Here is a 126,390-nt window from a genome sequence, read left to right as displayed (position 1 = left end):
TCAAAACTCATATATATAACCATTCCAAATGGGGTCTAAATAGGCGAGTCTGCAGTCTTAACATTAATTACACACATAACTTCTAAAAAGACCTATAAGAGTCGCATTTGAACACTCAAACTGTTATTTGGTAATTACGAGAACGAAACATACATAAATAATACATGTCATTCGTTTTAATTCTGATTGTTTTGCTTCAAAGAAAACCGATGGAGATCAAAAGAAGTAAATAAAGGCAAGATACTAGTTGTTTTCAGCTTATACCTCGAACGTTACTAAGTTTTCCTATAAAGTGTATTGACCATGTTGACTGTCTTGTGAAATATATCAATCGAAAGCTGCACCTTTTGCATGACAATGTCCTGGTATATTCGAAAAGCACACATGTGTGGTCACTGGTGTAGGGTGGGGGAGGGCGTTCGGACAATAAAAGCAAAGAAACAAGTGGTATAATATAATATCTTTCTGTTTTCAATATTAAGTTCTTTCGTTCTAAAGGCCTGGTCCCACTGACCGACGGACACAAAACGTATTCATAACGGATACAGCGGACAAGCACAATTTCGGGGTGGCTCCATCCGTTTTCATCCGCTCCAGACAATGGACAAAATGGGCGAACAATGAAATCACTCACATTGCACTTACGGAATTCAGAGAGGATGTAAAACGGAAAGAATCTTGCCATCCGTTGGAAAACGTTATGTATCTGTTGTGTACTCTGCATTAGTGTTTCATTAGCTTTATATCCATCGAGCATCCGTCCACTGGTTGATTTACAGTCATTCAATGGGAATGAAACCTTTTGAACAAATGGGCTTGTGTCATGACAGAAAAATAAAAGAATAAGAACAAAGACAGTTTAAGAAAAATCGGACAAGTAATAAGAAAGTTATGAGCATTTGAATAATGCTATCACTAATAATATGGAGATCCTTTCATTGGCAATGCGACAAGGATGTGTGATGTCACATGTGAACAACTTTCCCTTTGATGGACTATAAAATACCGCTAAAATGTCTCTTTTAGTTTTTTCTCATGGTGATACAAAATCTTTATCCATGATGTATTTTTTTTAATCTGTATTACATGCCCTCCTACAGAAAGAACACATGATCTACTGCTAGATGTGATAAAAGAGGCAGTTTAAGTGAAATATATACTAAAGTAATGGGGAGAGTTGTTCACAAGTGACATCACACATCTTTGTCGCATTACCAATTTGAAGATCTCCATAGCATAGTGATCGCAATATTCAAGTGCTCATAACTTTCTCATAATTTTTTCGATTTTTCTCAAACTTTCGTTGATCTGTTGCTTTGATTTATCTTTTTTCACACAAGCTATCTTGTTCCAAAGGTTTCATTCTCCTTTAAAACAGACATATTATTTAATGGATTGGAATGGGATAGGCCCTAGGGGCAGGGTTATCAAACCTTAAAAGAGGTTTCGATCCGTAGTGCCTAATATTTATATGTATATACCCAAATGGGTCAAAGTCGAATAATTAACTCAGTAACAAACGATACTACTCGAGTCCGAACAAAATATTTCTTCAGTTTGAATGTGCAATTAGTTTATTTGATGCAAGAATAGAATAGAGAGGAAGTTCACTCTGACGAAAACTATGTTGTAAAAAATAGCAGAAAAAAATAATAACAAATATCGGTGAAGGTTTGAGGAAGTACCATCGAAAATTAACAAAGTTATCAGAATTTCATTTTTATTTGTGACGTCATAAACGTCGAAATGATTTTTTTTATTTTTATTGGAGCGGGTGTGAAATCATTTGTGTGTTGACATACTGAAGGTACCATAAAACCATTTTCAATTTCCTGAGAAAACGACATTTCATTTTTTTTTTACCATACGATAATTAGAAATGCTGCTCGCATATGACGTCGCAAATCAAATAATTCAAATTCTACTAACTTTTTTTTTCATTTTTTGTGATGGATATTCCTCAAACCCTTCCAATTTTTTTTTTTTAGAAGTTAGCTGTCACTTTTACAACAAACTTTTTGTCAGCTATGTACTATCATATTCATTAATTTTGTGTATGAAATTATGATGTATGTACAAAAAAAATACATAAATACATAAAAAATGAAGTGCTAATTTAGCTCTTAAGGAGCTTTTGCAGTGACTACTGCCCCTTGGAGTGCAAATTTTTCTCATTCAAATTTGCACTAGACACATCAGCAGTCCGAAGTGCAGTCACCATACAAGCCCCTTAAGGGATGGTCCGGGCTGAAAGTATTTATTTATAGCTTAATAAATAGAGTAGAATTCACTGAGCAAAATGCCGAAAATTTCATCAAAACCGGATAACAAATAACAAAGTTATTGAATTTTAAAGTTTAGCAATATTTTGTGAAAACAGTTGTCATGAATATTCATTAGGTGGGCTGATGATGTCACATCCCTACTTGTTCTTTTGTATTTTATTATATGAAATTAGGTTTATTTAAATTTTTTCTCTAAGAACTAGAAAAATTGGAGTGAAAACTGAATAGTGCATTAGATATTTATTGCTGCAACTTATTTCATTATAAGGGAGACATATTATTCACACAAGTATGAAATAATGAAGAAATTATGATTTTATGTAATAACATAAGAAAACACTGTAAAAAATGAAGTGCTAATTTAGCACTTACAGTGCTTGGATAGTGACTGCACTTCGGGTGCTGATTTTCTAGTTTGAATTTGAACTAAAAAATCAGCACTCCGTAGTGCAGTCACTATACAAGCACTGTAAGTGCTAAAATAGCACTTCAGTTTTTACAGTGAACGGGGAGTGGGGATGTAACATCATCAGCCCACCTCATGAATATTCATGACGACTGTTTTTACAAAATATTGCTTAACTTTAAACTTCAATAACTTTATTATTTGTTATCCGATTTTGATGAAATTTTCGGCATTTTGCTCAGTTAATTTTACTCTATAAATAAAAGTATAAATATTTTCAGCACTGACCATCACTTTAAGAGCTAAATTAACACTTAACACTTCCTTTTTTTAGAGTGAAGTTAACGTGTTACGTGTCTAAATGGTGAAAATCTGATTGTTCATTGGCTTTCACCCACAAATGACCGAGTTACACGATCCTAAAGAGATGTCAAATTTGCATAAAAAAGTATTGTCTTTTTGTCATTTTTTAATTACACTAATGAAACCGTGTTCTGTTGTCTGTAAACACATCATTTTTTGTATTCTGTCTAATCTTATAGCCATTTTAACCTAATAATTTTTTTTTGCACTTTTTTTTACCACGTTTACCAATATTTCAAGTTCAAATCAGCTTCGAAATGTGGCACGTGAGTCACAAAAATACATCCGTAGTTTAGTTTACTTAAAAAGTATTTACTAGTATTTTACTTGATACTTGATGAGATAATTCCTCTTGCAGCTCCAAAACGCTAAACTGGAATGAACTTTGCAATATGTTGTGAAAGATTAGTGTCATTGTGAAGATCTCTAATTTTCAATAAAAGGAGAGTGCAATGTGCAAGTAAAAGCCTGGATACATCTTAAAGAACAAGAGATCTGGTTGGAGGCTGCAGACTTCTAATAATGGGAAGCGCGGCAGCCTCTTTGAATGCTGGTAAACCTGTTTGTATATACAACTTCGCCAGGCAGGTGTTTTCATATTCGGATTGTCCTTGGGAAGAAGGAGTATTTGTAGGAATCAATAGACGATTTCGGCACAGCAAATTTCAGTCTTTGGTCCTTCCTTGCAAGATATGTTGCCAGAGTGACTATAGCTGGCATTGGCATGTTGACCAGTCTGTAGTGAATCTTGAAAAGAAGAGAGCATTGGTCCAGGAGTCGCCGATGATGTAGTGTGTCCCATCCGTGAGCAGACAACATGTGTGAGGATGACGTAGACCCCTGTAGTCATGGGCAACAAATCGAACTGCTGTTCTTTGCACTTGCTCAAGGTTTCTGATGGCAGTCAAGGTGTAGGGATTCCAAGCCTCTGAGGCGTATTCAAGCTGGGGTCGAACCAGAGCTGTTTAAGCTCTCGACTTCACTTCTCTTGAGCATGGCAAGAGAGTTCGACGGATAAGTCCTAAGGTCTTGCTGGCTTTTTGCCGGATATTTTGGCAATGTCAATTCCAGCGAAGATCTGGTATACAGTTACTCCCAGGTACTTATACAGGATCCTCCGAGACTCTTGGGACAATATAATCCTGGATGTGATATTGGTTTCCGAGTAAAAGACATCACACCACATTTTTTAACGCTAAAGTGCATGAGCCAAAATTATGACCATGTAGTTTAAGTACGAAGGTCCTGTTACAAAGCATTGTAGTCAGAGTCTGATGAAATTTCACGAAAGATTACACAATCACCAGCAAAGAGACGTATGGATGATGAAATGTTATTTTTGATGTCATTGATATAGAGTAGGAAGAGAGTAGGGCCGATAACTGAACCCTGCGGTACTCCTGATGAGACACCCTTCCATGATGTCGATTGGCTCCCATCAACCTGACTGTGACCTTCCAATAAAAAAGCACGGATCCAGTTGAGAGAATCCCCAGAGATGCCATAATATTGTAGTTTGATGGAAAGACGTTCATGCGCTACCCTGTCGAAGGCTTTCTGGAAATCCAGAAAAACAGCATCAGACTGACTACGACTTTGAAGTGTTTGAGACCACTCATGGACTACCGAGGTAAGTTGTGTTACAGTTGATAACCCTTGTCGGAAACCGTGTCGTGCTTCGGCATGAATTTTATTTCTTGCCAAAGTGCTTGGAGTTGATTTTGTAGTTGATAAAAGTAAGGAGCCTAAGTCAAACCAGCAAAGAAGATTACCAACTGTAAAACCCCTTCATTTATGAAAAAGAAACACCCTAAAAGCTGTCACACGAGTCACATTAAGGCCTGAAGATTTCTTTCATTTAGAAAAACGTCATTGTTAAATGCAATTAATAACACGTATGGGACTACAATATAATTATGGTCCTACATGTCAACTTTACAAGTAGATATATCAAAGCGTGACTTTAAAATTCCTTTGTTTTAAAGATAAATGGGATGCAAGTGATCATAAATGTTCTGTTGAAGAAAATTTGGCACGCTTTACTGTATACATTTTTTTTCTTCAACTTACTACCGAAATGATACTTGTCACGCGAGTAACACTCCTGTGTTACGCGAGTCACATTTTTTAAACGGCAATCGACTCACAACAAAAGTTAGGCGTTAATGAATTTTTAAGATAATATTTGCAGATGTTTGAAAATACCCTCCAGAATTTTCTAAAATCAAAATCTGGTATCTTTTAAGGAAATTACAGACAAATATATAGTTAGGTCATGAATCTTCAATACATATGGGACACACTGTATATATGTACATATATATATATAATTATCGTTTTTCCTTTTGATGCCTCTCGCTGAAGAATTGCAGTTAAAGAATGTTACAAGACAAATAAATAATAACGAATAAATAACTTCAATATCAAGTGAAGTGGAAGTGAAACTAAAGCGACTTACTCTTCATACCAATTTAGAGTAATGAACGATGTCGTCATTTTTTCCTCAAAACAAACCGGTAAATGAACCAGGATGGGTGGTCGCAGTAATATCAATTATCATCCAATTGTTTGTTTTGTAAGATATCACGTGCGTCTATGGACAAACTTAATCAAACATGCCATCTTATAGGGCCTATATACTATAGGCCTATACCTTGGGAATTCTATGACGAGCAATTTTGATATAATACTACGAATCATTATGTTCTGGTAATATTACGTCAACCGATCTAAACTAATTATAAATGCATTTTTTTTCGAAATTATACTTCAAAATATAATTATTGAATTTACCCACAAGCTTCATAAAATCATACATACATGTGTAGACAAATATCCTTGTATGGAATAAACTAAGATTAATGGGGGAGGTGCACACTACATAGCTCCGACTTTCACTAATTAGCCCTTTTCATATTTTTTAATCACTCACAAATCAATAGTTTTTTGGGTTTTTGTGTGTGTAATAGTAGGCCACTAAGTTTTATTTCAATTTGATATCTGATGTTAAGGTGTGTAGAACACCCCATAACAATGGTATTATAACAAATATTATTTTGTTTCAATATCATCATATTGATTTCATTTCTTGCAAAACAGATTGAATATGATCATTTACAAGTGATGAAGCAAATAACAAGAACTTTCTTACCTTGCACGATTTGTGTACGTCCTTAGAGCTATTGATAACTCAATAAAATGTTTCCTAATTTGGTCACAGAGAACTTCAATCCCTTATTCACCAATTTTCGTCGCACAACAAACGATTAAGTGGGACTCGGTGGTATTTTTCCCTGTGCTTTTCTTTAATCCACCCGTCGGAACAAATAACAGGCTTTCTTTATCGAACGCACACTCTTTGACATAAGCGCACACAAGCGCACACCCTCACCCACACAAAGTCAAAGTACATTTTTCCTCGGTCACTACTGACATGATTCAAGGAACAATCCACTGACTTCGGTTGATGAGTAACTACTAAGTCAATGAAACTAGCCGAACCCATTACAAAATTTTCACCGTATGAATATCTTTAATCCCCCTTCAGAATCATTATCAGGCTTTCTTTAACGAACGCACACTCAGACAAACACACACACTCAAACATGATCACAGCCACACAAATTTAAAGTACATCTTACTTTGATCATAATTAACATGCTATTAAAAGAAAAGGTCGTGCAACATTGTCCCCCTCAAAGAAAATGGAACAATCTACTGACTCCGCTAGAGGAGTATTGTATGAAACTCTTAAGTCTCTGAACACGGAAATAAAAATTTCCGTGTCGATGAAACGAGCAAAATTAAATACAAAGTATTCACCATCAGATGGCGGATGTTGACATTCGGAATTACTTATTTTACATGTTTTAGGTTTAATTCACACGCCTTATTGCATCAAGAAGACGAAAAAAATATTAATACGGTCCAAACATTCCCAAGGTTTTGTTTATTATGATAGAGCTGATTGACACACTAAGAATGTAAGAATATGAATCACCATCTAACTTTGATTCTAGGAAGGGTAATCACTGAACATCCTTTGCCAAAACATGCAAAATGGGGAAGAAAATAATTTTATCCATTTTTTAAACTAAAAATGTCTGGCGAGAGAACTTGAGCTACTTTAACATTTCAGGTGATGAAAGCAGTGAGCTTGTCATTACATTTGTGTTGATTGATTTCCAATATGAGGCATTAAATATACCATTGATGGTGAGATGTACAATCTACGATATATTTACTAAAATTAGTTCAATTCAATTTATTTTTCTTTCTTCAACATAATACAAATAATTACATGATAAATCAATTCAATTTAAATAAAAGAATGAACAAAATTCAACATTGAATAAATAATATACATATTCAATAAGTGATTCAAATATAAATTAACATGCATGTCAAATTTAAATCAACATAATCAATATAATTTTGATTCTCGTATCTTGCGCTTTCGGAATCCCCTAAAGTTCTCGTATCTTGCGCTTTAAATAAAAAGATTGTGTATTGCAAATTATCACCCTATCAGACATCTGAGCTGGAAATTTACAAAACCGCATTGCCCTAGATTTTCTGAATATTGGGAAGGGATAGGTATATTGATCGTATTATGCTCGCTCTCTATGTGCGTATTTTCTTTACATGCAGAGACGATGGAAAATATTCCTTTGTATTTTCCAGGTCTCACGTTCGGGAATTTGAGGATGCGTAGAAAGGAATACGTGCACCAACAACATTCGTCAATTACAACAATTGATCGGGGCACTGAATATGCATCCCTAGGGACGCGATCTTGTTATTACAATACGTCACAATGGTAAAGTGCAGAACCCGGCACCTGATTCTTAAAAAAATATATCTCAATTTTCATGATTTTGCTCTAGATGTTTTGGATGATAACATGACTGGCTCTTCTGTCGGGGAACATCAATTATATTGCCCTCGTCTAAAGACTCGGGCCAATATGATTCTTTTGTGGGGAATATATTTGATGTTCCCCTCAAGGCCAGTCAATATTATATAACTACACACATGTCGAAGGGAATATATTAGTGCTACAGTATAGTAAATTAGTGAAGTGTAGTTCCGGGGAAACTAATGGACCTTATCTTTTAGTAAACCGTAATGAGTTCTTTTCGACAAATATGAGTTTTAAAGGTTCACTTTCATATCATGAGATTGAGATCGCTTCCTTTATCATTTTTTTTTCTTTCTAGCACTACGATACTACTACTACTACTACTACTACTACTACTACTACTACTACTACTATTATTACTACTACTACTACTACTACTAGTAGTATTTCTACTACTACTACTACCACTACTCTTACTACTACTAATACTAATACTACTACTACTACTACTACTACCACTATTACTACTACTACTACTATACAACTACTACTACTACTACCACTACTACCACTACTACTATTACTACTACTACTCCTACTACTACTACTACTACTACTACCACTACTATTACTACTACTACCACTACTGCTGCTGCTGCTACTACTACTACTACTATTACTACTACTACTACTACTACTACTACTACTACTACTACTACTACTACTACTCTTACTACTACTACTATACTACTACTACCACTACTCTTACTACTACTACTACACTACTACCATTACTACTACTACTACTACTAATGATAATAATACTACGACTACTACTACTAATACTACGACGACTATACAACTACTACTACTACTACTACTAGTAGTAGTAGTAGTACTACTACTACCACTACTCTTACTACTACTACTACTAGTAGTAGTAGTAGTAGTAGTACTACTACTACTACATGTACTAGTACTACTACTACTACTATACTACTATACTACTACTAATACTACTACTACTACTACTACTACTACTACTACTACTACTACTATCACTACTACTACTATTACTTATTCTACTGCTACTACTTCTACTAGTAGTACTACTACTACTACTACATGTACTAGTACTACTACTACTACTACTATACTACTATACTACTACTACTACTACTACTACTACTACTACTACTACTACTACTACTACTACTACTACTACTATCACTACCACTACTATTACTTCTTCTACTGCTACTACTACTACTTCTACTACTACTTCTACTTCTTCTACTACTACTACTACTACTACCACTACTATTACCACTACTACTACTTCTACTACTGCTACTACAACAACAACTACTACTACGAACACCAGGGGTCGTGGAATCTGGAGGGGGGGGGGTTAGTGCTCTCCCACCTTTTTCGAGTAACGTGTACAAAAACATGATCCATCTAATCGAATTTTGTGCATGGTTGCAATAACGGTACAAAACTCGATGGTCTACCACGTTGAACTTGACAACAGTAAAACGCCAGGCGTATAAATTTACACTTTCCAATTTCCGACCAAGGCTACACGGGCCTATTAACATTGGGAAAGCAAGAGATATTCATTCGAGCCAACCCATTGCTATTTTTTTTATTTTGATATGGCTGATTGACAAATTGTATGCATATGATTGTCCATCTAACACTGATTCTATTTTTGGTAATTACTGAACTTCCTTTTCCCAAATTGGGAAGAAATATCACCAATTTTGGACTATATTTTGACTGGCGGAAGGATTAGGGCTATTTTGCTGTTTGAGGTGATGAATCTGCTCCCCCCGACGGTGTCTTCAAACACGCCAATTTATTTTTAAAATGAGCAGGCCGAGGGACCCTTTTCTGGTCAGATATGGATTGCCAGATATATATCCTATCCACTGGTAGTAAACATTCGACCCCCGAATTTCATCCTTATTTTTTATGAATTTTTTAAAGTGCCAATTTAACACACGAGTCTATGGGGAATGAATTAGGCCTGTGAGACTTGGGGGGCGTTTCATGAAAGGACTTGTCAGACGCTTTATCCGACAAGTCCCATTTTATCCGACAGTAACCATAGAAACAGTGCCTCTCTGCCAATCAAAATCATAGAAAGATGTCAGATCTGAAAACTTGTCGGGTGAAAATATTGATGAAACGCTCCCCTGTAATCCAAAATAGGGGAAAATCTCAGTTTTCAGTAAGTCGATGAAATATGTACTAAAACTTGTCAAAAATACTTAATTTTCACTAATATCCACATTTAAATCATCAGGAGATGCAGTAAAGTGGGAGAATTGGGCTAAGCAGGCAGTAAGCAGGTAAGTAACTGATCCATCTATCCATTCATCCAGTTTCACCCCCCCCCTCTCTCTCTCTCACCCCATCCCCTCTTTCTCTACAATATGATATTGTAGAGAAAGAGGGGATGGGGTGAGAGAGAGGGGGGGGGGGTATATATTAATATTTAATACTCTCTCTCTCTCTCTCATATTTCTTTCTCATTCTCTCTCCATATTAATATAATGCACATTAACTGCAAAAGAAAAGACAAATGTTTAAAGCATGCATACAGTACACATTGCTTTATTGTTTTCTTATTATTCATTTGCAAATTATTTAAGTATGATGAAGGACATTGCCTTGGGTCCTCTAGCACCCAGTTATGATCAAAAATTATACATCTTTATACCTCCATGTTGCTAAGTATATCTGCTTGTACATTGCATTCATTTATGGGGATACAGTAAGGATTGTGTAAAACACATATAAACATGTACATTTATGGGCTCCATTAAATGAGTCATTACCAAATACATTGGGATTATTGGTGCAATTTTTTGTTATAATGTCAGTATGGAGGTGTAAAGGAATAGCAAGGAGGCTGAAATAATAAAAAAGAAATACACGTGAGATATTACAGGCTACACGGGCCTATTAACATTGGGAAAGCAAGAGATATTCATTCGAGCCAACCCATTGCCATTTTTTAAATTTTGATATGGCTGATTGACAAATTGTATGCATATGATTGTCCATCTAACACTGATTCTATTTTTGGTAATTACTGAACTTCCTTTTCCCAAATTGGGAAGAAATATCACCAATTTTGGACTATATTTTGACTGGCGGAAGGATTAGGGCTATTTTGCTGTTTGAGGTGATGAATCTGCTCCCCCCGACGCACAGTGGGACAGGAGATAGCAAAAGTGCGCCAAAACTGGTTTTTGGTCATGAAACAAATTTTGTTTTTTTAATGTTCTAAGCAAAGATAAGAACCTGTAGAATGCCTCCGTACAATATTTTTCCATTAACTTGATTATTTGTTGCCCATTTTTATTCAGTATTACCCGAAAATGACTCTTTACGGCTACCGGAAGTGTAAATGACACGTTTTTAGATATTTCACTGTTTTAACAAAACAGATTGCTCAATTTCATTGTAATTCACGGTGATCTTTGATGAATAATTGTTTTAAGTGATCAAACATTTTTAAGATAAAATGATAATCCCTTCAGAGGCAATTTTGGACGAAACCATTTGACAATGGGGCGGTTTTAGCATTTATTTTTTCATGAGCATTTCTTTTACAAATTGCTGCCGATTGCTGCGCTGTAAATACCATGACGGTCTTTGTTTAAGTTCATGCTTTACACTGATACCAAATTTAGCTGCATATACGTGCATTTTCTGGAGATATAACCAATTTTCCAACCACATGTTCGCCGTATTTATCACAAAAATCGTTCCAAGTTAGTGTCCCATTATGCGCGTGCATGCCGAACGTTGCGGGTGACATTAAACAAACTCCCCGTCGCGTTCTGGGAGAGAGAGAGAGAGAGGGGGGGGGGGGTATCTGGTTTAAGTGTCTGGCTCTTGTGACTGGTGTCTGCCTTTAAAATATTTTCGTTAAAACATACGTAAAGGCAAGCTTTCATTTCCAATTCCACTGACTATATAATAATACATGTAACACAACTTTGTTTTGATGCAAACTGTTCCATCCCGTGTTCCCTATATGATATGCTGTCATCCTGAGAAGATTAATTCTTAAGGTAAGATTCCCGGGTAAGATTATATATTTGTTTTGTTGTTCATAAACCAAGTATGGGCTACTGTATATCGCTATAACACACATGACTAGGGATGTGATAGGTCTCTCACAGTTTTCTGACAAAATATGAAAATGTGTATAGGACAGAGATGGGATATACGTGGGCTCTATTACATGTATAAGTTGCATTATCATTATTAGTATTACCCCCCCCCAAAAAAAAAAAAGGGGGGGGGTTGTAACTTTACATACACGTTTGAATTCGTTTATCTCTTGGCTCATTCTAAGTTTGCTATAACTGTTAGTATCGATCAAGAAGGAAGTGTATATTATCGTTTCAAGGATTGTTTGGTTTATGATTCTCATTGACTTTATATATATTCCACAGGCGTATGGTAACAGGTGACATTTGTGATTAGTAGCAAGTTTTTAAGAGTACAACAATCACAGCCTCTTCCCCCTGATGTTCAAAGTGTGCTAAAAGATCCTCTCACCAAACACATAATAGTTGGTGAGATAGTAGAGAGAGACTCTGATTCGGAATAAGGTAGGCCTTGTAGGGCCTTGTACTGCATGATTAACCTGCAGAGGACCTGGTCTCTATTATTTATCACTGGAATCATTATTTTAAAGATTCACTGTCCACTTCTGGTATCAATCCATTTTAATTCATGTAGGTGTGGCTAATCAATGTACCCAGGGAATTAAAATACTCCTTTTCCTTTTTTTTACAATCTCACTTTGCATTTTACAATTCCGGATTCATGGTAGGGCGCCCTCTTCAAGCGATACTCAAGTCACCAATTGAATTATTAATTTTTGTACCCCGAGCACAGACTTTTCTGGTTTGGTTGCCTGTTTGTGTGTTTGCTGTTTGCTAATATGCTTAATTATTGATGAAATTTATCTAACACTAGTTTCTGAAAATTTGAAACTTATTGTAGAATTAGAAACATGTAATTTCTGCTCAAATGTTAACAGCCAGTCAGAAAACAGTATTTTAACGACGTCATCAATATTTGAAAATACTTTTATTGAATTCTACGGGTGAAATTACCCCTATCTACCAAATGTAATCGTACAAATGTGTGAATAATGGGTTTTGGCGCACTTTGGGTTCTTTCTGGCCCACAGTGCGACACTGCTGGCTAGCGACCGACGGGTTTCCATTCTCAGCCGTTCTCTGATTGGTCAGTTAAGATAGTGCGGTGTCTGTGTGTTCCGTGTGTGTATGTGCCATGCGAAACCCAATACCGTCCATTGACTGGCATGTTTCCATTTTTTATAATACTGTCCATTGACTGGCATGTTTCCATTTTCATTACAGTGGACATTGTATAATGTAATGAAACACAAGTGAAGACTCTTAAATAATGGGAGAATTAATAGACAGGAAAAAATAAAAGACCTTTTCTAAAACAAACAAATCACACAATTGGAATGTAGCAATTATCATTATAATTTTTTAGCTTGGAAAGAGAGTCAGTTAATTAAGAGCTGTAAAAAACTTCTATCCTTCACATGCGCTGCACACACAGCAACAAAATAAACCCATCCCTGATCGTTGTTATTGTAAGGTTAAAATCAATAAAACGACTGGGTATCTACTCTATGCCCACACGACCAGTGAACACATGTACAGCACGTTTCGCATGGCACATACGGAACACACAGACACCGCACTGTCTTAACTGACCAATCAGAGAACGGCTGAGAATGGAAATCCGTCGGTCGCTAGCCAGCAGTTGTGCGACGGTGTCTTCAAACACGCCAATTTATTTTTAAAATGAGCCGGTCGAGGGACCCTTTTCTGGTCAGATATGGATTGCCAGATATATATCCTATCCACTGGTAGTAAACATTCGACCCCCGAATTTCATCCTTATTTTTTATGAATTTTTTAAAGTGCCAATTTAACACACGAGTCTATGGGGGAATGAATTAGGCCTGTGAGACCAAGAACAGGAATAAGCGTATAGCGCCAGCTTTTGATGATAGTTAATTTGTTACCATTAACACTTGCAGCTCGGTCAGAAGATGAGATGGCAGAATCCAGCGATCGGCTTCATGTAAAGAATTCAGAGGCGGCGCCGGGATTGTTCTTTTCAATTTTTTTTCGGGTAAATATTTTATTCCATTTTATTTTATTATTTATTTATTATTTATTCATATATTTATTTATTCATATCGTTATCTATTCATAATATGCGACGTCATTTTCATTATCAATTGAATTGTAGGAATTACCACAAATTCACATGGCTAATACCTTGGTCACATTTGCTCTACGGCGGCCGTACGGCGAGTCGAAAACAGCCGTTTTATTAATTTTAATTCAAACCACCTATTTATAGTTGGTACAAAAAGTGTTAAAACGGCTGTTTTCGACTCGCCGTACGGCCGCCGTAGAGCAAATGTGACCAAGGTATAAGACCATTTCGTTTTAAAAGTTTTTATTTCACCTTCCTTCATGTCCTTCATTATCACGTTGTCCCCTTCTTGTTCCATTTTCCTGTTCTTCGCTTCATGAAATGAACAATCATACGGGAAGGATCGCTCCCTGCCCCCTCCCCCTGAGTGACGCTTCTGGGAATATTTGGATGACTCCATTCCAATCAATGAAAATGTCCCAACTCCAGTTCCTCCCCCAAAGAAAAATAGTAATAATAACAATCACAGAATGAAAATAAGAACAAATAAATGAACAAACAAATAGATAATAAATGAATAAATATATAAATAAATTAATATATAAAAATTATAAATAGAAATTAATAATCATGGATAAAAAATAAACAGACAAAAATAAAACAAAATAATAATAAAGGTATTGACTCTCGTTGTCACTCACAATGTGCCCCTTTTGTGTAGAATATTAATTTAATACTTAAAAAAAGAATGTACTCATGTGCGGTATACATTTCACCCTAATTCGTGAAATTAGAATATTTTGGAACATTAAAATATGATGGGAAAACCATGCAAAAATGTCTTGTTTATGACACCCTGATATCGAAAGACGATCACTTATACCGCAGTTACATTTGGTCTACGGCGGTCGTACGGCAAGTCAAAAACAGCCGTTTATTCTTTTTTGTGCAAACCACCAATATGTAGCTGGTACAAAAAAAGTTAAAACGGCTGTTTTCAACTCCCGTAGAGCAAATGTGACTGAGGTATTAGGGATCATATTGAAAGTCCTTGGACGAACACTTTGTCCACCTTGCTCCCTTGCATATGATTCAAATGAAACAAAAAACCCGATGTCGTTTCTATACACAATTCCCCCGTTGCATTTGTCTTATAATCATTCATTAAAACAATTTGTCCGATAAACTTACCACTGCGCATGCGTACATCTATTTAAAACCCCAACCAAACAAACGACATAATTGATATAGTAATGTCTTATGAGGTTGCCGCTGGTTAAATAGAACTTGCGATAGCTGTGCCGAATTTAGAGTGGTTAAATTATATGGTCATTTTGGTCGTGGGATAGACGCTCTGTCTCGTGTGACGTATAGATATCAACTTTGGATACGCTCCTCCATGTAACATTAAACACCGATTGCATTTGATATCGATATTCGGTTCTGCCAGATTGATAATAACTTATTAGAGTGCCAGAGTGAATGTCGTCCATTCACGACGCGGTCTGGGTCTATCTGTTAAAGTGTGTCGTCTCACGTACTCCAACACATTTGAAGCAGACAAGTAGCTACACGGATACAAGTTCCAAGATACTTCATTACTTGTATAACCAAAATAAGATGATATCTGTTACAAGCTCCGGAAATTGTGTTTTTCATTGGGTGACAGCAAACTAATGGAACTGATTTCTGTGTTTGACATTAATGACAAATTTTCTGAAAAGGGGGCCCAGTGGCCGGTTTCCATCTGAGTGAAGTAAGTTGTCATCATTTTTTTTCAGCACAGTTTGAGTAATCCTTCAATAATATTAAACTTATTATATTTCTTCTCATTGACACTGATAATCATTTTCCAGTTTTCCTTTATTGTATCGTCTGTTTTAAGAAATTCAAAGATGTGATTTTAATTAAAATTAAATCAATTTTAATTTTCCAAAGTGGTAAACATGACCGATGCAATTGGTATGAATGTGAATAATTCAAGAGTGAAGTTAAGAAACATTTTAAATTTACTTATTTATCCAGAATTCGACTTGTTATTAACTGTAGCTGATTTCGTTTAATTTTTAGATATCATCCCAATGATTCAAAGTGTATGTCTATACATACATATATTCTAAATTTCAATCGTCGAATTTTGAAAAAATAAAAATTTCGCTTTCCGAAGTCGATTAAACCGTTCACCCCAGAAAAAAAAGTTGTTTTAATCAAATAGAGAAAAATCACACTAGCACAACGCTAAAAATGTTATCAAAATCGGATGTAAATAATGCAGTTATGACATTTTAAAGGATCACATATTTTTTTCACAAAACAGTTATATGCACAACTTTCAATGGCATGCAAACGAAATAGTCGATGGTGTCCCTCACTATTTTTTTACTAACTTGAATTATATGAGATTTGAATCTTTACATATTTGACAGTAAGGACCAACTTGACTGAACCATAATATGTTACAACCATGGTAATTCTACATATTCAGTGAGAAATAAAACTTTGTTTTCCCGGACTATGAGGAGAAAAATAAAATCCTTCATATCTCATATAATGATACAAAAGAAATTGTGAGTGGACGACGTCATCAGTCCCCTCATTTCATTACCAACCAGAATATGCATATAACTGGTATGTGAAATTAAGCGAAATAAAAAAAAAGTCATAACTGTACTATTTTACACCCGATTTAGATGAAATTTTCAGTGTTATGTTTTTTTTTAATTATTCAAATCAACTTTTTGCTGCGGTGGACTTGTCCTTTAATCATTGGTAGAAAATACCCTGGTAAGTCGGGTAGGTTATACACTGAAATGGAAGAAAATAAAATAAAGATTGGGCACTTATTTTTGTCTATTTGTTGGACCTTGGTTTGTATTGCTCAAGACATGCAAGATTGGCTCAATAATTGGCAAAATTCTTGGCATTTTCCCCTTTCAACTGTAAATTTGTTTACAGTTTGTTAATATTTCGGTTTAAATTTTTTTATCGAATAATTCATGATGTGTCATACAAAAAAAACACATAATTTTCCGACGAGCATTTTCATGTAACTAGGGGGAAAAAAGGCTTTAACCATAATAGCTCTATGCTTTAACCTCATATATTTTAATCCTTGTTCAAAGGGGATGGATTGGCAGATACAAATTTTCAGTAGGCCTGAATATTATTCAAATTCATGTATTCATTTACAATGAATACATGGATCACGATAAACAAACCTTCATAAAACAAAATCAAATTAACGTACTGGGAAACCATTAATCGAATAAACATCAATGTTCACCCGTGAATTACCCCCATATTGTAATAAAACAACGAACTATACATTTTAGAAAAAGGGATAGTTTAGGTATATATCGTCGAATGTACTACATTAATACAGTATACATACACACATACATACAAACATACGTACACCCCTAGGTATATCCATACATTTTTTCTATGAAAAATGAAACATCCTTGAATGGAACATGCCCATAGCGCTTTTACAGTACAACATAGCAATGGATGACTCTACTGTTGAAAATCAGGAATACAATACTTTTGGTAGTGGAACATTTTTGCAAATGCTCTCAAAACATTCGAAGAGCAGTCTCTGCTATACACCGCCTCTAAAGAGTATAAATTGGTACATAAATTTCCATCAAATTTGACCCATTCGCACTCAATCATTTTATGTCAAGTGTTGACTCTTTGAAAGGATATGTACACTGATTTGTTTAAACAAAAAATACTTGATTCAGAAAACAAACACTCAATTGTTATTACTATAAGAAAAAAAAAATGATTCACCCTAGCTGCATTTACGAATGAAGCCAGGAGCACAATAAAATACATGCAGGGGCCGCGAAACGGTTTTCAAAGTGGGGGGGGGGGGGGGCTGAGCCAAAAGTTGGGGGCTGTACATGCAATAAATCACAATCATATGGTCATTTTTACGTTTTTGTACACGGTTTTGGAAAAAAGTGGGGGAGGGGGGGGGGGGGGGCTGAAGCCCCTTAGCCCCCCACCGCTTCCGCGGCCCCTGTATATGGGACCTTAACCTTAAAAAAGACACATGCAAACCCAAATTCAATATCAGTCATACGGATGCTAAGTGCTGGAAACTATATGATGGCATTTATGTAAACAAAATGTTTTATCGAAGACAATAACATAATTTTGAACAATGGTTTAAACTCCATAAGCTTATACTCTAAAAACAGAAAGACAGAAATTTTCAATCAGTCTGCGTCACTAACAATTATATTGTCGCTCAGTGGATAAATCTCTGGAATTTGAACCACAAGGTCAGGGGTTCGAATTCCACTGCAGCACTCGCGTCCTTTGGAAAGGCGTTTATCTACATTTGACACTCTTCACCCAGGAGCAGTAAATAGGTAGGCCTACCCGGTAAGAAAAAAAATCCTTAATTGCTCGAGTTCCCGATAAGAGTAGCCGTGCTAAAGCCGAGGTAATAATAATACAGCGATTAGAAACATTGTATTAAGCGCTAAATTTTTTTGCATATAATAATAATTATTATTATACATGTATATTACACACCATGTATACAGTGGTATGAAACTTCTAACAGCCCATCATATGCTCAAAATCTTCATGCTTTATTAATTCATACAATGCATTCAAATTCATCTTCAATTTATGTTTTTTCTAGTGATGCTGCTGTATCTAAACTCTGGAAAAAGTTATGACTAGCCTATGGGACGCACCATTAGATATCCAGGGGGGCAGGAAGTCCCCCTCCCCCCCAAAAAAAAAAAATGACTTGCGATAAGACTTAAACAAAAAATTGACTCACAATCAGTGAAAAAAAAAAAACTTGTCTCAATGGGGTAAGCAATAAAAAAAATCCTTAAAGAAGAAAGGATATTTTTTTTGCATCAAGCCAACCTTCCAGCCCCCCGGGTATCTAATGGTGCCTCCCTAACTCTCTCACTACCAATTGACTGATAGTGTCATTTTACTTCGGTGTATACTGTCGAACACATTTGGGTGTTACTACAGCACCGTTGAATGTTACTTCTACACTCTGGTGTGTCCTCTAAGGACGCTACCTGGGCCCTCCCACCAGTTTTTACGGTGTGGTGTTTTTGCGAGTGGGTGTTCACATCATGTTCACAAAGAAATCATTAGACCCTTTCTATAAGTAATCCATTTACGAATGAGAGTTCATGTTCAGTTACGTCGTCACACGCTACCACACCGAATGATGATTAATGACCAATTCAGTGCTGGGCACTTGACGAGGAATATAACATATTGTTGTCATCATAATGATGAATGGACACAGTTGTTCAAGTAAATGTACCCATTGACAAAACTGGCCTACATGAGGATGAGGGGGGGGGGGGGCTCGAGGGCACGGACCCCTCCCCTTAAAAGTTTCACGACTGAGGGGCCAAAGAAAATACAAACAGGAACGGAAAAAGGTGATGTGTGATAACATTTTCGTAAAAAAAAAAAAAAAACTATCCTAATATTTTGTTTTTCATTAAAGGTCAAGTCCAAGCCAGAAAAAATGTTGATTTGAATAAAAAGAGAAAAATCAAACTAGCATAACGCTGAAAATTTCATCAAAATCGGATGTAAAATAGGAAAGTTATGATATTTTAAAATTTCGCTTATTTTTCACAAAATAGTGCATATGCACAAATCACTGACATGGAAATGAGACAGATGATGATGTCTCTCACTCACTATTTCTTTTGTTTTTATTGTTTGAATGATACAATATTTCATTTTTTACAGATTTGACAATAAGGACCAACTTGACTGTTCCATATAGTATTAAACAGTACTAGTTCCACATGCTCAGGGAGGAATTAATAGTTGTTTCACTCATTGGCGGCGGAAGCCAAAAAAATTAGGGGGGGTCTACCTGAAATTTTGTGATGGACATGTATAAAATATTTGACAAGCAAAAAAAAAATAGAAAAAAAAAAAGGTCATCAACCTAAATTTTAGGGGGGGGGGACAAGAGTCATTTTAAGGGGGGGCCACCAGAATTAAGGAGGGGACGCAGGAAACAAAATTGACAAAAAAAAAAAAAAAAAAAGTTGTCAGCTAAAAATGTAGGGGGAGACCGTCCCCCCCCCCCCACCTCGAATTTTTTTGGGGACCTGTCCCCCCCCCGCTTCCGCCGCCTATGGTTTCACTTGACAACGAGGAGGAACTTATAATATTTCATTTAATAAAATACAAAAGAAATAGTGGATGACGTCATCAGTCTCCTCATTAACATACCGACTAGGATGTGCATATAACTGTTTTGTGAAATTAAGTGAAACTTTAAAATGTCATAACTTTCTTATTTTACATCCGATTTTAATCAAGTTTTCAGTGTTATGCTTGTTGGATTTTCCTCTTTTTATTCAAATCAACTTTTTGTTGGGGTGGACTTGTCCTTTAAGATGGTCCAACACTTTGCTACCTCGCTTCGCTTACTTGCAGCCTTTTAGCAGTTTTGCCCCAGACGCTATATTTAGCCCCTCAAAATGTTAGGCTCATTATGCAACTGATTACCACGAATTTATCGTAAGTCTCCTTTTAGCGACAGAATTTGCCATATTTTCGCATATCTTGCTGTTCAAAGATAATATTAAAAAATGAAAAAATTGCCACATCAACTCTGAACAGCACCACCTAATAAAGTACTAAAAAAGAAAAATCCCCGGATCTATACCCAGTGTGCAATATTTGGATTATGCAGTATCGTAACATAAGCCAAAAGTCTGATAATTTATATGGATAAAATAACTCAATCTTTAAACAAAACCCATACCTCAATACTCTGCATAACAGACTCATGTTCTTAACGTCATAAAACTAATTATTGCACTTAGGACACATGCACCCACATCTCCATCTTTATTTCTCTCTCACATTTCCATTCTCACACAAACACCCCACGTGCACTCCCACACATTCCCCAGCACGTACCTATTCGATCCGCATATACTGTCACTCACACCCTCGTGCGCGCGCGCACACACCCACCATCCTTACAATCACTCCCATCCATCTACGCACACACATCCACGTACCACAATTCCCTTTCTCTACTTCACACCCAAACACACAAACACACAATTCTCGAGCCCCACTCCTATGTGTATACTATTGCAATCACATAACATGCATAAGTAAAGCACGCCCACAGTCACATCTACAAGCACCGCCCAAAGGCATCCCACAACCACCAATTTTATTTTTCAACGATGAAAAAATCCTCCAAATAACAAACATTCACAACAGGCATACTCATTAGATGTAAGATCGATTATTCATAAATAGCATAAGAACAATTTTCAGTGATTCCTCAGAGCAATATTTTTTTCTGATTAAGTGACATAAAAATATTTGTGTGGCTTGTAACTAGGATATATATATATATATATTGGGGGAGGGGCGGGTGTAACGAATTCCTGCTGTAACAGTTGCCAGTAGCATGTACGTTGGTCAAATCATTTCACTTTACAAGAAACATAGGTGGGAAAAAAATTATAACGATCATTTTGATGGGCGTGATAAATTAAGATTTACTGCATTTTAATAACAAAAATGTGGCTTAAATGCAAATCAGTCATTTTCATTTAAGAAAAAATGATGGAAATCTTGATCCCATTGGAAAGAATTAAGTTTAATATGTCATGCTGTCCCTAGATAAATAATTTATATATGCCTATCCGTGAAGTTCATAAATGAATGCCTTTTGAAAAAAAAAGATATAACGCCTGTACATTATGTCTATGCGAATGATTGTTGCGTTTAATGCGCTATAACATGAAATACTGTGTCAATATTACTCTGAATGAGTTCTCGTATGAAGGGTCTCGGAGCAATTATGGCTAATCATTGACTACCCCAACTGTTTGTCTTCCCTGCCGACAGTTCCCCGATACTCGCATCTTCATTTACGATCCAATGCAACCACAGTGAGGAGGTACCAACCTGAGCAGAAGTAAAGGAGTTTAGCGGAACGGAGTGAGAAGTTGTCGGGGGATTAGCGGGCCAGTATGGCGAGTAAGCGATCCATGAGCGTGATTAAATTAGTTGAAGATGAGGAATTTCCTGCGAAGAAAGCACTTTTTCATAGTAACATGAGTGGTAAGTAGTTAACAATGTGGATAAAATATAATCAATTGTAAATGACCGAATGTTGGGTGATAACTTTTCGGTCGATTTGAAATTTAGTTGCCCTAATTTACGACAATTTTTATTTCGTAAGTTAGGGCAATGAAGTTTTTGCCCTAGTTGGTCAAATGTATTGCAAGTTTTGACCAAGACTCCGTGAACAATTTTTAAATAGGGGTGCTAGTTTGTTTGTTAAAATCGAAAAGAAAAAAGTCATCCAATAATGAGGGGACATTGTTCGGGAAAAAAAGTTGAAAAAAAGGTTTTCATACCAAAATTCGGTATTGTAGAAACAATTGCACAACTTGATAACTAATATGGCACTATACGTGTTTGTTGGAATTTACAATATGACCTGTAAAGTCCAAAAAATGAAAAAATGCCACATTTTGCGAGATGTAAGCCTACCCATTTTCGGAAAAAATATAACGAAGAATAATGTATTAAATGTTTGTCATGTAGAATAACAACTATTTATGTTACAAGAATGTTAAATTGAGATTTACTGCTAATACCATGCCTTCAATTGGACCATCATTCTTGCACCCCATCTTGTGAGATTCATTCGTTTCATAAGGTTGTATTTATTGTTCAGTTTTGTTTTTGTATTTAATTATTTCTCAAAAATTCACAGAAAAAAAAATAAATATCATAGGAACACAATATATTAGCAAAATATGATTAAACATGAAGAACGAAACATGCTATAGGCCTACATCAGAGAGAGACGAAGTTATATAATGAACTAGGAAAGACACCCAATTCAGTTTAATCCCCATGGCCATCACCTGATCGCTGTTCTTCTATGGGGTGCCGGCGATTGGTATCTTACGGGAAGTACTATTAATTGGATTACACATTACAGAAATCTTGAAGAAATTATTTTAGAAAATAATAAAAATTTGGGAGAAAATAATAGACCTAATAATCATTTGGGGATAAAGAGGAAGGGAATAAATCATTCAGTAAACGGAAATTCATATTTTTACATGGTATTTTGAACATACACAACATAACATAAAACATGAACATCTTTCCATAAACTACACACAATAAGTTATGATATAGAAAGTGCATTTGATCGAAATATTTTTGTGTGAATTGAAATTGATAAGAATATCAAATGTAAGACAGATGTTACTCGCACAGTTGAAAAATATATTTCAAGATTTCATATAATAATTACGAAGCGGATGGATAAAATGGTCATAACATCATCATCTCGCTCATTGCAAAGTCATAACGACTTGAATATAAATTCACAGTTTTGAATTGAATAACTCCTTTATCAGGTTTATTTTCTATCCAATTAGATTATGTTTAAATTTATGTTTTTATTATAAATCACCAAGAATCACAATATTAACAATGGATTTAATATTATCATTATTTGTATATTGGAATTACATTTTATCTCCCCGGAGCTACACATTTCATGTATCTGCTCAACTTCGAATGTCCCTCTTTTTTGGCCTCAAATAATTACCCGATTGGGCAGACAGGCATTGGGCACTTGACCCTCGCCCCCCCTCAAAACATCATCACTTTATCACTGTGTTGTTATTTTAGCATTTGTTTCATGTATATTTGTTACCAATCATATTATATTTTGTAAAGATGTTCTTCTTTGTTTTGTATAACCTCAACGATAACCTAATAATAACATAAATGATAATGCCATTTTACATTTTTCATTTTCTGTTATTTATCTCTTGATTTGAACCTACTTTGTTAATCTGTTTGAGTTTGATATAAAGAGAATAAAATCTAATCAATCAATCAATCATATAATAACATTATGTTATACAGGGCCCGCTGGCAAGTCTGGAGGAATGGTTCATAAGAGCGAGTGCCCTAATGAATACAAATTAATGTTATTTTTTTATAAAACCAATTAAAGTGTGAATGTTTACGTTGACATAATGAATCATACTTTTTTTTGTGATACCGTAAAATTGCATGAATTATTTTCGACCCGTTCCGTCTTATTGAAACTTGGGACTTAGCCTAAGTGGTGATCGCAGAAGACCATATGGTGATGTTCCCACTTATTACGCAGTCGCACCAACGACACCAACTCCAATCCGACCGATGACATCTCATTCGAAAACAAGGAATAGATATGATCGGTCTTGAGTCGGTTTCAACGGTGTCACTGAGGCTTTAATTAGAAAACTTCACAATGCATTCTTCTTTCTTTGTTCTTCGTTAATGAGTATGATCAGTGTAGGTTATCTATCCAGTTACCTAAACCCACTGCCATAACGAGGCTTTATCATCATTTATTTGTGGAGTGACTCATACAGCATCCAGAAAGTTTAAAAACATCCCTCGAGATCTCCAAAAGCATCCTCGAACTCCAAATAGTTAAGATCCCTTTGTTTAATATTTCAAATTATCCTCCCATCTTAATAGTCCTCATCATGGGTTTGAATCAAAATTGCAAATCATCATCTCCATCACATCCTCCATATTCTATTTTTGTGAAAGGTTTACTTTTTATTTTCTTTCCCCGCCTCCAATCGCTTCATGCATTCTGTGAATGGACACACCCCTTCATCATGACCCTGAAGCACCAATAGGGCTGCCAACACTGGGTGATTTCAAGTTTAGTGTTGACCTTTTGGTGTTGGTGTTACGTCAATTTTTACACGATTATAACATCAAACATAAAATGAAGACGGTCCCGAAAAAGTCACTCACTACTTGTTGAGATATCAATAATGTGATCTGGATCAGTTTTACAAACTTAGAATAAGTTTTGGAGCTAGGGGAAGCAATCCAAATTTCAAAACCAACACCAAGGCCAACACCGGACTTGAAATCACCCATTGGATAGCTAGTTAAAAGTGAGACTCCCATAGGACAATGATATAATTTATGGGTCAAAATGAGTGAAATCAGTAGAAATGCTTGCAAATGAAACGAAATTTTAGAGAAAGGACCCAAATGAGTGAGACTAAGTGAGGGTTGGTAGCCTGTTCACGGTTGTAAACTGCGCATGAGCAGAAAAGGGTCATTTGAGATAAACCATGAAGGTGGCTTTCAAATTCACTGACATAGGCATTTGTGATTTGATGATTATTCATGTATTCCTTTCAAAATATTCATTTTATCACATCCAAGCTGAAGAGTAATAAATAGAGCCTTCATAATCACTGGTATTTGACAGTAGCCTAAACAATAGTCAAATGTGCCAAAGGCAGACAATAAAACAGTTTTCCAAACTTTATCCCTGATGTACTATTCTAGTCACCTGGTCTATACAATCAGTGGCGTAGCTACGGGGGGGCATGGGGGGGCACGTGCCCCCCCTGAGATTTGGTGTGCCCCCCCAGGTGCCCCCCCTGAAAAAAATTGGCAGAGCAAAAAAAAAAAAGGGAGAAAGAAGAAAAGAAAAAAAGAAAAAAGAAGAAAGACAGAAGAACAAAAAGGAAGAGGAAGACGAGTGAATGAAATAATGTGAGGGGAAGACTTGCAAAAAAAAAATCTTTCATGTTACCATATAAAATTTTTGCTTGCGCTTCGCGCCAGAATTGCCTGTTCGATGAGATTCATATCTTGCTCAATAGGCTGATATGGAGCAAGTTTTGAAGTCTATATACATAACATATTTTAGCTCGGACATCGAGCTTTCATTATTTTTTTCATTTACAAATTTAAGTGCTCTGTAAAATGTTTGTTTTTATGGTCTACATATCAGCATTTTAAGCTCACGCTGCGTGGTCACATTGTTTGATTTGCCAAGTTCATATTGTCTAGGTGTATTCCATAATGTTCCATTAAACAAATGTATTCAGAATGCCCAGATTCTAGGTCTAAATCTAAAACATGCGCGGTGGCCTGCATGTTCTTTATTTAAAATGTACTTAAATTATCCAGTTTCATGTCAGAATATCAATAATTGTCTGCTCACGCTTCATGATCGCATTATTAATGATACCCAATTAACTATATCCTATTTATGATTTACAAAATATGAATAGAGTGTCCCGCTTTTACTTTTTTTGTTTTAGGTCTGAAATCTAAATTTTCTACCTCTCGCGCTTCGCGCTCGCATCAATTGTTTAGTTACATACCTATCCCATTTATTAATACAAAAAGTGCTTAGAATGACCATTTTTAGGTCGGAATGTTAAAAAAATTTGCTCGCGCTTCGCGCTCGCATTATCGAAATATATACCGTCTTCGTGGGTAACTGTAAGCAGTCCTTAACAGGTCCCTTTTCGATAATGCTAGAACAGGTAATAAAAATTTCTGCTCGCGCTTGGCGTTCGCAGTAACCATCTAGTTACATACGAATCTTGTTCAGGATCACACATAACATTGCCCAGAATATTAAATTTTCAGGACAAAATACATAAAAGTAAAAAAAAAAAATCGCTCGCGCTTCGCGCTCGCACTTTTTATAAGGCTTATTTCAATTTAATGTTGTTTTATAAGAATAAAACTAAGAAGTGACTGATCGGGGAAAATATAGGTGAAGATAATTTCTGGCACCGTCCCCTATTGGCGAAAGTCGGATCCGCCCTTGTGACACATACACACACACACCGAAAAAATGGTGCCCCCCCTGAAAAAGCAAGGACCCCCCAGTGCCCCCCCAGGAAAAAAATCCTAGCTACGCCACTGTATACAATGCCTTTTGTTCTTTAGAATTTGAATACTCTACCAGTAAAGCTTACGCAACATCTACATTTGAAAATGATGGTGCTTATCCTAATGAAAAATCACAAAGGTCATTTGAGAAAAGTTGATCATGAGCTAACCGTGAACTGGCTTATAATTACGCCTCTTTACCAAATTGACAAATATTCCGGAGTCCCATATCACTTTTTTTTTAGGGGGAGGGGTGTGTGACAAATGATTATCTTCTTTCGGAAGTGAAAACCATTTTCATTATTTCTTTCTTCTTTCTTTGCATGTCAAACAACTTTCTTGCAAAAAGCACCTTCAATCTAGGGTGAATTTTTTTTCTTTTTTTTGTTGATATTTTGGCGGTCTGTCAAGTCATTTTTTTAAACAAACCACCCTGTTTTAGAAACAGGATTTAGAAAAAAGGTTTTACTGAAAAATAGCAACATTACTTTGCCAATTTCTTAAAACAAGAATTTTCTGCAATTCAATAGAACAGGTTTAATAAAAAAAATATAAGTCTTAGTACAGGATATTTGAAAGGTTTCATACACCAAACTAAATACCACATTTCTGTAATTTTACACAATGTAAGATTACAAAGTGTAGACAAAGTACTGGTGTCCGTTGCAGAAAGAGTTGCGTTTAAACGCAAGTCAAAAAAATCAATCGCAAGTCCCAAATGCGCGCTGTTGATTGGTTGAAAATCAAGTTGCGCATGATTTATAGAGTTGCGATTGATTGCAACTCTTTCTACAATGGGCCCCAGGTGTACTCAGGACACTGCCGCAAGAACTTCTGTTAATAAAATGTTTAACAGTGGAAATCTCCCTCCCAGAGAATCGTTCCAAGGCTCCCGTGCCCTTGCCCTTCCCACTCTACACTACATGATTTATCAAACAATTCTAAATTCATGTTTAATATTTTCTCGCTAGATGGTGAGAGTGCCGAAACTTCGTCCGACGAGGAACACGAAATAGAACTTGAAAGTAGTGTCATCGATAGTGAAATTAGGAAAACAGTCGTTGTGAACAAAGATGACGGCGAAATGCACAAGAATAAGAAAGATGAACCGACGAAAACGACTGGCAAAAAAACTGTAGCGCAAATGGTGAAGGACAAGAAGAAACAAACCGCTCTAACCTTACAATGGTGAGTTTATATTAACTTCATAAAAACTATATTGAGGGGTTGTCGAACAAGGCCTGCCCTTTTTAACCAACATAAGCCAACGGAAGGTATGACAGGTCGTTATTATATCTAAAGGGTACTCCAGGCTGGAATGAAAATATCATGAAATGAACAAATGGATAGAAAAAATTAAACAACCATGACACTGAAAATTTCAAATGACAAGGTAAAATTTTTTTAAGACTGCATCATTTCAGTGAAACATCTACTTTCTATGCAATCCTTCAAGAATATGCAGTAAACAATATGATGATGTCACATTCCCAATTATTATTCTATATTTTATTCTATGTAATCATATCTATTCTAATTCTGCACAACTGACAATTATTGATATAATGTATTGAATATTCATTGCGGCTGATACAGTCATGTATGAAATTATGAATAATTTTGATTTAAGGGAAGTAGAGATCATGGCATCATCAGCCCACATATTGCATATATTCTCAATACAATGGTAGTTGCCAATGACGACAAAGTCACAGTAGTCGCAGGGGCACTTGCACCACCCCCCAAAGAAAAAAAAAACCTCCCCCTAGGAAAAAATGTGCCCTCATTCAAAATGAAAAGTGCCTTTTTTCAAAATGAAATGTGCCCTAATTAAAAATGAAATACCTTTTTGAAGTAAAACAAAGTACATTGCAACAATTTTTGTTTATTAAGGTACTCATTGTGTTCTTTGTTACAGAAATGGTTAGAATGTCAATTTTTCAGGTTGGAATATTACAAATTTTTGGCTCGGGTTTTGTGCTCGCATCATTTATTGTATGGTAAGGTACTCATTCTGTTCTTGGTCACAAAAGTGCTTAGAATGTCCAGTTTTCAGATTGGAATACCACAAATTTTTGGCTCGCGTTTGGCGATCGCATCATTTATCGTTTTGAAGGTACTAAATGTCTCACTCTGTTCTTGGTTATAAAAATGCTTAGAATGTCCAGCTTTAAGGTTGAAATGTCACAAATTTTCAGCTCATTATTCACGCTCCCATTATTTGATTGGTGAGATCACTTAAAAAAAGCTGTGCTCAACTTAATTACAACAAAACACACACCTACTTCATGGTGAAAATATCCGTTTGCACCAATGTACCCATTTTGACACATGTGTGCCCTTTTTTGTTTTGCCCCCCAAACGAAATTACGTTCCGCCGCCCCTGAGTATTTGTAATTCATCTCGGGAGCTCTTTACATGCTTTAAAAAAAACGGTTCGATATTTTTCGTAGTTCAGATTAGTGTCAGTAATATACACGTATATATTTGAACTCCAGGCTGGAAGAGAATTACTGTATATGTGATGGCGTATGCCTACCGCGATGTATACTCTACTCACATTACTTGGACTTCTGCAGAAAAGAGAGTCTGGACCCAGCTTGTGCTGCTACGTTCGGCAAGGTAAGGATCGAATTTCAGCATTTCATTATGTCACAGTAATAATAATAATAATAATAATAATAATAGCCAATTTTTATAAAGCGCTTTTCCCAGAATGGCCCAAAGCGCGTTACAGCATATTATTACCCCGGTAATTGGATTCATTTCAATCCCGCACGAAAAGTGCACAATTTTCACTCCCTGGGGAGCATTCCTTGCATTCATCGCAGCCTCATTATGGCGCTGGCAAATTCAAACATACAATATCTTTCGCATCCTACCGGGTACCCATTTAGCACCTGGGTCGAGAGTGGCAAAGTGTGGATTAACGCCTTGCCAAAGGACGCTAGACCGCGGTGGGATTCGAACACACGACCCTCTGTTTACAAGACGAGAGTCAGAACCACTACACCACGGCTCTTACAATAATCATAACAATGTTAACAGTTCTTACTCAGTACTGATGAGCGAGTGGAGCGTTGTGGCCAAGTGGGTTAGTCTTCGGACTTTGAAACAGAGGGTCGTGGGTTCGAATCCCAGCCATGGCGTAATTTCCTTCGGCAAGAAATTATGCTGCACTCAACCCAGGTGAGGTGAATGGGTACCTGGCAGGAATGTATTCCTTGAAATGCGTGTGCGCTGTGCATGGGGTAATAATATCCAAGTCCTTTGGAAGCGCATATATAGAGACATTATTCATAATTGTGATATGCGCTATACAAGAACTGTTTATTATTATTATTATGAGTTATTTTCAAACTGACCATTTGGGTGTGGTGTTTTTTGTCCACATTCGGTCCACAAGCATCGGAGCAACATCAATTTTTTTTAATGATCAATGGACCTTTTTGCCGTTTGGTCAAAATTGTACTATCGGCTTTTTGGTGTAATCTAATTGATAAAACCTTATCTATCAGTACTAAAATCTCACCTTTTAAAAAGAAATTTTCCACAATACTTTTTGGAGCCTTTTTATACGCACTTACATATCTCTGCAAAGTTATCAAATTAGTACACTCGGTCCTTATGATCAGCAACGTTACCCAAATATTCACTAGGGTGCTCTGCAAAACTCTGGTGTTGATTTACCACCTGCCCGGAATATATATATGCCCACACCTGGGGAGCGTTTCATCAATATTTTCATCCGACAAGTTGTCAGATCTGACATCTTTCCATGATTTTGATTGGCAGAGAGGCACTGTTCCTATGGTAACTGTCGGATAAAATGGGACTTGTCGGATAAAACGTCCGACAAGTCCTTTCATGAAACGCCACCCAGAACATTATTGAAACAACACCAGTTTCAACCCGATGTTGTTTTAATACTAACTGGTGTTGTATAAACACCTAACGGGTGTTGGACCAAAACCAAACTGGTGTTGTTTAACACTTCTCTGATGGTGTGGAGATATATAGATACCGGGCTCTGGTGGTAAATCAACACCGGAGTTTTTGCAGTGTACATGTCATTGAAAGGAAATGCAGAAATTAATCATTTTGATTTTGTTTTTCAACATTTCAATTTGAAACCAATGAGTAAACTTTGAAATTACATTTGCTGTGTATCTATTTAAATCATTGCCATGTTTGTTTCTTGAATTTTGGCGAATAGTTTACATGACTCATTGTGGCGATAGGCAGGCGACAAAACAGCGGCACTGGCCTTTGAAAATCGAAAAAATATCCCCAATGATGACGACAAGTTGGCGAAATTCTTAAGCAAATTACTCCTAATAAAACATATAGTTTTCCCCTTTGGGTTCACCGTTATACTACACCGTGGTTTTTACTAGTAGTTGATCTATTTAGATATTGATAAATTTCCCTTTGGGTCTGAGTGTATCCGACATTGATAAGTAGCATTTATCGATATTTACATCTTGTAAGTAAACTTTGTTCTTGCCTGTATCTATTCAAGGCACGGATGGTAAATATAGGGCTGCATGTACATATATCATGACCTGGACAAAAACAATCAGGGTATATATCCGATATTACATAACAATGATACCGTTTTGCGTATACTTTGTCAAATGTTTGCGTCACGAAGAACTTTTCGTAGTTTTGTTGTCTAGACCCACTATTGTAAGATACTGGGCGGGTCTTGATGCCTAGCCCCAGCTCCGATTGATATTTTGTTTTACGAGTAATGGGATTCTGTTTTAAGATATTATGATTTTCTAGAAGTTCTGTTGAATGTCTTGGTGATTCTTCTGTTAGCATTCGCAATAAAATGACATCACAGGCCCTATTGATATTGATTGATTGCACATTTTGAGCCCACTCGCTTCGCTTGTATGACATTATTCAGAAATAATGCATCGTTTCCGGAACGTAACCTCTGGTAGATTTGTTTTAAGCTTTAATGTGCATTTCATATCTAGACGCCTTAGGTTGGCATGATAAACGATGCTGGCGTAAAGGTGGGAGGGGCTGAATTCGAAGCCATGGATCCCCAAAGTTTCATGACAAAAAATAACAAAATAAGGACAACAGGAAGGGGGAGTAAAAGTAAAACGTTGAAATATATAATTTCTCAAATGTTTTTTTTCTTCTCATTATCACTATAACAAATAAAATCGTGTCTAAAAAATAAGATAAAAAGGGGGGAAATAATCTTGTTCGCTTTGCTCGCTCGCAGCTTTTCAGAAATTAAGCCCTACACTGCATGTGTGGCCCCTTTAAAATTTAATTGCCCATGACGCCACTCATTTGCGGATAATCTATATAAAAATAGTCCAACGCATAGGCCTACGATTTTTAAAAAGTTTTCATGAAAAAAAGACTACGAATGCAGACTGGTTGTTTTTCATTGACTGCAGGCGGAATGTCATTTATATTGTCGTCATGTGAACAGTTCTAAACTACCCGTTTCTTATCATTGTGTTATACCAACAGTGAAACATTTGTAAATTGTCACCAACGTTACGTGTGATCTTCCCATTATATTTGGGGAAAACATTTGAATGCAACAGTTACATAATCGAAATAATTATATATGTATATATATATAATATGAACATATTTTCAAAATGATCTGAACGATTTAATGTATATTCTGACATTTTATATTTTGTGTTCATCTTCTCACCTGATCAATATTTGATTAACGGTGTTTTTATTGACGAGATTTATATTCAATATCTACATGTATCATCCCCTTTGATGCTTTTTGAAAATACCTATTTTTTATTTACACGTTAAATGTTGACTTACATAAACAATTCTGAACCTGGTGCAATTTTTTTATAGAAATGTAACAAATTTTATCTTTCTTCTTATACCTTCAGACAATTCGACAAAAATTTCCTAATTTGACAACAAGACGACTTGGAACAAGAGGGCATTCAAAGTAAGATATATATATATATATATACCATATAAATTTTTCGTCAAAAGAAAGGGAGAGAGAATTAAAGAGATATAGATGGAGAGGGGGGGGGGGGGGGGGTAGATAGAGTGATGCGGAGGAAACGGGCCTTCCTCAACTAATATGTCAGTAAACGATTGTTTGATCATTCATGATACTTTAGAACCAACACAAATACGACTTAATGTTGACATAGTGTAAAAAAATTGAAATTATCACAAAAATGATATTGATAATAATTTAATAAACATGTATATAACCTGAAATTGATAACAAAGACACTGTGAGAAATTTAAAAGCCTGATACCAGAATATAAAAATACACAAAAGAAATAAGTTAATCTAATAATTTAAGGGTAAATATCTATATTCATTTAAAGGACAAGTCCACCCCAATAAAAAGTTGATTTTAATAAAAAGAGAAAAAATCCCACAAGCATAACTGTACACTGAAAATTTCATAAAAATCGGATACAAAATAAGAAAGTTAAAACATTTTAAAATTTCGCTTAATTTCACAAAACAGTTAAATGCACATCCTGGTCAGTATGCAAATGAGGAGACTGATGACGTCATCCACTCACTATATTTATTTTGTATTTTATTATATGAAATATTCTAATTTTCTCCTCATTGTCAAGTGAAACAACAATTAATTCCTCTCTAAACATGTCGAATTAGTATTTTTATTACTATATGGTTCAGTGAAGTTGGTCCTCATTGTCAAATCTGTAAAAATAAAATATTGTATTGTATTGAGTGAGGGACATCGTCGACTGTCTCATTTGCATGATACTGAGTTGTGCATATCACTGTTTTATTTAAAACGTCCTAACGTCCTAAAATGTCCTAACTTTTTTTATTAAACATGCGATTTTGATGAAATTTTTAGCGTTATGCTAATTTGATTTTTCTTTATTTATTCAAATAAACCTTTTTTCTGGGTTAGACTTGACCTTTAAGAAAGAAAAATCTATTAGCACAGACGAAGAAAGGAAAAGGGGAAGAAGAAGAAGATAAAGAAGAAGAAGAAAAAAAAAAGAAGTAGGATGAGGAAGGGAAGAAGAAGAAGGAAAAGGAGAGGAATAATAATAAGAAAAAAACAAAAAAGATGACATGGAGAAGCCGGAGGAAAAATAAATCGATAAAAAAAACCGCGAGAAAAAAGATGAAGAAGGGGAGGGGGAGAAAGTAATGAATTGAAAAACAAGGGGAGGACGAGAAGATCTAATCGAAATGCCACCCAAAAACGCAAAAATCACAAGTTGTTATTAAAAATGTACATGATTCAAATGGCGTAGTAACAAATAAAAATCCAACAAAACAAAAGACAATTAGCAAACAAAAACAAGTCGTACTTACACACATGGCTATTACACGCATCAAGATAGTGTATAAATCACGCCAAACAAAAGGAACCACGTCATTTGTTGAACAGTATTTGTTTGGTAACTCTAATGTTATTTCGTAAATTCCTGTCTTATCAAACTTAACGACATTTTTAAACCGCGGTTAGGATTCTCATACCAAATTATCGGTTCTCATAAAATGCAGTCCACTTCTAAAGGTAAAGGCCGAAAACCGCCTCTGATAAAAACTTTTCATGGAGGGTACAAATTAAATTGTAAAATGATCAGGTGAAAAAAGACATTTACCACCATATGAACATGATAATTCATTGATCAATAAAAAAGATAATCAACTACGAAAGTAATAACTGAATAGTTCTCTTCATTATTGAACATGATGGTAGAGTCAAATAAAAATAGGAAGCATAAAATGTAAATGCAATTACAACATGTTTGGCTTCCCATAGTGTTATTACAAAGGTAGCCCAGGGCCGAAGCTAAACCGGACTTCATGATACGGGCAAATGAGTCTCCTTTCAACCGTGAGTAAAACACAAATCCCCGATTTAAGGAAAAATCATGTAAAGAACACATGGCCTGAGAAAGTATGTTCTACAAAATAATTTGTGTTAACGCCTGTATGATCAGGGGGGCGTTTCATCAACATTTTCGTCCGACAAGTTGTCAGATCTGACATCTTTCTCTGATGTTGATTGGCTGAGAGGTACTGTTACTATGGTAACTGTCGGATAAAACGTCCGACAAGTCCTTTCATGAAACGCCCCCCTGGAGGTTTTCTTTGAAATGATGTAAGGTTTGATTTGCGCCAGAGTAAGTCATGACTGCAATGAATGAATCCAGATGTAAATGGTGTCATAATCCTACAACGGTTGCATTAACATCTATTTCCAAACACCTCTTGAATAATTTACATTATAATTGTTAAACATTTTTAAGTATCAATTCTCAAGTTAATTTCATTGAAAAAATGTGTTTACTTACTCATGCAGGATTACGACATCATTGGCATTTTTATTCATTCATTGCGTACCGGTCATGCCCATCAAAATTTACTTCACTGCAAAGAATACTGATTATCAAAGCGTGACGACATACCACATAAATATTGTATCAAATTAGTTGGGAGAAAATACTCTTTCTAGCAATATAATGCGTTCATGACATATTTTTCACTAACTTTGGGGATTTGTAAGGTTTAATTTTTTTTTACTCACACTGTCTAATCCTTACACTAAACGTCGTATCATTCTCATTGCAGATATCATTACTACGGTATTGGCATCAAAGAGTCAAGTGCATATTATCATACTGTGTACTCTACAAAAGGACTAACCAGGTAGGATTTTGTTTTCTTTTTATCGCATAGTGATATTCACCTATAAAGATTATTCATTTACCTTTTTATGCTCTTTTCTTTTTACTAATTTATTTCAAAATTTATCTATGTAATAATTATTTGATTTTATCGTTTTATATATTTATTACTATGAATTTGGTATCTTCTTATTCATGAATTAATTTATTCAAATATAAACTAATTTATTAATTGATTTACTCAATTCGTCATCTACATATTCATTTATATCTAATTGTTTATGTATTTCACTAATTGAAAATGTATTCGCTCATTGTTTTTATTTATTCATTAATTTACTTCTTTATTCATTTAATTATTCATTTGTTTCATTTATCTTTTTATTCATTTATCAAACCACGCAGTGTCATAATATAGATGTAAAAGCACATTTCAAAATCAAGATTGCAATATTTGCGTTATTTACCATAATCATTTTTTTTTCACTTTACATCTCTTAACACGCATAGATTTTCCGGAGCAAGATTAAAGAGCGAGGTAAGACCGGATTCCCTAATAATCATTCACAAAATGTTCAAAAAATTATATTGCATTATATTCTTTTATAGGAATTCAACGATTGCTTTCTTTCATCCTTCTAATCATTGTTTTTGTTTGTTTTCACATCTACATAATATTGTTTTATTCCCGATATTCTGTCTATTTTTTTTTTTTTTTTTGGGGGGGGGTCGATTCATTTCATTATCCCTCTTTTCATCATTTCCTGCTTCTTCTCCTTTTTTCTTCTTCTCCTTCTAGCTTTTCTTCTCCTCCTCCCCCTTCTTCTTCTTAATCATCATCATCGTCATCATCATAATTATCTTCTTCTTCTCCTTCTTGTTATCTCGTATATTATCCCCCGTCCTGAGTCCTAGATTAATTGTTTTAGCGAAAAATAGCAAAATATTGTAATCGTCGAGATGAGCTTGTTCATCACACTCAACCATTGTATATTAACCGAGGGAAGCATATTGTTTACCGAAGCCCTCACGGAGCTCGTGTATCAGGGCTCTAGCAAACAAAGACCCCGAGAGCTTAGGCGGCTATAACAGCGGGTCAGCGTAGGTATTTCCTGAGGAGCGAAGTATAACGGATGGAGACTTAAGTAGTTTAAAGAGCCCATATCAACGATCTGTCGTCTTAAATTGTTTTACTTATCCCCTCTTTGTTCATTCGTTCAATGTTTGGGTGGAAGTTAACCTAATCATTTCCTTCTATAACCCAAGCATGGAAATGAAACGACGGGGCCTACGCCTAGTGCTGAATAAAACTTGTGAGAGAAACATAATAAACAAATTTTATTGTATCACTTCATTTTTTTTAAGAGACATGCTTTCGCACAAAATTTTTATTTTTGAACTACATGTATACATATGGATGTAACATAATGACATTTTAATTTAACAAGTTAAAGAAAGAGACCACTTAGTAAAAAAAAAATGGTAAGGGGATTACTTTGCGTTTAAGGTTCATTATGTATTTCAATTTAAATTTCTTCCATTATTCATTTATTCTGCAGTTTCATTTTGCATGTAATCATTTCATTGTATTATTATCAATGGCGTAATGTTCCAAAGATTCTGACGGGGGCTAGACATGGATTTTCGGGCTAAAAGTTCTACAAAGCTACGACTGTGTAAGTAAAATTCGTCTTTCTAACATGTTTAATAGAAATAAACTTTGTTACAGATTTTGATATAATATTCAGATAGAGATAGTCAATTTCTCCCTTTTCCTTTCCTTATCTTTCGTTTTTCATGGTCGTGAATCTTTTTGAGGCATTCCCCATCTGTATATCAGTGATTGTCATTATTTCATTGTATTATTTTATTCATTAATTTATTTACGCAACTGGTGGTGGTGGTGGTGATTTTTTACCTGAGTGCTAAGAAAGCATGAATGCTTGTAAGCAAGCAACCAGAGGACCGACGGCTTAAGGTCCTCTCCGAAGGACCTGGTACTGAGGATTAATGCCTTACCAAAAGGCACTAGCGCGCCAAGTGAGAATCGAATCCAGGTCACCGGAATACGAATCCCCGCTCTACCGACTGAGCTATCACGCCTCCAAACAAAACGCCACCATTTGGAATTGGACAGAGGAAGAAAATTGGAAGGCACACTGTCCTCCGTGCAGGTTCCCCCATGCATACACGCCACGCATGCACACGATACGTGTGTTATCCAATTAAGATATTAACCTGTTTAAGTTCGGAGGTTAATGACGTAAATTACGTAATCACATCCATGTCCATACTCGGTGGTATCCTAGTAATAAACTACTACAGACACATTTTATATTAAGAAAATGGAGGGGGGGGGGGGCATGCAGTTTATGAAGCAAGCCGGCATATACCAGGAGGGGGAAGGGGTGTTAGGACTTCGATGTATAACCACCTAGAAGTTTCAAAATCAAGAAAAGATAGGTAAAGAGAAGCAGAAGAATTGAACCCTTTGATTGAAAACCCTGGCTACGGGGCAGCAAAATAATGTGATACCTCCTCCAAACAGTCCTTTTACACAAAAAATATATTATGTTATTCCTTTTTAAAATGGAGTCAGGCTCGTTCTTGAGTACGGTGACAGAGCGAAGAGAGTGACAAATTTTGATTGAAAGATTAGACCAGAGATATAAGAGTAGTCATGTAGGCCTTCAGATTCCATATTGTCTGCTATTATGCGTTTCTAATTATGTAAGTAGGCTGTTGTGGTGTACAACATAATGTAATATTTTTTCCCCTGGAATTTCTCTGTATTCTATATTTTCCCAAACTGAAATATGAGATTTCTAGAATTTGGAATTTCGTAATGATTTTTTTCCCACGGGGACACGAAATATAAGCGTCGGCGTCACCCCAGAAGAATATTATCCTAGAATAAAGTTTGGCCTGCAGAGCAACGAAAGCTATACCACTATTATTATTATCATTATTATTTTGTATTTCCAACTTTAGTAGGCTGTTTTACCTGAGTTGAAATTTGTAATACTACATTTCCTTTCTTATTTGTTAAATGTTCAATTATATTAATGTAAGTTACTTATTTGTTTTGTAAAGCGCTATCTGAATATTGTAATTATTATTAGAAGTAAAAGTTCCAATATAGCTAAACTTACGCCAAAAGCGTCTGAAACTTTGGACCATTAATCAAAACATTTATATTTTGATCATAATGGTGATATCGATGGGGATGATGATAATGTTAATGATGGAGATGGCGTCCATGATGATCGTTATTAGCATAACTACGATTATCTACATTTTATCATTGGGATTTCTAAATCAGTCATGATTAAATTCGAACTTAATACTAGTATTCTGATTTTCATTATAACCATAATCATCGCGAACATCGATCTGTCACCATTCATCAGTAATCAAACTGACTGTTTTATAGTCTGAGTTTTATATATTTCCAAAGTAGTTCACCTAATTCAAAAGAAATTTACAGATGAGTTTGCAGGCTATGTACAGCAATTTCACGAGGTTTCCTCTCTTAATCTGAGGGGGGGGGGGGGGCGACCCTCACCCATAGACTGCTGTACAATACTCACAATTCACAGGGGGGAGGCTTGTTCCTAGACCTTTATCGTCGTCACGCGACAAACCTATGCATCATTATACTTCGGCTTTAACTGGGAGACGGAGAACGCATACCATTGTCAGGTTTTCGACTGCACCGGTATCCCCGAAACCGTTGCATCGAAACGCCGTCACTACTCCTGGCAATGGATGCACGCACGGCTATGAGAAAACTTGCAGCTCCGAGAAAGGGATTTGCCATGGTAGCTCGGTAACGGAACGTTGTGTACCATGCGGGCTATGGCGGGTCTTCGTGTTATGGTTGCTTGCAAAATGATGGTTGCTTAGCTTAAGAAGCATGTTGCCCATCATCAATGAGTGAATGCCCTCAAAATGTACATAAATTGCACTAATGGGGGATTTCCCTTTCTACCATTTACGATCATCCAAGCTTTGCTGATGTTCAGAGTCATACACGTTTACAGAGTTGGCCCTATATGTGCCATGCTCGGGGTGCCATGGGACCTATGACCGAATAAAATGAATTATCTAGTTTGTATAAAGATGAGCCTAACCAACTCGCAACGTGAAATGATCCAATTAAGCAAAGTAACATGTTTGGAGTATTTTCATGCCTTGACTATGAATGCAAACTTAGTCGCACTGTACAGTGAGAATAATAAGCCATTTTTTCATCAGCGAAGAAGATAGGCGTCGGTGAAATTTTGAATAATAATAATGTTATGAATTCTTATATTGCCTAGTTATCATTTGGAGAACATACTCTATAGCGTTGGCATGGTTGGAGGCTTGCAAAAACACCAAAGTTGGCGGGGTGGGAGCTGGCCATGCAAAAAATACAATCAGTCATGCACCCTTACGTTTTTGTACACGGTTTTGTGAAAAGATGGTGGCAGAAGCCCCAAGTCCCCCTGCCTGGTTCTGAGGTCCTTGTGATGATCGTCATCCTTACCATCATTTGGTAGTCACTAATTAGTAAAAATGTTTTTTTTTTAATATGAACAAATTAACATACTAAGAAGTTTCAAGAAAAGTTCTTGAAATATGACAGGTTAACCCCTCTTGAGGGAAAATTTAAAAACAACGTCGTATATTGTGGATTTTAGCATTTAGATGAATTTGGGGAGGGGGTTTGGGTCGATTCACCCATCTGCCCCCCCCCCTTTTTTCTCTCCATCATGTCCATAATTCTCTGAGCTCAAGTTTTCGTGATATCTTTTCTCTTCCCTTTTTCATGTATATCTCTTAAAACCCGGTTCCACTGCACTTACGGATGCAAAGGGATGTAAAACGTTAAACCATCTTGCCATCCATTGGAAAATGCTTTGCATCCGTTATCATGGTTATGTACGCATTGCATACGTGTTTCATACGCTCTATCCATCGAGCATTCGTCCAACGTGATTTCATCCGCGCAAAAAGTTTTGAGTTGCAAATAACTTTAAGAACGGATGAACTCTCCACCGTGTACGATGTAAATCCAGAACATGACTGGCAACAAACGTCTCACGTCCGTTTTCATCCGTTAAACGTCCGCTTTATCCTCTGGGCATCCTCGCAACTCACAGCCACTGTAGTTGTATTACGGAAAGAATGATGACAGACAAGGTACATGGAGCGTCTATACATCGTTAGTTGCCCGGAAATAGAAAGGATGTAAGCGTATGTATATCTCGTATATAACGTACTCAACCCCCCCCCCTCCCGGTAACCCCTTCGAAGCTGTCATCCACTTCCATCCGCCAGCATGGCCAGGTTTCCTATGACCATTCGTTTAACATCCCCGATCCCCGCTATATACTACCCATGTCCGTTCTTTTCCGTTGTCTTTCGGGCAAATATTTCCCGAATTTTGTCCATTTCTGGGGCGGATGAAAACGGATGGAACCACCCCCGAAATTTTGCTCGTCCGCTGTGTCCTTTATGAATATACGTTTTGTGTCATTTGGTCAGTGGGACCAGGCCTTTACCATACTTTTTAGAAAGAGATATACATGAAAGAGGAGAGGATATCAAGAAAAAAATCGTTCTATTTTAATCATGCTCCTGTGTATAGATATTTTATCATTTTCCTAATACATACACGCGTGCTTCTTATTTCAGCAAGATTTTCATTAAAATCAATAGACATGCATGTCCTCAAAGTGATATAATGCTTTCCTAACATCTAACAACATTACACATGCTTCAACCCCATCACCTTAAATGGGCGGAATCGTACAGCTTTATTGCTATATTCATCTGCTCCAAGCAAACACATCGGGACAAATTCCAGGCTGTAAATTACTCCTTTTTGACACAGCTCTCTCGAATGAATAATTGCGCCAAATTGGCCTCTTTGCTTTTTCCTTTTCCAGTTCTTTCGGCCTACTTTTTGCGCGCCTTCGTCGTCAGCCTAGCGCGGTAACATTGGCATGTGTCGTTTTTAATGCAGGGTCGTTGTGCAGGGAACCACATGTCGCGTTTCATTAAAACGCTATCCGTCATCCTCAAAAAGATTGGTTTATGTACCGAGTTGATCGAAGGGAATTAAACCCGAGTTATAAATTTACTAAATGATGTTCATTTCCCTTTCTTTTTTTTTGTCGAGAGTTCATCAAACTCCACACTTCCTTCAGAAACATTTCCAAGAAAATCCTTTTTTATGTTTTTTTTTTTAAGTCTCGTATCTATCAATGTGTGTCAACTATATTAACAGTATTTCAATTCAATAATATCCATGATATCAGTAACGATTCATACGTCATTCTGTGGGTCGCGATTCTGTTTAAATAATCAAGATCTGGTATAATCTTCGCAACGTGTATATAAGGGGGTTATTTGTATGTATAAATACAAATCTACATTTGAATATCTGTTCGTTTTCAATGTATCCGAGTATTATATTAATGTAAAATCGAAAGGCTGTAATAAGTATTGAAACAAGATTACAAGAATTTATAGATTCCTCCGGTTTTTCACTAAATTTCAGAGTTACTTTTACGCATTGAAATACGTGTTACATCTCGGTATGGGTTCCATTTTGGTATTTCTGAAGGGCCCTTTTACTAAATAACATGACATTATGTTAAAAAGGTAATAAAACCAGCACTCCCAATGATTTAATAATAAATATATGAATGATAAATATCAACTGGGAGCAATATCCTCCCTTTTTAGATCGCCACGAATTAGTGGTGCAATGAACAATAATAATACTAATAATCATTACAAATAAATAAATATATTGAAGGCGCCAGATACTGGAGCAAAAGTTTTAAAATGATGCAAGCGAAAGAGAAACAATTTTCATTCTTGATTACATAGAATCAATATTTTGGTTTCCCCTTCCTATCTTTCTCTTTTTTCTTGATCGTGAAACTTTTAGCGGCCATGCACCCATCTGTACGCAAGTGTCATGAATGTTAATAATTTTGTAATTATTATTGTATTCTATGACAGGGCGGTTTCACCCGGAAGTATTCACTGTCATCCAAGACAGGGACACTCCTACCAGACTTCCCGGATGCTCAGCACATGGCACTTCCATTCGCTCTGTCTGCGGAGAGGGTAGGATATATATATATTATTTATGTGATATATATATATATATATATATATATGAATGTGAGGTTAAACATGTACAACAGCTTTGGCAACTCTTTTATTTAATTATTGTAAAGAAATTGATGAAGTGGTCTGTGGTCTAGTGGTTAAGGCACCGGCGTTCAAAGCTGGGGGCCCGGGTTCGATTCCCGGCAGATACATTTTTTCGGCATCACCAATTTTTCCAAAAGGGTAGATAGCTCTGGGGAACCTTGATTTAAGCTACGTCTACCATTGTTCTCTTCATCCATTTCTTTACAATAATTAAATAAAAGAGTTGCCAAAGCTGTTGTACATGTATAACTTCACATTTGAATACTTTCTCCCATACGTGTACTGTATCAAAGCAATAGCTTTGATCCAGCTGAAGCATGGCAGCTTGTCATTGTTCGAAACCCACCTTCACCCGACAAAGGAAATTATAATTGGTATAGTGTCGAAAATCTGTCTATCTGACGGTCAATCGGATCGGGGTCGCCCTAGCCACTAACCCGTCTCTGTGGTTTAGTGGTTAAGGCACCGGCGTTCAAAGCTGGGGGCCCGGGTTCGATTCCCGGCAGAGACATTGTTTCGGCATCACCAATTTTTCCAAAAGGGTAGATAGCTCTGGGGAACCTTGATTTAAGCTACGCCTACCATTGTTCTCTTCATCCATTTCTTTACAATATATATATATATATATATATGTATATATAGTTTTTTTTATCATCTATTTATATTTTATTCATTTATTCAGAACTTATTTTTTATCAATCTTATTGCTTAGTTTTTGTTATTTTTTTATTCGATTAAAGCATACTAAATTGTTAATAATATCTCATCGGTTGTCTGTGTTATTCACCAAATTGGCAAAAATAATCATTTTTTTCAAGCAAACCTGCCCAATTTACCATTGTTACTATATTATGGGAGCCTATTTATTATGCAAAGCTGCTATTTTTTTTTGCATTGATTGACATTGAAAATAAAACAGTCTTAAATAATCACTGCAAAAATCACTTGCTTACTAACTGCAGTAAATACGCAAGTGAGCAGTTCTAGCAAACGAATTACAAAAAAAAAAGTTCTCATATTCCTTGTTCTTGATTTCTGAAAGTGTGAATTAAAGTAATTGGTAAATGATCATTGTCCGTTTTCTCTGTTTTCGTTCAGGTTGACACTCTTCTTGTGATGTACAAAACACACTCTCAGTGCATATTAGACACAATCATTAACTCAAGCTTTGATGAGGTAACATAACAATAGAGTACTGAAGTGTGACGTCGGTTGCCATGGTGTTCTGGCGGGCTGGTTCTAAACAGAGTCGCAGCTGACGGTCGTCTGTACACATTTGTATTTGCAACTGACTTTGGCTCGTCTGAAAAATAGGTTGCAAGCGATGAAATTTCAATAGCAGCCATATTATCCTATGAGAAAGACACGCTTTCATTCCAGGCTCATTTGTTTAGATCAGGTCGCCATGACACCATGGCAACTGACGTCATCGCTTCGGTACTCTATATAGTCCTTTATCTTAACTTTATCCAGTGGGTTTAATAACCTCAGCTCAAGTCCTCAGCTACTCAAACCTGGTCAGATTCATTACCGACAATGCAACAATTATTGGTAGTGTAGTCTGTAGATCCACTTGAGTAATAAAACACTTATCATACTCTATAAATTCATGTGGCGATAATTGTAATACCAATTAGCCAAACAGGCACCTTTCCTGTAGAAAACATTTCGGTTTCTTTAAATACAACTAAAATGATATGGTTATTTTTAATATCCCCTGTATTACTAATGGTTTTATCGAAAAAGAAAAAAAAAATAATACTAGTTATTAGGTAACAAACAGTACACAAGAGACAACACAGTGTTGCATGGTCAGTTCGCTCTCCCGAAAGGATTCAATATTGATGCATGACTCTGTCCTAGGAAACATTTATGTTTTCTAATCTGCAAGTGAAAACTAAACTCCAATTAGTGGAATCGAGTCTACAAACTCGTGTGGTCCAGTGGTTAGAGCGTTGGACTCACAATCGCAAGGTTGGTAGAATCCCCACTCTGCCATTGTCTACACTTTGATAAAAAAAGACCCGAGAGTAATATCTGTCATTCTATAACTTCAGCCACCATGAATGATTAACCTAGATGTAAAATGCTTCCTATTTTGGTTATATACCAGCTTGGCGTTTACCAGCAAAAAAGTTGTCCTGCCAAGTTCCTAAGGGAGTTACCATAAACAGAAATAGAATCAGAAACATTGGATGATGCTATGTCTGGTTAGCCTCTGGAAATGATAAAACATACAGGACTGAATAAAATGAGAAAACAAGAAAATTAAACAAGGGGTGGTTTGATTTGTCTTATTCTTTCAAGTATACTTATAGTACTTTTTTTTTACTTTTTTTTTACAAGTGCACACCTAGTTACCAATAATGGTTATAGCATTTCCATTTATTTGAAAGCAGGATAAAAGAGCATTGTAGATTAAATGCCTTGCTCCAAGGGATCGAACCCTGGACTTTCCATGTAGAGTCAGGCGCCTTAGACCACGCGGCCATGGCACCTTTTTCAATCGACCTGTCACATCCTTTGGTTTTATCTATACCTAAATAGATCCAGAACTTTCTGCTGCATTTCTGGCAAGGCATGCCCGATCACCTTCAGCCGTTGCTCGATAACCCGATCATGATTGATCTCATCTGTATCTGTGATTCCATACTGTACAAGACTGTGATTGATATTCTTATCCCAGCTACCATGCAGGAAATGCCTGAAAGGTAAGTTAATGAGGAATTTTCTACCGTTTGCGACTTAGGAGCACTCAAGAACACAGTAAATGTATATGCTTTTCATGACAAAACAAAAAGGCAACAACCAAGAAGTCATTATAGGAAATTGGAGAGTCAAAGCAGCAGTTTCATCCTTGACTCTGAACAAACAACAAATTTGGATTTTTTTTTCAGCTCCGAAACTTAGAATAAAACTACTGTTCTAGTTCACCAATTTTTGACAAAGGCATTCCAGCTGTTCTTTGTCATTTGATGCGCATTTTCAATACATTTACTTTATTCTCGAACCCTCCGTGCTTCACAGCGCAAAAACTCCCTAATCAATGTTTGAGTACATCGCACAAATAAAATATTTCTAAGTGCTCTTTAATACTCTGGTTAAAGAAAGGGGTTTAAATTTGTATTCTACTTTGTTAAATAAATAGAACGAATCTGGGTTAATATTGATATGATCTTATGTTTCGAGCAATAAGTGAAATAGTTATTGTATATATATATACAGTGCGTCCCACAAAAAACGAAACCGAGATTTATCGATGATTTATCATAACTTAAACATAAATAAAATAGACAAATGACCTACCATTGTAAAGCTTTAATAGGATCTCTTCTTTCATCTGAAATTATTTAGATTATTTCTCATTCGCACATGAGTGAGCAAAAACAATTTGAAAAGGGGACACCAAAAAGTCATTTGGCGGGCTGTATCTTGGTTTAAAAAAGAAAACCAAATTTTAAAAAAGTTCAATATCTGCTCTTTAATTTGATACCTCATTTACAGAAAATGGTCAAGAAATAACAAAGTTCTGGTTATTTGAAATAAGGCTTGAATTTCAATAATTTCATAACATGGAAGAGGTTTTACAGGCTAGCGTTCAAACTCACTTGACACTCCGTTTTGTTGACGATCAGCCATGCATGAAGTCTTTTGTTAACCATGCGATAGCTTCTGTAGGAAACCGGTGAAAACACGTTTATTTGATAAAATTATGGAAATACAAGCATTGTTTCGAGGGAATATAACTTTTTTACTTCTTGACCATTTTTTGTGATTGAGGTATCAAATAAAAGAGCAGATATTGAACTTTTTAGGCATGTGATTTTCTTTTTTAAATTCAGATAACCCCCGCCAAATGAGTTTTTGGTATCCTTTCTTCAAATTGTTTTTGCTCACTCATGCGGGAATGAGGAATAATCTAAGTAATATCAGATGAAAGAGGAGATTCTAAGCTTTACATTGGTAGGTAATTTGTCTATTGTATTTGTGATTAAATTATGATAAATCATCGCTTAATCTCGGTTTCGTTTTTTCGGGTATGCACTCTATGTATATATACATACATATATATATATATATATATATATATCTTTTTTGAGGGGGACCCCTAAACGTAATATTTTTCATCTAGATTCAAACATGATTCCTTGTGCATTCAGGACCCAAAATAGCCCCCCCCCCTTCTATACCAAAATGATAATTGCCCTTTATAATTATAAGACAACTTGATTTTCAATCTCCTTACACACAGTTTACTGACAGATATCCGACGTTTCACTCGGCAATGGGAGATATGGATGACGTCATCACTTGAAAACCTTCCAGATGCGCTCAAAGAATCCAAGATGACAGTGGCTAGACGTTTCATCCAGTCGCTTAAAAGACAATCATCGTTCCTTCATTTAGCTCAGGTAGGACTTAATTATTTAGTTTTGTTGTACTGGAGAATAGTATTAGCGTTTAAGCCTACATGAATTAACCCATACATTTTCTCACAGGGTTGGGGCAATATAATATAATAATAATAATAACAATAGCAGTATATTTACCCAGGGTAGCCACTTCAGTTCCGAAAACTCTTCTCCCAGCGGGCCCTGCTGTTATTACCCCGGCTTTAGCTGGGCTGCCTAGGCGCTCAATCATTCAAGAAATTAATCCTGACGGGTACCCATTCACCTCACCTGGGTCGAGTGCAGCAGTGTGGATTAATTTCTTGCTGATGGAAAACACGCCATGGCTAGGATTCAAACCCACGACCCTCTGTTTGAAAGGCAAAAGTCAGAACCACTAGACCTCGACACGTCCACAATACATGCAAGACAATTCCTACAGACAAAGCCTTTGAACTTCTTTTATTAATAATTTGAAAGTGAAGCATTTGTTGGAAGTTTAGAAAAGAATGCAATGGAAAAAATAGGATTGGAAAATTCCAGGGGTTTGGTGAGGGGAGCACAATTACCAGTCACCAACCCCTGCTGTGTACCTCCAACACAGGAAGCTTTCACTTTACGCTTGCATTTTTTTTTCTCCAGACTGCTCGTCCAGTCCTCTTCGACCAACAGCTCGTAGATCAGATGATCGAGGATCTTGAGAAAGTTGATCTTTGCTCTATCGGATCTCAGGCAATGCTGTCTGTCTCACAAGATGAAGCAGATTCCGAATTGAACACAGAATGTAAGATTAATTTTCATCCTCATACACAATCATTTTTTTTTAATAGTGTTAATTGTTCCTTTGGGCACATTCAGGTCTAGTTGGTATTGCAAAAAAATATTTGCAATTGATTACAAAATTTTCTTCCCAAATTAAAAATTGACAAATCAAACTTAACTTCTTGTTTCAAAAAACAAACCAGCAAATGAGTGCAAATTTTCTAATAATCTCAGAACGTGTGATTGGGTTTACAGCCCAAAATTGACTTGTGATTGATTGAAAGTTTCTTGCAATACCCTATAAAAATATTGGGAACAGGTTAATATTAACTTTGTTTGTTTGGATCCCAAGTAATGCTGTTTATCACTCAAGAAGAAGTAAATTTAGAGTTGAATACAAAATGTAAGATCCAAATTCGCCAGCATTATCTATTTTTTCTTTATTTTCTCATTGATTCTCAACTAAGTTTAGTTCCATGTGTGTCTGTAACAAGGCTGTTCTATTTCAATTAATGCTAAATGTTGGTGAAGGTCCCCGAGTGACGATTGAGTGCACTAAACACAGAATATAAGATTAACCTGTATAGTCCGACTAGCTGCAGAATTATTAACTTTATATTTACGCGAGAGAAATTCATGCAGAACCTTGTTTCAATTTCTTGACTTTCATATAATTAATAGGTTGCCAAAGTGACGACGTCATAAAAAAAATTATGTTTCATTTCAGTATTTTTTATTTTATACCTCGACAGGGCAAGATAAAAAATACCAACTAGCAAAATTTTGTGGAATTTGGTTCATGGGGGCCTTAGATATGAATACATACTTAGCCCCTTCGAAGTCAATGTATTCATGAGGTCATATCTAAGGCCCCGATGAATCTATTCCCACCAAATTTGGGGTGTGGAGGTTTTTCATCATGCTCAACCGAAATGTGGTATAAAACAAGGTATAATACCCCCCCCCCAAAAAAAAAAATATATATTGAAGGCGTCACACTTCGGTACTCTACACTACACGCCATGTATGTATAACCAAGTTCACATTGTGGTTTTTTAAAGACTTTTCTTCTGTGGTAAGTTCATATCTTAGGTAGACAAGAGTTAGTCAAATCACACTCACACAAATATTCAAACAAAATACTCTCTCATACATAAGACACAGGAAACTCTATCAAAGAAAGAAAAGAAATAACAAAACATTAATACATGCCGCCCCCCATAAACGCAATGACAAAATACAGCAATAAACACTCAACTCTCCTAAAACTGTACGCCCACAAAAACAAATAATACAATACAGAACCATATAAAAAACTACACATATATAAACCAACACTCTGTAATACACATAAACATTCCTATGTACAAAGACGCACATCACATACACAAAGGAAACACAAAGTCCTTCATATATACTGTATGTATGATCTTAAAATATGATCATTGAACAAATCCATCAATTCTGTCATTTCTCAAACCAAATCTGTCAAACCAAAATCTATTAAAGGCACATCTTGCCTTTGATTTCCTCAGGCAAATACAGGCTGCTCTTAACCAATCAGATTAAAGGATTTCAATAGTTTTTGTCATCACAGTTTGTGCTAAAAATACCCCTTTCATGTGTCTTTGCAGTTCTGAATGATTTCCAGGAACTTCTGAAGAAGCAGGCGACAGTCGAGGCCTTCACTGAATGGCTGGATCAGGTTGTCGAGTCAAAGGTCATCAAGGTATGTCGAAGGTCACTTGTTACTCATCAAATAATGCATCCCAGTGCTGCCACCAGAAAATGATAAACCACACAGAAATCTTAGTAGACCATCATTCTACTAGTCCATGCTCCACCAGAGATTATAATGGCATAAATAACGCAACCTGTAAAAACACATTATTTCAACTGACCAAAACTCATTCTTCAAGGGATGTTATCAAGTTGTATGTTTTGTTTGTTTTATCTTAACAGCCAAGCAAACAAAATGGGCGGTCATTCAAGAAGCGAGCTCAGGATTTCCTGCTGAAATGGTCCTTCTTCGGAGCTCGAGTGATGCATTCATTAACAATCAACAATGCCCAGAGTTTTGGTAAGTGTATACATGTACATTCCGCATTTACGTTCTTCAATCTATAAATGTGTAGGCTTGAGTAATGCCAAGAATAACCAAACTAAGCAAGTGATGTTTTGACCAATTTGAATTAATGATATTCTAAGGTAACCATATTAATGTCATTAAAATAAATATTGAAAGCATGTTGGGCAAGTAAGTAATGGTTGCACGGACATCAGATTAAGTTTTATACTTTTGCTCAGAGGTCATTGTGTTTTCTTTAATTTTGTAATTTGTAATCAAAGTGCAATTATGCCCTCTAGAGAAAAAAAAAACATTACCATTTAATTTAATTTCAAGCCTTCAATGACAAGATTTCATTGATATAGTTCACTTTAATAAGTCAGATCAGGGGCAGGTCTATCCGGATATCATACATCAGGGAGGGAGGGGGCAGGGGCGGATCCAGGATTTTTCCAAGAGGGGGGGGGGGGGGGCATTTTGTACAGGAAGAATTTGATAATCCCCCCCAAAAAGGGTATTCACTTGCTTATGCATGACATATCCCCTTTAAAGCCTCTCAAGGGGGGGGGGGGGGCACTTGCCGGATGTACCTCTTCCTGGAACTGCCACTGGGTGGGGGAGGAAGGAAACAAAAAGTTGATCAACTTTGATTTTCAGATTTTCTTTCATTTAGCACAAATATGAAGGATGTGTCTCACTTATTAAAACATCAACAAAACAAAATATGTTTTGCTGAAGAATATAATAGTCCAATGTGGGATTGAACCTCAAACCTTAGTTAGATTAAGAGCTAAGTGACTGAACCACTACATCACACCACTTTCTCTTACAGCTTCTTTCCATTTGATACGAATGCTATTGGATGAATACATTCTGCTAGCTGTCGAGAGTCAGTTCAACTCTGAAAAGGACAACGACCTTCAAAATCGCCTTGAAAAGCACATGAAGGCATCAGGTATGTATCATAAAAGATGGAATTATATAGTGCTTTTGCCAGAGGATACAAACTGCATCTATTGCTACCTAGCCTGCAGGCATAGATCCTGATGAAACTTTGATCAACAAGTGGGTCTTCAAATAAGACTAGCACATATAAACCTTGCTGAGTGGTTCTAGACCACACAAGCCATAGTAGGCTACACATTCTTCCACTTATCCCCCTGTGAAGGGTTGCACAGCAAACTACATGTAGTCGTTACCCCAGCTTTGACATTTTCCTTTATGCTAAACAGACAATATATTGGGCACAATTTGTATTGTTCTTTGTGATATATTGAGTATTGACAGTCATAAAAGAAAGGTTAAAAATGCTGACTTGTTTTTAATTTTCCCCTCACCTTCTTACACTAGGTAACAGCCAGAGACCTCTTTCTAATCCAGCTGGGTCATGTTTTCTTGCTAACCGCAATGGCGTGCCGAGACAGCAGACTGGCCTTATAGACCAGCCGCATTGTAAGCGGGAAGACATGATGGATCACAACCGCAATGCACTCTATCCCGGACATATGGGCTCCTTGGGGCCTGGGGAAAGAGACTACCTCATGCCATATGGAACGACTCCGCCTCATCATTCCCTCGGATCCCGCAGCAACCCGATGTTGACTCCACCCATCTCGCCCATTGTGATGCGTAGCTCTGTCATCAACCAAACGCCGTTACCGCTGGCACCTCATGCAGGCCCCGCCCATAACCAGCCGTTCATGCCGTCCACATCTCCACAGACTGGTTTCCCGTACGTCAATCACATTCAGGGGCAGGAACCCTATCTCACCTCGGCTAGGACCCCAAACTACATGGCCCCGTACCCAGCATCAAACTACTACCACCATCCTACTGTGTTTCCACAAGGCTACAACAACCCCCCTTATTATTCACGGTCACATGACTCAATGGATACAGGGGGAGTGGCTTATCCAGATTCCTACCCACATCGAGATGACCGTTACTATGGCAACTGCACAATGGGCGGGGAAAGGCAGGATGTAGGGGAGTCTTCCTTTTCTTACGCTAACGGTTATAACCAAGGTAAAATATCATTAAACAATTCTTTCTCCATACATGTAGCAATATTCAGTATAACATAAGTCGGTTTATTCATTCATGTCACTCGTGATAAGCTCTATTAGGCTAGCCACTCAAGAAAGATATTCTTGGCATAAAATGAATATTATACATACCGGTACTTTAGATATGAATTTTATGAAGAGATGTCTTCTGGAGAAGTTGAACAACTCATAGGCCTAATTTAAGAGCAAAACAATGTAACCTCTCATCATGAAATATTTATTATTCTTTAAAAAAAATATTTATTGTTATTAAAGTATACATGTTTTCAAGAAACAATAAATTTATTTGAAAAGAGATATGGTATGAATTAATGAACAATGGGTTTCAAGCTTTCTTGTCACTGCCTATTCTTCTTCTTGTGCAATCACAATCAATCAGCAGATTGTCATATTACTTTACAAGCTGCTGCTGAATGTTTTCATTTGTAATTTTTTGTGAGGTTACCAAATAATAAATGAAACATTATATTTTGTCCCTATAACAGGTTATTACCACCCAAGCCAGACAGAAAATCAGAACAAGCAAGTTGCAGAGAGGGTCTCAGTCATCACCAGCAATTCTTTCAGCAACCGCGTTACCAGACCGGATCATCAGTCGAACCCTAGCTCGGACGGCTATGAACAGGAGATGCGATCCTTTGAGTACCCTGGCCAAAACGGTGAACGAATCCGCCAGGAACACTTTGGTAATGAGGCGCACACTCTTGGTATGTTGGAAGCCAATTGTGGGGAGCAGGGAAAGAGTCTTCAAGACAGCTTCATCAACCAATCATCATTCCAAGGTAAGACAGGTATAGCCACCTCTATTAAAGTTGCCCATCAATATTTCATTCGGCCGTTTGACACTATAGTATAAACTTGATCCCTATGAACCATCATCGATACTGTGTTTTTCTGTTAGCCATACATGCATAGTGCCCTCTATGTTGTCCACTGATATTTAATTTGGCGGTTTCATATGATGGTACGACAGACACCCTACGAAAAAGCCATTGATACAGTGCATTTACATGTTTACCCTGTTAATAGCGAAGTGCCCCCTAAGATGTCCAATGTTTCATTCAGGTGTTGCATGTTTAATACTAGTTCTGCATCCTCACTAAAGCAGCTACTGATAGTGTATTCTATTTTACTTATCCAGATACAAGTAGTTTATTAATTGATATTCTTCTTGTCATACTTGATAATACTTACTATAACAATAATTCACATATCTTACTCTACAACAACTGGGGGTGTTCTGATTGGTCAACATGAAAAATATGAACTGGGCATCATTCTGTGTATGTTTACTTTAATCTTTGAACAGATCAAACCCATCAAAATTACCCTATGGGCAGCAATGGACTGAACCCAAGCCAAACTGGCACCAGTGTGACTTCACACCCCTACGGACAGCCTGGGATGTACCATTCAAACAATGGGGAAGCAGCACGTGCACTGTCACAGAGGGACCATTTGGAAACGACCACTAATCATCAATTAGGTGTAACTACGTCCCTTACGGAGAGTAGACATGAAGCGCCCCTGCCTTCAATAAACACAGTTTTCAGCCTCTAACAAATTTTAATAAATAAAAGAAATCTAGTATTATAGTAAGTTTTAAAAAGTCAGATGTTTTTATTTGTAATAAACAACATATTACAGTCAAGTTTTATGACCAATAAGCAACTGCTATGTATATTCTAGTCCTTGCAATATTTGTCAAAGTCTTAGTCCTCCTATTACTGATCTGATCTAACACTGCAAGAGGCAAGCAAAGGAATGCCTGCAACTGTACTTGATTTAAACTGACAGAATGCTGACCACCAAGGATCCAGCTACATTACAAGAAAGTCCATTGTTCTGGATTCAACAAATTGAACGTGAAATATCTCCTAGTTCCCAAGAAGAACTTAAAAACATTGATATCATAATTTTTCCTTCTATTTTTTTTAAAGCTTATCAAGCCAAGAAAAGACACCTAAAAATGATGTTAATATGATTTATCCCGTAGTGCCTTTAAAAAGTTTATTGAACCAAATTAAGAGAAAGGAGCACTTCCAAAAATGTTTCGAGCACAAAAAAAATATTTCAGAGCAAATACCAAGTAATTCCCAGGGAGTGTTTCACAAAGATTTAAGTGTAGCTTAGAGACATATTCTAATTTTGATTGTGTTTGGTATTATAACACCTCACTGCATTGGCCAGATCAAGAGCACAGGACGTCCACTAAGCGTATCAATTAATCATATTATGCGTTCAATAACAGAGCATTGGCGTTTACGCATGACTCTCAGTCACACTTAATTCTATGTGAAACACCCCCAGATGTAATTCATACTGTTTCAAAGATGAGCAAATACAGTACATGTATATCTTTACTGGTATTGTCATGTATAAAACTTTCTGATAATGCCCAGGGAAATATATTTTGCGACAATCTGTTTTCGAGATGATAAAACAGTACTTTGGGTTTCATTGCGATTCTGTATCTGTACATAGATTCTTCTGCTGTACAATTAAACCATATAAATGTGGATTATTATCATTATCATTCCATTATATTATTTTTCATGCTGGACATGAAAGTGCATTTTGTTCACATGTTAATACTTTCATATATTGTAGTTTATGTGTACGGTGTGTGTGATGATGTCATTAGTTGTCTTTCAAATCGAGTGTATTTCTTAAATATGAATATATATTTCAATTCAATATTGAAAAATGTTAATAAAACAATTCAAGCATTTCTGCAATGTGTTACTATCAGGGATGCCATTTAGGCTTGATAAAAAGGTCTGATAATCATCTAAATGACCCCTTTTCTACATGAAAAAAGCGTTTCTTTATCCTTTAATACCGCTTTTAAAACAGAATATCAAATCTCAAAACTCTTCACTTATTCATGTGGAGGCATCGTGGTCTAGTGGTTATTAAAGACTCTTGTCTTTCAATCTGAGGGACATGGGTATGATTCCAGCAAGAAATTTACCCACATTTTGCTGCACTCAACCCAGGTGAGGTAAATGGGTACCGGCAGGAAGTAACTCCTCAAAAAGTTGTGAGCACCGGAATAGGTAGACTAGCTTAGCCAGGGTAATATGAGTGCCTTGAGCACCTAACAAGTTTGATATGTGCGCTATACAAATCCTACATTATCTATTCATTCTGGGTAATGCCATTTTCTATTCCATTTGTTGTGGCTTTAGATCAAGTTTTCTTTGATGAAAAACATCCCTTCCTCAAATCAAAGGGAAATTTCACAATGACATCTAGTTGCATCTTGATGAACGCGGAAAAGATAGAGGATCACATTTTACAAGTTTGACACAAATTAAGAGTTAACAACTTTCTAAAATGTTGCTTTAACTCTTTGTGCGCAGGGCCATGAACCCCTCTGTGCTGAATTATTTTCAGGGAGGGAAACAATAGATTGTTTGTTTGAGCATGAAATGCGAAGTTTGCATGGCACCGATTGAGCATTGGTGCGAGGTATGCGTGGTAAGGGCTAATGACGTCATATGAGAGCTGCTGCCTCATACAGTATATCATGTTACATGAATTCTCACATTTATATCCTAAGGATTCATGACAGAAAATAGTTTTTGTCATATAATTGCAAATGGAATTACATGTATAATGGTATAGCTGCTCGCGTATGACATCAAAATAAACATACCGGTAATTATATTCTATGAACAAAAAAAATGTGTGCTATGCAATGTGATGAAATATAGACATTCTTTCATCCTTTCACTGTACATATAGCTGTTGGTATCATTGACTGAGTAATAAAAAACAGTATCCATATATCTTTGCAATTTTACTTGTGTTTTATTAAGACTGAGACATGAGCATTTAAACATATATATGTAAGATTTAAATAAATAATAATAAAAAAAAATAACCGTCAATGTCAGTCTATCTTGTTCATTCATTGATGTAAACATCAAAATTGTTATCTTTCTCACAAGTGGTGACAATGTAGAAATGACAATGTTACTAATCACCACAGAAATAGCACTATCGATAGCAAATGGTGATAATGTCTCAAGCCGCCTCTTGTTTTGAATAACATTTTAAAGGTTAATGAAAGTTATTGAACTTGACACTGCTTTCATGAGAAGTCTCTCAAACCAAGGTCAATTTGTCACTAGATAGATAGATCTAGATCTGGTCAAGTTTGACAGAACTGTGTGAAATAGTGAATTCATGAAATCTTTAAAGCTGAAAAAAAAAAGGATCACACTGAAGATCATGTAGGACAGTGTGTTATTACTGCTTGGAAAAATACATACAGTACCTAGCATCATCCATGCATTTCATGCTGGTTTTGCTAATTTCTCAGCAATTACAACACATCTTCCAGAATCGTTTGGCACAAATATCTTATTTAAATACATGTACGTACAGAAACCTGGATGGTCCTTTGATTGGATTCTTTCCGAACACAAATCATTGAAATCATGATTGAAATCATTACAACTAGCAGTCATCTTTATGCTCAGTAAGGACAGTACCACACACTCCCGCCATTCAAGGTATTACACTGACAACAGAGATTACATATTGATAATTTCATATTAAAGTGGGGATATGCCAACAGCATCTTACTCATTACATCGCAGTCACGCTCCCTGCTTTAAAAAATACTGCAATTTGAAATGCTGTCACTATTATTTTGCATCGGACTTTGACAAAATAGTCACTATTTTGGTCCTCCCCAATTTTTTTTTTATTATCAAATTACCATTATCTTTGAGTGGAGTAGCAATAAGCCTAAAACAACCCATTGCCTCTACTAATCCACTTTATGAAGCGGTTGAAACAAATATATTGGGGCTCAAGGAATTCTGCACCCACAATGCACAAAGGTACCCTGGACAATAAAAATTAACCTCAGAAAATATCTATTCAATGTGACAGATCAAGGCAGAAGGTTGTTAAAAGTAGGCCCCGAAAAAAAAAACAATTTTTTTTCCTTGCCTGGTTTTAAATTAATCCCATTTTGAACTTGGTTCTTGACTTTCCTCTTTCCTTTCAAATCCCTCTTCTTCGTCGCTCTCTCTCTCCCTAAATCTTCTCTTCCCCTCTTTCCTCTCTCCTCTTTCTCTATCCCTCTCTTTCCTTCTATCCCGATACCTACCACTCTCCCTCTCATTATCTCGATACCTGCCCCTCTCCCTATACTTATCTCTATCTTTATATCTATCTCCTATTCTATCTCTCCTTTCATCCTCTCTTTCTCTTCCTCTCTCTTTTTCTCTGTCCCTTATTTCTCCATCTTCACTCTCTGAACCTCTGTCTTTGCCTATCACTCTACTGCTTTCCTCCCTATCTCTATCGTCAGCAATTCTATCTCTTTCTCTATCTGTATCTCCTCTATCTCTATCCTCGCCTCTTCTATCCCTCTCTCGATCTTCATCCCTTCTATCTCTATCTTCGCCTCTTCTATCTCTCTCTCTTTCCCTCCTATCTCTATATTTGTCTATCCTATCGCTGGCCTCTCTATCTCGATACCTGTCCCTATCTCTATCTCTGCCTATCCCTCGATCCCTGTACCTATTGTCTCCTTCACGGTATCTTTCTTCTCTATCGCCATCTCTTGTCTCTCTATCTCGATGATGGTCATCTCGCGCCTGGACTACGATGGGTTTCTTGAACGGCCGGTCCTTGCCCCCGAACCTCAGCTGGCCGGACTCCTTCTTGCCCCCCAATCCACCACCTGCGAAAAAAAGAGAAATAGTAGAGTGAGAGAGATAGACAGCAGAAGGGAGACAAAGGAAGGGGGGTGAAAAGGTGAAAAAGATAGAGAAGAAGGAGGGAGAAAGAGCAAGTGGGAGAGGGAGGATGAAAAGGAGAAAGATGGAGGAGAGAGAGAGAGAGGAAGGAATACAACAAGAAAAGTGTAGGTGAAAATGGAGAGAGGGGGGAGTAAGAGGGAGAGGAAGGGTGATATGAGAGAGGCAGAGAAAAGGAGAGAGTGGGAGAGTGATATATAGAAAACAAGGGGGTTGGTTAAATATAAGGGATTAAAGTGGTGAGAAGGAGAAAGAGTGAGAGCGCATACAAATCAAGTGGTGTAGAGGGAGGGGGGAGGGAGGCAGATAACACCCAAAGTTATAAGAGGTATGGGGAGAAGGTGAAAGAGAAAAGGACAGAAACAGAGAGAAACATATTCAGAAAAAAAAAAATGAAAATGGATGAAAATAGAAATTAACCCCCACCCCCCTAAAAACAACAAAGAAACACTTTCCTAATTATATTTAATGGGGCTGCATGAAAAGTATGTTGAAAAGGTGCATATTGCATCTAGACTCAACTTCCCATAAATTAATCACCAGAAGTGTGTTCACACTACATGTATCATACATGAATCCAATCATTAAGGGTGTGCTCATACTATCTACCTAGCCTTCTGGGTATCCATCCATCCAGGGTGTGTTCACACTCCCAGTCTACAAAGACAATATGTTCTTCAATCACACTCTGATCAGCCTCGGCCCTTGCACGTCTTGCAGCACGTTCATCTTCAAACTCCATGAACGCATACTGCTTTGAGAAGCCTGTTACAGCATCGCGGATTAGATTCACTTGCTTCAGGTCACCATACTTTGAAAATGTCTGGAATTAAGCACAGAATATGTGTTATTACAGCATGTCTTTCAACAAAAATAACGCCAAGGTTGCCAGCATCTATTCTTACAGTACCGGGTACACTGCAAAAGTACTGGTGTAGACGTGTCACCAGCTAGGTATCTATATTAGTAAACACTAGAGGTGTTGACACAGCACCATTTTGGCTTTAAACCTATCTAGGTCAGGGTATTTTTGGAGATCATATGGCCGGGGGGGGGGGGGGGCTCCCAGGCCCCCCTTGAGATCTCGGCTGTAGATCGCGCGATCGCGCCAAAAATTGGCACGCAGCTTGCCTGGAACATAATCTACAAAATTCTGTATTGATTTATTTCATGCAAATCGTTATTTATTAATTATGCTAATCTATGCGTAATTAGTATGCAAAATCATACTTTTTCCTTTTATCCCCTAAATAAAGCTCCAAATGTTCTAATTTTTGGTGTAGAAACTGTTTGTGGTGGTCTCAGCAAAGGAACATGAAAATAATTGCGATATCAGAACAATTTCTTCTGTATTTTATTGTTTTTTGCAATTTCTTATGTATTTCTCTGTTTTTTTTGCCTTTTTTTTTTATAAAGTTTTTTCAATGAACTTTGTTGGGGACTCTTTTGAGATCATAAACAGCATAAAATAAATCCATTTAGACCAGCAAAACTAAAAATAGTCATACAATTATGATTATGGGTTGAAAACACAATTTGCATTGACTTTGTACACAAAATCATGTTTTTGAGCAATTTTTGGTCTGACATGCACTTACAAAATGTTGCGTAACTTTGGAACCGCGTACCCGGTTGTCGCAAATTTGGTCTCCGAGGGTTAATAGGCTTTATACCGGTACACCATACAGGCATTTAAACAAACAAATCAGTGTTTTAAAACCAATATCAGTTTGATTCTTAACTGGTATTGTTTCAACGCTTCCCTAGTGTTTTCTGATATAGATACCGGTGTTTTTGCAGTGTAGCAATGCAGCAATCCTTAGTACTTAAAATGGGGCAAGAAGCATGGGGCTTAAATCTTACATACAGCATTTGATTTGATTTGATTTTGATTTATTTTATTTCCACATTTCAAAACAAAAACAAAGAATATACAAGTATAATATTTTTTTTTTCAATATTACATAATAGGCAAATATTTTTTTAAACATAATGAATAATGCACATAAATCATTATAAAATATCAACTGTACTGTGAAAATTATATCTATATATACATTTTCTTTAATTACTGAACATATATATATAGAAATGTGGGAGACCTCCATCTTAAGCTTGGAGCTTGAAAGTGATGGAGGCCTCGAAAGGAAAGGGGATAGAAAACCAGACAGTATAGTGCAATAAAAGAGACTTATCTTTTATTGCACAAAATAATAGGAATACATGTATATCAAAAGTGGATAGGGAAGAGAAATTTGATTGAGAGAAGATTAATAACGTTGATAAAATACATTGACATAATACCAAACCTGCACATTATTTGTTTTATAAAATTAGTTAACATTGAAAATACATGGCAGAAATTTGTTTCTTGTATGTAAAAATAATGTTTAAGAATTGCGCAGTAAATATTCTATGACATCATTAGTATGGTATCTACATCGTAGCTGGAATATGTATTGAAAGGCAAACCATAAAGCCAACACCTTTTGTAAAAACGTATTGTCTGCGTGCACTGGATTTGTAGGTGTTTACAATAATCATATATAATTTCTAGAGGGTACGATGCATGTGCAACTTTTGTAATCAGGTTTTTGTAAATAAAATGTTAAATGAACTTTTTCTCCTAAGCCATATTCCCCCCCCCCCCCTTTCTTTTGGTTCCTGTTTTCCAAAAGCACTGCATGTACATGTACACTGTCTCTCTCTCTCAAAACTTAAATACAGTAACTCCATCAGTGAAATACTTCATTGCACTTCCGGAATACAATATTTACCTTTTCCAAGGTTTTCTCTGTTGTTTCAGGGTTGAGCCTAGCAACAAACAAGGTCAAATGCGGGTCACCGTCTATAGAGGGCGGTACATAGCTGGCCTGAAGAAAGAAGCAGAAACAATTCTATATTTATGTGTCAATACTTAGTTACAGAGGAAAAAAAGGAACATCTTCAAAAGAAGGCATTAACTCAGTAGCAGAAAACTTAATATTGCATGGGACAAATGCACCAATACAATAGCATTTTATAGAGAAATAAAGGTAACTCGAATCTTTAAGATATTACCATTCAACGGTATGCCAAAACAATGTGAAATTATGAAAAATAAAAGGTTTCAAGCTGCTGCTTTCGATGCTCCTCAATGACAATTGTGATTTTTGATAATCCAGGAATCTTAATTGTTCAAACGATTCGGTTGTTTGGTGACAAGACATTTGCTCCGGCGACAATTGCTCCATGCTTTATTCCATCGAAGAAATAAACCCAGGGTTGAAGTTTGTCATTCGAATAGTATGTGCAATTTACAGCGGAGCAATTGACGCCAGAGCAAATGTCATGGAGCCAGTTGTTACCCTGGAGAACTTATGAATGACAAAAAGGGTAATCATCCTAGGCCTACTCCCCTTCCCTATTTCATTTTTTATCTTTCTTTTTTTATGTATTCAATTTAAGAATATAAATTCATTTATATGGTAGATGTACCTTTATAGCTCTCTCTACAGCTCTATCATGTGGTCTGGAGTCAGTCCCATCTATAGAACCTGCTGTTAGTGGATGATACACACGGGCTATGGGATGCCAATTATCCATGGTGACTCTTCGATAGTTTCTGAATTAGAATGGATATGCAGTACCTGATGGGACAAAAAGGGATAAAGTGGAAAATGAAATAAGGGTCAGATTTACTTGCAATAAACTGGTTGTGAGAGCTATGATTTGCAAATTAACCATCAATGAAACTAATTAAATAATTTGCTGCCGATTTCAAAACATCTTATGTGCATGCGAGAGGGGCTGAGCTCGGACCCTCGCGCATGCAATGTTTTGAAATCGGCAGCAAACTCGATGTTGGCTCTAAATCACCAATTTTGAGGCTAACCGGAGGATGGATATATGGAGTAACATTAGGATGAAAAGTAAGAAATTAAGCTTCTTACTCTTGTTACTTTGTTAGCTATTTTCGGTGTAGGATTTTTACAATAAATGTGCATTTTTTCCCACCTTTGCCACTCAGAGTATCAGAGCGAGTTTTGGGGCTCGATGTTTGGGTAGGTGCACTCATTCAATGAACAAGGTTATGATAAAACCTTGTTCTCAGTTACATCTCCATGTGTGGCAAAATAAGGGTGGCAATTTTGGCTTATTTTCTCTTTTTCTATGGGAAAAATGCCTTGATTTTCTTACACTGTCAGTTTCCAATTACAGCTTTTCATCATATAACTTGGCTCTTATGTAAATTTGATACTTTAAATTATTTTTTCTTATTTAAAAATAGAGATCGAAAAATGAAAATTTTCTTGCCATACAATACTTTCCACCAATAGAGGGCGTACACAAAAATATGCCCAAAATTCAAGTTTTTGAGCACTCTGGTGAATACAAAAATTATTCCCACGTTACTAATGAAAAATACATTGCAACTGTATGGAAATTAGTAATTTTGGTCACGAAAGTGATATTTTAATGATTTTTTTAAAGTGTCTGCTATGTACAGCATTGGCATACCATAGACAGTCCTACCTGTAGATTCCCCACAGGCAGGATGGTAGCAGTGAACAAGTGGGTAGGTGGAGCGTAGTGTAGTAGTGTGAAGTGGAGCCTGCACGAACATCACTTGAGGTAAATGTAAAGGAGACTACCTTATTTGTTTTGTTCATGTGATTAAAAAAAATGTAAAGAAAACAAAATTTTGAAGTACAGTAGACGATTATAAGGAGAAATTTTTCATAAGGAATTAACAAACCTATCATCAGAATTAGAAATTTCTCTGACTCTGCAAAAAACAAAAAATAATAAAGAATCTTTCCCAAGCAACAGAGTATTAAGACTAGAGACTGTCTCTGAAATGGGATACCAAATTTATTTACAAAACTATTGTACAAGAAACTTTACTATCAAGACTCTATCTCAGAGATAATCTCCTGATGAGTGATGCATGGTGTAAAAAATAGAGGTGCTGGTCAGAAAATTGGGATCATTCCATTACAGGAACTGTCTCAGTTTATTAAAAGATTTTTTTCCACACTAAATCTAGGATAGTATACAAATAATGCATGCAGCCGAGTGCGTTAGTGGAAATGCAGAGCACGCAAGGTTTCTTTAGATAGGAGTCGCACTGTGCACGAGCCGCTTGTGGCGAGTGCCCAGTGTGCTCCATCTGAAGAAACCGAGCTTTCTCTGCATTTACTTTTACGCACGACAGAGCAAGTGCATTATTTGTTTTATAAAATAGCAACACAGAAACAATTTTTTAAAAAGTTACAGTACAGTTTTGTTGGACTTCTACCGCACTGGTTTGCTCGAGCGTGCAATGTCAATTTTCGTTGCACACCTTTTGCACTGCCATGCAGTGCACAAAAAAAGTTGGATGTCATGTGACGCGTATTGACCAATCGCGATGCTTGAAATAATACAGCTATTTTATAATAGGAAATAAGTTGATTCACCTGTTAAGTGCTGACACCAATCATCATGATCATGTGGGCTAGTCAATGTAAACATATCAGGCTTCACTTTCATAACAAGATTATTTATTGGAAGATGGCAAGTCATAAAAAAAATAGACAGTGAACTGGGGGAATGAAGCCTCACTGAATCTAGTAACGGCAAATTTTTTACTAGTGCTAACGTTACTACAGTATGGCAAGTTCCCCCAAGTCTGCGCAGTCCCCCTTGTCTGCGCACACGCGTATCTGCGCGATTCTAGTAAAAGAAGATACGCAACGAGCATGAGCTTTACACATGCAATACATAGACAGGTATTCAATAAAAAATCAGACTCAAAATGGTGGAAAAATAATGAATTTAGGGCATTTCATGTGACGGTCTCAAAATGCAGCCTTTCTCATAAAAATCCCCGAATCGTGTGCAAAGTGAATGAGTGCGCAGACATGGGGTACCATTTTTTTTAAATCTGAAAATGACTGCCTGAGGTTTTTTCAAGAAAATCCTATATTTTCTTTCATTTTTTAATGAGAAGTTTGGTACACTTACTCTTAATATAATAATAGAAGGAACATTATTAACTGAAAGATTTTGTGAAATAAGAAGAAATTAATGTTAAATCTTAACTCAAATTGTTAGGTGCGCAGACTTAGGGCCCACCATCATACTACTACCATGGGCCTGTTGCATGACGAGATGAGCGATACGTAGGAACGTCCTAGGACCATTCTTCCGAGATAGGAAGATTGGCGACAAATCAGCGCTTTCCGTTTCACGAAGGCAATCTTGTCTTCCAAGTCCGCGACATCGTTTGATATCGATAGTATCGGAAAAATATTTAGTCTTCATCGTCACCTGAACCTTTTATTTCTGAATGACGACTTTACATAAAATCCGATATTTCAATAGTAGGAGATCAAAGAATTATTGATTTATTACTGATAGTAGAATTGATGTGTGGAGCTTACTTTATGAGGTTAAAAGAGAAAAAAACTTTAAAGATTCACAAACATAACTAAATAAAATCGAAATTTTCATTATTTCCCTTATTTAGAACACGGTGTCTTTTTAGAGACACCTTTTATTGATATTTCAACGAAAGAGACCCTTGTCCGACATAAAAATTGATTTAAATAAGTAATTTCGACATTAATTAGTTCAATATTCTGTATTTTTATAGAATACTTGTATATAATGATAATTTTGCAAATTATGCGTTAATATGTTATTTGTTGAGGTAAATATAGGGTTTGAATGGAGTAAACAAAATCAACAGTGTCTGATTGTATGAGACTAAAAAGGAAAATATGAGAGGCTGCGTGTGAAAAATCTAATTTATTTATTTTATTTGTCAGATATAACGCAAGAAATACAAATGTGAGTGTTTAGAGTATAAACATACCTCAGTTGCATGATGAGTAACAGAAGAAAATGAAAATATGAAAATTGCTGCAAACATGTCCAAGTGGATAAAGTAGTACTTTGCAATAATAATTAAAACATAGAAAAAGATGTGAATCAATCCGCAATGGAAAAAATACTTTTACAGAAATAATGCTAAATATGACAACGATCATGAACGCTGGTCATATTTAAAGATGATCACTTAATTTATGGAAGTTTATATAAGAATATAAGGTTTAAGAAATAACATAAAAAATATATATGTTCAACATTTCAAAGTTAAGGAGTATAGAGACTATATGCTATGATGACATAAGGGCCGAAAGGGGCCTACCCTATAAGATTTAAAGTGCGCCTCTTCGTATGGACTTTCCATAATCTTTTCTTTAATGAACTTATCTTCATTTGTAATTATTGTGATGGATTCGTAAGCTATAGGCTTAATCTGTATCTTAAATTCAATATTAGCTGAAGGTTTTTTGTTTTGTTTCACTGTTTCAAATCCAACAATTAATTTTCATTGATTAAAATAAATCTCAGCAAAAAAAAATAATTATAATGAAAATAAAATAAAAATAAATAAATGATTTAGCATGTTTAACATCTTAGTTTTGTTTGTCTTGTTTTTTTTTGCTGAATGTTATTATAATGAGAAAGCATGAGGGGTCGGCTAAAGAGATATAGTGCCGCCCCTTTTAAGTATTTCAAGTTTATTTTTTTAATAGAAAAGGGGTGGGGATAAGACGGAGGGAGAATAGAAGAAAACATATTAAAAACAATATTTGGCCCTATACATTACCCCCGGGAATAATACATGTACCCCGGAGAAGTTAAAATGACATCCGTTTTTGGTCGTCCTGCCGTGCAAAAAGACGACCTGAAATTGATGACAACTAGCCCCCATATTAAAAATAACTTGGCGCCATCCCAGATCAAATGCATCAGAGTGCAACCAAAAAAATGTTTAGAGGTGATATGTCAGTGTGGCTTGCCGTAAATGCATTTTCTCTCAATACCGACGGTGGCGGGCGGTGTGCAAAGAAGATCATGCCTACGTAGGACATGTCTGGAGGTGTCTTTCCAAGGACCATTCTTCGTATCGCCCAAATCGGCTTTGTGAAACAGTTGAGCGATATCTCGTTCTTACGTAGAATGGTCCTACGAAAGACCCTTTCATGCAACAGGCCCCATGACTATTAGTAGTACTACTCTCGAGCTATCGTAAATAATTGCCATCCATCCGCAGCCAGGGCCTATGCCAATATGGCTATAGCCTATAGTATAACTTATAAGAAAGTGAAGAAAAAAAAATCGTCCCCATAAACAAGGACAATCCAAATCAAGAAATGATTTGTCTTGGTCTATTAGGATATCCTTCTTTTCTAGGACAATCCCAATATTATTATTTGGACTGCACCTTGCCCTGGCCTTGGTCTGGAAAGAAAGCGAGCACACTACCTAAATCGATCTGTCGCTAGGCCGCAAGTGTCGGCGTGTCTGACTCTGAATAACCCGCTCCAACTTCAGACCAAGCTCCCCTCACGGCGCAGCCTCAGACTCAGTCTTTTCGTCTGTCTGCAGCTAGCTTCTCGTTCAACTTATTCAAGCAGAATGAAAACATAAGCATCCATAAAGTCTGGTTTATGCCTATGGAACCATGACAGATGAGAGAAGAAGAAGAAGAAGCATTCAACCGGGCCAATTGATTTTTCTCCGTTTCTTGGCAATAAATGCCAAGAGGGAATGTTAATTTGTATTTTGGTCGCATTAATTTTCAAAAAAAAATTTCATTAAAGACAAAAATTGAAGAGCCCCGACGGGGGGATTTTGCATTGGAAGTCCCCTAATGGTGGCTGCACGATAGCGAGCCGTCTGTATGAGGAGAAATAACAAAAACAAAATGTTAAAAAACTCCTCAAAACAGACGGCTGCCAGCTGTCTACGGGGAAAGCACCTTTTTATAAAGGTCAAAGGTCATAACTACGGACGCCAAAACAACGATTCATGAAATAGCAAGTTCGGAATTTAGAACAATTTTGTTTGTAAGTTTACAAAGTCTTCGGAGGTAGATATGTCAAATTATTTATTCATGATTTTATATTTGTTAATTTCGGTAGTTTCCCCCCATGTTAGATCTAACAATATATTGCAATAGGCCTATATGGATCGAGAATGGATCTCGAAATTTTCGGTTTTCTTTTTATCCCAGTCCCACATTTGCATTTTAATGTAACGCACTAACTTGCCTTTAGTGCGAGGTTACTTGACTGAGTCCACTCCTAGTACCAATGAGGTCCAAACATTACATGTATGGACCTCATAGGCGACATCAGTGATAAAACCGGTTAGACATTGCCGTTTCTATTTGCACCCAAGAACTTTGGCAAATGTACGCCTTAATATAATACATAGTGGATGGTAACAATTTAGGTATTAGTATTAATTAGTTTTAATTAAACATGATAAGGAAACTTCTACGACATTTGAAATTTAATGGATTGAGGTTAAACTTACATTTTCAGTCTTTTTTCTTGAATTCTTGGTGAGCGTTCCAAACGCTGTGGGGACTGATCAACTACGATGTGATTCACGTACTGGTCAGCTGATCGGTCTGGGGGGGTATTCTGAAAAGTCTCGTAAGTTTCCACTTAAGTTTCCTCATAAGTTACCCATTTAATGGAGCGCTAATGTACCTCCAAATTCGTATTCTGAAAACTCTATTAGCGCTCAATTAACTCCCTTTAGGCCACGCCCCTACTGAGCCGAATTAGCCAATCAAATGCGCTCTTACAACGTAAAATTTTCTCCCAGCGCGTAGTGTCTCTTCACTTTGCTGGCTTGCAGCGCAGCGCCCGGCTGCTGCAGGTGGACTGCACCACGATATTGATACAAAAAATTTTTGCTGAAAAATAATGCTAAAAGCATTTGCATCGGAGATTAACAGGAGGGTCATTATGTTGTTGAAGCTAACTGTTGTCTTTTCCCTTTCTCTCATTTATTGTACCTTTGTGATTTTCTCTTTTTTTTCGAACGCGTTCTGATTTCACATCCACCTATTGTAGCTTTCTTTGTTTTGTTTTTTTTTACAATATTTTATTTGCCTCTGTCTCGGGGTCATGATGGGGGGGGGGTTCTTCTTTAACTTAATTCCTACTTATTTTAAAAATAACATACTTTTCATTTTTATGAGAAATCTTCTTCAACGAAATGCTGATTTGAATAAAATGATTTTAACAATCAAACTAGCATAATCGTTAAAAAAGCCGAAATTTTATTGAAATTGGATGTACAAATGTTATGATATTTAAGATTTTATAGGTGGGGAAAACGATGGCATCCCTCACTATTTTTTTTCTTTTGTACCAAAGGGGTCAATGCTTATTTTTTCATTGTCGGAAACAAGGTTTGATTCCCCCCTGAACATTGCTGCATCTATTGTTACTTGGCAATCTCATTATTGTCAAAATAATGTGCAAAAATACTTTATGATGCTTATAATAAAAGAAAATATAGAAAAATAATAGTCATATTTCCCCTATAAGTACACAATTTCTGTTTTCTTTTTCCTTCTTTTTTAATTTCTTTATTACCAAATATAGCCCCCATTCCTTATTTTACTTGTATAAATTGTGAATATTTTTTTAACAAATTTAAGCCTGAAACATATTGTTTAAAAGTCCGCCAAGTTTGGACACCCATACCACCTTCTTTCCCTTTATTCCCTTTGTATACCTTTCTCCTTTATTCTCTTGCTTCCTCCTAAATTTGGTCGCAGTATTAAACCGATTTGATGATATTTATACGAAATGAAAGCCACATTTAGCAAGAGAAAATGAGACTTAATGGACCTCTTATCACCATTATCTTTCCCCACTGGAAAGTCCGCTAATTGAGCGCTAAGAGACTTTTCAGAATACCAAAAGTCTCGTAACTACTCAATTAAGTCTTCGCGCGGTCATAACGCGTACTGTTGCAAGTGCGCGCAACGCAACCCTGCCAAATAAGGAAAGGGGCACTTAAGTGACTTTTCAGAATACCAAAATGCTAATTGAGCGCTAATTGACCGCTAATTGAGCTTTCAGAATACCGCCCCTGGTGATCAGTTGGTTATCTTTTTGTCAGACGTTCATAATTTATATTACAATATATCAATCTTCAGTATCTTGATTTCAAGCATCAGTATTGCAGGGAAAAGTCATTATCGATTGGAATCAATGGCAGATCGGGGGGGGGGGGGGGGGGGGGGGGGGGGTTGAGCATTTCTGGCCCGTTCCACCTTTTGAGATTCATAGTCAATATTTTGGATGTAAAAAAAAAATGTCGTTCGTACAAAGTTAAGTCCCCCCCCCCCCACCTCCTTATGAGAATCACAGCAATATTTGTAATGGGGATATTTTGTTCATATTCTTTGCTCTTTTTTGTCCTTTTCTTTTTTGCTTCCCAAATTTATTTTACTTTGAACATATGACTTTCTATATTTAATGACAAACTTTTTTAGGGGGGTGGGGGCTTGCCAAATATAACGCGCGACAAGATGACCTTCTTTTTTTAGTGACAACTTTTTTTTTATTTGTCAAATTTTACGAGAGACAAAATGACCTTCGATCATTATTAATTAAACCTTTTTTTTGGAGGGTAGGGGGCTCGCCAAATAGTGACACACTTTTTTTTGTAAAATGTTATGCAAGAAAAAATGATCTTCAATCATTATCAGCTACCTTTCATTTTTTTTTAAGGGGGGGGGGCTTGTCAAATTTTACGTGGGACAAATGACCTTCATTTTTTAGTGATTTTTTTTTTTATACTTGACAAATTTTAAGAGGAACAAAATGGCCTTCAATCATTTTTAGTTAAAACCTTTTTTTGGGAAACAAAATGAACTTCAATTTTAGTGACCATCTTTTTATTACTTTTAAAATTTCACGCAGGACAAAATGACCTTCACTTTTTTTTAATGTTATGTTATATCGAGATTTTTTACCTGACTGCTAAAAAAGCACGAATGCCTGTGAGCAAGCAACCAGGGGACCAACGGCTTAAGGTCCTCTCCGAGGGACCTGGTAATGAGGATAAGCCTTAAGGGCACTAGCGCACCACTTGGGAATCGAACCCGGGTCACCGGAATCCGAAACCCCTGCTCTACCGACTGAGCCATCGCGCCTCCGATATGTTAAACTTGGGGGGGGGGGGAGGCTTGCCAAATATTACACGGACAAAAGTCTTTTATTTTTAGTAACCATCTTTTCTTTTTACTTGTCAAATCTTACGCGAGACAAAATGACAATTTTTCTGTGATAACCTTTTTGGGGGGGTTGTCAAATTTTACTTGAGAAATTGCACCCCCCTACTTTGGAAAATCGAAGATTAAGATCATGAGTATAGCCTACATCTCAGAGGCATAAACAGATGGGGGCATGGCTGGCCATCCCCCGAGTGGATTTCACCTGAAAAAAAAACATAGGAGCAACGGAAGGAAGAAAGAAAGAAAAATGAAAGAAAGAACGAAAGGAAATCTAAAAAGGAAAGTAATGTGAGAACACTATAATCCGGGGGGGGGGGGGGGGGGGGCTACTCAGATAATAAAAAAATCTGCCATCTGTAATTAAATTGGATTAGTTAATATCCAGAGGTCCCAGGGCTACCAACATACATGTAGCGCGGGCAGTGCATGGCGTACCTAGGATTTTCCACAGGGGGGCAAAATCGGCCGCCAAAAAATTTGACAAGCAAAAAAAAAGGAAAAAAAGGCTCTTCAATGAAAAAGGTCTTCAATCGTACCAGAAAAAATTTGACAAGCAAAAAAAAAGTCTTCAAGCTCGCCAGGGGGGGCAAAATAGGTATTCAAGCTCGTCGGGGGGGGGGGGGGGGCAAAATAGGTTTTCAAGCTCGTCAGGGGGGCCGGGGGGCAGAGATATGTAATTTGCATGGGTTTGTGACTCATCGGGGGGGGGGGGCAGACTGCCCCCCCCCCCTAGGTACGCTAGTGCTCGGGACTTACATTACGTAACTTGTATCTTCCACATGCGACATGTACTATGCCCCCTCTTATATACCCCTGTTATGCCCCTGCACAGACTCGTCTACATTGATTTCGATATTTAAGGACGTTCCACAGTTAAAGTGAAATCCATGTCATTTTCACCAAACTTTGCACATAGATACTTTAGAACCTTAATATTCGAAATATGCAAAAATTAACATAGGTCCATGTGCTTGATTTTTTGCTATAGAGCTTCAAAGTTCAACCAAATTGATGTTCTTAAGAATTGCGCATTCAAAAGAATTTGGCATTTTTAGACCGCCCAAGATTACTACAATGAGTTTAAACCTCCATTACTCATTCAAAATACATGAAAAAGTCATCAAATTTCGCAAGAGAGTTAATAATTGTATCGTTAGAATGGAGAATCTATTAATAGTGCTATTTGTTTGCAGTTTTAAGTTTAACAGCACTGTCAGTTCTTAAAAATGGCGTAAAAGATAACAAAATCCCAATCTGAAAAATGTAAAATTTCAGTAACAAAATACAAACGTACAATAAATGCTGCACTTTATTCAAAATCCATGTCATTTTCACCAAAATTTGCAGAGTTGTAGCGGAAGGTATACCTAAGAGGTAGAAACATTAAAAAATAGGGGTTCATGTGCTTGTTTTTAAACTATCAGCATTTTTATTAGAGCAAATGTGCTTTTTAAAACACAAAAAATGGGCCGAATGCTTAGTATCTATGTGAAGAAAAAATCAAAACCACTCTACCATTTATTCAAACTCGGGCTAATATTCGTGATTCTTGGCAGCATTGCAGAGTAAAGTATTCTGAAATTGTAGAGAATATTTTTTTGAATGGTCCATGGAATAATTCAATTTTTTAGCTTCATGAAATAACGCATCGGATCTGCAGTTAAAGTGCAGAAGACGAGAAAAATCAGCTCATACCCGCAGCTAATTAATTCCTGTTCATCCATTGTGACGTCAGCGCGCAGAGTGTAAACTATGCGCAGATCATAATGCGCACAAATATAACTGTGGAACGTCCTTAAGCGTCATTATAAAATTATAGCAAAAAGAACGCCTTGATTAAAGGCCATTACCCCTAGAGACTCGCGAGCGTCATGTGACAACTCGCCCTGGATTTGCACGTACAGGATCCTATGGCGACAAAATCCATCGCAAGAGTTGGCCAGAAGAGGCGATGAAAACACAAAATTTGGAAAGAAAAGAACCCGTGAGTACCCGTTTTACATTATAATTATGAAATTAGTATATAATTGATAACATAGACCTAAATTTAGGCCGTAATTTTGATTAATTTGCTGGAAATTCAAGGCCAAAACGTACCCGTCTGGCGTCGACTTTTCCAACACGCGTTGGAATAGCGGTGTAGCCCCAGAGTGACTGAGTCCACTCCTAGGCGACATCAGTAGTATTTTTGGTTAGAAATCTCTGAGAACAGGATATTTCTATATTAGGCCTATCACAAGTACAAGCTATATTCCTTTCTCTTATTTAAATTATAACTTTATAGGCCTAGAGTGTAGGCTAAATGCATCGTGACGTTAGCAACAACAAAAAAATGAAAGAAATGAAGGGGAACTTACATTTTCACGGCTTTTTCCTGATTTTCTGGGCAGTTGCTCTTCACTTCTGACTCGCGATCGAAGCTGATATGAAGATCACGTGATTCGCGTTCTCGTCAGCTGATCGGTTGATTATTCTTTTCGTCAGACGTTAATAATATATATTTTATAATGCTAGCATTCATTCATCGCTAATTTAGGTGAAAGAGATTGAAGTTAAACAGCGCCAGGTCGGAATCATAATTATTTTGGAAGAGTGTATTTATACACTCGATCTCATACCTGACGTAGACGGTGCTATTCAACAAATGCACAATCTTCAATATAAAAAATAAAACAGAAAGAACGCCTTGAATACAGGCCAAAATGCCTAACGATTTCTCCGCGGCATTAACAACTATCGTAAAGGGCGCTCCATTTATTAATAAAGATGGACGTATAGCTGTCTATGGCGACAAAATTTGCCGCAAATATTTACGAAGAATTGTGAGAAATGGTCTGAAAATGCAACAAAAGAACCGGTGAGTACCGATTAAACATTATCAATTTATTTAATAGAACATATTTTATGACTACAGTTTAACAATTTCTAGATAATATTGCTTAGTTCTAAGCTAGGGCGGCCCAAATGCGCGTGAGTGGAGTCCCAGTTTATTAACACGGGTAAGTATTGGGGTGTCGCCTAGAGTGACTGAGTATAATAACTAACCTCGCAATACGTGTGAGTGTACTGAGTCTGAGGTCTGAGCCATCATACCACTCGTTCCAGCTCCTTGTCAGCAAGAACGTTACAATATGACTAACAGGAGAGGGGGAAAAGGAGGAGAAAGAGAAAGGGGAGCTGGAGAGAGATACTCATGATAATTAAATTAAAATTATCCACTGACGACTAAGACTTATTATTAATATTAAGTTTAAATCAAAATCGTATTCGTAATTCATTGACATTGGTCTTGGAATAGCCAATAGGAGTCTTATCTATTATGTAAATTTTTAATTAGACCTGTCTAACTTTAACGTTAGATCTATTCTAACTTAGATCTAATCACTCAAGGCCTACTGACTCGTAACGTTACACTTCTTTCATTCTTTTTTCTTTCAAATCCTATGTATTTCTTTGTTTTTACATTTTTTTTAGGACAAGTCCACCCCAACTAAAAGTTTATTTGAATAAAAGGAGAAAAATCTAACAAGAATAACATTGCATCAAAGACAAATTCGTATTGTAAAATAAGAAGCTATATGTATATTCTTCGCTGAATTTCACAAAACGGTTATCTAGCTCAGCTACATGTAGATCTATGCAAATGAGGGATCTGATGACATCACTCATTATTTTTTTTTTAATTCTAATTTCTTTTCACTGCCATTGTCCTGTGAAACAAAGTTTTATTCCTCTCTGAACATGTGGAATTACCATTGAATACCAATGGCATTGTTTAACATTTGATCCTTAAAAATTATCAAATCTGTATGATTAAAATATTGTAATGTTATGTTAGATCTATGATTCAAACAAACAAAAGGAAAAGTGAGTGAGGGACATCATCGATTCTCTCATTTGCATCCATGTGACTAAATTGTGCATACTATTTGTTAGAAAATACAAGTCTGATTTTTCCCTATTCAAATCAACATTTTTCTGAGGTGGAGTTGACCTTTAACTTTCCTTCTGTGACTTCTATGTTTCTATGTTTAAACTCTTCTTTCATTTTTTGTTTTTTCCTTCTGTTTTTCATTCTTATATATTTGTTCAGATTTTTCTTCTTTCTTTGTTCCATGAATTAAGATTAAAGGAAAAAGAAACCTTTGGAACAAGATAGCTTGTGTGAAAACAGAAAAATCAAAGACACAGATCAACGAAGGTTTGAGAAAAATCGGACGAATAATGAGAAAGTTATGAGCATTTGAATATTGCGATCACTAATGCTATGGAGATCCTCACATTGGCAATGCAACAAAGATGTGTGATGTCACTTGTGAACAACTCTCCCATTACTTTATTATATATTTCACTTAAACTGCCTCTTTTATCACATCTATCAGTAGATCATGTGTTCTTTCTATAGGAGGGCATGTAATCCAGATTTTTAAAGAATAAATCATGGATAAAGAGTTTGTATCACCATATGAAAAAGCAAAAAGAGACATTTAGGGGGTATTTTATAGTCTATCAAAGGGAAAGTTGATCACATGTGACATCACACATCCTTGTCGCATTGCCAACAGTAGGATCTCCATAGCATTAGTGATTGCAATTTTCAAATGCTCTTATTCTTTGATTTTTCTGTTTCTACACAAGCCTATTTGTTCCAAAGGTTTCATTTCCCTTTAAGGAATAAAACAAGAAAGAAGAAGAAAAAAGGGAAAACAAAGGATATCCTATATTGACCCAGTTTTGAAATGTAGGCTTAATGTCAGATCTTGATAAGATCTTAAGGCATGATTTAGATCACTCTCATTATCAAGTGAATATTTTGATGCTTGCTGATTAGAATTTGTGTTCAGATCTAATAGCTATCTAGATATAGATCTAAGCTGGTAATCTGTTTTATTTTCTCTGTAGATATGTATGTGCATGTAGGCCTAGATTTACATACATCTTCCTTTACTTGTACATGTAGCCCATCAATTGATCTAGCATTTTTGCTTTTTTTCATTGCTGTTTAGTCCTCGAACTAGTGAAATATTCTGCATCACGATAATTTGGCAAAGACGAACAATGTTTATCAGTTAATCTGAACCAATGCCCCTCCCTACCCCATCACAGTGATTTTTTTTGCTGTTCCTCTTAATAATTGTAGAAGTTATGATGTCACAGCCCACGGAGCATATGGAACAAGCATCACATGGCCATCCCCAACCTGGACCTGGTGGCGATACAGACCAAAGGACCGAAATAGTGCTGGATCCAAAGGCGATACGTGACTCGAAACAAGAACAGGATGCAGAGCATGGGAGGGAAGACCCTCCATCTCCTGGAGTTTTGCAGGAGAAGCACTCTAATGATGAAGGCATGGAGAATGAGGATCATGCAGGAGTAAGTGAGGGTGACAAGCATCACCAAGTAGGAGCTCTTGATGGAGAGAGAGGGACATCTGCAGCTCCTGAAGATGTAGCCAAGGATGCGGATCAAGTCCCTGACAGAAGAGAGAAAAACGACACAAATTCTAATTCTACGACTGAACAGGAGGAACACACTGTATCAGGAACTAAAGAGGTTGATTCAGACGAGAATGGTATGTTCATAAATTATGCTTATTTGATTAGGTTATGTATTAAAGATTTTCATTTAGCACGTTTTATTAGAGGTGCACTATAGAGGGATAAAATTTGTTTAATATTTCAGAATCAAGCTTTACATGTCTCGTTTGAAGCAGAATGTTGTGCTGATAGAAATGATGCCATTTTAATAAAGAAAATTGGGTGAAAAATTAGACCAATTTTCTTATTGTGTCATATAATTTATCAACACAACAACCTGCTTCAAATCAGATATTGGTTTTGAAATATCACCCATTTATAGCCCCCTCTAGTTTTGTTTTGTTTTTAATCTGAGATTTGTATGGCTTTGGGTGGTTTACTTTAAGTTTGCAAGTAGGGAATATTTTGCAATGATTCAAAATCTACTGATTGATTTGCAATTAATTGCATCACCCTATTGATAGCAAATTTGCTTTCCGTTCACACTCTACAGATAATATCAAAGCTCTACTGGGTCGTGACCTTCATCACTTGACACGACCTGAGAGGTCGATCCTCTACCGAGAGGGCGCTAGACGCCAAGAAAAAGGTAATATGGAGGGAGCCCTCAAGTGTTATCTTGGAGCCATCACGGGTCTGGCGGAGGGGTCTTCATTTGATGAGCTACCAAAGTGCCTTCACGCCATAGCTGATGTTTACTTTGAGAAGAAGGAATGTATCCTTTGAATTAAATTGCTGATTGATTAGTCTGTTGACAAAGGCTTCAGCTGCATTCCAGTTGGTCTCATTCCAAATGGTCTAATCCTAGTTCGTCTGTATTACCAGTTCATATTCATACTAACTATTCTAATTACCATATCCCATTTAATATGTCTGATTTCCAGTCAGGCTTCTTCAGCTCACATGAGTTGCAGATTGCCATCTATTCATGTTGTAATCAGGCCAAAAAGGATTATTGTAATGGGCTAGTTTTCAAAATCTTCTGCAGACACATTAATCAGCAAGATAAGCTGCAGAGAATAGTGATATTATGTGAAACCCCCCTCTCCATCCCGGTCCAGTGGACATGATTATATTTCTACGATTATTTCAATGGATGATTAAAGGACAAGTCCACCCCAACAAACAGTTGATTTAAATAAAAAGAGAAAAATCCAAAAAGCATAACAGAGCATGATCGGTTAAGGGTTAGCATTGAGGTGAAATTTTTTTTTTTAGATATTTCTATCAAAATTGCTTTTAAGATAATCTTTGATATCTCAGGTTTCGAAGAACTCAGTTTCATGAAGATTGATAAATCCGAAATTCCTGGAATAGTCCATTTTATTAGTGGGGGTGCTATTACCTCTCATCACGGACGGACATTTTTACTCAAATTAAATTCTCTCTAGTTTTATTGTTTTTAAAGTTATTCCAATTTGGTTTAGTTGTTCTTGCACTCTGAACATTAATCTATTATCAAACATAAATTAGTAGGAAAAAAATATTGGGAAGTAATTTTTTTTGGTAGGTGTGAACATTTCCATTTTGAAATTTCCGTCCGTGATGAAAAAAAATATAAAAAGTTTTTTTATTTTTTATCAGAATAGAAATAAAAAATAAAAAGGTGTAGAGGTATCTCACTAAACACTGTACATCATTTTATTTGAACATAGCTGAAATCCATACATTTTATCCATATCATAAACTCAATCAAAAATGATCACGGACGGACATTAATTTCATCACGGACGGACAATGTAAATTCACTCAAATTCAATTCACTCTAGTTTTATTGTTTTCAAAGTTACTCCAATTTGGTTTGGATTTTCTTGTACTCTGAACATTAATCTATCATCAAACATAAATTAGTAGAAAAAATATGGGAAGTAAATTTTTCTGTTAGATGTTAACATTCCATTTTGAAATTTCCGTCCGTGAAGAAATTAATGTCCATCCGTGATCATTTTTATTGAGTTTATGATATGGATAATATGTATGGATTCAGCTTTTTATTCTTTATCAGAATAGAAGCAAAAATATAAGTGTGTAGAAGCATCTCACTAGACACTGTACATCATTTCATTTGAATATAGCTAAAATCCATACATTTTATCCATATCATAAATCAAAATAATCGCAGACGGACATTAATTTCATCACGGACAGACAATGAGCAAATACTGAGCAGATTATGAATTTAATTTTAGTTCCAATTTGCAGTGAAAAATGGTACTGAGAATTATTCAAAACTCAAATGGATGGAAACCTACAACTCTTCACAATTTTTTGTGAAATCTTTCTTTGGCTGTTATTGGGGCTTAATTGTTGTCAGGAATTTTTTTTAAACATAATTGGAATGCAGATAGAGTTGGAAGCTACATGTATGCCAAAAAGCAGGAAATGAAATAGAGCAAGAATAAGTCAAAAGCTGTATATTTCATCAATTGAAGCTTGCAGAAAGTGATGGAAAGGAAGAAAGTAGAATGCATATTCTGATAAGCAGAAAAAAAATTTAAAATTCCATGTACAAACCCATGGAATCACAATGCTTCTACTAAACAGAACATGACATCACGTCCTTGAGGCTTGTGAAAAGTACAAGAATTCTTTTTTTTAAAGTCCATTTTGGAGCTAATTTCGAGCAAATTGCTGATCTGGTAATCTGAAAATGCATACAATTCATATAAAGCTTGCACTGCAGTGTTTACAAGTTTAATTAGTATTTGATTTCAATTTTGGATTCGGTCAGGGCCTAAATACATGAGGGCTGTTGATGTGAAGGGGTGTCTCCACTTTAATATGGACAAAAGATGAATTTGAAGAGAGCCTGGACAAGTGTTGTGGTCATACTTGATCCACCAAACAAGCATAATGATCAGCAACCTGTGAATCTTTTGGATTTACTTAATGGACATTAAAAAAAATATGTGCTCTTCGAAAATTTATGCCTAAAAATGTATGAACATGTATCATCATGATATATCATAAAAAGTATCAACATGATCATTGATCCACTGGATGTTGATTTGGTACCAACTATAGTATTCTCTAATACAGTGTTTACACTTAATCGGCATTTGAATGGGCTCGCGGTTCTGAACCGCGAGCCGATGCAGCATCGGCTTTTTCATAGCGTGTAAACGCGAGTAACTTGCATCGGCTTGCGGTTCAGAACCGGCAATTTGCACCACCAAAGTAGTAGGTTCTGAACCGCGAGCAGATGCAGAATCGGCTTTTTTACTACGTGTAAACAGAAAGCCGATTCTGCATCAGCAATTTGTGCGCATTTCATTTACTTTACCATTGTGACGTAATTGTTAGCGCACTGATCCAGCGTTGTCTTTATTATGACGTATATTGTTGGTGTGCGTATCATTTCAGGTTTTTGCATCGGCTCGCGGTTCTGAACCGCGAGCTGTAACAACGTGTAAACGCAAACCAAAAGCCGATTCTGCATCGGCTTTTGGTTCTGAACCAAATGCCGATTAAGTGTAAACACGGTATAAATTGAAAAAAAGACAATGTGCATTAGGATGTTTGATTTGAAAAGAACTGTGTTTAAAAGCAATCATATGGCTAGATTATTTTGTGTGTCTAGCATAGAAATCATGTTGCTACAACTTAAATCAAGTTGTAGCAACTTGACTGAAGTTGTAGCAACTTGATTGTGCAACTAATGTTGTTTAATTATAAAATATTAAAAAATGTACAAATCATCAATATAATAGCATTTGTTCCCCCAAACAAGTAATAAGAACTTCTTACAAGGTACTTCCAATGTATTTTAATTGTGTCCGTCCGTGATGTCCGTCCGAGATGTCCGTCCGAGATGGAAAATATTTGCAATTCTCTCAGAAGTTTGATATTGGTTAAGAATTCAATATGCTGAACATAGAAGCTAACATACCTGAGTGTAAGTTGCATTAACAATTATTTGTCAAAGTTAAGCTATTTAGATAGAAACAATAAAAATGTTCAAAAATTCTGAAAACCACATTTCTATCATGTCCGTCCGTGATATGGCACATTTAGTGGCTACCTATGTTTGTAGGTAACCATGGCAACAAACTTTTTTCATCATTCAGCATACTTTGTCCTACCCTTCACTATAAAACACAAAGGAACCATGTTCATCTTATTCCTAATTTGTTACAAGCCTTCAAAGTTTTCAAAATCTATCAAATGTCCGTCCGTGATGAACCGATCACGCTCACCACTGAAAATTTCATCAAAATCGGATGTAAAATAAGAAAGTTATGACATTTCAAAGTTTCGCTTAATTTCACAAAACAGTTCTATTCACATTCTGGTCGGTATGCAAATAAGGAGACTGATGACGTCATCCACTCACTATTTCTTTTGTATTTTATTATATGAAATTTTCTAATTTTCTCCTCATTGTCAAGTGAAACATGATTAATTCCTCCCTGAACATGTGTAGATAGCATTGTTTTATACTATATGGTTCAGTCAAGTTGGTCCTTCTTGCCAAATCTGTAAAAAATTAAAAATTGTATAATTCAAACAATAAAAAAAAGAAATAGTGAGTGATGGACAATATCGACTGACTCACCTAATTGTGCATATCACAGTTTTGTGAAAAATAAGCAAAACTTAAAAATTCCATAACTTTCTTATTTTACGTCCGATTTTGATGAAATTTTCAGCGTTATACTTGTTTCATTTTTCTCTATTTATTCAAATCAACATTTTTCTGGGGTAGACTTGACCTTTAACAGTTCACACCAGTTTTCCATATTGTTCTATCATTCACGCTTGAAAAATGAGGGTTATTTTGCATGTGCCAAATTTGAAGAAGGTCAGGTGATCAAGACTTGAATTTAAATGGTGTTTCGAGAATGTTCAACATCAAATACACAGCTCACAGCATAAAAATCTGCATTTACACAAAAAATAATAATCTCAGGCTTCTCAGGTTTATGTTTTTCACTCGTATTTGTTGAATTGTGGGAGCTTTCTTTGTTTGTTTTTTTCTTAACATTTGATCCTTCAGATGAAAAAGCTGTATATTTTATCCAGGCAGAGAAAATGTACTATGAAACAGCTCTGATAGACATTGTCAGTCTGCCGAAAGATACAGGTAAGACTGGATAGGCTTAAATATGCATGTAAAAGCCAAAGTAATGATTTGACAGGCTCTTCAAAAAGCAAAACTAGCTTATCTGAAAAAAGGTAATTCTTCTTCTTCATACGGTCACACTTAAGGACGTTCCACAGTTATGTTTGTGCGCATTATGATCTGCGCATATTTTACACTCTGCGCGCTGACGTCACAATGGATCATGAACTGGTGATTTAACCAGCTGTAGGTAATGTGAGCTGATTTTTCTCCTTATCTGCACTAACTTCAGATCTGATGTGTTATTTTATGAAGCTAATAAACTAGAATTATTCCATGGACCATTTTTTAATTCCTCTACAGTTTCAAAATACTTTTCTCTAGCTGTAGTGCTGCAAAGTATGATAAATATGACCCCGAGTATGAATAAATGGAAAAGTGGTTCGGAATTTTTCCTCACATAGATACAAAGCTTTTGGCGCGTTTTCGGGTGTTTTAAGAAGCAAATTTGCTCTAATAAGAGTGCTGGTAGTTTGAAAACAAGCACATGAACCCATATTTTTTTATGTTTGCACCTCTTCGGTATACCTTCCTCTACAACTTTGCAAAGTTTGGTGAAAATGACATGGGCTTTGACTAAAGTGCAGCATTTCTTTTACTTCTCAAGTTTGTTATTGAAATTTGAAATGTTTGAAGTATCTTTCCCGCAATTTCTGAGAACTGAGTGTGTTGTTAGACTTTAATGACCAAACAATTGACAGCAATATAAATAAATAATCCATCTTACGGATACAATTATTGATCATATAACAACATTTGATGAAATCTTCCTGGATTTTGACTGAGTAATATAGCTTTAAACTCATTGTTGTGATCTCGTGAGGTCTAAATATGCCAAATACTTTTGGATGCACAATTCTTAAGAACATCATCCATTTTGGGTTAACTTTGAAGCTCTATAGCAAAAAATCAAGCACATGGACACATGTTAATTTTTGTATATTTGGAATATTCAGATGCTAAAGTATCTTTATGCAAAGTATGATGAAAATGACATGGATTTTCAATGTTTGGGAGCAAGACTGCGGAACTACTCGCATTTTAGACGGTATATCAACAGACTTTTGCTTTTTTTCGGCGCATTTTGGGCTGTTTCAAGCCAACTCGCAACATTTTGGACACTGATAGTTTAAAAACGAGCACATGGACCCTATATTTTTAATATTTTAACGGCTTTAGAATATATTCCTCTACAAATTTAGAGAGTATGATGAAAATGACATGGATTTTGAATGTTTGGGAGCGAAATACGGGACCATTTGCATTTTAGACGGTATTATTAGACTTTTGCACGTTTTCGGCGAATTCGGCGCACTTTAGGCGATTTTCAAGCCAACTCGCAACAGTTTGGACCCTGATAACTAAAAAACGAGCAAATGGACCCTATATTTTTAATATTTTAACGGCTTTAGAATATATTCCTCTACAAATTTAGAGAGTATGGTGAAAATGACATGGATTTTGAATGTTTGGGAGCGAAATACGGGACAATTTGCATTTTAGACGGTATTATTAGACTTTTGCACGTTTTCGGCGAATTCGGCGCACTTTAGGCGATTTTCAAGCCAACTCGCATCACTTTGGACATTAATAGTTAAAAAACGAGCACATGGACCCTATATTTTTAATATTTTAACGGCTTTAAAATATATTCCTCTACAAATTTAGAGAGTATGATGAAAATGACATGGATTTTGAATGTTTGGGAGCGAAATACGGGACCATTTGCATTTTAGACGGTATTATTAGACTTTTGCACGTTTTCGGCGAATTCGGCGCACTTTAGGCGATTTTCAAGCCAACTCGCAACAGTTTGGACCCTGATAACTAAAAAACGAGCAAATGGAACCTATATTTTTAATATTTTAACGGCTTTAGAATATATTCCTCTACAAATTTAGAGAGTATGGTGAAAATGACATGGATTTTGAATGTTTGGGAGCGAAATACGGGACCATTTGCATTTTAGACGGTATTATTAGACTTTTGCACGTTTTCGGCGAATTCGGCGCACTTTAGGCGATTTTCAAGCCAACTCGCATCACTTTGGACACTAATAGTTAAAAAACGAGCACATGGACCCCATATTTTTAACTTCCCTACACCTTTGATATGCATTCCTCTACAATTAAGCCAAATTTGATGAAAATGACATGGATTTTGAAAAAAGTGCAGCTTACAACATGACGAAAAACCTCCCTTTGATAACACTATACCCCAGATTTTCTCAATGAATTCTCTTCTCCAATTACGAAAACCCTACAGCCCCAGGCATGCAATGTAAGTACCAAAACACCTGTTTCTTGACCTCGGTCCGAAGATAACAAAACAGCCCGAGTGCGGTCCGGGAAAACATGTCGCCATTTTTTATTCACTTACTTTCCTTATTTCGAGGTTGATTTTCTTCGTTCGAAATTGAAAATGGGCTAACGTTGAATTTCTGAATACAATATGCCTTTGAAAACGTGATTAAATATCGAATACAATAATTTAATTCCGAATGTCCTTCTACAGGCGGAGAAGACTTACGTAATAGCACAGCTGTTGTTTATCATTTCGTCCTTGGCTCAACGCTCATAATCTGGCCTGTGGGGATTACCTGGCCAAGCGGGGTTGATCAGGCGGGTGTTTCATAAAGCTGTTCGTAAGTTAAGAGCGACTGGTGATCATGTCTTGCGGTAAATGGTACAAACCATTGACGATGATCACCAGTCGTTGTTAAAGTCGCTCTTAACTTACGAAAAGCTTTATGAAACGACCCCCAGGGCTTGGAAATGATGTTTTAGATTTTCAAACGCAAAATGGGGTGAAATACCGCAGTTTGCAATCTGATCTGCGGTCCGTTCCCAAACGGGGGTAAGACGTAATGAAATACTTTTTTAATTTTTGAATAGATTCACGTCTTTGAAGATTTATTTTTTCCGAGTTTTTGCACCATTTTTGCCAAATGAGGGCGCTGCTGACTCCAAATAGATATAGTTTTACCAATTAAAACACTTTTTATTACTTTGGTATCTACTAAGTTACATATTCTGAAAGTTTGATGAAGTTTGATGCGTTATCCACTGAGTAAAGATGACTTAAACTCATTTGGTGAATTCGTGAGGTCTAAGAGAGGCATAATTCCATAATTCTCTTGATTGCGCAACATTTCATATCTTTCAAATACGGCGACTTTGAAGACCCGTAGAAAAAAAATAAGCACATGAACCTATATTATTTTTTGCATTTTAATAATGCATAGATACCAAAGTAACTCTCTGCAAAATTTGGTGAAAATGACATGGACTTCATTTTAACTGTGGAACGTCCTTAAAAAGTGTAAAAAAAATTTGCAGACTGTTTGGAAATTATTGCAAGATTACAAGGTGTGCACATCATAGGCTTAAGTGAACCCAGAATTTTTGACCTTGATTTTTAAAACTTTTGTTATTTTTTTTTCTGCATTCAGTCAAGTACTTGTGAGGTTTATAGTTGATCAATTCGACAAGTTATATCATTTTAATTCTCCAGTACTTTTTATACGCCCGTCCTACGGGACTTATTGTGGTATCATGCTTGTTGCTCGGTGTCCATTCATCTGTCTGTCCATCCGTCCCATAACTTTTCTTTGTAAATGCGATAACTTCAGTTTGACTTAACCTAGGTTTATATAATTTGGTGGGTATGATACTAGCATGAATCCCAGGAAGCTTATTGATTTTGACGTCCAAAGGTCAAAGTCACAGTGACATGTATCGTACTCTTCTGCAGTCCTTTTAAACATGAAACTTCAGTTTATCTTAACCTAGCCTCATTTACATGATATTTGGTGTGTATAAACTAGCATGGATCCCAGGAATTCTATTGATTTTGAGGTCAGAAGGTCAACTTTAGGTGAAGTCACCACCTTCCACTTTTCTTGCTTAGGCAGTAACTCCATTTCACGCGTTACAGGCAGGTGTATTATGTGCTCGCTTTGAATGACTTGTTAGTTTTAGAATGGCTGGTCACATTTGCGTTGTGCTATTTTGTCCTGTGACCCTTTTCTGTGAAAAAAAATCAAAGACTCTGGCTCCTACCATCGATGGATCTTAAAGTTCAATGAAAAGAAAGTGAAAAGAAAGAAAATGAAAAGTTAAAGATAAAAAGTTTTAACAGCTCATCAGCGACATCTCACCATAGCTGTATGTTCAATAATCTGTTTGTTTTCAACAGACTCTAAAGCTGAGAACAGACAAAACGTTGAGGATGGTGATGGAGAACATCATGATCAACAATATATTGAATGGTCTGATAAGGAGACTTGCCATGAGAAAAATGGATACCCTGACGATGACCTTTCACCTGGCGCTAAGAAAGGTCAAGAATTTGAGAATTTGGCTAGACTCTGTCTCCGGGAGGGGAAGTAAGTTTTTCCACATTATACATTCATTCTTATTTCTTAAATTTTTGTTTGAATTATTGTTGATCTTCATGTTTTATTCTCATTTGTTATTATCGTACATGGTCGAACCATGGTACATGTAGATTGAGATTAATGACTGGCAGATGTTTAATGCCATAGGGAACTGTTTTATTGTAAATTCATTCGCTTTCCCTGACCTAGCAGCTAGTTGACCAAGGCTAATCAAGCTTGACAGAGACTAATCGATGTCTGAAAAATTCTCACTGGTAGTCTGGTACATCTAGCTTGCTTCCCCCAAAAGATGTCTTTGTCACAGGCATTAATGCTTTTTGCAAAGTGCAGGGCCAGCAAATAATACTTCATTCCACATGAAAGCTTAGTCGGCATGCACAAACCCTTCATTTTCGCAATTCGCAATTCGCATACTGCATAATGCAGTGTCTGAAGTAGTGATACTAGATTCACTGTGTACTGTGTGGCTGGCTCTATTTATTTGACACAGACAGAGCCTTTGGCATCTAGTCCTAACTCTAGACTAGTTATTGGTTGAAGTGTCAGATATAAGTCTGTGATTGCAGACAAAAAAATGAAAGCTGACACCCCCACTGAGGTTAATGTTACTGCTTTCTTTCTACTCAGGCTACAGCTTGCTCTTGATTACTGTGGGAAAGCAACCAAGATGTATCAGACCGAATACGGAGAAGATCATCCCATCACCGTTGCTGCACTGGATCTATTTACTGTCATATATGCTGATGTAGGCAAGAAGCTATATTCAGGTTAGAATTGTGATATTATCAGGAGGGATGCTTGTTTGAAAATTCAATTTCAATTTAATTGTAATTCAATGTCAATTAAATTTCGATTGAAATCAATTTCAAACTACTTCAATTTAATTCCAGTGTGAATTCTTATTCAAATTCAATTGAAATTCAATTTCCATTCAATCTCAATTCAATTTCAGTTCAATTGTAATTTCAGTTAAATTTCTATTCAATTTCAATTCAATTTCTCTGTTGCTATCTCACTCTTGCTCTCCATCTCTTACACACACCTTTTTCCCTTTTCCCCTCTTTTTATTTCTCCTTCCCTCTCACATAATTATCTTCCTCTCTCTCTCTCTCTCTTTCCTTTTCCATTTCTTCCTCTTTCCCTCAATCTTTCCCTCCTCTTTCCCTCAATCTTTCCCTCCAACCTTCCTACATACAGATGCTATGCAGAAGTTTGAGAAGGAAGAGGAGGAATTGAAGTCTGAAAGATCACATGATGTGTCACCTGACAATAATGAACCAGAACTAAGGCAGAGGTGAGTTACCAGATAAAAGAAAGGAAATTCTGGTAGTGTAATAGTTTGTCACGGAGATAAGTGTTTGTGTGCACAGCTATATTATCAGAAGCGGATTTTGGGGGAACTCACATTAAAATGTACTTTGTATTCTAGGTCTTTGTTATTAAAAATCAAAAGAAAAGAGATTCTGATAGTGTAATATTTTGGCATGGAGTTAAGTGTTTGTGTGCACAGCTGTATCCTTATTATACAGAATCAGATTTTGGGGGGACTCACATTAAATATGTATTCTATTTTTTTTAAATTAAATTTATTGGTAACACTGAGGAAAACTTCAGGAAACAACCCGTAGGAAAATGAGATAAGAAGTTGAATTGTTCACATGTATGACATTGAACATATTTTCGTAATATGGTAAGCTTTTTGGCTTTTATTTTGTATTTCAACATTTAGATTTACGAGCACTGATAACAAAGAAGTGAATGGTGTTGAAGACAGGACAATAGATGAAGGGGTTCATCGAGGAGAACTGGAACCGACTTCACTCGAGGATCGAGGTGAATGAAAACCAAATTACCTTCATTTTCGTACTTTTCTTCCTTTACAAGCCTGTTTATATGGCTTTACTGCTCACAGTGATGTATATTTTGTCCATTATTAAATATGCAACATGCTGCATATATGTGCCATATATTTCACAAACATTCCCCCTTTCGTAACCTTAACAAGGGGAAATTATTGAGAGCGTATTCATGTTTTTTTTTTTGTATACTTGGATTTATTAATAATAGCAATAAAAGAAAACGTATTTCTATAGTGCATGACATAATCTAATGTACAAACCCTTCACTGGAGTTAAGAGGTCTGGGGTCCGTTGCAGAAAGAGTTGCGTTTAAACCCAAGTCAAAATATCATTCGCAAGTCCAAAATGCGTGTTGTTAATTGGTTGAAAATCAAGTTGCGTGTGATTTTTAGAGTTGCAATTGATTGCAACTCTTTCTGCAACGGGCCCCTGGATATGCAGTCTACAATGGCTTGTGTTTTTGAAGGCCCTCCTGAAATTGAAACAGTAAGTATATGTGCTAGTCTTGTGTGAAGACCAACTTGTTGATCAAACTTTCAATGAGGGTTTGCCCCTGCAGACTATGCAAGATACACAATGTGTATGTTCTTTACAATATACAAATCAACAAATTTGATTAATATTGATAATAATTTAAAATTTTATACTGTATAAACATTGGAATGGGCATGTTACGGCTGTTATAGTCTCATATTCAGCCTTTGAGCGTTGAGCTGTGAGCGTTTGGAGCATTGTGGCCCAGTGGATTAGTCTCTGGACTTTGAAACAGAGGGTCGTGGGTTCAAATGCCAGCCATGGCGTAGTTTCCTTCAGCAAGAAATTTCCACATTGTGCTGCACTCAACCCAGGTGAGGTGAATGGGTACCTGGCGGGAATTTATTCCTTGAAATACCTAGCGCTGGAAAGGCTGCTTCAGCTACAGCCGGGGTAATAATATCCAAGTCCTTTGGAAGTGCATAGAGACGTTATTCATAATGTGTTATGCGCTGTACAAGAACTGACTATTATTATTATTTACAGATTTTTACTAATTTTCCATCCTTCCTTTTCACCAGATGATTGGGTCATGACGGTCCTTCTCATGCTGATCTTCTTCTTGGCAACCGTTTTCATCGTCATAGTGATATCGTCGATCTACTGCTATAATAACAACAGGACGGGTTACTGCGCGCAGACAAGGGGCGACATCAATTACTGGTACATGTACGGCAGACAGGTCATTCACAATATCAGGAAAAGTTTCAGATGAAGAATCCTCGACCAGTTGCTAAAGCCACTGCCTCACCTGTTGGGCGTTTCATTTAAAGCTGTTACAATTTTATGAGCAACTGGTGACCCTCTCTTGTGGTAAATGATATTCACCATTAACCGTTCATTGGTGATTATGAAGCACGTAAGAAAGGTTCACCAGTCATTCTTTAAGTTGCCCTTAACTTTATATGAACAGCTTTATCAACAATTTTTACCAGAGACTGGTAACCCTTTCTTGTTCTGAATGAGGTAAGAAAGGTTCACCAGTCATTCTTTAAGTTGCCCTTAACTTTATATGAACAGCTTTATCAACAATTTTTACCAGAGACTGGTAACCCTTTCTTGTTCTGAATGAGGTAAGAAAGGTTCACCAGTCATTCTTTAAGTTGCCCTTAACTTTATATGAACAGCTTTATCAACAATTTTTACCAGAGACTGGTAACCCTTTCTTGTTCTGAATGAGGTAAGAAAGGTTCACCAGTCATTCTTAAACTCGCTCTTAACTTTAATACCAACCGCTTTATCACCGATTTTTACGAAAGACTGGTAACCCTTTCTTGTTCTAAATGATATCGCTATGTGCAAATAGGTGACATGTTGATGATTACTGATGAAAAGACGCTTCTGCTATGTCTGTGGCTCTCACTTTTGACAGTTTGATAGCAGGGCCCTGGGAATGGCTTTCTTATGAGGGATGCTGATGTACATAAATTTGACAAGCAAAAAAAAAGTGGGTTTCACCACAAAATGAAAGTCATTTTATTTTGGTTCCTGCAAATGTGACAAGCAAAAAAAGAAAAAAGTTTCACTAAAAATGTACTAGGTCCTTTGTGTTATATTTATTGATTTTGCCACACCTACCAGGAATTCCAGGGGATGCTGCCTATGTAAAATAACACCCCCGCTTCCCAGGGCCATGTTGGATAGTTCCGTCCATTTCAAAGATCAGAGATCATTTTCCGTCCATATACAGGTTTATGATTCACTATTTGCGCACTTGTGAAAATAAGGGGTCGGACTGGTGACACAACATTTGCTCCTGCGACATTTGCTCTAGTCTATCTCAGAGGTAATAAGAGTTTTTGGTTCAGAATAGTGTATAGATCAAGATTTAGGCCCGTATTCTGATCTCAGGTTTAAATTGAACCCTAGTTTAAAGGTGTAGTTTAACTATGGAAAGCCAATTTGGGCACAAATCCCTAACAGTACACATCCAATTTATTAACTCATTTGACACTCATATTGTCCATAATTATGAAAAATTATGAAAACGAAAGGAAACAAAATAGTAAACAATATACAACAAAAACAGAATTTTTGGCTGCCCAAAATTATTGTAGAGTTAGACCTTTGTCAAGTTAAACCTGACTTTAAATTACGGGCCTATGGGTTTATTTAGTTTTTGAGGTTAGATTTTATGTGTTGCTTAAAGTGCAGATTTTCTTTCGGAGCAATTGTCTCCGGAGCAAATGTAATGGAACTGTCAGAGTACATTATACTTTTCACACAAATGACTTGTTAGTATGAAGTACATGTATATAACGAATGTCCTAACAAAGTAATGACAATTTTGTTAGACATTGATTGAAATTTGGTGGGGGGTGTTTGTTGAAGTGATTGTTCAGTGATATTCATTGGCAGCTGTTGTAAGCTCCTGAATATCTTGTATATGATTGATTTAGAGCAAATTTGTAAGTGAAAATTATTGAACACATAATAATGAAACATCCCCCTTATATCTTGTTTATTGCAGACTGAACTGAAATAGAATAGACAACATTTACTTTTTTTAACCCCCCCACTATGATGTTTTGGCTCTAAAAAATAAAGTATGTCCATGTTATTTACATGGTTTTGTCTCTTAAGTTTAGGGGTTACAGGTTTTATTTGTCTTCATGAAGTTTTGAAGATAAACAGCAATTTGATTCTGAAAACAAAATTGAGAATTTATGCAGGGGGAGGGGGGGACACACTCCAATGTATTAACCTTATCTAGGCCAGGGGGGGGGGGGCTCAGAGGCCCCCCTCAAAAATTTGCGCAATATTTTCGCCGTGCGAAATTTTTTGATCGCGCTGCTGCTGACTTTTTACTTTCAATTCTTGCACATTTTTTTGACCAAATTTGCAATGCCCAGGTACGCGGTTCCGAAATTATGCAACATTTTGTAACTGCATGTCAAACCAAAATTTGCGTGATTTCATGTACAAAGTCAATGTGAAATGTGTTTTCAACAAAAAATCATAAAGTATGATTATTTTTAGTTTTGCTGGTCTAAATGGATTTATTTTATGCTGTTTGTGATCTTATTAGAGTCCCAGACAAAGTTCATCGAAAAAACAATGAAAAAAAGGACCAAAGGAATACATATGAAATTGCAAAAACTAATACATAAAAAATTGATCTAATATCACATTTTTTTCACATACATTTGCTAAGAACACCACAAAGAGTTTCTGCACCAAAAATTAGAACAATTGGAGCTTCATTTAGGGAGTTAGAGGACAAAAGTATGAGTTTGCATACTAATTACGCAAAAATTAGCATAATCAATTAATGGCAATTTGCATGAAATAGATTAATATAGAATTTTGTAGATTATATCCCAGACAACCTGCATGGCAATTTTCAGCACGAGATCTCAAGGGAACCCGCCCCCTCCGGCCATATGATCTCCCAAAATACCCCCGCCTAGATAGGGTTAAGCATGTCTTACCCTTCTGTACATGTAATCCAGATATGAGGCTCAGAAATATTGCTGCCCCCTCCCCCATGATGTCCAAAAGTTACCTTATAACAATTTTTTGCCGTGCATGTATCTCTATGCTTTAAAAACACGATGTGAAACATTGATGGGGAGGTGCACGTTGACCTCCAGTCCTTTTGGGGTTAACTAGACGAACTGGATATCTGCCTGTTTTCAATAAATAACTAAATTCTCCAATTGAATGATATATACTTTAAAAAAATTGTGTCAATTCCTTAACTTGTACCTTGCTAAATTCAACTCTTTTATATTATATTTATAGATGTTTAATGCATTGTTAATTATTTGTGCTCTTCTTTGTACATTCGTTTAACTTTTAATAGTAGTCTTTCATGTTGAGCCAATTGCAAAGTATAGTACATTTTGATTTTATGTGTTTTATATTTTGTTCCTTTTGGAAATATTGATGATTATTTATTGTTACATTGTATGTGACTACACAGATTTTGTAATGTTTATAAATTTTGATTATTTAAATGAAAATAAACTCATGCATGCCATTTTCTCTTAAAAACCTCATGTCTTGTCTAATGACTGTATTCAAAGATGATCGACAAAGAACAGCTGGGAGGTCTTTGTTGAAACTTGGTGAACCGGTTGAGGAGCAGAATTCAGCGATGGCAACATGTTGCATGTATTCACACATAATATTTTACATATTATCATGTCCAGGAACAGTGGTTGCATTTGCTGCCCCACGGAAAGTCACAATTTTAGTGACCATCCCACAGTCAAACAGGATTTTGGTAATCTTTGTAGCTAGGAAATTTCAAATATGTTGTTTGTCCAGAGCCGAAGACAAAACTGCCGTTTTGAATCACTAATTTTCGACAAAGAATTCTCGATTGTGTTTGTTGTGAAGGGCACCTGACAATGTATTTATATGCATTTTTGTCCTTGAACCCTTCATACCTCACAGAGTTAAATCGCCCTTTTAATTTATGCCCAATACACTACACATTCTCTCAAAGTGTACTTGCCCATTTCTCTCTTTATTTCTCTTCCTCTATCTCTCCCTCTCTCATATCTCTGTATTTTTTTTAAAGTCTACTTGCTTCCCTCTCTCCTGCTCTCTCTCTCTTAGCTCTCCAAGTCTTTGTCTCTTTCTACTTAAACATTTCTTTTATTTCTTCTTTTTATCTCTATCTTCTCTTTGCAAACTTGATAAATTACCCTGTAAAAAAATAATTACACTAATGTGAAACAAACTTTGTGCTTGACACAAAAACAATTTTAATCTGTTTGAATATTCATGCCTAAACAGTCTATTCAGAATGCGACAATACAAATACATGTACATCATTACTATCAAGTTGATATCTACAAAATAATTATATTGGTCTCCTTTGCAAGTGGACCATACACAAACCTAGCTTTTTCATGAATATCCATGACCTGTATAACATAACATTCAAGTTTCATAGTAAGTCTATTACAAGCCATGTATAAAATGGTACATCAATTGTAAATATTGATTGTACCTCTTTATCTCAAATTATTAGGCTTCTTTCTTAGAATTATCAATGCGATACACTTCTGTAAGTTTGAAGAGTTTCAAGAAAGTATCAAAATAAATAAGGTCACAAGCTTCATCTAGCATACTGCATATTCTGTCAAAGTGAACAGCGTGCTTTATTTTTTTGTGAGAAAATCCTGATGAATTTTGACTAGAACAAACAAAAATCTGTTCGAGTGTCAAATGCTCATGATGAAATGAATTTGAATCCAAGTGTTTTGTAGCCAATTGTCCATACCAGACTCTTGTTTCGGAACAAGGGGGTCAATATGCGTGTTGTAGAAGCACCAGCACAGTTATATAATTGGTACCCAATGCACTGGTTGAAGATAATAAAAACAAGTGACCGAGGATGAATTTGTTTTATCATATTTCTATTCAAATCTAATGCTGATTAGCAAACTATCTGTGATCAGTTGGGTGTTTCATAAAGGTGTTTGTAAGTTTCAAGCGACTTTATGATTGGCCAGTGATCCTTTCTTAGGAACTAAGAAAAAACAATGAACATGTTATTACCCCAAGAGAGGATCACCACTCGTTCGTAAAATAACTCATAACTTACGAACAGCTTTATGAAACACCCACCAGGCGTCCATTTCATAAAGAATTACAATAATTGTAGCTTTACAATGATGGCAACTATCGTGGAAACCTTGCATGTGACTGGCTGTTAAGCCATACTGCGATGGTAGTTGCCATATTGGCAAAGAAAAGTTGTGACTCTTTATGGTCTTGGTTGAACTAAGTAATTGTTAACACTTTAATTTCCTAGTTGAACCTTAATTAATTCAAGTACACAGGCATTGAGAAGTCAACTTTCCATTAGTCAAATAATCGCCAAACTTTTAGAATTACTTTCTGACCAGAATGTGTAAAACATTAGTATTTTTCATCTTATAAATCAATTTTGGCCAAGGTCAAACAAATTTCTATGGCCCGAAGAAATCTGACTTATTCAGATTTTACCGTCCGACATACATATATGACGCCATTCATGCCAACATGATGTCAATGTGGGACCTGTCTCGACAACATAGTCGTAATTAAAAGAGGGTAACTTGTAACAAGAAGGAAAATCCTCTCAATATTTAGGTCAATGATGTTGGTTGCGTATGATGAATATCATACTAATAAACTGTCTTTAGAATAGGGTGGCTGGATGTCTCAAACAAGGGCCACGCTCTCGATATTTAGGTCACAGAAGTTGGATGCAATTAATAAATATCACACAAACAATCTGTCTTTAGAATAGGGTAGCTGGTTATTAAAAGAGGTCCCATGTTCTCACAGACTGCTGAGTGGATTAAGTTGGTTATGATCGATGTACATCAAACAACTAAGCAGTCTTTAGAATGGAGTAGTTGGTTGTTTCAAAGAAGAGCCACTCCCTCAGTGACGAAGAGAAAAGGAAACTGGTTTAGAAAAACCCTGGAATCATTGCTCAAAATCTGGGTTCTTTTTCAAGATGACAAATCCCTCCATGATAGGTGTGCTTGGAAGATCTGGAGAAATGGCATTAGTTAAGGATTAGAGCAGTAATAATAATGATCCGCTTTAATATCGCGCTTGATACATTGGAACGATGTGTCTATTAAAGCGCTTTATAGATATATTATTACCGCGGTCATCGGATTCAATCAGTCATTCCTGCACACAATGTATGCACATCCTCCACTCCCTGGGGAGTATTCCAGTCAGTCGCAGGCGAGGCGCACACAGTACTGGACAAGCTACTATGACTTTCACATCCTACCGGATACCCATTTAGCACCCGAGTCGAGAGTGGCAAACTGTGGATTAACGCCTTGCCAAAGGACGCCAGACCTCGGTGGGATTCGAACACACGACCCTCTGTTTACAAAGCGAGAGTCAGAAACACTACACCACGGCTCCTCATCCGGTATTATAGGAAGGTGATTTCATGAGATGATATTTCCTTCAAATAATGATTTTAAGTAAAATTTAAAGATGAATGACTTCAATTGCAAAACACAAATGATTTCATGATTTTGTCACAGCCTGCTTGCATTTATCTCCTTACTCTGCTTATATTTGGGTCTGCTTATATTTGTTTTCGTCAACTTTTCTTGCTCTTTTCCCCTTTCTCTCTATCCGGCTATCTCTCTTTCTTTCTGAATCTTTATCTATTTTTCTTTCATATTCTATTTCTCTTATTATTTATTTCTTCTGCAAAGAGGAATATTCCTTTCATGAGTATAGAAATATGGATTTTTAAGTTCTCCCCAACTATCTACAGTGTATTGCGTGAACATTGCAACAATTCAGAATTCCTGATAATGTGATCTATTGTTTCATCATTTGTCTTATACTATTAATACAGTATGCAATTTGTAAATGTTATGAAGATCAACAATGATGATGATAATAATGATGGTGGTAATGATTATGATGATGATGACGATGGTTATGATGAAGATGATGTTAATGTTGATGATGATTATGATGGTGATGATGATTATGATGGTAATGATGATAATTATGATGATGAATTCACACCACTATTATTACAATTTAGAGTTGACTGTTTGAAATTAATTGATAAAAGGATACATTCTTCCGTAGCAAGCTCAGCTCTCTCTCCGTAGGCTAGCAGTACCGGTGTGGTATGTGTCTGGAATCCTGTGATGGTTTTAGGCTTACCTGCCTGACCAACTACATCAACAGACTGAAAATAACAAATGATAAAAAAAATCATGATGTAATTGAATTCCTCAAAACTTAGCATAGTGCACATTAACCGTAAATAGACTGGGCTATTTCGACGCCTAAGAAGACTGGGGGGGGGGGGGGGTGATCTCGGCCGTCGATAGCGCGATCGCGACGAAAATTGGCGTGCGCGTTACCCATGGCATTATCTACAAAACTTAAACATCAAATTACGCAAAAAATCTCATTGCTCATTAATTATGCTAATTTATGCATAAGATCACAAGTTAGCTCGAAGTAATAAAATAATTACCCCAAAATGCAAATTTTTGTTTCACATACTCTTTATAGGCATCTGATCAAATTTATTTTTCAAAAATATCAACAACACATATATTAAATTGTTTTCTAAATATCTTATGTATTTCTCTGTTTTTCGACTTTTTGTTTTTTATTGTTTTTTCAATGGAAATTGTCGGGGACATTATTTAGACCATAAACAAGATAAAATTAATAGATTTTAAGCAGTAAAGGGAAATATAATGATGGATTTTATGAATTTTGGCTAAAAACACTATTTGCACACAAATTCATGTTTTTGAGCAATTTTGGGTCTGCATGCACTTACGAAATGTTGCGTAATTTCGGAACCGTGTACCCGGGGTTCAAAATTTTTGTCTCAAAAGTTGCGCAAGACTTGAAAGTAAAAGTCAGCGAGCGACGCGTTCGAAAAATTTTGAGCGGCAGATTTATCGTGACGTAGGTGATCATGGCCTGCCACAAATCTCTGTTCCTAGCCGTTACAATCAGCTCCACCTCCCGTTGACCCACACCTATCTTTGTAATCCATGCATTCAGGCTGGTCATCCAATTCATCCGTCTCCTTCCTCTACCCCTCTTTCCCTCTGTCTTCCCCAGAGCTGCCAAGTTGTATTTTGCATTTTCAGTATTCTTATCCCCCAAAATCAGTATTTTGACCAAAAAATCAGTATTTTTACCGTGTGAGATAAATATTTTGTATTTTTCCCCAAAAAAGTGTAATTCATAATAAAATGCTTGGCGCACTCGCCCATCACAGCGCTCAAGCTGCATGCAAGCTAAAATGCGCACTGCTCTTGCAGATGAAAAAAAAAACCCATTGAAACTTGTGTATATCTCACCCCGGTTTTTACAAAATTATTGAAAAAAAAAAAAAGTTACCTGAAATTACATTGATCTTATAACCATATTTGTGTACGTTTTATGAAAGAGAGACAAATAGAGATGATTTTTTTCAAAGAAAAAACGTACTGCCGAATTTTGGTTGCAAAAACGTACTGGTTGGCAGGTCTGCTTCCCCGTCAATACTAAATTTTCAAGACCGTCCCTTCCAATTATTTGCCCCACAAAACTCATTTGCCTTAGTCTTATCTGAATAATGAGCTTTCTCTCCACACTACCTCTTCTTACGAGCCTTCAAAACAGTCTAAGTAACAAATGATATCACGAACTTGGCAAGCCTGAAACTTACAATCAATAACAAATTTCATGAAACATGCTCTACTTGCCTGTCCCCCTCTAAATTACACAGGAAGTGGTCTTGAGTTATTCATCAAATGTTACAAGCATTCTCTATGAATATTTGCTCTTGACCAATCAAAAGGCAACATTTCGGTAGCTTATAACTAAAGCATGAGACTTATAAGCTAACAAGTTTTATAAAACAGGGTCTGCTTACCTGTCCTACTCTGACTTGCACAGGAAGAGGTCTGAGTTCTTCATCGAATGTTACAAGCATTCTCGGTCTCATTGCAGTGACAAGGCCATAAACAAGGTAGTGAGACTTGCTCAAAATTGCTGATAAAAAAAAATAATCATTGATATTATAGAAAACAATTAAGCAGTTATGTCATAAATGGTTTTCAGTCGAATTTTATATTGACGATGATCAAAACCATGATTACTGTCAACGTTGTCATCATCATCATCATTATCATCATCGTCATCATCACCATCATCATCATTATCATCAAAATCATCCTCATCATTATCAACATCACAGTAACCTCACAAATCCTTTTATAATCTTCATTTCTATGTTTACAGGGTCAACAGATATGCTGTGATCATGTGACAAGCCATGTGATCTCTCATGTGACTTACTGTTCTTGACATCCAGGAATGCTAGTGTGGTAGCCAGTACACCTCCGAGGGCCACTTGATTGAGCAGCTGCCTATCGCTGTGGTAGGGTGAGAGGGTCAGGGTGCCCTTGGCCAAGTGGGTTAGACCCTGAGCTAGACGGACCATGAAGAGATTGGAGGGGTCCTTGGCGTGGTACTGGGCCAGCTGACGAAGCATGGCAGCTAGACGGGCATTGTTGGTTCCTACAGCAAGAAAAGATAATCATTAAGACCAGGGGCCCCTCTTACAAAAAGTTGCGATTGATCCGGTCAATCACAACTATGGACGGCCAGCAAGGTCAACATCTATTATGCATGTTTGTTCAAAATATTTTCTATCTTTGATGCAGTCAGTGTTTTCTTGAAAATTCTGTGTGTTTCTCTTTGTTTACAAAGGATACTGTTCAAATTTCCTTTGATAAAAATTATGACATTGATGGATTTCCAGAGTTACGATTGATGGGATCAATCTTTGTAAGACGGGGCCCAGTTGTGTGAAGCGGAATAAAAAATGTGTGCCTGACATCAAAGTATCTAGCAATCAAAGCTAAAAAAAAAAAAATTGTCCTTAGATTTTGAATAGCTCTGTTGGAATGTTCCCCAAGGAGTGGACAAAGTGCATACATTGAGTGCGAGCCAGGATCCAATGACCAGGGAAATATTATATCTGTAAATTCCTTAGAGACGTCATTTGACATATCAAGCTATGTACAAAGAGCGTAATAGATAACATTAATAGTGCTAACATAGGTGAAGGACTTACCTGCTCCGACGATACCCATAGCGTAGATTGCATTGTGAGCGACCTCGTTGTCGGGGTCGTGGGAGAATTTGCTGAGCGTATCAAGGATCTGTAGTTGAGGGTTGGACACAGAGAGCATAGCAAGACCAAGCGGGACAGATCGCCTGATGACGGGCTCACCATACCGTAACTGAAAAGAAAAAGAACACTCATAGTTGTAACAGCCGAGCTCGGGTTACAAGATCTGGGAAAAAGGAAGGAGTAGCTTAAATTTATGATGGAAAGAGCAGATCTGAAGATTTCTGATTATATATCAATTTTATTATAAAACAAGTGGAATGCCTCTGGCCGTCTCACCTGCATCACGCGATTCAATATAGCAGCAGTGCTGATTTTGAAAACTACTATAACTCGCACAAGATGTTCAGTGATACTTGGTTACTCTTATTTCCACGTTTTATGAACTAGACCAATACACTTATAGAGATATGATGGCAATTCAACAAATACCCCCAACGTGGCCAAAGTTCTTTGACCTTACATGACCTTTGACCTTGATCATGTGACCTGAAACTCGCACAGGATGTTCAGTGATACTTGATTACTATTATGTCCAAGTTTTATGAACTAGACCAACACACTTTCAAATTTATGGCTGTAATTCAACAAATACCCCAATTTGGCCAAAGTTCATTGACCCTAAATGACCTTTGACCTTGATCATGTGACCTGAAACTTGCACAGGATGTTCAGTAATACTTGATTACTATTATGTCCAAGTTTCATGAATCAGATCCATAAACTTTCAAAGTTAAGATGGTAATTCAACAGATACCCCCAATTCGGCCAAAGTTCATTGACCCTAAATGACCTTTGACCTTGGTCATGTGACGTGAAACTCATGCAGGATGTTTAGTGATACTTGATTAACCTTATGTATAAGTTTCATGAGCTAGGTCCATATATTTTCTAAGTTATGATGACATTTCAAAAACTTAACCTTAGGTTAAGATTTTGATGTTGATTCCCCCAACATGGTCTAAGTTCATTGACCCTAAATGACCTTTGACCTTGGTCATGTGACATGAAACTCAGGCAGGATGTTCAGTAATACTTGATTAACCTTATGGCCAAGTTTCATGAACTAGGTCCATATACTTTCTAAGTTATGCTGTCATTTCAAAAACTTAACCTCAGGTTAAGATTTGGTGTTGACGCCGCCGTCGCCGCCGCCGCCGCCGTCGCCGCCGCCGTCGCCGCCGCCGTCGCCGTCGGAAAAGCGGCGCCTATAGTCTCACTCTGCTATGCAGGTGAGACAAAAACCCCCTAGATACTGTAAGATTCAATGCAGATGAATTTCAGCCGAAAATATTTTTTTATTCATGCAAAACAGAAATTTAGATGGTCATTTGATTTGACTATGCATGGGCTCATTTTGAAATTACTACCACTACTGGCAATTGGTATTGAACAACTTACTAGATGCCCAAAAGCCCTCAACGCCATCTCAGAACCAATCTCCTCCCCCATGGCTATCAGAGCGATGCCGAGCACTGCAACGGCTTGATGTGACGTGTGATCTACTGGGCCATCGTCCGATTTCTTCTCCTCCTTCTTCTTGTCATCTTTCTTCTCCTTTTCCTCTCCCTCTTCATCTTCGATGTGTTCACTGCAGATGTGCAGAAGATGCTGGACCTTGAGTACATTACCCGTGCCTGAAATATAAAATCATAAAAATAAGACAGATACATGTAGAAACCGTAATAAGAGTTTCTTTTCGCATATGATCACACAAGTTAAAACCTAGCACATACAGGCCAAAATGCATCTCAAATTGCCCAGTTCTTTTTAGGGTTCAGTTGCAAGAAAATATTTGCAATCAATCGCAAATATTCTGTAGTAATTTTGCAGTTGATTGATCACTTTTAACTTTAGCCAATCAGATTACACTCCTTGTTTAATGGAGGAGATTAGCAATCAATCGCAAATTTCTAATTAATTGTACGGCATATGCTTGATTTTGGGAACAAAAATAGACTTGCGATTGATTGCAAGTTTCTTGCAACGCCCCGTTAGAAGAAGTACCAGTACGCAACACATGTTTTCCATAATATGGTCTGAAAACTTGCTTCAAATTAAGAAAGTTTACCTATTTACATGGACCCTATTAAATAATGAATGCTTTTGCGTGCAATGGACAGAATACTTGATAAGGTGAACAAGTGGAATGCCTCTGGCCGTCTCACCTGCATCACGCGATTCAATATAGCAGCAGTGCTGATTTTGAAAACTACTATAACTCGCACAAGATGTTCAGTGATACTTGGTTACTCTTATTTCCACGTTTTATGAACTAGACCAATACACTTATAGAGATATGATGGCAATTCAACAAATACCCCCAACGTGGCCAAAGTTCTTTGACCCTACATGACCTTTGACCTTGATCATGTGACCTGAAACTCGCACAGGATGTTCAGTGATACTTGATTACTATTATGTCCAAGTTTTATGAACTACATGTAGACCAACACACTTTCAAATTTATGGCTGTAATTCAACAAATACCCCAATTTGGCCAAAGTTCATTGACCCTAAATGACCTTTGACCTTGATCATGTGACCTGAAACTTGCACAGGATGTTCAGTAATACTTGATTACTATTATGTCCAAGTTTCATGAATCAGATCCATAAACTTTCAAAGTTATGATGGTAATTCAACAGATACCCCCAATTCGGCCAAAGTTCATTGACCCTAAATGACCTTTGACCTTGGTCATGTGATGTGAAACTCAAGCAGGATGTTCAGTGATACTTGATTAACCTTATGTATAAGTTTCATGAACTAGGTCCATATATTTTCTAAGTTATGATGACATTTCAAAAACTTAACCTTAGGTTAAGATTTTGATGTTGATTCCCCCAACATGGTCTAAGTTCATTGACCCTAAATGACCTTTGACCTTGGTCATGTGACATGAAACTCAGGCAGGATGTTCAGTAATACTTGATTAACCTTATGACCAAGTTTCATGAACTAGGTCCATATACTTTCTAAGTTATGCTGTCATTTCAAAAACTTAACCTCAGGTTAAGATTTGGTGTTGACGCCGCCGCCGCCGTCGGAAAAGCGGCGCCTATAGTCTCACTCTGCTATGCAGGTGAGACAAAAATGAAATGATCCATTCAACGAGGCGTAGACTAGTTGAATGGATCATTCATTTAATTTTTCACAAAATGAAGTATTCTGTCAATTGCAAAAATGCAAGAACAAAAAACATTTGTTATTTGATTATATGACACCTAAAAAGATCCTTTTTCGTTTGAAATTTATGAATTTTGATGCAAAATATGCTAATAAAGTGTAACCTCGATCTGTTGATTGTTGCGTACATATAACACAAGTGCTACAAAAACGAGTGTTTTTACTTGTGGTGCCTGCGGTCTAAGGTGCGCATGTGGAATGGACAAAACTGCACCATGATTGGATCCAAAACTGCATGGATGGCTTTATTGTAAGATGGGCTGAAAGATCGATATCGAACAACCAATCAAATGACAAGGATCTATCGAGGTGTCATAGAAATATATGGACTGATAAGATAAGAAAGGTGCAGCCACTTGATCATGGTTATCCCTAGATAAAGTACAACACACAATGAGAAGATCATTGACAAGGTCGTTCCTGAATCACAAATCTCGCTTGATTTCGTAATTAATAAACAGCCAATATGACCCCAAGATGGCCTTTGGGGTAATGTATTGTAGGGATATATGTGACAATACCTAATGATAATTTGATCCTTTGACCCCGACATGACCTTTGACCTCACCGACTTCAACACTACACATGTGGCATTACCCGAGGATCATTCTTACCAAGTATCAACATGATTGATGCAGATATAAAGAATTGATAGCAAGTTAAACCAAAACTTTAACATTTTTGTTACAGACCAACGGACTAACAGGAAAAGTGATTACGAGGTCTCTGCTGAACTTCATTCAGGCTAGACAAAAAGATTAAAAGCCACTCACCTGCGTATGCTACAACATCGACAAGAATCTTAGCAAACTCCTTGTAAGGGTCTGGGAGGACATCTAATGCTGCCAGGGTAGCCTCTACTGCTTCTTGTTTACCTGATAACAAAATATTTAAAACATAGGATGTGACATGACCACCAGTGAAAATAGCTGTGTCCCGTAGGCTTGATTGATTGTACATTGTATTCAATGCAATCAATCTTTGAAAAATGTTCTATGATCATTGCTAAGCTTTGTGTTACAGGCTGATTCTACATTCGTTGTTTAAAAATTATAATTTTCTGCTAGTAAAGCCTCTTTATTTACTATCTATTGTCCACAGCGGACTGCATTTGCATATTAATGAGTCAGAAAGAAGAGGACCGAGGGTATTTGAATTCCAGTTCATCGTGATTTAGCCATGAACCAGAATAGACTGGTGGTTAAGTCACTGCCCGGTAAGCAGTAGATGACAGATTCATATCCCACTGGTTCCAATTTTTTCTGACTTATGATTTTCAATACATATCGAGCATGTGATCTTAAACACATAGGAGTAATGCCGAAAATATGTTTACGAATTATAATCTGCTCTGCAGAGACATGGTATCAAAAAATTTTCTAAAATGCAACAATTTTTTGGTAATTTCATTATCTCAATACTCTTTTGTGGAACAGGGGCTTATTGACAATTATATTAATTTTATACTCTTCTTCGGTATGTGTCTCAATGGACTTGCTAGTCAAAATAAAGGTATGGAACTAAAATACGTGGTCACGGTCTTGAGGATTCTTTCAGAAATTACTCACCAAGGTATGTGAGGGCTAGACCAAGGGCCAGGTATCTGGCAAAGTTATCTTTGAGTTCTAGTTTAGTCTTCTCCATCAGGGTCTGTAGAATGGTACTGGTTACCTCACCATTACAGGTCCCGACAGAGATTAGACCCAGCGATAAAGCAGTCACTCCTACCACCTGACAAACAAGTATGGGTAGAAAGAAAGAGAACATCAAATACTCGTCCATACAGATGCATAAAAAAAACATTTTCAGAAAGATCTAATATGTTTATAGGTAGAACATTGGTAAATGTCAAACGGATATGGAATTACATTATTTGGTACTTAAGAGGATATTAGTGACAATCTTGATAACAGATGAAAATTGACGATTATGATGACAAATCAATACTGATGATTGAGTCAGTGATGGCAGCAATGATCGTGAAGAAGATGACGTCGATGATATTGATTTGATGATAACATGATATTAATGATGATGGTAAAATTGATGTTGTTGATGATTTTGATGTCTATATCATGTCTGCATTCTTATATTAGATCCTAATACTTCAGACGGGATCACAAAATAGTAAAATCAATTAACACAAAAATCAGATGAATTGATCCATGAATAAGTATGAAGAAGAAGACTATCTTACCTCCATATTCGACTTGGTATCGGCTAAGGCTGGAAGAAGAAGACTAATCACATCTTCTCTATTAGATCCAGCATAAGCAAGACCAAGACTGCGATACAATGAATGAACAAAAGCAGTGTTTCAATCAATTATCTTTATTATTATGCCTATCCTATATAAAGGTTATTCACCTCTAAATTGCATTTACAAACCACTGCGCACACACAGCATCATGTTGAGACAATTGCCAATAAAATGTTAATGCAGGTACAATGTAACAAATCTAAGCATAAGTTGTTTATAGTGTTCAGATTATTATCCTTGTTTAGCATAGCTACCATACACACATAGGAACTTTACTGCCGTACTATGGCAAAAGGAAGCAAGTTACAAAAGTATCATTTGTTGTAAATGAGCAATGTGTGTTCATCATTAACATAGGCATCAATGCAATTGAACAGCATATTTTCTTCAATATCTTCCCATAATCATTTCTTCCCCAAATTTTGCCTGAACGTGCAACATAAAAAGGGCGTTTTAGAAAAAACAATAACTCAAATTTGAATGATGTGTCACTTGCTTTCTGTTGCCAAAGTTGGGCAGTTTAGCTTTTCAGGAACCAATTACTGCCAGGTATTCACTGACCTCACCAGGGTGAAGTGAAGGCAAAAGTATATTGACAGCTTGCAAATGGATAGGAGAGTCACAGTGGAATTTGAACTCCCGACTTCGTAATCCAGTCCAGAGATATATCCAATGTATCATAAAACCTCAATAGATGAATATATCATGATAATTAAGAATGTTTGCGATTAAATTGACTGAAACAAAGCAAATGATAGTTTTTTGTGTTTAAATTTCTTTAAAATAAAAATGATAGCTTTCTTTCTTACCCAAATATAGCACCTATCCTCATGACATTGTTGTTGTGAAGAACGTAATCAGACAGGAGAGCTAAAGCTGGATCACATTCATTTCTCACGCCCGAATTTACAATGCCACATGCTAATAGAGCTCCAGACTGGTGAGAGAAAGGATAAAAGAGATAATAAATTAAGATTGCACTCATTTCTCACACATGAATTAACTATGCCCAATGCTAAAAAAGCTTGAGACTGGTGAGAGAATCGATAATAGAGATAATAAATTAAGATTGTACTAATTTCTCACATATGAATTTACAATACCACATGCTAAAAGAGCTCCAGACCTGATTTCACAATGCAACGTGCTAAGACATCTCCAGGCTAATGACAGAGTAGCAAAGATACAATAAAAGACCCCTAAACTAGTGGACGTGGTACAAGTAGGTGAAAATGAAGACGGACAGTCAACCTGCCCGAAACGTCGAGTCTCTCTACTACTCATCATCTCTACTCGCCGACTCAAGCCAGCATCTCCTCACTAGCTCTACTACTCAAGCTGTTCTCAACTCATCAATCTTTCCTGGTTTACAGTCCTTTTCAGGACTACTTTCAAGAAAGAATACTCTACTCTCAAATCTCCACTTTCTCGCCTATCCATTTCTTCTCTTCTCCTATCCACTGTTTCTACAACACTTCACATGGTGTACCGTAAACCACATCAGCGATTGTACATACCACCATGCAAACCTTCAAACAACATCTAGGTGAAAATAGAAAAAAAAAACATAGTGCAACTTACCTTTATATAATCTTCTGATGAATATAGGTATTTATCAATCTGTGTGAGACCACCATCAACATCCCATAATAGAACCATCCCTAGGGATGCTGTTGTACTCATCATGCCTGCAAAAAATAAATAAACTACATGTTACTCTTTTGAATTTAGCATATTTGAAGGTATATTTAAATATTAACAGCCGAGGGATGATTTTTATAATAATAATAATAATGTTTTATTCACCCAGGGTAGCCACTTCAATCATAAGACTGCTCTTCCAGCGGGCCCTGGATAACATAGTAATGTTATTATTACCCTTCTCCAATCTAAAACGCCTAGCAAGAAGGCAAGAAGGTCCCATTTTTATAAGTCTTTGGTATGACTCGGCCGGGGATCGAACCCACGACCTCCCGTTCATGAGGCGGACGCACTACCACTGAGCCAACATGCCCAGTGAATGTAAATGTATCATTAGAATGATCAAACAATCAAAAATAAATTGGAGTAATTTTTGTAAACTTAACCATTCAATTTAGAAGATTGCATCATGGGTGATGGGTTTGCCAATTTTCATCGCGATAATGCAATCAACAGCAGAGATCTGAAGGGGGGGGGGTAAATAAGCTAAGCCATCCCCCCCACCACAACCGAGGGCTGTGCTATTTCAAAACATCCAAGGCAATAAATATGATAAAGCTCTAACTTTAATCTGTGAAGGGGAAAATATCACTTTTTATTAACTGCAAAGCATGGAATGGTGCTTTGAAAAATGTTCAGAGTTTGCTCTTGAAACATCATCGTGTGTACTGACAGCATGTAGTGCCCCAACAGGTCAGAGTTTTGCCTGAAGTCTGTGCCACGACTTTTAGCCGAAATCCTGCTATAAAAGGCACGGTGCAACTTTTCATAGTGACTTTCACCATTTCCCATACCTTTGTCTATAATAAAAGGTGAGAACTGGTAATGAGAGGCCACTTACAGGATTCATGTGCAAAAGAAACTATGCTGTCTTTTGACAAGCTACCTTTAATACTCGATCACTTTAATCCAGGCACAACCCCTTTAAACTTACCATGTTCTTTGTTCTTATATATCCACTTGTTGCCATCATCTGTAAGCAACTTGTCCTGTCCAAATCCTGCGTTTAGGAAACCGTTGACAAAAGACGCAGCAAGGTTCTGTCTCGCAGAGTCTACCTGTGATCCGCTCGGAGCAAAGGACGGCCCTGGAAAGGATAAATGTCGAGATTAGAAAAGCTGTGTCAAAATAGTATTCATGATATTCTGATATTAGATTTTTATATACTTTTTTCTGCTATTTAAAAAAAGAAAGTTTTTGTAAGAGTGAACTTCCCCTTTAAATCATGGAACCTGGTGATGCCATTGATAAAAAAAAAATGGGCAGAGCCACAACACGCTCCTTTGAGGCCACCACAAACACTTAAAAAAGTACTCCAAAAGGTCAAGCACACACAAAGTTTGACACTTTTTTTCTCATGCTTGTGTGTGGTGTTTCCTATGTGTTGGTATGGACCCATATACTGCGAATCGTGTCATGGAGTACTTTTCCTTTAGCTTCAAGGTCCCGAGGGGGAAATTCAAATATATTGTTGTACACATACGTGACCCAAAAATGTGTTTAAAGGGGTGTTTTTGCAGTTTTGGACGCGGGCCCCGCATGCACTTGTTCAGGGTATCAAAAACACAAATTTTCAAAAAAGGGGTAGTTTTGAAGGTTTAGGGTATGTTTTTCCCCAGGGTCATATTCTTGCGACAACTTATTTAGGGGCCAAAAAGTGTCAGTTAAGCCCACTAAACACTTATTTAGGGGGTTATTTTGCACACAGAGAAAAACTCGTTTAGGGGGTGTTTGGAAATAACTTGGTCACGCATGTGTAAAGTAATACATTAGACTGGTCCCCCCGTGTTCAAGGTGGTATGAGCGGCATCATACAACAAACACTATCCATTTTCTTTCATATATCCATGAATGATCCCTGTACAAAGTCTATAGGAACCTCAGAATTCAGGGAAGCATTTCATGAAAGGACTTTTCGGTCGTTATATTGGACAATTCCTGTTTTATCCAAGTTACCATAGGAACTGTACTTCTCAGCCAATCAAAATCAAACAAAGTTGTCAGATCTGACAACTTGTCAGAGGAAAAATGTTGGTGAAATGAATCCCTGCATTCAACAGTTAAAGAAACTTACTGGTTGATTCCAAATGGCTCTTGTAGATATCTTCTGGGACTTTGGGCTCCATGATGTCAAGCTGGAAATAAATTGAAGAAAAGATTAACGAAAACAATCATGAATGGAACCAATTAAGAACTTGTTTCATTTCTGCCATCTATTTTTAATACAACAAATTGTCCAAAGCTTTATCACATATGGGTAATTAGTAAAAAACTGGGTAGTAATAATAATAATTAAGTCTTATATAGTGCTTTTCATGAAATCCATATCAAAGTGCTTTACAATGTAGAACACAAAAATATACAAACAAAAGTGAATTCGAAATTAAAAAAATATATATCAAGGACACTAAAATGGGGCTATGTTGAATATGCTTTCTTCATGAGATACGTCTTTAAATTTGATCTAAATGATGTGATATTTGGGATCCAACGGAGAGAAACTGGAAGAGTATTTCAAAGACGTGGGGCAGAGCTTGAAAAGGACCTATCACCAAAAAGTTTAGTTTTTGCTTTTTTGCCCGTTAAGAAATTTTGATTTGCAGAGTGAAGGGAACTACTGGGAGTGTTTGCCTGGATTAATTCAGAGAGATATTTTGGAGCATGTCCATGAAGAGATTTGAATGTTAGGAGTAGAATTTTGAACTGTATACAAAATTTAATGGGGAGCCTGTGCAATTGTATTTCATGAAAGGACTTGTTTGATATTTTATCAATCAGAGTCTGTTTCATCTGAGAATTATCAAACCAGCCAAACATCTACATGTAAGTTTCTCAACCAATCAAAAGCAAGAAACGTTGTCAGATCTAACATTTTGTCAGATGAGAAATGTTGATGGAACACTCCCCCAATGAATTTCCTGCTTAAAATATTTCTCATCATGTCATTCTTGTCACTACTGTAATGTCACCTGGAATGGCATATCAAAGACCCTTGACTATAATCATATCTTTGCTCTTTTCCGACACATCTTTATTTTTGTTTTGATTTGAGTAGTATGCACCTTGCAGGTCGTCCCTCTCATTGAGTACCGTACCTATATTTCCAGTGCCTTGAGCACATTATATTTACCGGATGTGGCGCTGTAAACATAACCAATATCATTATCTTTGCTTAATTAAATAAGTGCTTTACCTCACGAGCGAGAGCAAGGAAGTGTGTATTGAGTTGAGTATTGGACATAATCTCAACGAGATCATCATAGTCTTCGGTCTCCTCTGGAAGTTCTAAAAAGAGCTGCTGGGATCCTAGCATGTAGGCGAGCTGTTTCTGGACCAACCTAGTTGGGTCAAAGGATCAAAGGTTACAGATGAAAAGGTCAAGGTATAAATTGTTGTCAACTAAAGAGGGGACGCCAAAGTTTTTGTTAAAAGGTTCATTTTAAAGAGATTACTACATCAGATACCTTCATATTAGGAAATTACAAAAAAAGCAGCAAAGAGGTAAGATACTCCTGTCAAGTAATTGGTCCTGCACACTCGTTTCGGTCCTGTACACTTGTTTCAGTGTCCGGCGCAAAAACCTTTACTGAACATTGTATGGCCCTGTCAGACCAGCCAAGTCTAACACATTAGGTGTGAGACTCAAGCATTAGGGACTCTTGCTCACCCCCCCCCCCAAAAAAAAAAATCTCTGTGAAACTTCCGAGCAGTCCGCAAAAAAATTTATGTCAAGAAAAAATACTTGTATCTGTTTTTTTTATTCAATTTACAACTTCAAATTTTCACATTATAAAGAAGAAGAATTTTTTCAAATAAGGTAATTTTCTAATTTTTACTTTTTTAAGACCAATTATTATTTTGGCTATTTGCAGGAGGGGTGGGTCAAAAAGATTTAAATGTGACTAAAGCCTGTCTTACACTATGCGATCTGGTGCGACACAATTTTTCAAGAAATCAAATTTTGCATAAAATATGAAAGTTCCAAGGAGTAAAATTATTTTATTTAAAGTTTGGTATATTGTTAGGAAAACTAATATGACATGAAGTCGCAGCCGATGATGACGTCATTATGATTTGGAATTGAATTTGTTTTTATTCATTCAGGGAGGCTCTAACAGGACTGAATTTTGATTTCAGTAGTCCTACCACTATTCTGAACTCTGATCTATAATATTTTATCAGTTGGAATATCCATATCAAATGTTCTCACAATTAATTTGAAATTCGGATCGCAACGAATCGCATTATGTTAGACGGGCTTTGATAGAGTCATGCTTAGTGCTGACATGCACATGCAATTTGATTAACCCTTATTAAACTGGGGGGGGGGTCAATTTGACCCCCCTCAACAAATTTTGTCACTACGCCGTCGCACGAATTTTTTTGACTGCGCCACTCACTGACTTTTTACTTTCAAATCTTGCGCATCTTTTGAGACCAAATTTGCGACGCCCGGGTACGCGGTTCAAAAATTAAACAACGTTTTGTAAGTGCATGTCAGACCAGAAATTGCTCAAAAACGTGATTCCGTGTAAAAAGTCAATGCAAATTCTGTTTTTCAACCAAAAATCATAAATGTATGATTATTTTTAGTTTTGTTGGTTTAAATGGATTTATTTTATGCTATTTGTGATCGCAAAAGGGTCCTCGACAAAGTTTATCGGGAAAAACAATAAAAAACAAAGGTTTAAAAAACAAAGAAATACAAAAAAATTAAAAAAACAATAAAATACATAAGAAATTAATTACATTTTTGCTATTTTTTTGTAGAAATTTGTCAGAAATGTAATAATTGATACTCCCACCAAAAATTAGCATTCTACTAGCTATATAAATTGAGTTAAAGGCAAATACATACACAAAAAACCAAATTTATGGCAAATTTCATATGAAAATTTTACTATACACTCTTGTAGTTTAAATCCGGCTCTACGCGCTTGCAAATTTTTGCGGCGATTGCGCAATCAGCGGCCGAGATCTGAGGGGGGGTCAAATTGACCCCCCCCCCCAGTATATACTGGTGCGAAATAGCCCAGCTAAAATAGGATTAATACGCAGTACCACGCGTCCCCTTAGCATGATTACCACCAATGCAGTGATGTCTTTTATAGGGATCCCAACTAGACATTTAACCCTATCTTAAAGTGATTGGTTAACATTGGTTTGACTTTTAAAAAATCTGAGCTAGAAGGTCACACTTGTCACCTGTGTCTGTGATATGTTACAAAAATGAAGCCCAGAAAAAATTGCATTCAAAAATAATTATTTAGTGCTTCAAAAATTGAAATATAAAGTGACCGAAAACACCATCTTAATTTCATCCCATACACTTATGTGTACTATTTAGGCGTCTATAAGACGCCTATTTACAAAATCGGGGTTTGCCTTGTAGTTTTAGCTTTTCATTCTCAATAATGGTTGTTTTCAGGGTTTATTGGTTCTAATACATGCACTTGTACACATATTTCATCTTGGTTTGAGAATTCTTTAAATCGGCTGCTCACAAAGTTAAACAATACCTTCAACTGGGCTATTTCAGACCAACATATAATGGGGAGGGGGGTTAATTAACCCCCCCCCCCCCCCTCAGATCTCGGCCGTTGATTGGTGAATTCGGGCCATTGCTTTTTGGGTGGCTGGTCACAATTTATAATGACTTACTTGTCTTTACACGATGTGAAAATCTTCTCAATAAGTTCAACATCATTCAGCCGGATTGCCAGCCTCATGGCTTCAGGGTAACTATTGAACTTTCTGAAGATATCCAGGGCCGTTCTCAGCAGGATGGAGTCTTCCGGTTCTGGCACGTAGTTAACACAGCTACAAATACATGGATTGCAAGGAGATATGTGAACGAAACTGAATTTGAAAGAATTTGATTTTCATATTATCCTACAAATAATCAAGCAAAATTCAAAGCATATGTGGGACAGTATAACACCAGTTACGAGTATTTTAGCATTTCATATCAAAGTTGTCAGTGTTCATCTCTAACTTCACAAACTCAGAATAGTTAGAATTTGCATTAATGCTACACACATTGGAACTGATTCCCGAATACATAGCCATTTTTTTTCTTGAAGATATGGGTCCCGTCTTATAAAGAGTTACAATTGATATGATCAACATTAAATCTATGGAAATCCATCATCTTTTCTACGAGAAATTTGAACAATGCCCTTTGTAAACAAAGAGAAGCGCACTGAATTTTCAAGAATGTGGTGAATTTTCAAGAATGTGGTGAATATATGAATTAACATCACAGTTGGAAAATATTTTGATCAAACATGCAACATAGATGTTGACGTTGGTGGCTTTCCATAGTTGTGGTTGATTGAATCAATCAATCGTGACTCTTTGTAAGACGGGGCCATAATTTCTATTAATACCCAAAAGAAATCACTATTTTTAAACAAACATTAAAATTGGCAATACCTGATGAGATAAAAACAGACCCTCGTGATAACATTAGTGTCTACAGAGTCCCATAGTAGATCTAGCTTTTTCCAACAGAGAATAGGCAAAAATATATCATTCTTCTTAAAAAGGTATGCTGGGCTGAAAATATTAAGTAGAGTAAAATTCACAGAGCAAAATGCAGAAAATTTCATCAAAATCGGTTAACATATAACAAAGTTATTGAATTTTTAATAAGTTAAGCAATATTTTGTGAAAATAGTTATATGCACATCATCATGAATAATTATTAGGTGGTCTGTTGATGTAACATCCTCACTTTCCTTTTTCTTATGTTATTACATTAAATCATAATTGTTTCATTTTTTCATTCATGTGTGAATAATTTGTCTTCTTTATAATAAAATAAGTTGCAGCAAGAAATATGTAATGCACTAAATCAGTTGTAGTTCCAATTTTCAGTTCTTGGTAAAATAAAATGAATAAACCTAATTTCATATTAAAAAACAAAAGAACAAGTGGAGATATGACATCATCAAGATTCTCATTGATTATTAATGAAGACATGCCTAAAACTGTTTCACCAGAATAATACAAATCTTTAAAATGCAATAACTTTGTTATTTCTAGTCCGATTTTGTCAAATTTTCAGTGTTTTGTTTGTCTGATTTTTCTTTATCTGTTTAAATCATATCATTCTCAGCCCGGAGCATCCCTTAAAATGAGCATTCAAATTGGCAATACTGAAAAGATATATACAGATCCAGGAGTTGAATTAACTGCTTCTGTCAAAGCATATGCAAAAATAAATCACTGTTCTAAAATGAACATTCAAATTGGCAATACCTGATGAGATAGAGACAGACCCTGGGGAACACATTGGTATCTATATAATCATGTAGTAGATCTGTTTCCAGTAGGGAATAGGCAAAAACAAATCACTATTCTTAAATGAGCATTCAAATTGGCAATACCTGACGAGATAAAGACAGAACCTGGGGAACACATTAGTGTCTACATAATCATGTAGTAGATCTGTTTCCAGTAGGGAATAGGCAAAAACAAATCGCTATTCTTAAAAGGAGCATTCAAATTGGCAATACCTGACGAGATAAAGACAGACCCTGGGGAACACATTTGTATCTATTTTCATCATGTAGTAGATCTGTTTCCAGTAGGGACTAGGCAAAAATAAATCACTGTTCTAAAATGAACATTCAAATTGGCAATACCTGACGAGATAAAGACAGACCCTAGGGAACACATTAGCGTCTACATGATCATTTAGTAGATCTGTTTCCAATAGGGAATAGGCAAAAACAAATCACTATTCTTAAATGAGCATTCAAATTGGCAATACCTTATGAGATAAAGACAGAACCTGGGGAACACATTAGTGTCTACATAATCATGTAGTAGATCTGTTTCCAGTAGGAAAAAGGCAAAAACAAATCACTATTCTTAAATGAGCATTCAAATTGGCAATACCTGACGAGATAGAGACAGACCCTGGGGAACACATTAGTATCTACAGAGTCCCTTAGTAGATCTGTTTCCAGTACGGAATAGCCAAAAACAAATCACTATTCTTAAATGAGCATTCAAATTGGCAATACCCGACGAGATAGAGACAGACCCTGGGGAACACATAAGTATCTACAGAGTCCCTTAGTAGATCTGTTTCCAGTACTGAATAGCCAAAAACAAATCACTATTCTTAAATGAGCATTCAAATTGGCAATACCTGACGAGATAAATACAGACTCTTGGGAACACATTGGTATCTACATAATCATGTAGTAGATCTGTTTCCAGTAGGGAATAGGCAAAAACAAATCACTATTCTTAAATGAGCATTCAAATTGGCAATACCTGACGAGATAAAGACAGACCCTAGGGAACACATTAGTGTCTACATGATCATTTAGTAGATCTGTTTCCAATAGGGAATAGGCAAAAACAAATCACTATTCTTAAATGAGCATTCAAATTGGCAATACCTGACGAGATAAAGACAGACTCTGGGGAACACATTGGTATCTACATAATCCTGAAGTAGATCCAACTGTTCAATCTCCATGAGAAGATCACAAGCCTCGGCCTCGGCGTTGTGCTGCATGTGGTAGGGTACGATCTCCTTGGCGAGGGTCAGGAGCTTCTCCCGCTGGGCCTGGTCCTTCTCCGCATCGGTCTCATTCCAGACCTGGCCTATTTCTCCTGCAAGATGCCTGGTTAGACAAAGGAGGACAAGATTACTTGTTAAAAAAGGAACAAACAACACCAAGGGGCTCAAGCAGACAATTGCGCTTCAATGACCAATGCAAGTTGTGCTTCAATGCCCACAGAAGGGTCTAACCATATGCATTAATTCACATTAAATGATTCCTAATAATTTTTGCATGATTTATCACAATTTCCAAGTAGATGAAAAACAAAGGCTGTACTTTATCTGCTGTGCAACATACAATCCATTAGATTTTATCACAGTCAAGCTTCCAGGATAATTCATCTTCTCCCTTTAATACAGTGTACAAATTAATAGTTTGGAAAATCAGGTTTGTCTGATGATGATAATTTTGATAAAATTTAAGATTAGAGAGTCAAAAGGGGCCTAAGCTTTCAATCCTAGCAGAATCTTTGTCGGAGGCAAAAATGACAAACATATAAAGTGGAACAACCATAATATAGACCACAGACATGCAACAGCAACACTAGAAACAAGGAGACAATAAGGGCAAAAGGTCATCACAACTCTCTAATGCCCTTTTTGTCTCCTTGTTTCTAGTGTTGGTGTTGCATGTCTGTGGTCTATATTATGGTTGTTCCACTTTAAATGTTTGTCATTTTGCCTCCGACGAAGATTCTGCTAGGATCGAAAGCTTAGGCCCCTTTTGACTTTCTAATTTACTCCTCGGCTCTCTTTTATTAGAAAAGCAGTTTTCAGCAGCTTATTTCTGCCAAAATTTAAGATTGTTTTGTATTTAGGTGAGAAGTTTGTTTCTATGAGTATTATAGTCCAGGATAGGCTCCATAGAAACTTGACCAAACCTTGTTTTTTTATATATACAATATTTTTTGATGGTTTCTTGTCAATTCGAGGGTGCTGATTACGAATCTGGATGATGCCACACGTGTAACCTTGAGCATTTTCCGCAAATTGGCAAAATCCAATATGGCCACCAAAATATGCAAATTACCCATGAAAATCATAAAATTGTCCGCACATTGGCTATGAAATGCATTCGTAATCAGCACCCTCGAATTGACAAGAAACCATCAAAAAATATTGTATATATAAAAAAACAAGGTTATGCCTCTTCTATCCTGGACTATTAGGAAATTCATGGCCTGTCAAAGCATAAAGTGCTTTCCTGATGTAAAGCATCTCAGAGCAGTAAATACATGGACTATTACACATGTACCTGGCATATTCATGACCCCAGGATGCAATATCTTCTTTGGATCCCAGCAAGCGGAAGGTCAGGCAGTCCTTGTTGTCACTCAAAGTCATGCCAAGAACGGATATGATATCAGCACAAAAACACTGAAAAACAACATACAAGAATACAAAAAAATAAGTTTTTAATACTAAGTTATGTGCATGTATATACATTGTTAGCTTAGTTTACTGCCATTGTTTATACCAAGTAAGCATAAATCAGATACTCCTCATTCTCCTGAAGACGACAAGAACACACTTGGATGTTGTTTGAAGGTTTGCATGGTGGCATGTACAATCGCTGATGTGGTTTACGGTACACCATGTGGAGTGTTATAGAAACTGTGGATAGAAGAAGAGAAGAAATGGATAGGCGAGAAAGTGGAGATTTGAGAGTAGAGTATTCTTTCTTGAAAGTAGTCCTGAAAAGGACTGTAAACCAGGAAAGATTGATGAGTTGAGAACAGCTTGAGTAGTAGAGCTGATGAGGAGATGCTGGCTTGAGTCGGCGAGTAGAGATGATGAGTGGTAGAGAGACTCGACGTTTCGGACAGGTTGACTGTCCGTCTTCAAGAACACACTTGTCGAAAATGTCGAGTTTGGGGTCCTTTGATATCACTACACTCTGCTTCTTCACCATGGAAAACTCTAGGCGCATTTTAGATCTCTTCGATTATGTCATAGTTCTCAGAAACTTGAGGGATTCGGTCAAGTTTATCCAAAGCAAATATGTAGTATTAAACATGAAAAAACATATTCTAACAAAGTGAAACAAAGGGTTTCAGCAAATAGCAATGTACCTTGTTATCACCAACCGCCATCTTTTCATAGATCTCCTTAAGTGTGTCATAGTGAGGCCTGAGGAATTTCAGGGGCTTAGGAACAGAGGTCATTGAACTTGTTGATGCTCTAATCATCTGTCTCAGTTGTTCTAATGCTGGCCGATAGAGGGATGTGTCCTTCTCCTGTAAGTACAAAGTAAGATTTACATGTAAATCAAACAATGATGATTTAGTGGATTGAGTGTGACAAGCAGTACAAGACTCATTCTGTTTCAAAAAGCTGTGTGCACCTGAATAGGTAGCCTATCTTAGCCGGGTAATAATAATAGCAGGGCCTGCTGGGAGAACAGTTTTCAGAACTGAAAACTGTACCTACCCTGGGTAAATATACCAATATTATTATCATTAATATTATTATATTTATTTATTTCTTTATTACGTCTTATTTTACCAGGGTGACTCTGTCAGTGGTTCAAACACTGTTATACTTAGAGGCCCTGGAATACAATAACAAAAAAATACATTAGAAAACAATTACAGAACATGCACATAAAACTTATTGTCATCTACATATAGTTCAGTGGAGTGGAATCAGCAGCCACATGGTGTCAGGCACGTGAAATTGTTTATTGGTATATTAAAATTGGTTAGAAATATAGATATGTAAGATATATTTTATTATTACTATTATCATAGTAGTAGTAGTAGTAGTAGTACTATTATTGTTATTATTATTATCATTATGATTATTATAATAATTGAGGTCAATGAATCTATTTTTAGCAATCTAAATCCTGTAATTGCCTTCTGTATGCGACAGGGGGGAATTAAAAAAATACTGTCCTCATAAACAAGAACAATCTCAATTTATCAAGACATGATTTGTCTTGGTTTATGATATCCTTGTTTTCTGGGACAATCCTAATTTTTGTTCCAGTTCCTCAACTGATTGAATGAATTTATTACCTGAAGTCGCTCCACGAGCATCGTCAGCTCTTCCTGAAGCAGTTTGTCTTCCTCAGACTATTAATACAAACAAAGAGAGAAAATAATAGTTATAAAACAAGATTCACGAAAATTGAGCGAAGAAGTTACAGCATATAAACAAGTGCTTGGTACCGCACGATCGTAAAATAGCCTGAAGCTTTTTGCGACATGCACTCATCGGAGTAAAATCGCATAAATGACTAAAACGCTAGAGCAAAACAATATATAATAGAACCGATACCAGACAATGGACACTACATGGCGAGCCGTGATTGGCTGTCAAGCAAACAGGTTAGGCTTGTTACCAGCTTCAAGGCTATTTTACGAAGTTACAGTATAAAAGATAAATACTAGTAGTGATAATGATTGCCAAATATTTCAAAATGAGTTTCGAATCCAATCAAATTACCAAACAAACATCTCTGTGAAAAAATGTGTTCCGAAGGATTTTGGAAGAAATTAAATGCTGAGAAATAAGCAAATTCAGAAATGAAATTGTTGGGACTATTTTCAAAACAATACACTGTCCCACATGTGCTTATCTGTGTTGGTGATCTTCGGTATTTTATTTTCAGCTTTAGATTTCATGATTTTCACATATAAGTTTATTTTAAACTGTACCAGATCCACCTGTTGGTGTACATGTAATGCCAAATGACCTTGGTTTTGCAAAGTTTCACAAGAAATCGGTGTACAATTTCCATTTATCTGTAAGACAAATAACATGATTCACATAGCAATGGAGAGACAATACACTGTATTTATAAGTTGACCATTCACAAGTAGAACAATCAATGATGTAAAGCTCGTAACCAGCTAGACTCTACATGTATGGCCCGTATTCTGAAGTCGGGTTTAACTTAGACCATGGTCTAACTCTATGCTAAAATTATGGGAAGCCAAACGCTTCAAAATTTTGTTTACAGTGGATGCTTCTCATGTTTACTGTGGCCTTTACTTATTATTTAATGGTTAAGTTAATTGTTATACTTTACCCTTCCCAGGCAATAATGTTTTTGGAGTCGAACGAGCTGATACATTGAACCTCTACTGTTAGAGATTTATGTCATAACTGGCATTCCACAGTTAATCCACAACTTTAAATTAGAGTTTAATACTGATCAGGGTGCTACATAACTTTTTAGAAGCACTTGCCCAGTCGGGCAAGTAAATTTGCAGATAGTTAGAAAATACTTGCCCGAATATAGATTTCACTTGCCCGAAAAAATCCTTCAAAACAAAGTTTTATTGCTTCAAAACAAGTTATAGCCTTATAGTTTTACATACCATACCATTGACGGCTTTGAAAATACATTTTTCAACATGACTACTGATGTACCTTGTAGTTGTATTTTTTTTAATGATTTTAATCTTGAACATCATGACAAAATAAATGGTAAATATGCTCTTTAATTAATTTCCTAATTTCATATATTTTCCATATATTTTGGAGGGGACTAGGACACACAATAAAAAAAAGGGGAAATAACTGAAAATAACCAGAGAAAAAAAAATTAAGAGAGGGGGAGAGAATGAAAGAAAAAAAAGTAAGAAGAAAGACAGAAAGGACGAAGAAATAAAGGAAGAAAGAACAAAAAATAAAGAAAGAAAGAAAGAGAGAGAGAGAATGGCTGCGGGGAAGAGAAAGATGGAAAGAAAGAAAGGAAGAAAGAAGGAAAAGGAGGATGGAAAAAAAAAAAAAAAAAAAAATAGAAAAAAAAATGAGAGGAAGAGAAAGGAAGGAAAGAAAGGAATGAATAAAAGGAAAAGGTAAACAGAAAGGAAGGAAAAGGGAAAGAAAGAAAACGAGAGAAAGGAAAGAAGGAAGAAAGGAAGACAGAAAAGGTATAAGGATAGATGGAAGGAAGGAAAAAAAATAAAAAAATAAAAGAAAGATACAACGAAAGACAGAAAGAAATGAAGGAAGGAATGAAGGAAAGAGATGAAGGAAAGCAGAAAGAAAAAATAAGGAAGAAAAGAAAGGATGGATGGAAAAAAGAAAGATCAAAAGAACGAAAGACAGAAATAAGGAAAGAAAGGAAGGAAGGAGAAAGAAAGAATGAAAGACAAAAAGAAAGGAATGAAGGAAAGAAATAAAGAAAGAATGAAAGGGATGGAGAAAGTAAGGAAGAAAAGGTAAAGAATGGATGGACGGAAGGAAGATAGTAAGAAAGAATGAAAGGAAGGGGAAAAAGAAGGAAGGATTAAAGATAGACGGAAACAAAGGTTGGATGGAAGGAAAGAAAAAAAGATAGAAAGAAAAGAATGACAAAAAGAAAGACAACTATAGTAACAGAAAAAATGAACAAAAGAAGGAAGGAAATTTAAAGAAATAAAGAGAGATTCAAAAGAAGGAAAGATAGGCAGAAAGAAAGAAAATAGAGAGGAAGAAAGCTCAAACTATCCAGTCATAAATAAAGAAGAAAATTTATCAATTTCCTTGGCAAAAAAAAAGGGACGAAAGAAACCACGTTTATCAACATACACACAAATGCATATAATGTGGGACTGTCAAACAATGTATTTCAGTGTGTGCGATACAGACGATCATTCGAAACCCGATCTTTTTGAAGCATAACAGAAGTGAAAATTTCTCCTTTTACTGCTTACAAATGACTGAGCTACCCCAATTTTTAGGAAATATGGACATTACAAGCATTTTCATTGGTAAGAAATGTGAATTTTGACAGTTCTGTGGGAGATTTCTTCCAGAGCAAACTTCGTTCGTGCAGCACCGTACTCCATAGAAACTTAACTACATGCATCGGCTGTGTGGACTAGGCGCTAGCTAGCTAGGTATGCTAGACTGCCATTGATTCTGCGCGTGTGTGTGTACGTCTCTGAGCTGTGTGTTTATTGCAGAAAATGGCGCAAATTTTGCCATTCGAATTATAAACTTTTTTGAAAGAAGAAATTAATGATATTGCTTTTTTTGTCTCTTTTTCTTTTCTATATTTTGATAGTGAAATATGGGGAATCTTTCTAATATATAATTTCCATAGGAGAATTTTGCTTGCCCGATTCGGGCAAGCAGTTTTTGTCTTTGCTTCAAAACACTTGCCCGACTCTAACTTTTACTTGCCGCGGGCAAGCGCTTAGGTCGCACCCTGCTGATAATTATTTATAATTACATAATAAATTTTAGTATTTGTGAAATACTAATTTTTTTCTATTCGTCAGAACGGCATTGCTAGCCGGAAGTACGTCATACATAAATGGTTCAAGGGTCGAAGCTATTGTATTTCCGTTGTTTACATGTGGATCGAGGGGTCTACGCGGCATCAGTTAGGTTAGGTAAGAAACCTTTATTTTCTACATTTTTATATCATAATTGTTACGCATTAGGCGTAGGAAGGTGTAAAAATCAATAAAATTCATAAACTCAATAAAATTCATAAACTTCACATGATTTTGGTAATTTGGTTTTAAAAGATGGATTTCCCTAGGAAATCCATCTTTGACTTTGTTTTGGTTCTTCTCTTCTGGCTTTTTCTGCGACTATCACTATGGGAAGAGTGTCAAGACGTCAATGATGAAGAAGTATATTTCATTATTTTAAGTCATCATCATTGCGTCCTCAAGACTAGATCTTGCCGCCATCAATTGAATTGGTTTTGCATTTTGTGAATCAGTAATTTTTGCTTGACGAATATTTTTTAAATTTATGAAAATGCATGAATGATGAACTGATGAATGTGCATGAAATTGAAGTTTTGACACCACTGGGCATGGCCCTGATCTAAAATCGTCAAATTTCAAAGGACTCAAACTGGTGCACTAACTCAAACTGATGGATCGTGCATTAACGTTAATGCGGCAATGAACCATCACCCGATGCTGAGCTTGAAAACCCGTCCCCAGACCAGTCGGCGCGGCTATGCCTATGGAAGAGCACCGAAGCCGGCGACTCTGTCTAAATTTCAGTCCCACCCAAACGATTTCATGCTGTGTTTCAAGAAAATTGCTTTGTCATCATGACCTGTACACAAAATTGAACCCCAATTCGAAAAATATCATCAGAAAACGTACTTAATCAAGCCAATTACAATTAAAATTATTATTCGTTAAGATGTAAGTAGTTTTACCAAATCTTGCTCCTTTTCATCCTCTGTTTTCTTGTCATTTTTCGGCTCCGGTTTCTGTTCGGCTGGCTTCGTTGTATCTGCCATGATGAATTACTAAATATGAACGATAGATGGCGCTATGTCAAAACTCCAAGAGTAGTAAATATGTTTTTTTACTACGAACTCCCTTTTTTGTAATCCCATTATTTTAATAAGCGTATATGTCTCAATAATAAGACCCTTTTTTATTGAATTATTTCAGAAAGGTATACTTAAGGTCTCAGATATAATGTTGAAGGTCAATCAAGACCAGTTTCATACTGGTATAATTTGAAATTTTCATCTGAAAACTTGCTCAGAAAAAAATATATTTTCAGTAATAACAGAAGAGTTGATAGGCCTTCAAGGTGAATTATGGAAATGGATATAGACAACTTTGAAATTGAGTTTATGATATTTGGGCGTGTTCAGAAGCTATGTGATATAAAATTTAGACGAATATATGATCGCTTCATTGACAAATTTCAAAATGATTTAGTATTTCATGTTACAGATGGGCAATCCGAGTATGATCTGGGAATGGCCAGGAGAATTAAAAGAAGTATTTCTGACGGAGACTGAAATGTGCAATGCTATGCAATAAACGCAAAGAATTAGGGGCTGTATACACGAAAAGGGAACTTTTGAAATTTGGTTTTGAGACGGATCATTTTTTTTTTACTTTAGTAAAATGAAGTTGAATCTTACCAACATTTATTTTGTATTGTCCTAATCGAAGTTAACATGGTCAAGCGATTATGGGAAGAAATTAGTAAAATATATCAACTGAATCAACTTGGCAGTGACAGTTGGAAAACAATTTTATGGGATATCTAACCAAAAAATACTACAAGAGTATCTTTGATAAATTGAATTATGTTTTTAGTTAAGTATATTACTTTCAGTTCAAGAAAGAAGGGAATATTGCCAACCGTACAGAAAGTGACAAATTTGGTTAAAGGTCAAGTCCACCCCAGACAAATGCTGACTTGAATAAATAGAGAAAAATCAATTTAGCATGTGCTGAAAATTTCATCAAAATCAGATGTAAAATAAGAAAATTATGTCATGTTAAAGTTTCGCTTATTTTCCACAAAACAGTGATATGCACAACTAGATGAGTCAGTCGATGATGTCAATCACTCACCGTGACTATTTCTTTTGTTTTTTATCGTTTGAATTATACAATATTTCATTTTTTATAGATTTGACAATACGGACCAACTTGACTAAACCATATAGTATTAAACAATGCTAATTGCACATGTTCAGGGAGGAATTAATCGCTGCATCACTTGCAAATGAGAAGAAAATTAGAATATTTCATATTTCATATAATAAAATACAAAACAAATAGTGAGTGGATGACGTCATGGTCTCCTCATTTGCATACCAGCCAGGATGTGCATATAACAGTTTTGTGAAATTAAGCGAAACTTTAAATTGTCATAACTTTCTTATTTTACATCCGATTTTGATGAAATTTTAGTGTTATGCTTGTTGGATTTTTCTCTTTTTATTCAAATCAACTTTTTGTTGGAGTGGACTTGTCCTTTACAGAATATAGAGATACGGAATTTTAAATAGCGTTTAAAAAGGGGATGCTGAGGTGAACAGATCAATACATACCTGTCTTAATACTATGAATGTATTGGTTGATTCAATTTTGTTTTTGTTTTGCTTTGTTTATTTGATCAATACAGACGGCTCTACCAGAGCAGGGGCCCGTATTACACAAAACTTAGCAATCATCGCTTAGAACATTTTTCTACGATTGATTCCATAGACTATACAATGTACGATCAATCGTAAAGATCAAGCGTATGATCAATCGCTAACCTTTGTGTTACAAGGACCGGGATAGTGTACGTGAGTAGAGGGATGTGTGAGTCTTGTAACAGAAAAGGGGGGGGGGTAGTTTTTGGTGGTGGTGGGTTTTAAAGTGAGAATGTGTGAGTGTCTGGGGAGAGAGATGAGGGGGTATGGGGGTACGTAAATTGAGTTTGTAGGGACAATTTAGGGAAAATAACTTTCCTTTAAAATAACCTTTTATCCATTTTTTCTTGCACAGTTATGTGCGAAAGATATTATTTTTGTTCTGTTCAGGGAAAAAGCCATATTTTACCAAATCTGTTTTATTTGTCGACCGATATATTTTTTCCTGTTTTCACATTGTTATGTAAGAGAAATTGGGCAGTTAACTTCATTTGTAATAATTCTAAAAATTTGTAATCTTATTTATATTCACTGTTAAAAAACCGTGATGACCTGACCGCTATTTTTTTTTAATTTTTTTACAATAACTCTTAATTCCCCTCTTGGTTTCGCTTCGTTTGCTCATCTGTCTCTCCCCTCTCTTCCTCTCTTATATCTCCCTTTGTAAATCGCCGTCCTTCTTTTTTCTCTTTCTCTCTCTCCCTCACTCTCTCTCAGAATCCTCCGTGTCCAGGGTGACCAGCTTTCAAGGGACAGTCCCGTATTCCAGCAATTTGTCTCGCTCCCCCCCCCCTCCCGGGACCAATTCATCGTTAGGGAGAACCACCCCCCTTTAATTTCATCCCTTCTGCCACACTTCCTTCATCTGACTCGATGTCTTAAATCATCTGTAGGCGACACGACATTTGCTCCTGCGGCATTTACTCCAGTCTTAAAATATCAGAGGGCAAACGGTAGAGTTATGATTGTATAGAGTTTTGGGTTTAGAATGAGGTCAAGATATTTAGTTTTGGGGGTTAAATTTCTATACCTCCAAAACTGACCGGAGCAATTGTCTTTGGAGTAAATGTCATGGAACCCATTCTGTAATATAAAAAATGACATAAGTGTAAGCTTAAAATCCATAATGATTTTAATAACGTTTAATATCCTCACATAAGCAAATAACAAAATAAAAGCAACGTACGCTCTTTATGCAATTAAAAAAATCAAATAGATGCAGCTTTGAATATTAAACTGAGTCATTTACGTATATAAAAAATCAATAGAGGTTTCTTGGCATAAAGATTCACATGTCTTTTCATTTGAACGAATAAATGATATTTTTCAAATAATGCTCGATTTAAAAGTAGAAATTAGAAATGAGTGCACTACTTTCAAAATACACTCTAAATTTCAAGTATTTAAAATACATCCAAATCAGCCGTAAATAATGACCAGCCGAATATTGGATTTATTTTCGATCTAAAGGATTGGCTTTTAAATCTGAAAAGATCTATATTCAAACAAGGAAAAGATTTATATCCACAAGGTTTATATCTAAATCTAATATTCGACTGATCACTATTCACAGCCGATCTGGATTTATTTTCGATCATTGGAATCTAGAGACTACCTACTCAAATGATTTGAATAAATTTGTCAAGAGTGTAACGTATAGGGTCCCGTTTCATAAAAAGACTTGCTATAATTACAAATACACAATTTCTATAACTGAATTACTATCAGCCAATCAGATATAAGGATTTTAGAAGCTTTTCACTGTTATTGCAAAGTTATTATTGTAACAACTTTTATGAAACGACCCCCCCCCCCGAGAAGGGAGGGGAGGAAAAAGAGAGTAAGATGATGAGAGAAGTAATAATTATTATTCCTTTTTTAATTATTATTATTGTTTGTCATTTTCATTACGGAATAACTCGATCAATGAGAATGGTTATTATCATTTGTTTTACTTGTCTTTTTGAAATTCGAGATAAAATTATTTGTTTATTCATCTATTTATTTATTCATATTCATCTCTCTTTTTTGGAGAGGGGTTAAAAAGCTGGCATTACCCTTTGGCAAATATTGGCTCAATTTCTGCACTGTGTATTAAACCGTTGGAGATTGAGTCTATGGAAAGCACGTGTTAGTGTCCAACGGGTTAATGAGCAGATGGTGCACTATAGCGTGACTCGAACACTAAAAACGAGATTGGCATCAGAGGTCTATCCAGGAAAAGTTCAAACCGAAATCACTTTTAAGTTCCTGATTGCGGGGACGGTAGAAATCGTACAACTTGTCGATGACTGCATCGGAAATCTTCGGGTGCTTTCGGCCCTTCTGCGAGTTCAGACATTTCACGTCGGGCCTGCTTTCAATATTCGCGCAATAAAAATGTTTGTTTGTGTTGTACTGGAAGTGATCACGCTTGAAAAATGGGGGCAGTTCTAAAAAACGTTCCACTTGAATCAAGATCGGAAATGGGTCTTTCTTAAATTCGTTACCGTCGACTATTAGAACTCTTTCCTCAGGTATCTGTTGGTAAAGCGCCCTCAAGTCCATGGCGTACATTCCTAGGCGGACTATTGAAGCGAAGGGATTCACGTGACCGAGATCATCCAACACAGTAGCGTGAAGGGTTCCTTTGAACCCCTCGAGTTCTTCAAAATTCTTCCTCTCCTCTCCTTGGTAGCGGTCGGCAATGGTCGCCGTATGCACGAAGTCAGACACCAACCGCTCCACTGGGTCCCGGAGCATCAGGATCAACTTGATATCCGCAGGAAGATGTTTCCTCAACATCTGCAGCAGTTGCGGTTGCATGCCGCTGAAGAGACCCGGATATCCTGTGACTGGCATCTGATATGCGGACGTCAGTCGGAAGGTCTCCTTCCACTTGGCCATTGTTGCGTCAGTGATGTCCGGACCAGGTTGGACGGAACGGGAGAAAGATACCTTTGGGTGTAAGCCCAGATACCTTGCCATGGCGGTTGTTCCACCCTTCTTGACTCCTACAACAAGTCCATGTGGCATTCGCTTCTGACATTGCCTGGCGTCAAGTTCTGGCTGAGACAGGGGTTCTTCGGGTCGCCATCTCTGAAAGAAGTAACATGTGATGTCGCTGTCTTTGGACACTCCTGGATGATTCCTTCTGCTAAAGAAAAGCGATAAAAACCTGATGGAAGAAAGAGATTCGCCGCCTTCGTCCTCTCCCAAATCTCCCTCTCCAAGGTAGTCAAGAGTCATGAGAAGAAGAATCGCACCAACAAAACAGCCAATCGTCAGGAGGATCTTTCTTCTTTGTCTTCTCATGGTGTATAATTGACAATCTTGGTACCTGCCTTTAAGTACCCTACTTGGATGGTTCTCTTGTCATTCGCATCTGCGACTGACTATATGTTATTAGAGAATGTATATTTGAATTATTCAAGCGTCCTTACAGTTTTGGCTATTTTTTCGCGGGGAATATTTCCTTGTTGAAAGTTATAGCAATGCTTCGGAATCCAATGGCTACAATCTCTTTCAATCTGTGCTGTCGTCCAAAAGAGCATCAGTCGATCAAAAACTAGTCAAATTGATCCAGTTCCAGTGCTACAGTATATTTCGCACGATGCTCGGTAATGAGCTGCTACCATGCCTGGTAAATAAACATCTCCATCTGAAAAATAGACCAAAGGGAACATGACTAAATTATCGTGCATTCTATCATGTATTACTGTTTATAATGAGAGAGGTGGGCGCTTAACATATTGAATCCCTTCATCACGGATCCGTTTCATAACACTTGTTAT

The 126,390-nt window shown here is 36.5% G+C and overlaps 5 protein-coding genes across 10 annotated transcripts in view; 2 read left to right on the top strand and 3 right to left on the bottom strand.

Moving 5' to 3' along the window:
- Window positions 1-15,464: 15,464 nt before the first annotated feature.
- On the top strand, window positions 15,465-55,919 carry LOC129263737 (DNA-binding protein RFX6-like). Of its 2 annotated transcripts, XM_064101058.1 has the most exons (19): window positions 15,500-15,911; window positions 22,052-22,267; window positions 27,865-28,081; window positions 28,812-28,893; window positions 29,392-29,515; window positions 32,788-32,849; window positions 35,496-35,573; window positions 36,062-36,089; window positions 42,572-42,679; window positions 43,868-43,945; window positions 45,317-45,480; window positions 47,022-47,181; window positions 47,803-47,944; window positions 49,557-49,651; window positions 49,885-50,002; window positions 50,823-50,945; window positions 51,341-52,015; window positions 52,542-52,838; window positions 53,366-55,919. In XM_064101058.1, exons 4-19 carry the CDS (start codon window positions 28,814-28,816, stop codon window positions 53,614-53,616), a joined length of 2,583 nt encoding a protein of 860 aa, XP_063957128.1. In that variant the 5' UTR covers window positions 15,500-15,911; window positions 22,052-22,267; window positions 27,865-28,081; window positions 28,812-28,813; the 3' UTR covers window positions 53,617-55,919. The 2 variants fall into 2 exon arrangements, with proteins under 2 accessions (XP_063957127.1, XP_063957128.1); XM_064101057.1 differs by lacking the exon at window positions 28,812-28,893 and having other exon boundaries at window positions 15,465-15,911.
- LOC129263736 (U11/U12 small nuclear ribonucleoprotein 35 kDa protein-like) lies at window positions 55,847-66,651 on the bottom strand. 2 transcript variants are annotated; one of them, XM_064101064.1, is made up of 6 exons: window positions 66,615-66,651; window positions 66,141-66,401; window positions 61,317-61,468; window positions 60,617-60,712; window positions 58,449-58,662; window positions 55,847-57,763 (listed from the first exon to the last, which is right to left on the bottom strand). In XM_064101064.1, exons 3-6 carry the CDS (start codon window positions 61,422-61,424, stop codon window positions 57,036-57,038), a joined length of 1,146 nt encoding a protein of 381 aa, XP_063957134.1. In that variant the 5' UTR covers window positions 61,425-61,468; window positions 66,141-66,401; window positions 66,615-66,651; the 3' UTR covers window positions 55,847-57,035. The 2 variants fall into 2 exon arrangements, with proteins under 2 accessions (XP_063957134.1, XP_063957133.1); XM_064101063.1 differs by having other exon boundaries at window positions 66,141-66,648.
- On the top strand, window positions 66,277-92,450 carry LOC129263733 (uncharacterized). Of its 3 annotated transcripts, none has more exons than XM_064101060.1 (9): window positions 66,277-66,724; window positions 75,065-75,499; window positions 75,958-76,179; window positions 80,461-80,547; window positions 84,784-84,973; window positions 85,613-85,752; window positions 86,183-86,279; window positions 86,715-86,818; window positions 87,900-92,450. In XM_064101060.1, exons 2-9 carry the CDS (start codon window positions 75,070-75,072, stop codon window positions 88,091-88,093), a joined length of 1,464 nt encoding a protein of 487 aa, XP_063957130.1. In that variant the 5' UTR covers window positions 66,277-66,724; window positions 75,065-75,069; the 3' UTR covers window positions 88,094-92,450. The 3 variants fall into 3 exon arrangements, with proteins under 3 accessions (XP_063957130.1, XP_063957132.1, XP_063957131.1); XM_064101062.1 differs by having other exon boundaries at window positions 66,659-66,724; window positions 75,031-75,499; window positions 87,900-91,154; XM_064101061.1 differs by having other exon boundaries at window positions 66,659-66,747; window positions 87,900-91,154.
- On the bottom strand, window positions 92,070-120,995 carry LOC129263275 (26S proteasome non-ATPase regulatory subunit 2-like). Of its 2 annotated transcripts, XR_010293912.1 has the most exons (21): window positions 120,884-120,984; window positions 116,778-116,834; window positions 115,830-115,994; window positions 115,013-115,134; window positions 113,591-113,818; window positions 110,835-110,993; window positions 108,367-108,511; window positions 107,248-107,308; window positions 106,108-106,260; window positions 105,054-105,160; window positions 104,282-104,409; window positions 103,410-103,497; window positions 102,781-102,943; window positions 101,986-102,087; window positions 99,425-99,660; window positions 97,967-98,135; window positions 97,186-97,407; window positions 96,761-96,879; window positions 94,948-95,062; window positions 93,041-93,878; window positions 92,070-92,830 (listed from the first exon to the last, which is right to left on the bottom strand). XR_010293912.1 is itself a non-coding variant. In XM_064101059.1 (20 exons), exons 1-20 carry the CDS (start codon window positions 120,965-120,967, stop codon window positions 93,811-93,813), a joined length of 2,691 nt encoding a protein of 896 aa, XP_063957129.1. In that variant the 5' UTR covers window positions 120,968-120,995; the 3' UTR covers window positions 92,070-93,810. The 2 variants fall into 2 exon arrangements, 1 of the variants encoding a protein (XP_063957129.1); XM_064101059.1 differs by having other exon boundaries at window positions 92,070-93,878; window positions 120,884-120,995.
- A 2,195-nt stretch (window positions 120,996-123,190) lies between these two features.
- LOC129262886 (heparan sulfate glucosamine 3-O-sulfotransferase 1-like) overlaps window positions 123,191-126,390 on the bottom strand; it is a 4,460-nt gene continuing 1,260 nt past the window's right edge. Inside the window, exon 2 of the mRNA XM_054900864.2 lies at window positions 123,191-126,257. Within this exon, the coding sequence (XP_054756839.2) occupies window positions 124,820-125,911 (1,092 nt within the window). The 5' untranslated portion in view covers window positions 125,912-126,257 and the 3' untranslated portion in view covers window positions 123,191-124,819. The remainder of the gene's footprint in view (window positions 126,258-126,390) is intronic.

The sequence above is a fragment of the Lytechinus pictus genome, chromosome 6 (genome assembly GCF_037042905.1).
Source record: "Lytechinus pictus isolate F3 Inbred chromosome 6, Lp3.0, whole genome shotgun sequence".
Taxonomy (NCBI): domain Eukaryota; kingdom Metazoa; phylum Echinodermata; class Echinoidea; order Temnopleuroida; family Toxopneustidae; genus Lytechinus; species Lytechinus pictus.
This window is presented reverse-complemented; position numbering and strand designations above follow the sequence as displayed.

Bases quoted from the DNA above. Each gene is read 5' to 3' on its own strand.
- LOC129263736 (XM_064101064.1), bottom strand. From the start codon at position 61,424: ATGGATAATTGGCATCCCATAGCCCGTGTGTATCATCCACTAACAGCA. The intron at 58,663-60,616 runs GTAAATATTGTA...GCTTAATTCCAG, and splicing joins CAGAGAAAACCTTGGAAAAG to ACATTTTCAAAGTATGGTGA. The intron at 57,764-58,448 runs GTAGATAGTATG...TTTTTTTCGCAG, and splicing joins ATGGATACCCAGAAGGCTAG to GTGGTGGATTGGGGGGCAAG.
- LOC129263733 (XM_064101060.1), top strand. From the start codon at position 75,070: ATGATGTCACAGCCCACGGAGCATATGGAACAAGCATCACATGGCCAT. The intron at 84,974-85,612 runs GTAAGTTTTTCC...CTTTCTACTCAG, and splicing joins CTCTGTCTCCGGGAGGGGAA to GCTACAGCTTGCTCTTGATT. The intron at 85,753-86,182 runs GTTAGAATTGTG...TCCTACATACAG, and splicing joins AGGCAAGAAGCTATATTCAG to ATGCTATGCAGAAGTTTGAG.
- LOC129263275 (XM_064101059.1), bottom strand. From the start codon at position 120,967: ATGGCAGATACAACGAAGCCAGCCGAACAGAAACCGGAGCCGAAAAAT. The intron at 107,309-108,366 runs GTAAAGCACTTA...ATTTATTTCCAG, and splicing joins TCCTTGCTCTCGCTCGTGAG to CTTGACATCATGGAGCCCAA. The intron at 102,944-103,409 runs GTAAGATAGTCT...CTTGTTTGTCAG, and splicing joins ATACCAAGTCGAATATGGAG to GTGGTAGGAGTGACTGCTTT.
- LOC129263737 (XM_064101057.1), top strand. From the start codon at position 22,177: ATGGCGAGTAAGCGATCCATGAGCGTGATTAAATTAGTTGAAGATGAG. The intron at 50,946-51,340 runs GTATGTATCATA...TTCTTACACTAG, and splicing joins AAAGCACATGAAGGCATCAG to GTAACAGCCAGAGACCTCTT. The intron at 52,016-52,541 runs GTAAAATATCAT...TCCCTATAACAG, and splicing joins CGCTAACGGTTATAACCAAG to GTTATTACCACCCAAGCCAG.